Source organism: Lotus japonicus, chromosome 6 (genome assembly GCF_012489685.1).
Source record: "Lotus japonicus ecotype B-129 chromosome 6, LjGifu_v1.2".
NCBI lineage: Eukaryota > Viridiplantae > Streptophyta > Magnoliopsida > Fabales > Fabaceae > Lotus > Lotus japonicus.
In genome coordinates this window covers 46,647,166-46,750,838 of record NC_080046.1, presented here as the reverse complement: position 1 = coordinate 46,750,838, position 103,673 = coordinate 46,647,166, and the positions used below count along the sequence as shown (strand labels likewise).

At 38.8% G+C, this 103,673-nt stretch overlaps 4 protein-coding genes and 2 long non-coding RNA genes across 6 annotated transcripts; 3 read left to right on the top strand and 3 right to left on the bottom strand.

Moving 5' to 3' along the window:
- The first annotated feature begins 7,054 nt into the window (after positions 1-7,054).
- LOC130726573 (uncharacterized) lies at positions 7,055-8,344 on the top strand. Its single transcript, XR_009014905.1, has 4 exons — positions 7,055-7,637; positions 7,754-7,830; positions 7,919-8,028; positions 8,123-8,344. It is a non-coding gene; the product is annotated as an uncharacterized LOC130726573 (long non-coding RNA).
- Positions 8,345-18,911: 10,567 nt separating this feature from the next.
- Positions 18,912-20,918, bottom strand: LOC130721829 (uncharacterized). Its single transcript, XR_009013666.1, has 3 exons — positions 20,651-20,918; positions 19,399-19,459; positions 18,912-19,228 (listed from the first exon to the last, which is right to left on the bottom strand). It is a non-coding gene; the product is annotated as an uncharacterized LOC130721829 (long non-coding RNA).
- Positions 20,919-40,880: 19,962 nt separating this feature from the next.
- Positions 40,881-43,444, top strand: LOC130723493 (homeobox-leucine zipper protein ATHB-8-like). The gene is made up of 7 exons (XM_057574562.1): positions 40,881-41,005; positions 41,149-41,331; positions 41,508-41,588; positions 41,956-42,090; positions 42,210-42,535; positions 43,040-43,135; positions 43,217-43,444. Exons 1-6 carry the CDS (start codon positions 40,919-40,921, stop codon positions 43,080-43,082), a joined length of 855 nt encoding a protein of 284 aa, XP_057430545.1. The 5' UTR covers positions 40,881-40,918; the 3' UTR covers positions 43,083-43,135; positions 43,217-43,444.
- A 3,741-nt stretch (positions 43,445-47,185) lies between these two features.
- LOC130724714 (uncharacterized) lies at positions 47,186-49,916 on the bottom strand. Its single transcript, XM_057576006.1, has 2 exons — positions 48,568-49,916; positions 47,186-48,483 (listed from the first exon to the last, which is right to left on the bottom strand). The coding sequence occupies exons 1-2, from the start codon at positions 49,032-49,034 to the stop codon at positions 47,358-47,360; spliced, it is 1,593 nt and encodes a 530-aa protein (XP_057431989.1). The 5' UTR covers positions 49,035-49,916; the 3' UTR covers positions 47,186-47,357.
- Positions 49,917-79,863: 29,947 nt separating this feature from the next.
- Positions 79,864-81,418, bottom strand: LOC130726703 (glutathione S-transferase F9-like). The gene is made up of 3 exons (XM_057577999.1): positions 81,188-81,418; positions 81,020-81,068; positions 79,864-80,567 (listed from the first exon to the last, which is right to left on the bottom strand). The coding sequence occupies exons 1-3, from the start codon at positions 81,329-81,331 to the stop codon at positions 80,083-80,085; spliced, it is 678 nt and encodes a 225-aa protein (XP_057433982.1). The 5' UTR covers positions 81,332-81,418; the 3' UTR covers positions 79,864-80,082.
- A 2,773-nt stretch (positions 81,419-84,191) lies between these two features.
- LOC130726524 (auxin-induced protein IAA4-like) lies at positions 84,192-86,061 on the top strand. Its single transcript, XM_057577803.1, has 3 exons — positions 84,192-84,429; positions 84,926-84,967; positions 85,723-86,061. The coding sequence occupies exons 1-3, from the start codon at positions 84,357-84,359 to the stop codon at positions 85,875-85,877; spliced, it is 270 nt and encodes an 89-aa protein (XP_057433786.1). The 5' UTR covers positions 84,192-84,356; the 3' UTR covers positions 85,878-86,061.
- Positions 86,062-103,673: the final 17,612 nt, after the last annotated feature.

Below are 103,673 nucleotides of genomic sequence, written 5' to 3'. Positions count from 1 at the left end.
ATTGCATTAAAATAATAAAGTAGTAGGTAGAAGGTAATTGTTTGTCTTAGCACAAATCCTTAAATAGTACATGAGATCACAAATCCTAATCAATATCAAATCCTAAAAGATAAAAATAAATCCTAAAGATAGAATCCTAAAACAACAAACTTAAATAAGTTTGAATCCTAAAGATAATTTATTCCGAAATTAAATCTTAATAAAATATAAAATACAATCTTCACTTCAGCACAAATGCAATCTTCATTCCGCAATTCCCAAAATGCCCTTGCTGCAAAATATAACATGAAGATAATAATAAACTTAATTATACCTCATAATATAAATATTTTCCAAACATAGTCAATTAAGCTTAAAGAATCATCATCAATGGAAAATTAAGGTTATGAAAAGTGGGTAAAATATTTCTCATCAGCCGCCAACCACCGTCAACTTCTCTCATGCTTTCCGGCGAGATAGCTGAGCCAATGATGAAACCAACACCAAGAATGAACTCCCCTTGAAGCAAGCTATAAACCCCCTTAACCAATTTGATGATTAGTCGCCGTTGACTTTGACAACCACCGACGCCACCATCGCCATCCTCTCCAACGAGCTATGTTCTGAAAAAAAAAAGGAAAGTTCTCAAAGCTCTCGACCCCCTCTTCTCGATCTTGAGTGTAAATTAAAGGTTGGATCTTGGGTCATAGTTGGTGGTTTCTCTTCTTCACCTCCTCCTTGTTAAAGGGATCTGGCGGTGGATGGTTGGTTGCGACGGAGGGGAAAGGTGTGAATGTGATCGAGACTAGAACCACAGGGTGGTGGTGGGTTCTGTTACGGGTGGGTACTGTCTGTGGGGTGGTTCTGGTGGTGGGTTCTGTCGGTTTTGGTTCGGGTGGTATGTCGGTGGGGTGGTTTGGTGGTGGTTTTGGGTGGAGGTGAGGGGAGAAGATGATGGATGAATGTTGGAGTTTGGTTAACCTCTCGAGTGCTTAGCTGATATGCGGAAGAAGATGAATGGAGGCGGTCGTTTGAGGTGGCTTTATGGTCCATACATTGGCTTTGTTGTTCCTGGTATGAGGGGGAGGAGGAGGAAGAGACAAAATGGAAAATTCTCTCACTATAAGTTCCTGTATGGTGGGTTAGAGGAGAGGGAGGAGAAGGAAGAGAGAAGAGGTGGTAATGGTGGTTCTGAACTGCTGGGTTTGATGGAAGAAGTGGAACTGGAAGAAGATGAACAAGATGAAGATGAAAAGGTGGGTGAGAAATAAAAAAATTAAAATAACATGTAGGATTTTAAAAATACACATAAAATGAATGAGATTATGAGAAGGTGATGACTGTGTTAAATTCACAACACATCATAGTGAAACACAATTTGTCCTAAATTGGATTTCAAAAATTTTAGGGATCCAATTTGATGCGAAATTTTTTCAGGGACTAGGTTTGATTCCATTTACAATTTCAATGACCAAAAGGATATTTAAGCCTAAAATAATTGGGTTTTTACAAAATAAAAACAAACACATTCATCATAAAAAATTACAAATTTATGTTTTCTAATATTTAAAATTAATTTTGGTCTTTTAATTCATAAGTTTTCTTTCAATAAATATAACATAAATATCACAAATCTTGAAAATAATACACACGATATAAACAAAATGAATACCCCCGTACATCGCACGGGTCCCAATACTAGTAACATGAATAAAAATAATTAGAAAATTTTGTTTTGATTAATATATACCTAAGAAGTACCAAAAAAGTCGTTTGTAGCCTGGATTTGGTTGTTGTTGCTACGGTCACCTTTCGGCTTCAGCGTCTTGGCTTCTGCATGGATTCGGTTGGGAGATCTTCTTTTGGGCCGCTGCTGCGGGTCTGGAGGCCTTTTGGAGCCTGGGCTTTCTTTGATGTCTTTTTTTATCTTGTTTTTTCTGTCAGCTATATAGCGTTGTTGGGTTTTATCTGTTCGGGCTTTTGGTATGCTCTTTTGGTTTGAGTCTATGTTTGCAGGTATCAAGCGGTTTAATAGGTCTCGTCAATTGAATTTGTCACTTTTTTTTCGACTTTTATGGAGATCTCTCTAGAAGAGTAGGGTTTTACTATCCACGTGTTAGGTTTTTCGTGTTCTTTGGAAGGTTTTTAGAGAGGTTCTTGCTATATGAGCTGCGTTTTATCAGGTGTTTCACAGGTTACTGTACCCATGTTGATAGGGTTGTTTTTCAACGTTTCTTATATATATATATATATATATTTATCTATTTAACTTTCGGAAAAAAAAGTACCAAAAAAGAACTTAATTAAGTAGTAACCAAAAAGTACCAAATAGTATCGAAATTTATTTATTTTTTCAAAATTTCATACACAATTTTTCCCATCAGAAATTTCTCAATGACTTTATACGCGTTCTTACCCCGGATATCCATACCCATGATTCTTTTTAAAAAGTTTCATTCACTTTCTAAAAACACTTGCCCTTTTTTTTTATAAGCTAATTAAAGATAAGAGTGAAATGAGAGATAAATAAGATAAGAAAATACGAGACAAATAAAAAGATAAAGTGAGTGAAATGAGATAGAATATATAAAATGAGGTGTGAATGAGTCAAAATATATTTTTTTAACTGTGACCACAAATATTTCTTTTTCTTTTGATTTTCATCGTAAGCATTTGTTTCTTATTTTACTCATAAATCTTGTCTTGTACATACAACACTTACATGTAAATATTGGTTAAAAGGGGCCTTGATGTCACTTTGTTTCTAATCTACCAGCATTAATATTACTCCGTCTCTAATTATAAGATGAAGTTGTAAAAATTACACTTATTAAAAGGCATTAATTGATGCATTTGTTTTTGAAAAATGATATAATCTTCTATATTTACTCATATTTAAGTGAGTAGTACAAAGATGAAAGAGAGTAAAGGTGAGTTTTAATTTCAAAATTTTGGAATTGAAAAAACAATAAATGCAATGACAAATATGAAAAAAAGATTAACTTTTGCAAAGTTAGCTTATATTTAGTGAAACCACATAAGTCTCAATGTTATCTTATACTCCCTCCGGTCATATTTATAAGCAACAAAAAAAAATTCATATAGTTTAAGAAATGTAGTTAAACAAGATAAAATGCATTAAATATGTCTTGAATCAAAATAAACTTCCAAAATTACCCTTTGTTATTAGTGTTGGAAAGTGAGAAAGAGAGAAAAATTAATAATGTCATTTTTTACAAGTTAGAATTAATAAGGGCATCATTGGAAAAAAATAATTAATATAGCTCAAACTTTCATTTAGTTCTTATAAAAAAGACCAAGATTTTTCTTCTCTTATATACTTATAAATAGGACCAAAGGATGTAATAAGCATAGGCAGATATGCATGTGGGGGGATCTTTATTGTTTAGCCTTTGACATTTCTTGCTTGTTGATTGTGCATCTGAGCCTCGACCCCTGTTATCGATTAAACCGAAATACTTGCCTTGCCTTTGGTTACCTTAATATATCGATCAAACTCAAATTGGACCAGATTTGAACTTTCACCGAATCAACTTGAATTTAGTTTTTTCTTATTGCATCCCTTTCCATGTAAACTACATTTATCAATTTTGAAACTTTATATATACATATATTTTTATTATAAAACAAAAACAAAATTACCCATTTTCCCATTCACATGTTTTGTCTTTTCTTCTTATTTTAATGCATATGTACTATAACAATGATGCATTTTGTGTGAGTCCCAACCAAAGAATATCTGCAACACTTCAGTTTCTTCTTTCTTTGATTGTACATTAACTTTTATCTTTTTCCATTCCTTAGTAAAATATTGAATACAGTGAGTGAAATGATTCTCCAAAACCATGAAAATATCAAGGGTCTCTTTCATGCTTTTACGTTTTTCCTATAAGGCATGAATAGGTGAGGTTAATTGTTTGCTACCATTCGATCAATCATGTGGTTGAGCTATCAACTGCGCGCAGAGGGGCTTCAGAGGATGTCCGACCCTATAAATGGGAGCTTAACATTCCAAACTTAGTCACTGAGCAAGCAACTACAACTACTGGTAAATCATGTTCACATCTCTAAGATGAGGTGGAGAGAGATGGAGGAGGAGAGAGATAGGAAGAAAAGAAAAAGTAAGAGAGAAAAAGTATGAGATGTGATAGATGATAAGATGAGAGAGATAGAAATAAAAATGGTATCCTCCCTTTTTTCTTTTTTCTCTTCTTCCTCCATCTTCTTCTTCTCTTCTTATTTTTTTTCACTGATGGAGAAAGATAAACGGAGGACTCGTAAAATAAGGTATAAATGTCATGTTTGCCACCGGAGTTATGCAGATGAAGCACAAATGTTAGCATGTGTCTCATCACACCACCACCACATAAGGGTAGCGTTCTAAAGCAAGGAGTTCCAAGGCAGGGAGGGAACGCAAGTTCATCAGGACCCACACCACCCCCAGCTGCATCTTCTTAAACTCTTTTATTTCTCTGCATTTCTTTCAACAATAATCATTTTATATAAATACTGTTTTTAACAGTATATAAACACTTTATAATCTTAGGGTAAAACAATTTTGATTTTAAATAATAAAAATAATTCCTTCATTGCTTATATAAACAATTTCTTTTATGAATTTACTAAAATTTATAGGGTTGTCGTTTAATTTGATACAACATTGACCAAAAAAAACTTGTTTTAGTGGCACTACATTTGTGGCATTTACCAAAAAAATGCCACAAACTGATATTATTTCGGCATTTAATTAGAATGCCACTAATTTAATACCGCTTCCTAGCTAATTAGCAGCTATTTGGCAACAAACTGGAATACTCTGGCATTTAATTAGAATGCCACTAATTCATGACCGCTTCCTAGCTAATTAGCAGCTATTTGGCAACAAACTGATATTACTCTGGCATTTAAATAGAATGCCACTACTGCATTCCTAGCGAATTAGTAGCTATTTGGCAGCACATTTTCTAAAGTGGTCATTTCGCCTAATTACTAGTGTGCTAGAGAGACTCTGCAATCAAACATTCATTGCTTAAGTTTCTAAAAGCTTTTTACAACACAAACAAAAACTTCAAGTCAAATTTTTTTATTTATTTCTGCAAATATCATTTTCCCTTCTAACTTTTGATTTCTCTCCCTTGATCATCGATTTCTCGTAGCTTCTCCGTCTCCGAGCGAAGCGGCGTCAAATCCTGAACCGTTTTGGAGATAACCGTCTCAGGTGGCGGAGGATCGACGACGATGTTGGTACCATTCCACCGGCGGCGTTTTTGGCAGAGAAGTTGCTCGATTGAGCGATGAGGGCGACGATGATGGCGCTGGAAACTGTGAACTCGAAGACAGGGTTGCGGCGAGGGTGCGGAGGAAATTGGCGGAGACGTTATGTGCGAAGGGGATTCATGTTAGGGTTCAGGAAATTTGCAAAACGGCGATGCATAGTTCCAAATTCGAAGGGTTTTTGAGCTTCCCTGCTTCCACGAGTAAACCATGACTAATCGCAGCAGGTTGTGGTGGTCTCCAGGTAGCTTCGATTGCTCAACGTTCCCTTACTTGATTTATTGTGTTATTTTTCATCTTTTAACTCCAATCACTGGATCAGGTACCTTGCATTTGATTCTCAGTATGTGTTGAAATGACAAAGATCGACTAACTGTACACCAACTGTTTGATGAAATGCCAAGCATTTATGCAGTATTTAGTTGTTTGTTCTTTGCTTGTAAATTTTAATCCTGTACATTTCAGATTCTAGGAACAAGTCTGAAGTGGTGGTTTTTCTCTTTATTAATGCTAACTTACATATTTGCTTGGATAATAGTTTCAGGGTGAAATTTTGTTTGATGAATTGGTTTTTTGGCCATTGAACTTATCTATATGTTCTCAAGTCTTGATTAGCCTTAAAGGTTTGGCTAGTTCTCTTGATAGTGAACTTGATTTAAACATGTTCATCTATTATATTCGTTATCAAACTTGTTTTGACTTTAAGCTATGGTTTAACCTGTTTTGAAAGATCTTGGACATGACACAGGGATTAAATCTTATTTTTGGATGTGACTTGTTCACTTGTGTTTTTTTAGCTGCCACTGGTGTTGTTATTCATGTGGAGTTGGATTTTCCTAGGTGATATATAGGCATATGTTAGTTGATCCATGGACTACGGAATCATGTGGGTTTGATTTCGTGACAATGGAGACTGTTGACGATGCTGATCGATGTCTCAAGTATCTGATATTCTGATTCACTGTGTACTTGAAGGGCGTGTTATCACCGTGGAGAAGGTATACCTTTTGAGTAAAGTCTGATTTTGGGACTTGAATTTTCAATTGTTTTAATTTTTCTTCAAATCCAATGCATGGAAGATATCTGGATGATTTGCTCTTTATGTTCGACAGTGTTTTGAAATTTTTGTGCTTCTTTCCATTTGAAGTTCCTGTGCCAGCAGGGCAGTTGCGTGAAGCAACTCAACATCAAACTCTCAAATGACAACTAAACAAACAAATCAAATACAACAGTATCAGAACATTGGGGTTGTATGCCCTGCATTTCCCTCTTTTCTCCCGCACTTATATCTTATTATTCATCTCCCTGAATATTAATGGTTCTTAAGTTAAGATTAAATACCTTATCTGACAACTGTAGTGTTAAACATGTTATTTTGATTTTTATATTAGTAGTATTATTGCTTACAGACCTATGCTCTATCCTCAAGCTATTGTAAGTCTTTCTTCTTTATATGTCTGTGTGGTATATTATTCTACAAGACATGTTATTTAGTTTGGTAGTTTTTTCCCTTTTAACTAATTGCTATAAATATGAACTTGGAAATGATACGGACACTGACCTGACCATTTTCTATTCACTTTTTCCTTTTTAACCATTTTCATCATTGGTTTTTCTTATGTGGAAATGCATTTCTGATTTCTTAGTGAACTAGCTCAGTTGAGGAAACATAATTTCTTAAAACTATCATGTCGAAGTATTTTTTTCCTAAGAATATACATTGTAAAATCCATCAGTATCAAAGAAAGTGAGTATAAATTGTTGGGTCCAGGTGGGCCAGCATCCTGCCTGCAGGTAGCATTCGAAACGGGGCGCTGTCTGCTACGCTATAAGAAATAACGTTGCGCCCTCACTAACACCAATTGGTTTTGGCGTAGTGGTAAGCGCGTGATCCTACAAGTGGTATCAGAGCCAGGTCCCATGTTCGAATCCCACGGAAGGCATGCTGTGCAGCTAGTTTGGCTGGCAGGTGCTGGGGGGGGATTGTTGGGTCCAGGTGGGCCAGCATCCTGCCTGCAGGTAGCATTCGAAACGGGGCGTTGTCTGCTACGCTATAAGAAATAACGTTGCGCCCTCACTAACACCAATTGGTTTTGGCGTAGTGGTAAGCGCGTGATCCTACATAAATGATGCTTCATGAAATGGGAAACAGATATTTGTTGCAGGTACATAGTCCCTACTTGTATTTATTTCTTGTTCCATATTGATAACATTGTGAGTTGAACACTAACCTCTACATTGAAGGAGTGCTTACCCGATGGAGTTTCCTAGGAGGCTCTACTGCGGTTTGGTGCCCTTATTGCAGTGGCTGGTATTTGAATCGATATTGTCTCATTTCTAGGTTCAGTCAAACTATGGTCAAGGTATTTACCTATTCTATTGGAAAGTTTTCAATCACATTTGGCATTGTGTTTATGATGCTTTGGTTCCTTACCTTTGAGTTGGATTTTCCTATGGGTTTGATTTCGTGACAATGGAGATTGTTGATGATGCTGATTGATGTCCTAAGTATCTAATATCTGTGTACTTGAAGGGCGTATCATCATCGTGGAGAAGGTATATATGTGTACTTGAGTAAAGTCTGATTTGGTCTCTATGTTCGATAGAGTTTTGAAAGTTTTATGCTTCTTTCCATTGTCAATAGGTCCTACAAGGTACTCTTTCCAGAACCATTGCAGTGTTGAAAGTTTTACTTGGTACGGTGCAGCGATTGAAATGGATAATAATATTGAAACTGATTATACTGCGGACGAGGTAAACCATTGCAGTGTTGCCCTATTATATGTATTCTTTCGGTGATAACTTGGAAAGAATAGTTGATAAAATCATTGCAACTCTTTTATTGCAGACACCCATGGTTAGCTATGTAAATGTGCATGCTGTGTTAGAAGGAAGAAGAAGTCGAGCTAAGGCTTCGTCTTCAGATGATCCTGAGTCTTCTCAGGTAATTTTTTTGTATCTCACAATTAGCAGATTGGGTGTTTGCTTTTACAAAATTTGTACGGTTTTTATATACTGTTGGTAATACATCTATCTGAATTGTGGAGTATTATGCTTTCTTTTAGATAAAGTGTGCTGAAGTGTTTCTATGTCTCAAAGGGAGCCTCCACCCTTGGGTTGTATGTCATATGTTTTTAAGTTTATTTAAGTTATGATTATTATGTTATACATGCAGCCATACTAATTTTACTGTATTTTTGTGCTGCTGATTTAAAATAAGTTAAGTTAATGACATGCTATCAATTTACCCAAATGACATGTAAGAGCAGGTGGAACAAGAACTAACTCAAACCAACAATTTTACGATGAACCGGTTGAAACTGCTGATCATGCAAAAGGATTTCACTAATGTTAGTGAGGTTAGTCATGTTTGCCACTAGTTTGGAAATTTAGTTTTGAATCCTGAATGTTTTCCTTTCTATTTCTCATTGAAGTGATTACTTGATTGGGTCCTTGCATCCACAACTATTCTCTCATTTCTTATAGCATCACCTTATCCATCTTCCCCTTGTGTAGCTGATATGATAGATTGAATTGAATTAATGGATGAGATGGATGAGTAGAGTCATGCATGTCAGTTAGGCTTCTAGTTCGATCTCAATGGAGAAAGGACATAACCTACTCTATGGTTTTTTTTGGATTTCAGCTACTGATTAGAAATTTGACATATGCCTACTCTTTTCATTGCAGGGTCAATTGATGACAATATAGATACAATGAAGAAAATGTCTATCAATATTTGAGTCTTTAAATCTTTATGTAATTGGTTAGCTAGTGTTGGCTGTTTACATATATCTTCTTCTAATAGATTTATGTACTTTGGTGTTTCAATCTTTATGTACTCAAATTCAGATGCTGGAACCATATATGTCATTTCATGTTCATGCCCATTTGTTTATTTCTCTTGTGAAGGTAGAGCTTATATTGATTGTTAACAATATTTTCCTTTTATTAATCATTTTCTCTATAAAAGATAACAGGATTTCATTTTCAAAAAAAAAAAAGATAACAGGAGGATTTCGGCTACAAAGTATAAAAGTATGAATATATAAGTAAATTAAATATTATTGATAAAATGAGGCATATATGTAGTTTGTGGCATTTAAAAAGATGCCAGTATCCATTTGTGGCATTTAAAAGATGCCAGTAGCATTTGTGGCATACAAAAACCGGCATTTAAGCAAAAAATGCCACAAAGGCAGTTGTGGCACCTGCAATAGGGGCACTTAAGGTGAATGCCAGTAATATCACTTGTGACATTTTTTAAATGCCACAATTTAACAATATCAATGCCACTAAAAACAATTTTGATTTTAAATAATAAAAATAATTCCTTCATTGCTTATATAAACAATTTCTTTTATGAATTTACTAAAATTTATAGGGTTGTCGTTTAATTTGATACAACATTGACCAAGATATATATAGTAGATATACAAGGAGGTGTGTGTTTGTCTCTCATTCCTGAATTAAAAAAACTTAGTATATCTAGTGAACAATGATATCACTCAACACTAAAATGTGTTGTATAACTGATAAAAAATTGAGCTCTTTAAAAATCAAATTTAAAATTCAATTCATAGCGGTTTGTATGAAGAAGAATTTATAAAAAGATGTTTACTAATTTAACGTTATCTCAAAATTTCGGGGGATTAATTTTATTGCTGCCGGTGGTAAGATAACTTAAAAAAAAACTTTGATCGATGCAGGTTCTTAACAAAAAAAAAAAAATTTTATAAACTTACTTTAGCAATAGGATTTACAAAGATAAATTAAATCTAACTTTATCAAGTTTAATTTCACCAAAGTTTAAAAAAAACATTATTCTAACATGACACATGAGTCCTACCTGCTTCATTCCCTAATTGATTCTACTGTCTACCTATGAGGACCACCATACATCATATCATATCATATAAATAAGGCAATTCTCATATGCCAAGGTAAAGACTAGTTTCTAAATATTTGACCTTGCCTACCTATGCAGCATTACCCCTCCTCCACATTTAAGATACTCATGAATTTGCATCGCTTTACCCATTCTGTAACCCTGCCCTTTTCACTTTGGAAATGCTCTCAAGTCTCAAGGACTCCCACTGGAGAAATGTGTCCCATCACTGTCTACTGGCTTGGCTCTACATCAAATATTAACTGAATGATGTCTTCACTACAAACTATTATTAGCCTTAACCCCAAAACCAAAAGTTTGTTTGAATAAATGGAGAACAGTTAAAGAAAAATGTAAAATTGAGCCTATCTTTTCATAATATGTCAAAACTATTCAATAGCAATAGAGAATCATTCCAATAGAGAACTAAATACCTGATCAGTAGTTAATGAGACCAAGTTCTTCTGCCTTTAATTTCAAAAAAAGATGAGACCAAGTTCTTCGACAACATCTTATTTGACACTCGCTTGTTAAACAAGTGCATTTATCAAATCCTAACACCTGGTTTCTTGAACAAGTAGCAGAATGTCAGAATTATCTCTAGAATTTGCAAGAATTTGCAAAAGGCAAGTAGCCAATTATGTGACTTGAACTGCATAAAGCCAATTATTATTATTCCAAAACAAGGTGCATATGGTTTATGATTGATGCTTTTGTTTCAGGGTACAAGACCAAACATATGGAAAAGGAATATATGGGAAATTTTAACTACAATTGTGATTTCTTTGATTAATATCAGGTAAAATATATATTTGATGCCCCTATATTATAATGTTCGTATGCCCCTATATATAAGCTTTATCTGGGTGAAGTTCTTGCATTTTCTTGCCAAGGGGTCAATGGGGGCAAATCTGTGTATTGGGGGTGTTGTGGTCGGCGAAGGTAGTTTTGGGTTGTATGTTGTTGGTGGTTGTGACTTTGCTTTGGATTCATTGTCCGGTATGCTGGTCCGGCCGAATCATCAGCGCGCCAATTCTATTGGGTATGTTTTCATGATTTCGCTTTATGGTGAGTATCTCTCCCTGTTTTGTGGCCCCTCTAATGGCGAGAGGGATATGGTTTTGTTGGGTTATGAGGCTTATCGCTGCTTCTCGGTCCCCGGTACGTAGTTGCCCTTTCGCGATTTGTATGTTTAGTGCTTGATCCAATCAAGGTTGAATCCTTATTGATGATGTTGCTTGGGGTTTATCCTGCAATTTGTGCATGTGTTTTTTAGATGCTGTTGTTTTAAAATTTTTTATGTGAGGGTGCACCAAAGCTTTTGTTTTTAGGCTTTATGTATTATTTGAGGAGATTTTTGCTCACTTTGTTGAGTGTCGATTGTATTATCGATCATTCATCTAATATATATATATATTTTTGCTTTCATAAAAAAAATTAAAGTGAAAATTATTATTCCTCCTACATGACATATTGTGATTGATTATTAGTATAATATTGTTTTGCATTATTTTTTGTTACAAGAGGAAATGTAAACTTACATAATATTGTTTTACATTAATTGTGCATATCTATTAAACTATTTTATATGCTTTAAAAAATGTAAAGAGCTAAATACACATTCTTAAATGTCTGGACTTAATTGCATATATGAGAGCCAAAGATCAGTCAATTGTTTTAATGTTTCCGTAAATTAATTTGTAAGATTTACAAATTTAAGGATTTATTTTTAATTTAAATTATATATTTTATAAAAACAAATTATATTGCATGTATGATGTATGTGATATTTATTATTTTACATTCCAAACTTAGTCACTGAGCAAGCAACTACAACGACTGGTAAATCCTATCCTCCCCTTTTTCTTTTTACTCTTCTTCCTCCATCTTCTTTAATTATTCTCTTCTTATTTTTTTTCCACAGATGGAGAAAAATAAAAGGAGGACTCGTAAAATAAGGTATACATACTATGTTTGCGGCCGGAGTTATGCAGATGAAGCACAAATGTTAGCGTGTGTCTCATCACACGTCATGAGGAGCGAACCTGAGCCAGAGGGGAAAGCAAAATCAACACCCCCACCACCTAAGGGTGGCGTTCCAGAGCAAGGCGTTCTAGAGCAGGGAGGGAACGCAAGTTCATCAAGACCCACACCTCCCCCACCTGCATCTTTTTAAACTCCCTTATTTCTCTTCATTTCTTTTTTTTTTTTTTTTGATCAAATTTCTCTTCATTTCTTTCAACGTATATGTGTGTTAGTTTAAAATTTCCATTGGAATATTAAGTTCAATTTCGCTCTCCCTTGCTTCTTAGTATTTGGTAGAAGGCCCAATTTAGACTACAAAGTTGATAGCTACCAAGTTACCGGGCTCTCTTCAGTTTGATCTATTAAGCCCAAGTGCATGGATAATTAGTGTTAGTCATTTTATTCCTATTTTTAGTGGAAAAATTTATTATGATCTTCTAAAAACTTGTGCAAAGTTACACCAACTCATTTTGACTCACAGTAACAGGTTTTAAAAAAAAAGTCAAAATATATATTTTCTTAATTAAATATTTATCCTTAATTAATTTAGAAAAAACATTAATCCTTACTCTTCTGTTCCACTTCTCTCTTAAACCATATCCAAAACCCATTCTGAAATCCATTTTTCATCCCTCATCTTCAAACCTCCATAGTCTATAACAACACCGTAAGACTAGAGAGAATGCAGAGGGAAGCAATTACAGAGAGTGATTACCATAAAGGGAGGCAACTAAATTGCAGATCAAGAGAACCAGAAAACAGGGAGAAAAAAAGCAGTAAATCATTATGCAGTAAACCAGAAATTCTGAGAATAACAAGGAAAAATCTTGAACAGAAATCTTGTTGCTAGTTCGCATATGAAAATATTGGGCGTTGTTGTTCCAGATTGAACCAGATCCGAGCTTCTGGGGGTTGAAGATATTGGCAATTGTCACAGATCTGAGCTTTTGGGGTTGAAGAAGGTGGTTGGCGCGGACCAGATCTGAGCTTCTGGGGGTTCGATGGTCACTGCAAGCCTTTTGAAGAAAGCACCATGGGTTGGACCTGGGTTTTGATGGCGGATGACGATGGTTGGGGAGGTGCACCTGAAATTTGGTTGGAGGTGTGGATTTCCATGGGTTGGACCTGGGTTTTGATGGCAGTGGTCGCACGGTGGTGCTCACGACGGTTGCATTGGGGACTCTTGCAGTCGATGCAGTGGGTGCTCATGTCGGTTATCTCCAATTTTTCCTTCTTTTCCCTCTGTTACCTTTAGATCTGTGTGGTGAAGTTCAAGTTTTTCCAGGGAAGAATGAAGATCAGTACCGAAGTAGAAGAAAGGAGAGGGATGGAGAAGTGGCTCTAGGTTATTCTGTTTCAGATCTGTTGATGTTGATGATGAAGGTAGATGAAGATGGTGATCAAGGTAGATGAAGGGTTTAATTTAGTGATTAGGTTATTAGGTATTTAATTTAGTAAAACTTTCATTAACTAATTAACTAATAAATATATTTTTTGAATTAAATTTAATTTGAAATACCTGATAAACCCACTATAACAGGTAAAAAGTGCATGATGCAACTATGCACAAGTTTTTAGAGGACCATAATAAATTCCTCTATTTTTAGTTATCTTTTTATATTCTAGAATATTTTAAGAAGTGTGATGATACCAAATATATGGCTCTCCTTATCCTAAGAAGCTATAAATTGTATTGTTCTTAGATTAATGGAATTAACAAGAAATTTGGCAATAGCCTTCTTTTTATATTCTTCTTTTAATTTTCTTTTGATGTTCTTCCTTGATCTTCCTTCGTAGAGTTTCTCTCTACCAGTATTTCATTCACTTTTCAACCTTGGTTCTTGCACTTCTTGAACAATCTTTACCATACGGGATGGTTTAAATGTTCGAAGCCATTATTCATAGATTGGAATTATTTTCTTGAAATAATCTGTTACACAAGTGCATTACTCGGTTGCAGAAGCAAACATATTTTTTTATTTAACTTGAATTTTTTTTTACTGTCACTTAACTTGTTTTTACCATAAGAAAGAGGAAAAGAAAAGATCAGCGAAAGAGATAATGTCTCACATCGACTAAGCAAAAGATAGACATTAGTGGAATATTATATTATAGACAAAATGAAACCTTGGAAATTCCCATTTTTAATTACTTGGTTGTTAATTTCTTCTCCAATTAATGTGTAATTAATTGCTAAATGGGGGAATTAATGTGTAATTAATTGCTAAATGGGGGAGGCTTTGATGAAAAATGTGTTAGATATTTTTAACGATACTCATTTTATATAAATACTGTTTTTAAAAGTATATAAGCACTTTATAATCTTAGGGTAAAACAATTTTGATTTGAAATAATAAAAATAATTCCTTCATTGCTAATATAAACAATTTGTTTTATGAAATTACTACAATTTATAGGGTTGTCGTTAATTTGATACAACATTGACAAAGACCATTTCATGTGTATGTGTCTCTCATTCCTACATTAAAAAAACTTAGTATACATAGTGAACAATGATATCACTCAACTCCAAAAGATGTAGGAAAATTGGTACATAATTGAACTCTTTTAAATTTATGTATAAAATTAGATTCATAGCAATGTGTATGAGGAAGAATTTATAAAAACATGTTTACTAAGTTAGCGTGATCGATCTCAAAGTCTCGAGCGATTAGTCTCGTTGCTACTTGCGGTGAGATAGCTTAGAAAAATCTCATATGATTGATAACCAAAAAAATTATTTTATAAACTTACTTCAGCAATAGGATTTACAAACACAAATTAAATTTAACTTTATAAAGTTTAATTTTGCCAAAGTTTAAAACAAATTACATTAACCTAACATGACACATGAGTCCCACCTGTTTCATTCTCTAATTTGATTCTAGTGTCTATATACCAATGAGGACCACCATACATCATATTAATTCTCATATGCTAAGGTAAAGACTAGTTTCTACTCTGCCTGCCTCTGCACCCTTTTCACTTTGGACTCCCACAGGAGAAATTTGTCCCATCACATACATATGACGTCTTCATTTAAAGCTTAACACTACAAACATTCATAAACATTAATCTATATATATATGTATTATGTAAAGCACACTTGTGTTTTTGCATGCAATAAATGCATTAATCCATAAAAGCTCACATACCTTTATATTAAATACATTAAAAAATTAAAAAATTAAAAATTGAAAAAATTTGTATTATAAAAAACTATTCAACTACTTATATTAAATAACAACATTCATAGACTTAAAATTGACTTGAAGTTTGCATTTGACAAATTTAAAAAATAAAAATTTTAAAAAAATATTTATTAATAAATAATTTAGATAAAATACTTTTAAAATAAAAAGTTTTCTATATATATACATATGTAAAGCAAATTTGAAAAAATAGCATTAAACACATAAAAAATAGTAAATTTATTTTGAATTAAAAACATTAAATAAAAAATTGAAAACTAAAATAAAAACTACATCCACTTTATTATTCATTATATTAATTATTAATTGTTAAACTTTTCAATTTCTCATATTTAAAAGTAAATATTAAGTAACCAAAAAACAAGTAAATATTAAAATTTAAAATTTTTCAAAATCTCTTATTTAAAATATTTAAATTTTAATTATTCATCACAACTTAAGGCGATTTTTTTAAAAAATAATAATAATTGAAATTGACTACCTTTCCATTAATGACAATAATAGATTGTTAATAATAATTTATTTATATTCTCTACTAATTGTTAATAATAATTATAAATCTTATTAGTTATTAATCATAAGTTGAGAAATTAAAAAAAAAATAAAACTTATTACTACATTTTACTTATAAAAATGTTTATTAATAAATAATGTCGAAAAAATAGTTGAAAATTAAAAAAAAAATGATTGTATAAGATATTATTATTACTATATCGAATGTATATATTATTTGAAAAAAATCTTTAAATATGATTCTTTTTTTAAACTAAATATGATTTTTGATCTATTATATTATATAGAAGTAAAAATAACTTGAGGAAGCATAACAGAGAAAAATAATTATAACAAAAGTTGAATAAATTTAAATTTACTGAATAATATTTTACGATACTAAAATTATAACTTATTATAATTTTTAATTTAAAATTATTTCATTGTTGATAAAAAAGTATAAAAAAATATGTTATTATAACTTATATTAAAACCTTATTACTTGATTTAAAATATTTCAAATTCACTTAAGAATTTTTCAAATTATTAAATTGGTTTTTAAAGATTAGTTATGATATTGAAAAATAGAATAACATTTGGGAACAATATTTCCCCTAATTGAGTATCAATGTTTACAACCGGATATATGATAAATCAGCCCCTCTGCAATTGAATTACAATAATAAATCTAAAAATAGAGAACCCAAATCAATAAATAGGTTACCACCAAAGTTTATAAAATTAATTCAATGTTAATACAAAAGAAATTTAATTACACTATAATAATTTTTATAATATATTAAAAAAATAGTGTAAATAAACCCGTGCAACGCACGGGTATTATTTCTAGTTGTCTGGTATAGGAAACACTTGCACGTTAATGATGTAAGAGCATCTCCAATGGTAGGAACTTATTTTGGGACTTAACTCAATTTTTGTGGGCCCAAATTGCCACATAGGATTTAAGACACTCATAAGGTCTTCATGCACATTTTACTCTAGTGGTTGAGATCTTATTTTACTTTTGTCTGGACCCACAATACTCAATATATTTATATTATTTATTTCTCTCCCTAATTTTCACTTTGGTTATGGTATTAAAGGAGAGAGAAAAAATATTATTTTATTTAAGATCTCACATTTGAGAGTACCTGAGCTAAGGCACAGATCTTAGCTTTTGCTAATATCTCATGCAATGTAGGATATATAGCTTCAATGGTGAGATCTAATAAGATCCGAATCTTATTTTAAGGTCCCAAAATAAGGACTCCATTAGAGATGCTCTAAGGGACTCCGACTTCAAGTCTACCAACATTAATAAACATTAACTGTCACACATGTGAGAATATTTTTTTTTTAATTTGTATTTTCCGATGTATCAAAAAAAAGAACCTTTCAATTTGTTGTTTCCTCCTGTATCCGAGGGACTATTTCCACGCAAAAGATTTTAAGTGTTCTTTTATTTTATAATTCATTTTTTACCTATAAAAAATGTATAGACAACACTAATAAGTAATAACATTATTGTAACTCATATTTTAAATAAGACTGGCAATAGCTTCAACTATAGAAGATTTTTGTTTTGTTACCGTCAAAAAACTCCAGAAGATTGTTGTGGTAAAATCGGGGTCCGTTTAACGTACTCCACTCAATTAGGTGGTGTACACGTCCTCCACCAAAATACCTGGTGCAGCGGGTTTTCCCGGTTTTGTTGTGGTTTTTCATATTTGCAACGGGAGGGCTCGTGGGTATTTTATCAGAGGGTAAGTAGATATTAATAATTGTAAAATGGTAGTCCATAGTGAAGTGGGTTGAAAAGGGGCTTTGGCATTTGGGTCATTTTCTAGAACACATTATAGCGAAGATTGAGAAAGAGTGGTGATGCAGGATGCAATAATTGTTGGCCATGGTCGTGGGCTATGCTTGTGAGGTGGATCTAGATTAGATTGTTTGTGTTGGTACGTTGCTCCATCCAGTTTAGAAGATCCAATCTATGGCATCTGATTTCAGGGTAGTGAAGCACAGGTTAACGCACGCATTTAGAAAGACACGATTTCGTCTTACAGGTTCTGTAGACTGAAAAATAGTTAATCGTCGTGGTTTCGTTGTAATGTTCAGCCCTTAATTTTATAGGGTTGAGAAAACCTTCTGGGTCTTATGCTAATTTTATGGGGTTCTTTCTTGGGTAACTGATTAATTAGGGGTTTTTTGGGCGATGTATGATCTGCGATAATGGGTACATGTATGATGTGGGATTTGAGGGTAATAACTGGTTTTTAATAACAAATAATTACTTCTTTTCCCATTTCGTGTTCATTTCTGTTGGTACAAATACGCGACGTTATCAATAGGTGCTCAGGAAGTCATTCATATAATTGTTAAGATGCAGGATTTCAAATGTTATGCTTCATTCTAATCTTGCCAATTTAAGACCTTCCGTAAACTGACAAAACAAGGGTTTCATCTGGTCACCCGTTTTCGCATGCCAGGACGTTAATGGCAATAAATGCAATATAGTAATTAATACGAACCTATTTTCAGTTTTTAGTAAACCTTTACCAAACGGTTGTATTTATACAGTGACAATCTACATCTCGATCGTCGAGTTTTTTGAATTAAATCCAACGACGTTTTTTGGTGGAGGACACGTACACCACCTAATTGGGTGGAGTACGTTAAACGGACCCGTAAAACCGTGTCAATTAATATACCCCATATCATTCCTTTTAATAGAGTTCTTAATTTGGGTTAGAACCCGGTAGTTGGGCCCAACTTGGCTCGTAGCTGGTTTAGATCAGTTATATATTAGTTTGGAGAGAATCTGGATTAATGCAACCCAACTTGTTTAACCCGCAGTTTAAACGTGCAGCCGGAGCAGGTCCGCGGGTCAAGGGGCCATTTTTTTAAAGAAAACAACACACTATTCTAGCCCATGTTTTTTTTTTATAAGCCAAATGAACTGTATTGAAGAAAAATACAAGGGGTACTTCAACCCAATACAAGAAAGAAAAAAGGAGAAATGAAAACTAAAATTCATTTAGTCCATTAAAAAATGCACTTGTATGCTCCCTTTGGCTAGGTATGGTTCTATTATACATCCAACCGCAAATTTGACGGATGTCCATATTCTGTCATATAATCAAGCATTGAATATTATATACAACATATTTACACTCCAACTAACAACCATTGATGACATTAGTTCATACAACATTCAATCCATGACAACACAAACAAACTAGCATTAAACATCCAATGTTAAGAAATTAAATAACATACCTTAGGCAAAAGATCAAAGTATTTGACTTAAGAGCATCAACAAGTGACCACCAAAAACCTGTAAACACAAGCATATTAGTTTTTTTTATAAGCCCCACAAACCAGATTAGTGAAATTTTACTGCAGTCACTTTACCACTTGATACATATTCAGGGGTTATCTTTAAGAGGGGAAAAATAAATTATTAGTACAATGTTCTCTTACTGAAATTAGTGAATTATGTTGTACCTTCTTGCAGCAAAAAAACCAGCAACCAAGATGCTATAACAACTCCACATTCCACACAAGCCTGTTACAAACAATCAAGGCAATAAATAGGAGTTACTTGCCATTCGAACATGGAGAAATAGGATTTACTTTTATTTTTATCAGCGAAAGAACAAATTCATTGAAAGGAAGTACAAGGGTACTTCAATCCCAAATACAAAAGGGAGAAAAAACAGACCAAGTTGTACAGACAGAGGAACTAGTGCAGCAAAAAACAAAAGAAAGCATGTACATGTACATGTATGTACATACATGTGACTTGAGTAGTCCTATGATTTTCCATATCTTCTCCTACCCACTCTGATCCAAAACTTCCTTGGCATTGTACATGTATGTACATACATGTGACTTGAGTAGTCCTATGATTTTCCAGAGTTTAATTGCATGAAAACTCATTATATTTGACTTAGTCCTTTGGTTTGTTCATCACTATGATGATAGATAACACAACTCTTTTGTTTGCTTTTGAAATTGCTGAAGAAAGCATGTTTGAAGTTTGAACCTTGAACATAAACCCCTCTATTCATTTAATACTAATACTCACACACACACACACGGTTCTTAGTTCCTTGATTTAGTGACAAAATCTGACAGAAACAACTATTTGTTAATTTGTTAAAAGAAACAAGAACAACCCCTCCCACTAGCACTAGGTTGAATTATGGGCAAAAGTCTTAATCATCAAATTGCAAAGTGTGTTTTTGCAGAATAACACTCTACCTCAGTGAAAACATGATAAATTTGTTTTGGTTTTTATAACTAATCTTAAAGTTGGCATGCTTTTTACTGAAAACTATAGAAAAAAGAGAGGTGTTGAGAACTGATATCTTTCTTGTTTGCTATGCCAAATAAAAAAAGCCCCATGACCATGAAACTTCAGCAAGCACCCATAATTTCTTGCTGCATTTAAGAAACCAATTCCCAACAGAACCTTACGTTTTGATGATGATTATTGGCACAAAGTTAAGACTTTTCAATTAAAAAAGGGAAAATTTACTGGTTAAAAAGAAAGGCAAGCTTTCTTTCAAACATAAATTGTTGCTTTTTACAGTGGCTAAGTTCAGTTCACCATGCAAGTTATAACAAGAAGACCCCAGTCACAGAAATAGAAAAATAGCAAGAATTATGTATCAGTTCAAGTTACAGATCAACACTTCAAGTCACAGAGTTTCCAAGCACAAGAGTGGATTTGTAAGAAATAGGATTTACTTACATCATCGAATCCCTCATCCTCATCCTCCTCGACCTTTTCCTCTTTCTATTCGTGACTTGTAAGAGAAGAGAGTGAGCGAGAGGCAGGATGCGAGAGTAAAGAGAGCCAAAAAGTAAACTCATACCAAGATGAAGAGGAGCCCTAATGATGGAGGTTCGCGCGGTGTAGAGAAGAGAGTGAGCGAAAGAGAGTTGAGAAGCACAACACAGGGTCTGATTTGGTACATTGACACTGAGTTTTGATAAAATTAGGGTTACGTTTTACTAATACATATACATAATAAACGCTAACACATCTAAGGAAGCTAAATAGCTCAACTGGCAAATCTTGGCTATTATAGCTGTAGCTGTGGATCTTGGGTTCGAATCCAAGGCATTACATTTTTTCAAATGATACTTTGTGTATTATATTTATTATACTTTTTAGCGACGGAAACGCCGGTCGCTAATTTAGCCGTCGCTAAATCAGTCGCTAATAGCGACGGATATATCAGTCGCTAAGTAGTCAGTTACTAATACCGTCGCTACCTTGTTTATTATTTTTGCTATACTTTTTAGCGACGGTAGTGTCGGTCGCTAATATAACGTCGCTAACTCGGTCGCTAATAGCGACGGATTGTTCGGTCGCTAACACAATTTGTCGCTAGTTCAGTCGCTATATCGCTTTATTATTTTTATTCTACAAATTTAGCGACAGAAATGTCGGTCGCTATATTTTCCGTCGCTAAATCTGTCGCTAATATGTCAACCTTGAAGTGCGACCAAAATATCATGGAATCCGTCGCAAACGCGGTCGCTATTTGTGACTGAAATAGTTCGGTCGCTAAATCTGTCGCTAAACAACGTTTTTCTGGTAGTGAAGCAACAAAGACCCTCCTACTAGTAAAAGCCTACCACCCGTCACCTCCAAAGAGACATATTAAGAGAATCATGTCTCATTAAAACCTTAATAGGAAAAACTCCTTTGGGAAAACCTGGAGAAGGACAAAAAGTACATGAATCCCAAAATCATGAGGTAACTATTCCAGCCCATGTATCTTTATTATGAATTGAGACGAAAGTCAATTGACGTTGTACTCACCTACTATGCAAACTCACTAATTTGAATAGAACACTATAGTTTTGATTTATAGAATAAGTAATTACATAATATTCAATATTAATATAAATTAGCCCTTAAAAGTTGAAGTGATGGTTTTTTTTTTCTAAAAGCAAATTTTTTATTGAATATAGAGTCGAGATACAAATCCTGTCGACAATGGAATAATTACAACGACGCAAACAATGACCGTAAACAACGACCGTAAACAATGACTACAAACAACGACCGTAAACACTGACTGCAAACAGAACGACCACAAATAAGGAATGCAATCAAGTCTTCCACTGTGGATTTGGCCATTCTATTCTGTCAGTCAGATGACCGCAAACAACGACCGCAAACACCAAAGAGAATATTGTCGTCTGCAAAAAGAAAATGTAAAATGACAGGAGCATCAGGGTTGTAATCTTTGAAGTGCGTCAAAATTATGGTGTGATCTATTCATTATTTTAAGATTAGTATGCCTACGACCTCTTTAACAGACTCTTACTCAAGTGATAAGAGTTAGGGACATAACAGTGGGGTGGGATGGGATGAAGGGTGAAGGGTCCAGGGTCAAAACCCTGAGGATGGCTAATTTACTAACAGTACTAACAACTAACATTTGCCTATAATTTTTTTTTTTCAAAAGCATACATAAAAATAGTATAAGGAAGAAAATACTAAAAGTATGAACAAGAAAACTAAAACATTGATTAAGCTTCCTTAAGCAGGTCACATAGATTAGACTAAGTAGTGACCATATGAGGGAAGATCATGTTTTGTTTTGTTTCATTTTTTTTACTCTATGCACTCCATTATGTCGCTGGCTCACTCCCAATCATATGCTTTTGACATATCCAATTTTAATACCATCATATCATTTTGGCCAATAATCCTCTTCTTCATGTATTGAAAGCATTCAAAAACCACCAGAGCATTGTCCGTAATCAAATGCCTTAGAATGAAAACACTTTGAGTATCATAAATAAGATCGTTTAGAGTTTATGCACAGCTCAGTATTACACACTATATAAGTTGGTGATATTTGAGTGAGAAGTTAAAAAAATATAAGTTAGAAAATGATAATCATATAGATAAGCAACAGAGCACATCATAACATGTTGGGTCCTGTATATATATATATACTTAACCAAAACATTATCATGAATTGAGATGAAAGTCAATTAACGTTATACTCAGCTAATATGCAAACTCACTAATTTGAATAGAACGCGCCAGCAAACTAGAAATTAAACTATGGATTTGAATCTATGCATGAGCCTAAATTTTATTGGCAAGCATGTGACAGGAAACACTGAGGTATTTCATTTTCATCAATCCATACCTTGAGATGGTTGGAATATAGTACAGTCATCCAAAAAAATCTCAGAATTTTAAACACTCAACAATAACAATACTCCATATTCAGTTAATTGTTCTCTCAGTCTCTCTGTTCCAATTAGATCACATGTACATCTATAATTTTCCTCTCTTCTCTTCCTCTTTTTTTCCTTTGGGTGTTGAGTGTCCACCAAAAATTTGGATTCCCAAACACAGGGTATTGATTGTTTACCTCGTATAGATACACACTTAATTCCTCTAGAAATTACTGATATTTAAGGGAGAAGTTCAAAAATATAAGTTAGGCCAGAAATGATAATCATATAGATAAGCAATAGAGCACGTCATAACATGTTGGGTCCTGTATATATTTAGAGGTTGTCTAAATGAACCATGTATGATTGAATGATGAGTTATTTAACTCAAACCTTCTCATGCGTCATTTAGACAACTCCACTTAACCAAAGCATTATATTAACTGACTGCATAGTCACTTTCAATTTGGTGGAGTTGCATTTCTTTCCCTATAGCATTTGAGAAATTTCATTTTATCATTTCTACGAAAACCAGATTTTAAGGACAAAATCTATCATACATTTTTACTGAGATCACATTCAGCTTACTGTTGCACTTGCACATCCAAGTTTGTCACTAGCTTTGAATAAAAGAATAGACCGGCGAACTAGAAAGTAAACTATGGTTCTGCATCTTTGCAGAAGAATCAATTTTACTCTCAAGAAGGAAAATTAAGATGCTGAGGGCAATCTAATGGGGGTGGTTGCTGGAATGTTGGTCAGAGTCACATAATGGATTAAGTGGATGTTTGGTCATTTGCACTTTAAGACACGTTAATCAGAAGTAATTCTAGAACATGTAACCACGAAACTAAATATGATAGTATAAGCAACAACTAGACATGGTATTTGTACAGCTGAAGCACCTTAGGAACCTTAAATAAAGTCACTTTGGTGATAATCACTTATTTATAGTATAATCACTTATTTAAACTCTAAACAACTCATATGATGACCATAACCTATTTTCATATATAAGGGTTTATGCTATAAAATAAATTCAAATAAGCTCATTAGGAACCTTAAATAAAGTCATTTTGGTGATAACTGTGAGATCCTAATGTTTTATGAAGGTCTGCATTAAGTGTACTGAAAATGTTTGTATAACAATTAACAACAACACATGACTTATGATTTCTTCAAATCTTGGCTGTGTTTAGATATCTATTGACACCGGTGCAACTAGATATTAGCGCTCACTTCAAAGTAAAAAGCGAACTAAACTTTTTTTAAGAATTGGAATGAAAGTCTTTTCGCATTGCACTCATCCGATATTCCAACACAAGCTTAGCTCATCCATGCTTTTGCGTTTCAAATGTGCAGGTTGGTTGGATCTATCATATATTTTTGAGAGATTTGCCTATTCTAAACACCGCTATGTTCCCCTTCACCTTCATCCCTCTAGTTGCTTACTGTGTTCTTCCTCCAGTTTGCTTACTCACTAACAAATTCATCACGCCACCAGGCCCCAGGAGCAATTTTCTTCTTTCACTTTATACTAGTTCATGTTTGGAATTGACAGTCAATTTTGGGGAGAAGCTTCTGGGTGCAGAATTGACTATAAAGAAAGAAAAGCTTACCCAAACATGCTATTGTACATGATATGATATGCTTATGAAATTATAACTGCCATTTTCCATCACAACCTTCAAATACTACAAGACATGATGTGAATGCTAATATTCTTTATTGTGTAGTAGGGCTTAATCTTATAATTCAATAATTCATTATCAATTATAGCTAAAAGAGCTAGGCCCTTCCATACTAATTCAAGGTGCTTATAGAACGCATACCAAGCCTCTTTGCTCATAATGCTATTTCTTTTCTTGCTGATGATCCAGATAAGCACTTATGCTTGCTCTTTTCTCTTCAAGATACCATATGCTATGTGGAATCAACTGCTAAAGTGCTAGTTTTACACAATTACAATTTACAATCTTATGAGAAAGGTTACAACCCTACTCTTCATTAAATATGTGTAAGCCTTTGTTTGTCTATGCATATGGTTTCATTCTTAGTGACTTTGTTTGTCAAAGGAAGGTACAATGAAAGTTGGTTTGACTTTGTTCTTCAATTTATTACCAGTATCGGAGAAATTGTTTGGATGCAGAGTCCTAAGTTAGATTATTGTGTTTTCGGTTTTTATAATTGAAGTTTTTCTTTGCAGCTCAAGTTTTTCTTTTACTCTGTTTTCCCTTCCATTATATAGTTTTCATTAACTCACTATCTAAATATATTTTCTGATGGTGGCCGGTGGGATCTGGGTTTGTTGGTAGGATGGATGGATTTAGTTATGGGATTTTAGATTTTATGTCCTTTTCCTTTTTAATTGTGTTTCTGTGGTTGATTGTGGTCACTGCTTTGTTGGGACCGGTGCGAGACGAGGAACATAAAAGAGGCAAAGATTTAACGTGGTTCGGCCTGAATGCCTACGTCCATGGAGGAGGAACACTATATTCTCATTAATACAAAGATTACAATCACTCAACTCTCTATTTCTGGCCTCACACACACTCAGAGCTCTCATACAATTGCTCTCACAACCTCACCACACTCTAGTACCCAGAGGCACTCTCTGGTGCTCTCTCGCTGGTACCCTGAGCTCAGCTCCCTCCTGGAACTGGCACACTTTGGTGCACTACACTTGCACACATCCCTTCTTCCTCTTAGACCTTCATTTATAGGCTTCAAAGAGGGGACAAGATTAATGGGACAGTTGGGTAGCTGATCTGCCTTGACTCAAAGGCTGGTTCTCCTTAAGTGGTGCTGAATTCTTGACTTTGGTGGCATGGACGGTGGCATCCTTCTTGACCATTCTTGTGTGAATGCTTCATGGATTTGGCCACCATTGTTGACCACCTTGGTTGGGAGGGATATCTGCCAACATGCTTCAACTTTGAATTTTAGTTATTTCTTGGTTTAATGAAGTCAAACTTGACCATGAAAATATACTTTCTCTGGTTAATTTAGGATAAACCAATGGAACAGAATGTGCTTTAATTCTTGTGTTGTTTCGAATCTGTTCGCGAAATCAACTTGAGTGTCTATGAACAAGCAATGCGTCCTTTTGGAGCACGTTGTCAGTTGATCGGGGTGATCACGGAGTGCTGGGGCAGCCAAGAGGGAAGAAGGGTTGCTGTGCTGATGAGCTGGGTGATCCCGGGAGGGGCTCCTGCAAGGGACTCCAATGCCAAAGTGAGTAGGGGAATCGAGTAAGTGAGTGGTGAAGTGAAGAGAATAACATACCTTAGAGTGGATGTGTCGCCTCCCTTATATACACGTTGGGATATTAGGGTTGGAGCCATACAACGTCATGCATGGTCCGTACCGGTGGACTAAGAGCCGTTGGATCCTTCTGCTCCTCCTGTTGTTACCAGTGATCCAACGGCTTAGATTACCTCGGGACCCACCTTCCAACCACCCTAGTTCTGTAGGGTGGTGGGCCTAGGTCAACCCCTAGGTGGTGGGGTCTAGGTTCTTAGGTCAGGGGAGGATGTCGCCCTACTTGTGGTACAGGGCCCGGACATCCCACTCCGATCGTCCCCTTGGGGGCCTTCCCCGGGTAACCCTGATCGGGTACTGACCATACTGGGGGGTACCGGTCGTCCCCTTGGGGCCTTCTCCGTCCGTCCCAGAACAGCAGTCCCCCAGCTCTAGTCCACTAAAGTAGTGGACTTGGAGCTTTAGGTGAGGCCCTCATGGGTGAGGCCCACTTGAGCGTCCTCCCGTCGTTTTGGTCGGTTCCTGCCAGCCCCTACAAGAACAGTAGTCCCCCAGCTCTGCCCCACTGTATGAGTGAGGCATGAGCTTTAGAGTTGTGTCCGGACGGGTGGAGGAGGAAAGGTCGGTGTTCCGGACGACCCGGCACACGGTGGCGAGAGAGGGTGGTAACCGGTCGGCACCCTTCGTGGTCCTGGGACGACGGGGCGGTCCCGAATTCCAAACGTTATGCAACAGTAACGTGAAGCGACGTTTCGGCGACGCAATTAATGCGTCTGACAAGGTGTGGCACACGTTACGTCGTTTCGTTCTCCTTGCTGACGTGGCGGAAGCGGATTGGCCGAGATTTTTCCCACCTCCCCTAGCGTCATCATTACAATCGTAGGGTTTGGTGAAGCGTCGCTTCCCATTCCTGAGTTCCCTTATAAAAGGGTGGGAGGGGCTTCATTTGCGTTTTTTTGCACCTCAAGCTCTCCTCTTTTCTTCCTTTAAAGTTCTGAATTTCTGCGCCGTTAGACGCTGTTTTCGAGGTGGTCGTTCCTGATTCCCAGGTGGTCGTCCCCGTCAGTTACTTTGTAAGTTCTTCTCAACTTCTTCTGCCTTTTATTTTAGTTTTCTTCTCCTTCTTCCTAGTTCCGTTCTCTAGGGGTTCCTAGGGTGCGTCTTTCGGGTGGGAGCGGTCCCCTCCCCCTGCGCGACGGAGGGGCGGTCCATGGACCGTCCCCTCGGCGCAGGGTTTGTTCTCCCTGCCGGGGACAAAGGCGGATCCTGGCGGGTTTCCCCTTTGAGTCGTGATCAATGAATTGTAATATTGAGACGACGTTTTCCCTTGCGCAAGTTTCGATATGGCTGGTGTCCAAAAGAGAAAAGGTAAAGCGCTCGGGGAGAGTTCCAAGCCGAAACTGAGTAAGGACGCTCCGAAACGGAAGAAAATCGATCGGAAGAAGTTTCCCCATCTGGAGGGCGACTTGGCGCCCTTGGACGACTGGTGCAGGGAGATATTAAAGATCGAGTCCTGCTACGCTAACGAGGACGAGGGACACTTCCGGAAGCAGTATTATCTGTCCCAGAAGCAGATCGGTCCTGAGCATGACGTTCTTGCTTCTGGAAAGACGGAGCGGCTCCCGCAGACCCCCCCATTCTGCATCTATATGCATATTTACACGATGAAGAAGGTGAAGGTGCGGATGCCGCTTACCAACTTTCAGGTCGCTGTGCTCAGGCACATGATGGTGGCCCCCTCCCAACTTCACCCAGGGGGTTGGGGTTTCGTGCGGGGCTATGAGACTACCTGCGCTCTCTTTGGGCAGGTGCCCTCCCTGCCTTTATTCTTCCATCTGTTCGCGGTCGCCCATACCCAAGGCCATAGTGGTCACGACCTGGTGATCCTGAGAACGGTCTTCCCGATATTTAAGGCCTTTGTCGATTCGTATAAGGATTTCAAGGACCAGTTCTACCGGGTGGTGCCAACCTCGCCTCCTCCCTACTGGTGGTTTGAGCGGGGTCCGAGCGGCGGATTGCGACCGCGCTTCCCGTTGGCCTAGAATGCGGCTCATTATAGAGAGAAGGTGACGTCGTTCAGCTTCTCGGACGAGGGCGCCCTATCGGAGACCGATCTGGAATTCAAGCGGTTGTTGATGGGTGCCGTCCGTTACGTCATGGAGGGGGACAAGAAAGTCCCGGTTCGTCCCCTTCGTTGTTATGACTTGTGTTCCTTCAGCGTTCGGAAGAATGCTAAATTATTGCGTAAGTTATCTATATATTATACCCTCCGTCGTTTCTTTCTTCCTTTTGTTTGCTAATGTCGTTCTTCTTTGGGCAGGTGCTATGGCCAACATTGACCGAACCCTGTTGGAGGCGTTGCAGGTGGAAGACGGTCAGACCACGGATGAGGAGGCAGATCAAGAGACTGAGGTTCCCGAGGGGGGGGGAAGGAAAATGCTGAAAATCAGCCCGTCCCCGATCCCAAGAGTGTGGAAGAGGTTGAGGTATGAGGAACCTCTGGGTCCGCGGAGAAGGTTTTGGCGGAGGGTGGCCAGGGAAGCTGGTTCTCCTCCGAAGGGTGTATCCCCAAGGGGTCGGGGTTTTGTTCCCGTTCAAGGGAAGGAGCGGTCGTCCGGTGGGGAGGAGGGTGCTCGGAGCCCGGCCTCAAAGAAGCGAAGGGTGGAGAGCAATCAAGACCACCTTGAAGGCGAGGGGCAGAGCTCCAAGGTGGAGCGGGTGGAGCCCGCTACCGTGGTAGCCCCCACGGGGATTTCGATGTGGGGTCCTAGGGCCGCCAACTGCCGGGAACACTTAGATCAGATTGACGACCTCTTGCTGACGGAGAGTGACCAGAAGTACCTGGGTGATCATGAGCCCTACGGACTCCTCAATTATGCTCTCCGGGCCTCGCTCAAGACTGCCTCTGCTGTTCGGTATCTGCAGTTGTCGACCTTGCCGGAATTGGAGGAGCTCAGGCAGAAGGCCGAGAAGGATGGGCAGTTGATATCCTCCATGAGTGAGGAGCTGGAAGCGGGGTGCTCTACGATCGGGGAATTGAGCAAGGTGATGGACAACGCGAAGTCCGAGAATGAGCAGCTGAAGAAGAAGGTTTTGGATGGCGATGCGGCTCATCGAGACTTGGGGGAACTGCAGAAGCTTGCTGAGGAGAGCGCTGAGACCGGTGCGGCTCGATTGAAGGAGGTAGAGAAGGAGTTGGTGGGGGAGAAGGCCGCTCGACTTTTGGAGCTTGATCAGAGTACTGCTCTGAAGAAAGAGAAAAAAGAGCTCGAGGCCAGGGTCGCTTCTCTGGAGGCTGTTAAGAAGAAGCTGGCGGCCACCGTGTCGAAGATTAACAAGGCTTCCTTCAACAACGCGGTGAGCCAGCTTTCGGTTGTCAACCCGGGTTTGGAAACTAGGCCGATTGGATATCGCAAGGTGGTCTCCGGGGGGCAGATCGGGACTGTGGATTCCAAGGGGAACTTCATCCCGACCTTCCCGGCGGAGAAGGCTCCTTGAGAGGATTGTTTTGTCATTTTATTTTTTGCTTAAGTGTTTTGAGTCCTTCTGGACGATTGTAATAGTTGACTATTTGTAATGACAACTTTTGGTGGTAATAGTAGTGCTTAGCTTGTTCGGTTTGTTTAATTTTCGACTTACGTTATTCAATTTGCCCGGTTGGGTCTTGCAATTATTGTGTCCGGTGGGACTTTTAATTTTTCGTGCCCGGGGGGTCTTCTAGTTATCGTGCCCCGAGGGCTTTTAAATTCCATGCCCGATGGGTCTTGTAAATTTAGTGCCCGGTGGATTTTTATGTGCCCAGAGGGTCTTTAAAATCTCGTGCCCGGTGGGTCTTTTAAATTTCGTGCCCGGTGGGTCTTTACGTGCCCCGAGGGTCTTTAAAATCTCATGCCCGGTGGGTCTTTTAAATTTCGTGCCCGGTGGGTCTATACGTGCCCCGAGGGTCTTTAAAATCTCGTGCCCGGTGGGTCTTTTAATGTTCGTAGGTCGGCGTCCATGCGAAAATTGCTTAAACAAAACACTCCTACTTGTTTCTTTAAAAAAAAAATTCAAGTGTTTCTTCCGGCTACAAGAGGAGGACTGGAAACAGTTCCTTGATTCTAATTTAAAATGAAGCTTGACTTAAGGACATTAAAAAAGAAAAACTGGGCTTGGGGTGCTTGGTCGGGCAGAGCTAACTGTAGTAGCGGTTCAAGTTGGCGGCGTTCCAAGTGCGGGGGATCTCTTCCCTAGAGAGTTTTTCCAACTTGTAGGCGCCGGTGCCGGTGGCTTCAGTTACTCTGTATGGGGTCTTCCCAGTTGGCGGCCAACGTGCCTCTTTCGGTCCCGCGAGCTCCGATGCTGGCGTTGCGGAGGACTAAGTCCCCAGCCAGGAACGCGCGGTGCACGACCTTCCTGTTGTATCGGATGGCTGCGTGCTGCTTCGCGATTAATTCCCTGCAGTTAGCGATTGCTCTCCTTTCAGCGAGCAGGTCCAGGTCTTCGTGAATGAGCTGATCGTTCTCCCCCGGGTCGTGGCCCAGGGTGCGAGCGCTTGGCTCTCCAATCTCCGTTGTGATGACTGCCTCGGTTCCGAAAGTTAGACGAAACGGGCTTTCCCTAGTCGTCGAGTGCGGGGTAGTGCGGTATGCCCATAGGACATGATCGAGCTGCTCCGCCCAATTGCCCTAGCGCCGTCCAGCCTTTACCTGAGTCCTTTGAGGATGACTCGGTTCGCAGCTTCCGCTTGCCCGTTCGTCTGGGCGTGTTCCACTGAGGTGAAGTGGTGCCTCATATGCCGTCCGTCTACCAGCTCCCTGAACCCTTTTGAGGTAAATTGTGTACCATTGTCGGTAATCAGGACTCCAGGTACCCCGAACCTGCTGATGACGTTCTTGTAAAAGAAACGTTGTATGCGAGCTGAAGTGATCGTGGCGAGGGGCTCTGCCTCAATCCATTTGGTGAAGTAATCCACCGCGACCACCAGGTGTTTCAGCTGTCCTGGGGCTGTCTCAAAGGGTCCCAAGAGGTCCATTCCCCATTGGTGGAAAGGCCAAGGGGAGACCAGAGTCGAGAGTTGCTCGGGTGGGGCTAAGCGGTGGTCAGCATGCTTCTGGCACGGGTCACATTGTTTGACGTGATCGGCAGCGTCTTTCTCCAGGGTGGGCCAGTAATAGCCGGCCCGGAGGACCTTTCTTGCTAGAGAACGCCCGCCGGGGTGGTGGCCACAACTGCCCTCATGGATCTCTGCTAGGACATAGTCTGCTCGTTCCTTTGATAAGCACTTGAGAAGTGGGGTGGAGAATCCTCTCTTAAAGAGGTCATCGTTTATGATGGTGTACCAGGAGGCGTTCCTAGTCAGTTTCTTTGCTTCCGTCTTATCGGGCGGCAGCCAGTCCGTTGTGAGGTGCTTGACAATAGGGGTCCTCTAATCCTCGTTCGTGCCAATGCTCATGGTGTTGACTCCAGCAGGACGGTTGGGGTCCGCGACATAAGGCAGGGCCAGGGTGCCTTGAATGACTGTCCTGTTCAGACCGGGCTTCCCGGTGCTTGCCAGCTTTGCTAAGGTATCCGCGCGGTCGTTTTGGGCCCTTGGGACGTAGCGGAATTCTACCTTACGGAAAGTTGTGGCCAGCCGTTTCAGGTGGGAGAGGTATTGCTCCAGAATTGGGTCTTTGGCTTGTGCTTCGCCGTTAGCCTGGGAGACTACCAGGAGGGAGTCGCAGCAGACGAGTGTGTCCTGCGCCCCCAGGTCTCGCGCTGTTACCAGACCTGCTATGCAAGCTTCATATTCAGCTTGGTTGTTAGTGGTTGGGAAATTAAAATGCAGTGACCATCCTTGTATTGCTTTGGAGGACGATCCCAGCGCCCCCCCTTCTTTGTTGCTCGAGCCGTCAACATGGATGACCCAGGAGATTTCCGCTGGGGGGGGGTCTTCATCGCCCATGAGTTCCACCAGGAAATCTACTAGGACCTGCGCCCTGATCGCGCGTCTGGGTTCGTACTGGATGTCATGCTCGGACAACTCGATCGACCAATTCACCATTCGTCCGGCTAAATATGGCTTATGTAGGACTTGCTTAATTGGTTGGTCTGTGCGAACTATGATGCTATGGGATTGGAAGTATCTTCTGAGTCGCCTGGCAGTGGTTAGGAGGGCGAGTGCCACCTTCTCGAGCATTTGATATCGGAGTTCTGCACCCTTAAGCGAACGACTGACGAAGTACACGGGTAGCTGGATTCCCGCCTCCTCTCTCACCAGTACGGAGCTCACAGCCTTGTCCCGAACGGCTAAATATAAGTACAGGGGCTCCCCCGGTTTTGGACTTGATAGGATCGGTGGGGAGGTGAGAATCTCTTTCAGCCGAGAGAAGGCTTGTTCAGCCTCTTCCTGTAACGCCCCAATTTCTCAATTGAGGAATCACATTAGTAACCTAACAAAGTCTAAGGACTATTCTGCAATCCCTAAAATCCAAGGGAATTTTTTTTCTGAAAAACAACTAAACTCTTCAGCTCAAAGGTTGGAAACATATCATAACTTTATTTAAATAACCTGTTTCCCGATATACTCTAATAATAGTTTACAACACCATAAGTAAGGTTCAAAATAAGATGCGCACTTTAATAGTGGCGGAATCAAGGTTTTAATAACAGAGTTCTCATATAGAAAAGGAGACTCAAACATAATCCACAAAGGAGAAGCAAAGCTGCTTCTTACACCTCTACTCCACCGCCTATGACCCGATCTCTAACTCGAGCAGCTAAGCTTCGGTGGAAGGATCTCCATCGCCTAATAGCGTTAAGCGCCCAAACAACAAGTAGCAAATAGAAAGGGTTAACTCCATGCCATTACCACGTATAAAAGGGAAAAGCATGCTATTCAAATTTAAGTGCATATCATGGCACATAAACTAGCAACTTAATTCAAGATAGATGATGACATATATTCAGCAATATAGAATCAAATCATACGACAATAATCTCAACAATATAACATCAAATCAAATAACAACAACCTCAATATATAACATCAAATCAGATATCTACAACCTTGATAATATACCATCAAATCATATATCAACAACCTCAAACTATAACATCTAATCAGATATCAGTAAAACCAACAATATGGGTAAATCAATGACGTCTCGTAAGACGGGACAATGATAGGACCACACCTCCTCATCGCCACTTATTGCGCCACACAAGGCAGGACAACCGGGTGAACACAATCACCTGACCGCCGCTTATACGTCACACAAGATGGGACAACCAGATGAACACAATCACCTGACCGCCACTTATTGCGCCACACAAGGCGGGACATTCGGGTGGACACAACCACCTCATTGCCGCTTATCGCCACACAAGGCGGAACAACCAGGTGAACACAATCACCTGATCGCCTCTCAGGCTTAGGCCCTATATGCCAAGTCTGTCAACAACAATGCTCAAACCAATTATTAATTCGGAGTAACCACATGTTATTCCTATTATCAACGAACATAAATTAATTCAATTGCATACCAACTCAGTTCAATGACAGAAACCAGTAAACGGCCGAAGCCTCTCAGAAAACGTAGACACACGTCTCAATAAGTTCACTCGGCCGAAGCCTCCAAAAAACATTTTCCCAGTTCAGCATAATAATCATAATCCAAAGTCAATCAATATAAACACCTTCATCTCAAACGCAGGCAGTGCGATAAAACATGCAAGACTCAAAGATGCGCTAAAACTGAGTTACACTTACCTTCGTGAGTAGAAGTTGTGCATGGAAATTGCGAACCTCGTGATCTTTCAGATCTCATAAATTAATCGTTGTAGAAAATACTAAGCTTCAAGATCCTAGCTTCCGCTCCAAAAATCAAGAATCTTCTCAAACTCAAGATAAAAACTCAAGAATTTACACCAACAACTAATGACACAACTAGTATTATTAGGAGTAATATATGAGAACAAAGCTCTGTGTGTGTTTTCTTATTCTTCTTTTTTTTTGGAAGCCTTCACGTTGCTCCTTAAATAGCATGAAGTCTCAATGCTTCGGAGTGAAGAAATCACCCAGCAATTGGCACGTCCAGCTTGAGGAAAAGGAGGAGGTGGAATGCTTAGAGGAAAGCAAGCTTTTTAGGTGGTGATGACTCATGAAGCAAGGAGGAGGTGGTGTGTTTGGAAGAAATCCACCATGCAAACAAGCATGAGGTGCCATGTTAGAAACATGCAAATAAGCAGGATCTGTCCAGTTTCTTTTTCTTAATTAGAGGTTTATGAGAGGGTGAACGGTTGTCCTTGGTCTAGGTGTCGAGTAGTCATGGGTTGTAGTGTGTGTTGTGTCAAGATTTGAGTGGGGAGTTGGGCACTTGGTACTCCCCCAAAGGCCACGAGAATTCTGACAAAAGAATGGTAAATGAATACTAAAACAAAGTTTGAATCAGAATGGTTAGACTTATAGGATAAAGTAAAGTGTTAGGGTTAACTGGATAGTGTAGGATTTAACTCATAGAGCTACAGAAAAATATTAGGAAGATGATTCATTATCCTGAAAATTATTAGGGATTCTATGATATAATCTATGATCACTTTGAGCAAGTTTAAGTGATCAAGTGTAGAAGTGTTAACAAGTTATATAAGATATATATATTAAACTTTCTGGCAGCATTCTTCTTTCTTTTTCTATTTTAAGTCACTTACGTGACTCTTATTCTTCTTCTTTTTTTTTTTCTCTTTTCTTCTAAACTTTCAATTTTTCTTTTCTATTATTTATTTGTTTAGAAAAATAATATTATTAATAATACACTCATTTATATAAACACACAAGGCATAATTAACACATCAACTTAAGCTTAATAGCGTTTATCGCTATTAAACCGATAAATAACTAGTTAATTAATCGCATAAACTATCCGGGTCTTACACTTCTGACCAAGCAAAGTTCGCTCCCTTCTTTAGTAGGGCGTAAAGAGGTAGGGCGCGTAGGGCGGCCTTGGGGAGAAATCTTCCGATTGCAGTCATCTGTCCTGCCAGTTGCTGGACTTCTTTGACCGTCCGGGGGCTTTTCATGTCTACGATGGCTTGACACTTCTTGGGGTTTAGTTCAATCCCGCAACTTGTGAGCATATATCCTAGGAACTTCCCGCTTTTGACCCCGAAGGTACATTTATCGGGGTTGAGGCGCATATTGTGCTTCTTCAGCTGTTCAAAGACCACGGCGAGATCGGCCGCGTGGTCGCCTCCCCTTGGTGTTTTTACGATAATGTCATCGATGTAGACTTCGACTGACTTCCCTATAAGTGCCCCGAAAATCTTGGTCATCATCCGTTGGTAGGTGGCCACTGCATTTTTCAGGCCGAACGGAAGCATAGTGTAGCAATATGTCCCCCGATCGGCTATGAAAACAGTCTTTTCTTCATCTTCTCTGTACATCGGAATCTGGTTGTACCCGGAGTACGCGTCCATGAGGGACAAATACTCGTACCCCGAGGAGTTGTCCACCAGGGCATCGATGCTGGGGAGGGGAAAAGGGTCCTTCGTGCAGGCCTTGTTCAGATCTGTGTAGTCAACGCACATCCTCCACTTCCCATTAGATTTCTTGACCAGGACCACGTTCGACAGCCAAGTGGTGTACTTGACTTCGCGAATGATCCCGGCTCGTAGAAGTTCGGTTGTCTGTTCCTTGATCGCTTCCTGCTTCTCTGCACTCATCTGTCTCTTCTTCTGGGCCACTGGCTTGAATTTCCGGTCTACTGATAGCTTGTGGTTGCAGAACGCTGGGTCGATGCCCGGCATTTCCGCGGATGACCAGGCAAATAAGTGCCTGTTACTCTTCAGAAGTTCTTCCAGTCAGTTCGACAGGTCCTGCGGGAGGTCTCGTGCCAGCTTCGTGATTTGCTCGGGGCATTGGCCGATCTGGACAGACCGAGCCTCCCCATCAGGCTTAAGGCATTGGTCCTCTCTGGACCGGTCCACTCTCGGGTCGATGTCAGTCAAGCATGCTCCTGCTTGGAGGTGGAAGCTTTCGACTATTTTCCCGTGGTCGGGCTCCTTCCTTTTGCGGTCTTCTCGTGCCATCCTGCAGCTGGAATTATAACACCCCCTGGCCATGGTTAGGTTTCCGCGTACGGAAACTGCCCTTCCGGCCCACGGGTACTTCAACATCAGATGGTGGGTGGAGACAATGGCCCGGTAAACATTGAGGCTCGGTCTACCGATGATGGCGTTGTACGTTGTTGGGCATTTGACCACCAAGAACCGGGCCTTTACAGTCCTGCAAACATCATGGTCTCCTAGGGAGAGGTATGTATCAAAATATCCTAAGGGCAGAACTCTGTCCCTAGTGAACCCGATCAAGTCGTGGTCATAGGAGATCAGGTCTTTCACAGATAAGCCTAGGGTTTTATAGGCATCATAAAACATAATGTCAGTGGAACTACCTGTGTCGATGAGAACCCGTCGTACCTTACCGTTTGCGATGAGGGCTTCCACGACAATCAGATCGTCCTCCTCGCCGGTGTCCGTGCCGTAGTCATCTTCCGTGAAGGTGATGGGGACCTTCTGCCGCGGTGGGTGGAAGGAGCTAGGGCGAGGTCGTCCAACGGCTGACATGATGACTCGAGTACTCCTCTTCCGACTGTTGTTTGATGGTCCGCCGGCGGCCCATCCTCCCGCAATCGAACCGACACTGACTAGGTTAGTTCCGTGGCGCCTTCGTACTTCATCTTGGTCCCGTCGATCTGGAGATCGGCGCCGATCTGGACTTCTACAACGATCGGGGCTCTTGCATCGGTCGGGGCTTCTGCGACGATGAGGGCTCCTCGCTCGAGGGGGTGTTCGGGCTCGGTTCCTGGGCGGAGTTCGGGCCCGGGCTCTGGGCGGGGTGGGGGACCTTCTCGGAGGTGGTGAGCGTGGGCGAGGTAGGTCGCCTGAAGAGAGAGCAACATATTTTGACAATCTTCTGATTCTGACTAGTTCTTCTACTTTGTCCTTCAGGTTCAGGCACTCGTCCGTGTTATGGCCGGGGCTGTCATGGAATTCGCAGAACCTTTTTGAATCCAGCTTATCCCCTCGCGTGAGTAGTGGGGGGGCTTGTCCCTGAGGTCGGTGGAGGCTCTCTCCCGCAAGATGCGGGAGAGGGAAGAGTTCAGGGGGGTGTAGCTATCGAACTTCTTCCGTTTTTGCTTTTTGTCATCCTGGTTCTTCCGTCGGGGTTCGCGATTACGCTTAGTCTCGCCGGGGTCCCGGGCTTTCTCAGAGGGCCTATGTACGGGGTTTTGATTGTTTGACCTCAATGTCCCCGCTTCCTCCATGTTAATGTATTTCTTTGATCGGGTTTGAAATTCCTCCAGTGTCCTGGCTTTCTTCCCATCCAGGGAAGTCAAGAAAGGACCTGGCCGGAGCGCTTGCCGTACCAAGATTAGGCGGACCCGGGGAAGGAGGTCCGGAATGTCTCCGACTTCTTTGTTGAAGCGGTTAAGGAAGGCCTTCAGGGATTCCTTCTCGCCCTGCTTGATCAGGGCTAGGGTCTCTTCTGATTTCGGAATGTTTCTCACTGAGGAGTACTGGGCTAGAAAACTTGACATGACCCCTTCCCAGTTGTGAATGGAGTTGTTGGGGAGGTTCTGGAACCAGTTCATCGGGCCCTTCCCCAAGCTCATCGGAAAACAGCGGCAGTAGATCGGGTCGCTAGCTCCGGCATACTGCATGGCTCCCACGAAGAAGTTGATATGCTCAGTTGGGTCGAAATCACCCTCGTAGAGTTTCATTTTAGGTCTTGACCATCCTGGGGGGAAAGGGGCTGCCATGATGTCTGGAGAGAGAGGACCGTTGATCGTCTGCGGTAGAGTAACCAAGACGTCGTGTGGGCGGGCCGGGTCCCTGAGCGGTTCCCTGGTGGAAACGGGGCTCCTTCGGCCGGAGTAAATCCTGCGAGGAGAGTGGTGCCTGCGGTGATGGGAGGGTTGATTTACGGCTCTTTCCGTAGTCTGTTCTCGGTCATAGTCGTCTTGGTAGTTTGAAGGCGGGGGTGGTCTCCTCCCCGTCTCCCCCTCTTGAGAGAACGTCGGATTCAGCCTGGATCGTTCTTCCAGTTCCTCTAGTTGGCGGAGGCGCGCTCGGAGGGCGCGAATTTCGTCCCGAGTGTTGCGGGCATGGACATTGCGTTCTTGCCCTACCTCCGAAGGATGCTCCTCCTCCATCGCCTTAACTCGGGCCTCAAGCCTGCATAGGGCTTCATGCGCAGCGTGGGGGGGGGGTAAGGATCCCTGGCTCCGGGGATCGTCCCCGAGGCGGAGTTGGAGGGGTAGTCCTCTGGGGTCGGGGGGAGTGTTGACGGTTCGCGGATTCATCAAGTGTCTCCACATGGCCCTCGGGAGTTAGGTTGAAACGGCGTGAAGTCTGTCTTGTTTCTACCATTGCGTCTCGTAGCTGCTCTTGTCTCTGACGGCACGCGGCGGAGGAAATGTTTACTCAATCCCCACAGACGGCGCCAAATGATCGGGGTGATCACGGAGTGCTGGGGCAGCCAAGAGGGAAGAAGGGCTGGTGTGCTGATGAGCTGGGTGATCCCGGGAGGGGCTCCTGCAAGAGACTCCAATGCCAAAGTGAGTAGGGGAATCGAGTAAGTGAGTGGTGAAGTGAAAAGAATAACGTACCTTAGAGTGGATGTGTCGCCTCCCTTATATACACGTTTGGATATTAGGGTTGGAGCCAGACAACGTCATGCATGGTCCGTACCGGTGGTCTAAGAGCCGATGGATCCTTCTGCTCCTCCTGTTGTTACCAGTGATCCAACGGCTTAGATTACCTCGGGACCCACCTTCCAACACTACACCAGAAAAGGGCTTTTACAGCGCCCCTATTACAGCGCTTCGCCTAGCAGGCGCTGTAAAAACAAAAAGACGGAGCGGATTATAGGATTTTACAGCGGTTAAAGAATAAACCGCTGTAAAATCATTACTTATTAACAGCGGTTAATTTTGCAGCCGCTGTAAACACAAAAACGCGGAGCGGATAATAAGATTTTATAGCGGTTATGTTCTAAACCGCTGTAAATAATTGGGTTCCACTATTTACAGCGTGTGTCTACTAACCGCTGTAAATAATATATCCTGAAAATTAAAAAAATGTTTCATTTAGGATTCGAACCCGGGTACATCAAAAAATTGCATGACTTCTTACCACTGGGCTCGAGTGAGCTTTTATTAAATATGTTGGTTTTTATATATAAGTATATTATATTGAATTCGTACCCCACTAACAAAACCCAGTAACTGTAAACCCTATTCTTTACCACACTTCACTCTCTCGACTCTTAACCTCTTCTCCTTCTCTGAAACGCGTTTTACCTCTGCCTCCACCGTCCTTGCCGCCGCCTCCGTCCCTGCTGCGCTGTTGCCGCTCTTGTGTTGTGTCCCTTCGTGCACGGTTCGTTGCCATGTCCTCAGAGTTCAAAAGCGCTCCATTGTTCCTCTCCTCGATCAAGCAATTTTCTTCTTCCTCATAAGGTATGATTTTCTTCAATTTTGTAAATGCAACCTAGGGTTTGAGTGTGTTTGGAATTAGAAAATTTTCTTCCTGTACAGATAGCTTGATCATGTCAGAAAGTTTCATGTCAGTTTGGAATTAGAAAATATAGTTGTCACAATTTCTGATAACCATTGCATATTTGGTTAAAATGAGTCTGGAATATTGCAAAGGTACTTAATTAGATCCACTCTTCAAAACCAGCACTTCCAATGAGTTTTTCTCCAAGCTTAGACCATTCTTCTTCAATATTAGCTTGGATAGTCTTTGCCCATTCCTGCTCAGCTTTCAACCCTGGCACTTGGTTCCCCAAATCATCCCTTTCATCTGTCATCACAATTCCTTTGTTAAACAGTTCTCTCTTTCTCTTAGCAACCATGTCTTTCTGTGATGTAAAATCTACAATCTCAGATTTCACTGCATTGATTTTCTCTTCAAGCTCCCTCTTTTTTTCTTCCAAGGAGGCCAACTGATCACACAAACATCTCTCCACCACGTCCATTTCCCTGAATTCTTCAGCATTAGCTTGAAGATCATGTTTCAGTTTCCTAGCTTTTGACAAATCATAAATCTGCAGTTGATGTCTCATGTTTAAGGTTTGCATTGTTATAATCCAACCTCCACTGAGAAAAACTTTGAGAAAGTTGTTGTATAACTGATTTTGTTCTGAGGGAAATTCCCTCATCCGGTGGCAAACTGAGGAGATGTTTTAGAATATCTTTCATCTTTCCAGAACGTTCCGGGTGCAATAAAAGAGAGAATTTTTTCGAGACAAAGTCTCGGAGAGTCTGCAATGCTTTCTGGGTTTCTTCAATTTTGTAAATGCAACCTATGGGTAGCAACTAAAAATAGAGATTCAAATGTGAGAGCACAGGAGCATATAAGCCTATTAAGTGGTTGTATTGTTGTTAAAACTCTGGAATGAAACTTGAATAAGAGTTATTGTATGTTTAATGAAGCTGTGAATGGATTTGCAGATGATGGCTGGTCCATGTTCGAGAGTGATGGCATTGATGATGTCACCCTTCTTGTGAATTCATCACCCAGCAAGATGATGGGTGCAAATCTTGGATATAACAATGGATTCCAATCCATGACCAGTTCTGTGCTATGTGCCAAAGCATCCATGTTGTTACAGGTATAATTCTTTAATACTCCATAATGTGGACTAATGCTATTGCTTATTGCTCAGCTCTTAGGAATTGCTTTTACTTTCTATTGTTTTCAAGCAATTGATTTCCATGTATTTAGTTGTCTCATGCTCTTTTTCTGTCTTTGTAGAATGTCCCTCCAGCTATTCTTCTTAGATTCTTGCGGGAGCACCGATCAGAATGGGCAGATAGCAGTATTGATGCTTACTCAGCTGCTGCCATTAAAGCTGGCCCCTGTAGCTTGCCAGGGGCCAGAGGAAGTTTTGGGGGTCAGGTTATTCTTCCACTAGCTCACACAATTGAGAATGAAGAGGCAAGTTGTTTTCTCCTAATTTTATAATCTAGTACATATTTACTATTTAGAAATTACCATTTAATCTTCCAACATAAAATTGAATACATGTTAACTTGGCTTGTGGATTATATTAACTTTTTTGTGTTTCTCTTCCGGCATATTACATACTAACTGACACTTTATCTCTAAAATAGTTCATGGAGGTTATTAAGCTTGAAAACATGGGCTACTATCGGGACGACATGACTATGCCTGGTGATGTTTTCCTCTTGCAAGTAAGTACTGCTCCATGATGCCATTCTTTTCAACATATCTATGTCCATACCTTACAGCATCATGGAAAAATTCATAAAATTTTAATTGAGGGAATGCCTTCAATTAAAATCCATTAATATTCTGTTGGTTAATTTTTCTCATTCGCTAACTAATCGTCCCTGGCTTCTAGAGTTTGCAAAGGATAAGATGCATCAAATATCATGAATGGATTTGCATGTAGTTATAGGAATAGTCAGGAATTAAGGATCTATATGAAGTTTGATTTTAATTGAATAGCTATAACACTTGCGCCTGCATATAGTTCAGAAGGTTTAATCCAATATCAAGTTTATAGCTAACAGTGTTTGTTGCTGCACCTGTCATCAGCTTTGCAGTGGAGTGGATGAGCATGCAGTTGGCACCAGTGCAGAACTTGTTTTTGCTCCAATAGATGCGTCTTTCTCTGATGATGCACCCATTTTACCTTCCGGTTTTCGTATTGTACCTCTTGATTCTGGCACGGCAAGTCTTTAGCTTGACACATGATTTGATTGTGTTGTTTTTGAAATTTGCTTGCTTGCTTTAATTTTCCCTTTTTCTTTAAGTTAGGATTCTGATTTCTGTCTTCTTATAAGATGCAGGATGCTGCTAGTCCAAACCGGACACTTGATCTTGCCTCATCACTTGAGGTTGGAACCACAGCAAACAAAGCTGCTGGTGCCAATTCAGGTCATTCTGGAAGCACAAAATCTGTGATGACAATAGCATTCCAGTTTGCATTTGAAGTCCACCTTCAAGATAATATAGCAACTATGGCCCGACAATATGTGCGTAGTATTGTTGCATCTGTTCAGAGGGTTTCCTTAGCACTTTCTCCTTCGCGCTTCGGTTCTCAAAGTGCTTTTCACTTACCACCTGGTACTCCTGAGGCTCAAACACTTGCTCGGTGGATCTGTAACAGCTATAGGTATGGCAGTTGAAACCTTCACTATCTGTTACTGCAATTCATGATCTTATCTTGGAGTGGCGCTGTACACTCCATGCTTATCAATGCCCCAATTTTCTTGAATTACCAATGAAGCATAGAGCCAAACTTATAGCATGTTTGGAAATTCTTCAGCAATTGATTTTAAAGTCAAAATAAATTGTGGGGAGAAGCTCCTTGCTATTGTTTCTCTACTAATTGTGTCATGGTGACTCAAAGTCACATGGGATTTAGTTTTGATCCTGATGACTACTTAGTAGACATTCTAATTTCTAGACCTAGATTAAACTGTCCAATGTGTTTTAAATGTTGGCATTCTTTGCCTCGTGATATAGCTGGCAACCTAAAACTTGTAGCTAAGTTAATGTAAAATGGAGTAGTGTCTGTTTATAAACTTGTCTATTTATTTACATGAAGTTTTCTATATAGAACAACGATATCTGAGCTTACAACATTCATTTAGTGTTTATTCTTTGGCTTTTGTAGTGCCCTCGTCAGACTAATAATGTTGATTGCGGATATTATGTGATGAAGTTCATGAAAGATATCATCACTCACCAACAACTTGTGATTCCAACGAAAGTAAGAAACTTTGATATGCGTTCGCATTGGATTTTAAAAGCTCTAATTGTAACTTAACTCTATTTTTATGCTGTTTTGTAGTATTTTGAAGATTGTCAGTTCGTTTCCTACAATGAAGAGCAATTGCGTGAAGTTAAAGATGAGTGGGCTGCTTATGTTTTTTACAATTGTTTTTAGTATTTAATCTATTGGATAGTTATCTATGAGATGGTGGTAGATGAAGTTAAGGACGTGGTTGAGATATTATGCACTTTAGAAATTGCTTCGAATTTATGAAGCTTTTGATATTTAGATATATTGGTTTTGATATGCTGAAGTTCATAAAATGTTTATTTTATGGCTGAGTTGATATCCTGTGTTTAGAAAATGTTGATCTTTTTTGTTTGGAAGACTCAAATGGGGAGAGGGTCCTTATGATTTGGAGACTCAAGGCACATTTCTATTGCAGAAACTCATTTATGGGATTTTTTTTTTGCTGTCATGAAATTACTGTCCATATGCTTGCTTTAAGAACAGATGTTCTGTTTACATGAGATGTTACTGTGCTTATATGCTATACCTTGTTTTAGCTTATGTTTCTGTGTTATACCTTGTTTTAGTTTGGTGATGTGTATTGATTTTGCAGTCACCTTTCATAGCTTTTGAAATGTGTACCCTTTCAGTTAAATTATGATCAATATATCTTCTTTTCAGAAAGAAAAAAAAAAAGAAATGTTGATCTTTTGGCTGAACAGGTGTGGTAATTAATTCAACCAAAAATAAAAACAAATTACAGCGGTTCCAAACCGCTGTAATATATATTATTAAATACAGACAAAAAAAAAAAAATTACAGTGGTTCCGTGGTGGAACCGCTGTAATATATATTATCAAATACAGCGGTTACCGGCTGAAACCGCTGTAAAAGAAGACTCAAGTACAGCGGTTATTCTAGAGAACAGCTGTTGTAGGTCTGTATTTACAGCGGTTTTATGAAATCAACCGCTGTAAATAATGCATCTTTTACAGCGGTTAGAACCGCTGTTAAGGCTTTTACAGCGGCGAGATCTACAGCGGTTCTGGACCGCTGAAAACCGCTGTAAAAGGCAAAAAAAAACCGCTGTAAAAGCCATTTTTTGGTGTAGTGCAACCACCCTAGTTCCGTAGGGTGGTGGGCCTAGGTCAACCCCTAGGTGGTGGGGTCTAGGTTCTTGGGTCAGCGGAGGATGTCGCCCTGCTTGTGGTACAGGGCCCGGACATCCCACCCCGATCGTCCCCTTGGGGGCCTTCCCCGGGTAACCCTGATCGGGTACTGACCATACTGAGGGGTACCGGTCGTCCCCTTGGGGCCTTCTCCGTCCGTCCCAGAACATCAGTGTTGTAGGTTCCTCCAACATTCAAATTGTAAGAGGGAGAGCAGAGGGAAATCACACCAATTTCATTTCATCCCTACAACTTGTAGCAGATCATCTTGCAAGCTGGTTGTAAAAATATATCATGTTGTTGATTTATTGACTTTTAGCTTTGCTTAAAAACATCATATTTTGGACATGCTTTTGGTTTTGAGAGAATTGGTCATGTAAAAGAGTGCTACTATCAAATTTGTCAGAATGTTATATCATGTTGTGGATTAAGGTAGTTCTGTGTAATGATTATATTTTTAGTGACTACCTATATGAACTCAAACAAAAACAGTAGCATACTTGATTTGATTTATAAGTAGCTTTTGGTTGCATATCAACATCATTATACTGCCAAGTTGAAGGAAAATGGGGTAGTTTTTGAGTCAATTAATGACCAAGCTCCTTTCAAATTTAGCCTTGGTACACCATTCATTGAAACTTCTGCTGCATGGATGACTCTAGTGTTATTTTTTTTTTTTTTGAGAAATACTTTAGTGTTCTTACTTGCATTACCTTTTGCATGTCCGTTCAAATGTTGGCCTCGAAGGTAGTCATTTATACATTTTGTCCTTGTTCTTTCCCCCTTTTCAGCTTGTTTTTATCGAAATATGTTCTTTCTCTGTATACTATTGAAATGCTCACATATTAATGGCCCTCAAGCATGCCAGTTGGAGAGAAGAGAAAACTTGTAATTCCCACGTGACTAGTAAAGCATAGCCATTATATAAGTCATGGACTACTTCATATCATCATATGTTTTGCTAGCTCTCTCCTTGATTTTTCTTGAAATTATAGAAGAGAGGCTTTACAGTATCAGTTCCGGTCCAGAAATTCAAGTTACAGAACCAAAATTTGAAAATGGTTAAGCACAAAATGAAATCATCTGGCTTGTATCTATATTATGTGTTAAGATTTATAATCATTACATTGGGATCCAAAAATAGTCCTCACTATATCCCTATGCTACATCATCATGTTCTTTATCAAGACGAATAAAGAGGCCTGGATTTCACATAGCTTGGAGGGATACTTCTCTATATCACTGGTCAGTTGTGGACCTACAAGAAGTTAACTTATAAGTTGATTGCATTGTTCCTTTCTTCTATTTTATAAATTCAAGTGAGCATTGACTTGCCTGAAGCTGAAAATTTAAGTTCTGCTCTATGCTTGATATTTCTTTTTTGAATATGAAAACTGAGTGAGTTAATCGTTTCATTCAATTTATTAATTGGACAGATCTTGGCCTTTTCACTTCTTTTAAAAATTTGTTATGAAACTTATCTGGGTTTTTCCTTTCAGGTGAGTACTCTGAAAAAGAAGGTTGTGAGGAATCTAATTATGCTCCTACATGTGAAATGTGAATACAAGGATGATGGCTGGATGTTAGTTAGACATGTTCCATGGGAGTATGCTCTCTATCTTTTCTCTTCGTTTTTATCTGTCTCCTTTTTTATCTTTAGCTATAAATTGATGGCATATACGTATTCTGTATTTTACCATGTTTGTGACATCATCGAGACAACCATTATTTGTGAACAATTTTTACGAATTACAAACAGTTCCTACATCTCAGATGCCATAAACAATACAATGTAAACCCATCTTGGGGACCACTGTTTGGGAAGCTCTTCTTTTCCTTAAGATAAAGGGACATGATACCATAAATTAAGTGCTGGTTTTACTATAGGTCTTTGATGGACATCTTTAGATAATGTGGTACATTCTTGATTTACAGTATGATGCGCAAACCAACAAAGTGACAATGCACAAAGATGAACAAAGAAAGGGTGGAAATTTTCTGAAGTATAAATGACTGCTCTCATTTTTGTAAAGGGTCTCTGGATTGTAATCTGTAAAGTGCATCAAATTACTGTGTAATCAATTTATTGTTGTAAGATTAGTATATATGCCTCTTTATTGGAATCTTTCTCTTCATGTCAAATTCAAAAGCATACATAAAAATAGAATATGGAAGAAAATACTAATAATATGAAGGCTTAAATATGTTGGAGGTCCCTCTAAAACAGGGGTCATTTGGTTAAGGCCCCTACAAATTTTTTTGGGGGGAATAAGCCCCTAATGTGAAAATTATATATAGTGATAAGCCCCTACCGTGAGGTTCCGTTTAATTTTTGATGATCCTGCAAACGATGCTGACGTGGATTATATTTTTTGAAAATTATTAGGGTGCTATGTAAGTAAATTAGGGTTGAAAAAATAAAAAATATAAAAACCCAAAGTAAAAAACCAAGTAAAATCCCAAACGTACTTGAGTTTTTTACTTTAGGTTTTTATTTTATTTTTATTTTTTCAACCTTAATTTACTTACGTGACACCCTCTTTAATTGAATAATTTTCACAAAATATAATCCACGTCAGCTAAAATCCCCAAAAGTACTTGAGTTTTTTACTTTGGGTTTTTATTTTACTTTTATTTTTTCAACCTTAATTTACTTACGTGACAGCCTCTTTAATTGAATAATTTTCACAAAATATAATCCACGTCAGCCCCGTTTGGAGAATCATCAGAAATTAAACAAAACATCATGGCAGGGGCTTATCACTATATATTAATTTCACATTAGGGGTGTATTCCACCCAAAAAACTTTGTAGGGGCCTTAACCAAATGACCCCTATTTTAGAGGGACCTCCAACATATTTAAGCCTAATATGAACAAGAAACATAAAACATTGATACAATGGGCAATAGAAGCAAGTTCAGCAGGAACAGTGCCTTCTTTATTTTGGTTTAGCTGCCTCAAGTAGGTCACAAAGATCAAACTAAGTGGTGACCATCACAGGGAAGGATCATGTGACACCCGCAAAGTTTTACCAAAATCCTACCGCCACCTTGGTAGAATCCAACTGCTATTAAGTTGTTCTCTCATACAGTGAAAATCCACCACTTTAGTACTTTCAAATGTGTGATATTTTCCTGTGTCTAACGAATAAAATACAATGTAATCACCATGAAATCTAGGAAAATATATTTTATTTTCCATTCCCGGAATGTTCGCCACAGCTGAAAACGATTGATTACCAACAAAAAGCATATGATTTTCAAGACTGTTAACTTTCACCCATTGCATATCAGTCTCATCCAACTTGAAAACTCGAACCCAATTACCAAGATAACCCTCAAATACTGACAAGAGACTACCGTTGCATTCTACTAGATAGCACTTGTAGTAGTCAGTGCGTGCACACCGTGGAGCATCAGGCTTCTCACATTCTTCCCAGTATATGTCTTCATCCCCTACATTAACAAATCCCAACTTTCCATCATTATTAAGATAATAGAATGCTCCATTATGGAAACAAGGGTTGAGGCTAGCGCGAATAAATTTACTCTCTTCAAAATAGACTTCTTCCCATTCTTCCTCCCCAAGGCAAGTGGTGTGTACTGTCATGTCGGTAAAACCACGGAGTTCAACAATTACACATTCTGAAGAGGTTGGGGGATGTGAAAAGCCTAAAGACAGTATATCCCTTCTTCGTTGTTCTGGTGCAGGTCCATATGCAAGTTCCTTTACTTCTTTTGTAAAGGGATTGAAGAACATGTTACAAAATGTGTTTACTGCCAGTAGTAGCCAACCATCTTTAGAGTAGCAAATTTCACAACCTCCTTGGATATCTTCGGGCAAAGTCATGTTGTATTTAAAATTAATTCCATGCTTTGGGTGCACAAAAGTTAAGAACTTTTCTTGCTCAAAGAAAACAAATAATGGAGAGCATGAAAGATCAAAACTCGACATTGAGAGTGATCTCCGCTGAAATGGTACTGGTGCTCTTAATCGGAAGATATTGTTTGTAGCTCGAAAATGCAAATAATCATGTATATTTTCAAAAGAAAATGCACAAGAGTTAGAAGCTCTATCCCTTGTCTCATTTGAATGGATTGCAAAACTACTGTCCCCTCCTCTACTATGAGTTCTTCCTCTTTCTTCTTGGATTGAATGAGTCATCCTACACAACAACAAAAATAGAATATAGCTTCACCATATTAAATTAAATTTGAAATCTATGAAAATCAATTGTAAAACTTCATACCTTCGATCCGGCATAAACCAGAGTGAGCCATAACGCCATTTTGGTAAATTAGAGAAAGTCTGGCCCATTACAAGGCTATTGTCTTCAATGTTGTATATGTAAAGAAAATTTTTGGGAGAAAATGTTAAATAGATAAGACCTCCATCAGTTTCAGGATTGATTGCTTGACAAGTAAAGGGTAAGGCAATCCCTGATAAAAAGAACACTCTGTCCCGGATGCTTTTGACCTTTTCCCACACCATTTGAGAAAAATCTAATCTGTGCACATCAATTGAAATAATCCTATCCATGTCAAGAGAAATTCCAATATAAAATAGTTCGTTGTTAGATTCTAACAACTTGAGTATAACTCCAAAGGAAGCCGGAGGATCTGGAAAGATAACATGTGTAGAGTTTATTTCAAGACCATGGGGTTCAAACTTCTCTATTACCACTAAAAAACGAGGAAACCGTGACTCCACATACATGCGACCATTGCAATAAACCGGGTTATCAAGATGAATGAAGTTTTCGAGCAATTCATCCTCCTCCAGTTCCCCAGCTGTAGCCCGATGAGTATAGTTTTCAAGCAATTCATGACCCTCCAGATCCACTGCTAAAGCCTTCACAAGGTCCTCAGTATAGTCCAGTTCAGACCATTCTTTATCTCCAAGTTGACAATAGAACACTATATTTGAATCGCCCGCGAATAAAACTATGGAACAAACTTGATCGGTTGCAGTTGGAGAACACGAAAAAATAGAATTTCTGATGCAGACATCATGTTTTAGGGGAGAGAGGTTAATCTCCTCGAAGTTAGATGGGTTCTGTTAAGCCAAAATTACAAGTACTACAATTCTCGACACCATGGTGCAAAAGTGGTTTCTCGACAGAAAGGGTTGGGCGAAGCCGGCAACTCAGCACACGATGTCCCTCAAAGACAAGTTAGTAAAAGCCATAACTCGACACACTCAGAAGATGAAGAAATCTCGATCATCTTAATGGAAGAGGCAGTTACCGAATAACAAGCAACTACAAGCACGTGCGTACACCCACGATGCCACGAATAGCAACGGTTGCCCACGACTCAGAACCATCCACGTGGCAATAGAGTCACGTGCGCGAAGACCATCGGCTAAACGTGGGGTATGGCGCCAAAATTCAAAACCCACGAAGCCATCGTGCATCCAAGGAAAACCGCCAAGAACATGGGCAGAAAGAACAATATAAATAGAGGAAGCAGCAGCAGAAGAAGGGGTTCCCAACTAAAAACTCTGAAAATTCACCAAAAGCTCTAAACGTCCGCATCAATGAGACTTCGAGAGCAGAACGTGATGATGGAGGAGTATGTTGCAGAACCAACGCTTTAGTTTCCCTGCATTTCAGTTTGTTGATTTCCAGTTCTTGTGTGTGGCTTGTTTTGTCGAAATTTGCTTTCATGCTATTTTAGTTTGCTTGACTGTTTTGTAATCGACTCATATTCAATAAAGTCCAGTTTCGTTTGAGTTGTTTATTGTTGTCGAGAATACACTCGTTCACACACTACACTTTAGCAAAGCGTTTTCTCAAAAGGACCCCGAATCTAAACTTCTTTTAGTCGAACTAAGAGGATATTTGTTTACCAAAAATCCGTGTAAACAAATTGGCACGCCCAGTGGGACCGTTTTTGTGAAAACTAAGTTTTACAGAAGCATTTTGTGTGTTTGGGTTTATTGCATGCTATTTGGTATTTGCTACTTGTCTTGATTGTGATTTATATGCACCTGAGAAGTGGTAAGACTTTGAGTATGGCAAGTAATCGAGGAAGAACCTCTCCTCAAGGATCTAACGTGGGTAATCAGAGTAGCCCTGGGGGAAGTAGCGGTAACAATAATGAAGAATTTTCTACTGGAATGGGGCATGGCACCAGTATGCCAACCCAGAACGTGGTAATTTCTGCAGTTGCAGAAATGCCTGTATCTACATCAGTACAGGCACAAATTGTTCCAACGATTACGAGGGACATGCCTTATGGTATGCCTACATCTATGATGCAAGGCATACAAGGCACGTATTCGACGTTCCCTGAAAATGTTCCCCCATTCAGCATACCCCCTTTTGGTGCAAATGGAACAATGTTAAACTTGGGAAGTCGAGTTAGTCCCCCTATTCCTGGATCTAGTTCACAAATTTATTTATCTACAGGTATGAATAATGGTTCACTTCAAGCCATTAGGCAGCAAGTAGATGATAGTAACCATGAAATGGTTAACATGCTATCTCGACAGATAGGTGAGCTAATCAACCCTGTGCTCCAAAATAATAATGCCAATAATCAGCATTTGGCACGACAGATGGATCGTTTGGCGACAGCCCTGGGGGCACCAGTCGAAATCCAACCGGCACCAGGGATTAACCAAATCCCGTTGCCTAACCATGTCCCTGCCCCGGTGCGCTATCAGGCGCCGCAACACCAAGAGATGAGGGCAAACCCTTTGTACGAGGCAGTGCAGCCACCATTGCAAAATGTGTATATGGTAAACAGGGAAGAACACGCTGATGGTGTGCTAGAAAGAATTCGACACCAGAACGCTGGGGGGCAACAAAATGTTGCTGCTGTGGTGGAGCAATTGTTGAACCAACATGGTTTCAACGTGGGTTTCGCGAATAGACCCCATTTTGTGTCAGCCTTTACAGAGGAGGTTCTCGAATCAGAACTTCCTCGAGGCTGGAAGGTCCCCAAATTCACTAAGTTCTCGGGGGATTCAGGAGAGTCCACGGTAGAACACATAGCCAGGTACCAAATCGAAGCAGGAGACTTAGCCATCAATGAAAATTTAAAAATGAAGTACTTCCCGAGTTCTTTAACCAAAAATGCATTTACCTGGTTCACCACCCTCGCTCCTAGGTCAGTCCATACATGGGCTCTGTTGGAAAGAATTTTCCATGAACAGTTCTTTAGGGGAGAGTGCAAAGTAAGTTTGAAGGATCTGGCTAGTGTTAAAAGAAAGCCAGCAGAGTCTATTGATGATTACCTAAACAGGTTTAGGATGCTTAAATCCCGATGTTTCACCCATGTCCCTGAACACGAGCTAGTTGTCTTAGCCGCTGGTGGTCTAGAATATTCCATTAGAAAGAAAATCGACACTCAGTATATTCGAGATATGTCTTTACTCGCAGATAGAGTGAGGCACATCGAATTGCTAAAGGCCGAAAAGTCAGAGGAAAGGGCCAAGACTACTAAGTGGCCAAAGAAGGAGAAGGTAGCGTACATAGATGCGGATTCAGTAGGTCAGAGTCCATGTGTCTATCGAGAAGTCCCGGCGGACGTCGATTTGAATGACGTCAATCTGGCTGAACTTCAGCCAGGGGATCCTTATGTTTGTAAAGCATTGAAACCACGTGAAAACAAACTTGGGGAGGAAAACCCCAAGAACACGATTCCTGCTGTGAAAACTTATACTTTTGATGTGGCCAAATGCGATGCAATCTATGATATACTTGTGTCTGATGGTTTGCTTGTGGTCCCTAAAGACCAAAAACTTCCTTCTCCTGAACAAAGGAAAGGGAAGAAATATTGCAAATATCACAACTTTTTTGGTCATTGGACCTCACAATGTGTTCGTTTCAGGGACCTTGTGCAGGGAGCATTGGACTCAGGAAGACTCAAGTATGATGAAAAAGCCAAAGGTCAAATGAAGATCGACTCTGATCCACTGCAGATAGCTGAGGCCAACTATGTAGAGCCTTTCTACATTGGCATGGTCGACATTTCCGAAAAGCTGAGTCTGGGTTTGACGCTGGGAGAAGTAAGAGAAGAAAACATAGCTGTCGAAGAACCAGAGGTTGAGAAAGAAGTGAACTTGGAAGAGGTTTACCCCAAGGCTGGAGAAACCCTTGTCGAGTTTCTATCCCGCAGCAAAAATGGCGAGAAAGAAGTTATGCTGTGCCCTCGATGCAGCGCTGTTTTCGACAAATCCGCAGCCAAGGCCTATCAAGATTCAGAAATGAAAAGGCATTATCAGAGGAAGACTCCTGTATCCAGGAGACTGAAGTACCCTCACGAGGAGTGGGTCGAGAGAGACCAGGAACTCGATGGCCATAAAGGCCAGAAAGCAAGCAATAAAGACAAAACTTACCTCCCCAATGCTGGATTGCCAAGAAACCAATGGTTCGGGCCAGCGCCTCCAAGGCCAAAACCATACCCTAAGTGGCAGAAAATCGACTTAGGCCAGGGATCCTCTTACATCAACAATTCCCGTGTGTCACGAAGCTACTCCTATGGCTCTGGGAACTACTATGCTCCTGAACAAATGACCAGGACTCAGTTCAGGCGTTTTTTGAGGAAAAGGAAAGCTGAGAGGGAAAGAGGTGGCAAGTTCCGTTCACTATTGTTGTTCCTTTGTTGTCATCAATTTTGTAAAAAAAAAACAACCTGATGTCCTAGCCGATGTTGTGACATCTGCCTTGATGAAGGCCAGGACATCCGCCCCTGCTGGCATGCAAGTGGGTCCCTTGTGGTTATGCTTTATGGTATGATCTGTGCTTACTTGAAGGTCAAGTAACTGTGTGTTGGGAGCCAGTTGCGGGTTGTAATTGTTGAAGCAAATCTGTGATTAAAAAGATTTGTTTCTATTTTTACTTGTTGATCACTCATATCAGATCTTGAAAGATTCTCTGCTGATATGAGTTGGATCAAAGTGTTCTTCAGCCCAAATAAACCCTAGCCGCCTCTGCTGAAGTATATATATTGACAAAGACCTGAAGCTTGATGTTGATCGAGAGAATTACCTTGAAGATCAAGTGTTCTTAAGAGTGTAAGTTGTTCTTTGTCTTTGTTAGTTGTGAACTCGTCTTGCTCACTGATTCTATAAAGTGAGACTGAGTTCTGTGTTGTGTTTGAGTGTCAAACAAACTCTGTGTTATTGTTGTTCACCAATCACTGTGGCAGTGATTGAGGAAAAGTGAGAGGGGCTCTCATACTTAGGCTGTGGTTCTAAGTAGAATACCACTGGGTAGAATAGGTTAAGAACAATGAACTTGATGTGTTCATGTGGGTCTGTAATACCTAGTTCTTGAGATAGTGGAATTCCTTTTCATTGGGCGAAAGCTAACCAGACGTAAGTGTAGTTTCACCGAACTGGGTTAACAACTTCCTGTGTCTTGTTTCCTTTTAGTTGTTTGTTGTTTCGTGTTCAGGTCTTTCAGTTGTATGATGTTCTAATCGATTGTCCCAGCATCGTGCAGGACATTTGTTCTAAGGGATCTAGAATTTCAATTGGCATCAGAGCAGGCACCCCTGTTCTGTGTGGGTGAGCTCCAGGGAGATAGTTTCTTGATCTCATGGACAATAAGGAGGGAGGATCGATCAACAGGCCACCAATCCTGGATGGCTCCAATTATGATTACTGGAAGGTTCGAATAATAGCTTTTCTCAAGTCTATTGATATCAAAACTTGGAAGGCTGTTGTCAAAGGCTGGAAGCATCCTGTCAAAGCTCAAGCAGAAGGAAGTACATCTACTCCTGAAGAAAAACCTGAGGATGAATGGACAAGTGCTGAAGAAGAAGCTTCTCTGGCAAACTCAAAAGCAATGAATGCTATCTTCAATGCTGTGGACAAAAACATGTTTAGATTGATTAATACTTGCACTGTTGCCAAAGATGCTTGGGAGATTTTGAAAACAGCACATGAAGGTACAACCAGGGTGAGGATGTCTAGACTCCAGATGCTTACTACTCGTTTTGAGAACTTGACAATGACAGAAGATGAGACTATTTCTGAATATCACATGCGTGTGCGTGATCTGTCAAATGCTTCATTTGCTCTAGGAGAACCTATGTCAGATGAAAAGCTTGTGAGGAAAATCTTGAGGTCTGTAACCAGCAAGTTTGCAATGAAGGTCACTGCTATTGAAGAAGCTCAAGATATCAGCAGTTTGAAAGTGGATGAGCTGATTGGTTCTCTGCAGACTTATGAGTTAAAGTTGGGTGAAAAACCTGAAAAGAAGACCAAAAGCATTGCTTTTGTATCCAACACCACTGAAGGAGATGATGCTGATAGTGAAAGTGAGAATCTATCTGAAGCTCTGGCCCTTCTTGCTAGAAAATTCAACAGAGCTCTAAGGAAGATAGACAGAAGGACTAGGCCAAATGTCCAGGACATTAAGTCAGACAACTATAAAACCTACAATTCCCAGCGAAAGGTCAAAGAAGAGGACAAATCAGGCCAAGACAAGGGTGTTCAGTGTCATGAATGTGAGGGTTATGGTCACATTAGATCTGAGTGTGCAACCTACTTGAAGAAACAGAAGAAAGGCATGGTAGTGACATGGTCAGATGAAGATACTGAGGATGAGGAAGAATTATCTGTCAACAAGGTTAATGCTTTCTCAGGGGCTGTCAATGACTCAGATTCCAGTGGTGATGAAATGACATTTGAGGATTTGGAAGAGACTTACAAATTCTACATGTTAAATGGAAGGAAACTTGCAAACATCTGAAGGAGCAAGAAGATGAGATGAAACAAGTTAAGACTGAAAATGAAAACCTAAGGGAGACCATTGATAAACTGCAAGATGATTTGGATAAATGGAACTCAAAATTAAAGGATGTTGAAACTGTTGAAAAAGCCAAGCTTCTGTTAACCATAGCTGATCTTCAAGAGAAAGTAGCTACATTGACAGCCAAACTGGAAAATACCTACAAGTCAGTGCGTATGCTGAATAGTGGATCTAATATGCTTGAAGAGATTCTGGAAGAAACAAGCAAGCAAGGAAAGAGTGTTAAAGGCATTGGTTTCAGTTATCAGTCTGGGAGTAGAGGAAATCAGAAAGCATCAAGGAAGTTTGTAAGAGCTAAAGAAAACTCTGAGTTTAAAAACCCAGAGAACTATCAGATGTCAAGCCCGATGTCACAACATATGCCTCCACATCCTACTACTCAGAAGGCTACTGCTCAAATTCCATGGAGATGTCATTATTGTGGTAGGTTTGGTCACATTAAGCCCTACTGCTTCAAGCTATACGGATATCCTCAGATCCAGAAGGTTCTCAAGACATCTAAGAGAGCTTGGGTACCCAAAGGAGAAGTTTCATGTCTTATAGCACACACATCTTTTAGAGTCTCATCAAGTGAAGACTGGTATTTTGATAGTGGCTGCTCAAAACACATGACTGGGAATAAGGAGTATCTAGAAAATCTCAAGGAATACTCCAGTAAATCAGTCACCTTTGGAGATGGGGCTAAAGGAAAAATCAAAGGCATTGGGAAGTTGGTAAACACTGGATCTCCTAGTCTGAACAACGTTCTTCTTGTCAAGGGGTTGACAGCAAATCTAATCAGTATAAGTCAGTTGTGTGATCAAGATCTGGATGTGAAGTTTAGCAAGACTGAATGCATGGTTACCACTAGTGATCAAGAGATTGTGATGAGAGGTGTCAGGTCCAAAGACAATTGCTACATGTGGATTCCACAAAAGAAAGCCCAAGTGTCTAGATGTTTGATATCAAAAGTGGATGAGTTGAATCTATGGCACCAACGTTTAGGTCACATCAATCTCAAGAGTATGCAGAAAGTTATCTCTAAAGATGTTGTACGAGGGCTACCAAAACTGAAAATAGATGAAGAAAAGATATGTGGAGAATGCAAGATTGGAAAGCTGACCAAAACATCTCATGCAAAGCTTCAGCATCCAACTACAACAAAAGTCCTTGAACTTCTTCACATGGACTTGATGGGACCCATGCAGGTAGAAAGTCTAGGAGGTAAGAAATATGTATATGTCTGTGTTGATGATTATTCCAGGTTCACATGGATTGACTTCATGAAGGAAAAATCAGAAACCTTTGACATATTCAGAAGGCTATGTCTGAAACTTCAAACTGAGAAGAATTGCTCTATAGTAAGAATCAGAAGTGATCATGGACGAGAGTTTGAGAACTCCAAATTCTCTGACTTCTGTGATTCAGAAGGAATAAGCCATGAATTCTCAGCTCCAATTACACCTCAGCAGAATGGAATTGTTGAAAGGAAAAACAGGACTCTTCAAGAATCCACCAGGGTTATGCTTCATGCAAGGAAGATTTCCAACAAGTTCTGGGCAGAAGCCATGAACACAGCCTGTTACATTCACAATAGAGTAACCATTAGAGCTGGAACCACGGTCACTCTATATGAACTCTGGAAAGGAAGGAAGCCAACTGTGAAACACTTTCATATCTTTGGGAGTAAATGTTATATTCTGGCTGATCGTGAACAAAGAAGAAAGCTAGATCCTAAGAGTGATGAAGGAATTTTCATGGGATACTCTACAAACAGCAAAGCTTACAGAGTGTACAATTCCCGAACAAAGGTAATGATGGAATCTGTAAATGTCTCTATTGATGATCAACCAAATGAAAGAGAAGACACTGGTGCAACTGAAGATGATGATGGTCCACATGTCACAGCCGATGTCCCAACTATTGACCTCGACATTGAATCAGAAACCAGTTCTGATGAGCAAGATCACCAGATGACCCCTGCAAATAAAGCTCCATCGATCAGAATTCAAAAGAATCATCCTCAAGAGAATATTATTGGTGACCTCAAAGAAGGAGTTACTACCAAGGCTAGAAGCTACATTGCTCATGAATGTTTTATATCCAAGGTAGAACCCAAAAATGTCAAGGAGGCTCTGACAGATGAATACTGGATAAATGCTATGCAAGAAGAACTTGATCAATTCAGAAGAAATGAAGTATGGGATCTCATTCCTAGGCCTGAGGGAGTAAACATCATAGGAACCAAGTGGATTTTCAAGAACAAGTCAGATGAGAATGGTGTAGTAACTAGAAACAAAGCAAGACTGGTGGCTCAAGGATATACTTAGATTGAAGGAGTAGACTTTGATGAAACCTTTGCTCCAGTGGCTAGGTTGGAATCCATAAGACTTTTGCTTGGTGTTGCTTGTCTTTTGAAGTTCAGATTATTCCAAATGGATGTTAAAAGTGCCTTTCTAAATGGTTATCTGAATGAGGAAGTTTATGTTGAACAACCAAAGGGATTCACAGATCCACATCATCCTGAACATGTCTACAAACTCAAGAAAGCCCTGTATGGATTAAAACAGGCCCCTAGAGCTTGGTATGAACGCCTTACAGAGTTTCTGGTGAGCAATGGTTATTGCAAGGGAGGAATAGACAAGACATTATTTGTGAAAAATGAAAGAGGAAAACTCATGATTGCACAGATATATGTTGATGATATTGTGTTTGGTGGGATGTCGAACTCGATGGTGGAACATTTTGTCCAACAAATGAAGTCAGAGTTTGAGATGAGCTTAGTTGGTGAATTGAACTACTTTCTGGGACTTCAGATCAAACAAATGGAAGACTCAATGTTTATTTCCCAGAGTAAGTATGCTAGGGGCATCGTCAAGAAATTTGGACTTGAAAAATCTGGACATAAAAGGACTCCTGCTGCTACACATATCAAGCTGTCTAAAGACAATCAGGGAGAGGATGTTGATCAAAGCTTATATAGAAGCATGATTGGAAGCTTGTTGTACCTCACTGCTAGCAGACCTGACATTACCTTTGCTGTTGGTGCTTGTGCAAGATATCAAGCTGCTCCAAAGACCAGTCATCTCTTACAAGTGAAAAGAATCATTAAGTACATAAATGGTACTTGTGACTATGGGATTCTTTATACAAATGATACTAATTCTTCCCTTGTAGGGTATTGTGATGCAGATTGGGCAGGGAGTGCTGATGATAGAAAGAGTACATCTGGAGGGTGTTTCTTCTTTGGAAACAACTTAATTTCTTGGTTTAGCAAGAAGCAAAACTGCGTGTCTTTATCCACAGCTGAAGCTGAATATATAGCTGCTGGAAGCAGTTGTACTCAGCTTATTTGGATGAAGCAGATGCTCAAGGAATACGAAGTTGAGCAAGATGTCATGACATTGTACTGTGACAATTTGAGTGCTATCAATATTGCCAAGAACCCTATACAACATAGCAGAACCAAACACATAGATATCAGAAATCACTTCATCAGGGAATTAGTGGAGGATAAAATTGTTACTTTGGAACATGTCCCCACAGAGAGACAATTGGCTGACATCTTTACCAAACCCTTAGATGCTGCTACATTTGACAAATTAAGAGGAAATCTTGGGATTTGCCTCTTCGAAGAAGCATAGCAATTAAAGCCCCTTTTCTGTCTAACGGCTAGTTTCCTCGTAACTACCATTAACTGCCGTTGGGACATCATTGCTTCCTTCTCACTCAACTGCTATATAATCATCACCAATGACTTCATCACTTTCTCACCACAAGTTGCCAATCTTGCTCTAACAATTTCTGATTCTCATCACTTACGTTTCTCTCAATTTCTTGTTTTTGTTCGTTTGCTTTACCAGTTCATCATGTCTTCAAGCAAGAAAGAGTCTGTGAAAGGAAAGATAGAGAGAACTGCTGGTGGTGCTAGGGTTATGGGTTTGCACACAAGTTCTTCCTCTCAATCTAAGAAGAACTCAAGAACTCCTTCCAAGAAGCACTACAAGTCTCGTGCAACCCCCATGCAAAACCCAGAAGCCCCTGTGCCTGAGGAAGTCTCCAATACTTCTGTCTCTGCAAATGTTGAAGACGATGTCGCGACATTGTCTGATAAGCCTGCCAAGGAAGTCAATGGATGTCTTGTCAGAGGAATCGATGAAGACCCCTCCCACTGTTCATGATGTCTCTGATGATGAAGATTCAGAGGATGTGCCTCTGGCAAGTGTTGCTGCCAGAATGCTTAAGCGAAGAAGAGCATCTGTTGAAGAAATCCCTGTTGTCAAGAAGAAGAAAACCAAGATCCCTACTGGATCTTCAAAATCAAGGGCAACCGATGCGTCACGGAAAGGCAAGCAGAAAGCTGTGGAATCATCAGGGAAGAAAGCCAAGAAGACTACTGGGAAAAAGCATAAAGGTTCCAGAATCGATTTGGAGACTGAATCAGATGTTGAAGGCGATGTCCTGGACATCACCGCCTCGGAGAAGAAAATGTTCTCTGGTAAGCATATTCCCTCAGATATTCCTAATGTTCCTCTAGATAATGTGTCTATTCATGCTCCAGAAAATGCCTTCAAATGGAAATATGTCTATCAAAGACGTGTTGCTAAAGAAAGGGAGATTGATTCTGATGTGTTAGCCTGCAAAGAGATCATTGCCTTGATAGCAAAAGCAGGGTTGAGGCAGACTGTGATGAACATAGGAAAATGTTATGACAAGCTTGTAAAGGAATTTATTGTCAATCTCTCTGATGATGTTAATAATTCTGCCAGTCCTGAATTCAGGAAAGTGTTTGTCAGGGGTAAGTGTGTGAATTTCTCTCCTGCTATCATCAACCAAACCCTTGGAAGAAGTGTGGTTGAATTTGTTGAAGAAGAACTTTCTCTGGATACGGTTGCTGAGGAATTGACTGCTGGAAGAGTAAAGAAGTGGCCTGCTAAGAAGCTTCTGTCAACTGGGGTTCTGAGTGTGAAGTATGCTATTTTGAATAGGATTGGAGTGGTGAATTGGGTTCCCTCTAACCATACTTCTGCTGTTTCTGCTATGCTTGCCAAGCTTCTCTATCGCATTGGGACTGAAATTGCTTATGACTTTGGCAACTTTGTGTTTTCCCAAACTTTGAAGCATGCAGATACCTGTGCAGTGAAACTCCCCATCTCTTTTCCTTCTTTACTGACTGCTATCATTCTGAAACAACATCCTAATATCCTCACTGTTGATGATGTTCCTGTGCCTAAAGGCCCTCCCATCACCTTGGACCAACGGTTGTTCCTGGACCCTCATGTCCTGGACATTGATCTGCCATCCAGTAGGACATCTGTTCCTGCCTCTATGTCTGCCTCAGGCACTCACAGTGTCATTGCTGAACTTGAGGCCATTTCCAAGGAACTTCAAGAGACGATCAGGATTGCTGCTGCTAGGAAGATTAAGGTGGATGCTCTCATTCAAACTCTCAAGGAGGAAGCTGGTCAAGAGGGTGAGCATGCAGCTGATGCTGAGAGGGAAGGATCTGCAGAAAATGATGAGGAACACTCCTCTTCTTCTGGTGTTTAGTGCATCTCCTTGTTGATTTTTAGTTGGCCTTGGTTCAATTCTTTCCATCTTTGCCAAATTTGTGCTAAAAAGAGGGAGTAGTAGTAGAGTAGTAGTTTGTTGTGGTTGTTTTTTTTGAAGACTTGGTATTCTGGTTATGTTATGTAATAAGTATGCAGCTTTGTCAAGACAAGACCAGTTCAGGAGATATTTTATGTTCAAGTGTTCAAGTGCTACAAGCTAGCTTCTGTTCAAGTAGTACCAAGTGTGCTTGCTTAGTTTGTACTGTGTTGCATATGGGTTCTATATACTTTATGCAGTGTTTATTTGGATGCATCTTTTGAGGGGGAGTTCCTCCATGTTTTGGCTGTTGTGGATGCATTGGTTTGAGGGGGAGTATTCCTGCTGCTGACTCTGATGATTTTGATATTTTTTCCCTCTCTGGTAGTGAAGTTGTTTTTAGTCAAAATTTGACAAAGGGGGAGATTGTTGTTCCTTTGTTGTCATCAATTTTGTAAAAAAAAAACAACCTGATGTCCTAGCCGATGTTGTGACATCTGCCTTGATGAAGGCCAGGACATCCGCCCCTGCTGGCATGCAAGTGGGTCCCTTGTGGTTATGCTTTATGGTATGTTCTGTGCTTACTTGAAGGTCAAGTAACTGTGTGTTGGGAGCCAGTTGCGGGTTGTAATTGTTGAAGCAAATCTGTGATTAAAAAGATTTGTTTCTATTTTTACTTGTTGATCACTCATATCAGATCTTGAAAGATTCTCTGCTGATATGAGTTGGATCAAAGTGTTCTTCAGCCCAAATAAACCCTAGCCGCCTCTGCTGAAGTATATATATTGACAAAGACCTGAAGCTTGATGTTGATCGAGAGAATTACCTTGAAGATCAAGTGTTCTTAAGAGTGTAAGTTGTTCTTTGTCTTTGTTAGTTGTGAACTCGTCTTGCTCACTGATTCTATAAAGTGAGACTGAGTTCTGTGTTGTGTTTGAGTGTCAAACAAACTCTGTGTTATTGTTGTTCACCAATCACTGTGGCAGTGATTGAGGAAAAGTGAGAGGGGCTCTCATACTTAGGCTGTGGTTCTAAGTAGAATACCACTGGGTAGAATAGGTTAAGAACAATGAACTTGATGTGTTCATGTGGGTCTGTAATACCTAGTTCTTGAGATAGTGGAATTCCTTTTCATTGGGCGAAAGCTAACCAGACGTAGGTGTAGTTTCACCGAACTGGGTTAACAACTTCCTGTGTCTTGTTTCCTTTTAGTTGTTTGTTGTTTCGTGTTCAGGTCTTTCAGTTGTATGATGTTCTAATCGATTGTCCCAGCATCGTGCAGGACATTTGTTCTAAGGGATCTAGAATTTCAACTATGGGACATAAAGCCAGAAGACAACTCTCGCAATGAACCTAGTGTGGCGTCGATTATCAACCAGCTGGACCACGCCATCAAACAAGGAACAACCGTACCACCAAATCCAGCTAAGGAAAAAGGGAAGGATGTTGTCGAAGATGAGGATGAAGACATGCTCGAAGATTTCGACGACAGTGATGGAGAAGAGCTTAACATCATCTGCATCGTGTCCATCCTACCTGCAGAATTCGATAGAATCTCAGAGGTCACTGAAAGCGAGGAAGACTACTATGTCGACGACGAACCAGATGACAATCCTTTGTGTTATTATGTGATGCAGAGAGGATCTGTCGAAGATGAAAGAGCTATCTTCCAAAGGCCAACCGAGCAAATGAAGAGCCATTTGAAACCGCTATTTGTTTGGGCTAGAGTCGAGGAGAAGGGTGTTAACAAAGTCCTTGTCGACGGGGGAGCTGCAATCAACCTCATGCCCGGATTTATGCTCAAGAAGTTAGGTAAAACTGAAGCGGATCTAATCTCACATGACATGGTGCTTTCTGATTATGAAGGAAAGACAGGTTCTTCCCTAGGGGCAATTATGTTGAACATAACCGTAGGAACAGTAGCCCGTTCCACATTGTTCATTGTGGTCCCTTCAAAGGCCAATTACAATTTGCTGCTGGGAAGAGAATGGATTCATGGCGTGGGGGCAGTGCCTTCGACCTTACACCAACGTATATCCATTTGGAAAGCTGATGGAGTTGTCGAAAATGTACAAGCAGATCAAAGCTACTATTTAGCAGAAACAAGCTACGTTGGTAAGAAGAATTTCGAGAAGAGTTTAGCCACAATTGCTCCTTTAGACACAGTGGCTAGCCAATACTTCAACCCCTACTCAGAGTACTCAGTAACGTTGGATCCCATCCGGGGCCTAAACCTCAATGAAGCATGCAAACCTGATGCCATGAGTGGATGGCACAGTGATGAAGAGAAAGATGCCACTGTTGGGTGGCAAGCCAATGATAAAGATGATTAATTCGAGCATGGCTCGAATTTCGGCTTACGCAGCCGAAAACAAAATAAGAACGGCCTTGGAGGCCGAGAGGATGGCCAAAGAAATGGCTATAGATGAAGCTAGTGTCTCAATCCTGCCCGTCGAATTGGCACCCCAGGAGGAGGCAACAACAAATAAGGATGACACGTGCATAGAAGAAAACGAGCAGAGTGCCGAGGAATGCGGATTCGAGGACCTTTGCAATCTGAGGCTAGATTGCATCTATGATGACGGCCCATTGGGCTTCGAGAAGCCAGTGGTCGATGTTTCCAAGAAAATGGAAGCGCAAGACCCTTTAGAAGAAGTGGACCTGGGTGATGGCTTAGAAAAGAGGCCAACGTACATCAGTGCTCTCATTGACCCGGAGCTAAAAGACAGGATGGTGAAATTACTCAAGGAATTCAAAGACTGTTTCGCTTGGGATTACGATGAAATGCCTGGCCTCAGTCGAGAAGTGGTGGAATTGAAGTTACCCATCAAAGAAGACAAGAAACCAGTCAAGCAATTGCCCAGGAGGTTCCATCCAGATGTGTTGGTGAAAATCAAGGAAGAAATCGAAAGACTCCTCAGGTGTAAATTTATCAGAACAGCTCGATATGTGGACTGGTTAGCCAACGTGGTTCCAGTAATCAAGAAGAATGGAAAGATGAGAGTTTGCATAGATTTCCGAGATCTTAACGCTGCCACTCCAAAAGACGAGTATCACATGCCTATTGCTGAGATGATGGTGGATTCAGCTGCTGGTCACGAATACTTAAGCTTGTTGGATGGTTACTCAGGCTACAACCAAATCTTCATAGCAGAAGAGGACGTGTCGAAAACAGCTTTTCGATGTCCTGGTGCCTTAGGGACATACGAGTGGGTGGTCATGCCATTTGGGTTGAAAAACGCTGGCGCGACCTACCAAAGGGTAATGAATACCATTTTTCATGATTTTATAGAAACCTTCATGCAGGTTTATATTGATGACATTGTGGTGAAATCCCCATCAAGGGATGACCATTTGTTGCATCTAAGGAAATCCTTTGAGAGGATGAGAAAATATGGCTTGAAGATGAATCCCCTTAAATGTGCCTTTGGTGTTATTGCAGGTGATTTTTTGGGTTTTGTGGTGCATAAAAAGGGCATCGAGATCAACAAGAACAAAGCTAAAGCCATTCTCGACACTAGACCACCAACCAGCAAGAAACAACTGCAATCACTATTGGGAAAGATTAACTTCCTAAGGAGATTCATTGCTAACCTCAGTGAGAAGACCAAGTCATTTTCCCCACTTCTTCGACTTAAAAAGGAAGATGCGTTCCGCTGGGAAGCAGAGCATCAAAAAGCGTTCGATGAACTCAAAGCGTACTTGTCTAGCCCACCTATAATGGCACCACCTATAAGAGGAAAGCCAATGAAGCTGTACATCTCTGCCACGGATGGAACCATCGGAAGCATGTTGGCTCAAGAAGATGAAGATAGCAAAGAAAGAGCCATATTTTACTTAAGCAGGGTGTTAAATGATGCAGAAACTCGATACACCATGATCGAAAAATTGTGTTTATGCTTGTACTTCTCTTGCGTAAAGCTGAAATATTATATAAAGCCAATCGATGTAATGGTTTTTTTCTCATTATGATATAATAAAGCACATGTTATCCAAACCTATCTTGCATAGTCGAATTGGTAAATGGGCTTTAGCCCTAACCGAGTATTCACTAACTTATGCCCCACTAAAGGCAGTTAAGGGACAAGCAATTGCTGACTTCCTGGCAGACCATACTTTGCCTCAAGAAATCATAACTTACGTAGGCATCCAACCTTGGAAGCTATTTTTCGACGGTTCTAGCCATAAGAATGGTACTGGGATCGGGATGTTCATAGTATCCCCAAGGGGCATCCCCACGAAATTCAAGTTTAGGATTAAGAGTAACTGCTCAAACAATGAGGCTGAGTACGAGGCATTAACATCAGGCCTCGAGATCCTGATAGCCCTTGGGGCAAAGAATGTCGTCGTAAAAGGGGACTCTGAGTTGGTAATAAAGCAACTTACCAAGGAATACAAGTGCATTAGTGAAAATCTAGCTAGGTATTACACGAAAGCTAGCAATTTGTTGGCCAAATTCGACGAAGCTAGGCTAGGTCACGTTTCCAGAGTGGACAATCAAGAAGCCAATGAATTGGCACAAATCGCGTCAGGATATATGGTCGATAAATGTAGGTTAAAAGAGCTTATCGAGGTCAAAGAAAAACTAAACCCCTCTAACCTCGACATCCTGGTCATTGACAATATGGCACCTAATGATTGGAGAAAGCCAATTGTCGATTACTTGCAAAATCCTGTGGGTACTACAGATAGAAAGACAAAATACAGGGCAATGAGCTATGTCATCATGGGAAACGAGCTATTCAAGAAAAACGTCGACGGAACACTACTGAAGTGTTTAAGTGAAGACGACGCGTTCATAGCGATCTCGGCCGTTCACGACGGGCTATGTGGTGCCCACCAGACAGGAATCAAGATGAAATGGATCCTATTTCGACAAGGGATGTATTGGCCTACTATTATGAAAGATTGTATGGAGTATGCCAAGAGGTGCCAAGATTGTCAGAGACACGCGGGGATACAACATGTGCCAGCAAGTGAATTACACTCGATCATTAAGCCTTGGCCATTCAGGGGTTGGGCTTTAGACCTAATTGGCGAAATTAACCCATGTTCTTCTAGGCAGCATAAGTACATCATAGTGGCTATAGATTACTTTACCAAGTGGGTAGAGGCAATTCCTCTACAAAATGTGACCCAGGACACGGTGATCGAGTTCATTCAGAATCACATAGTGTACCGCTTTGGGCTACCTGAGTCACTTACTACAGACCAAGGCACAGTGTTTGTAGGCCAAAAGGTAGCATCATTCGCAGAATCTTGGGGTATAAAACTCCTAACCTCGACCCCCTATTATGCTCAAGCGAATGGTCAAGTCGAAGCGGCCAACAAAACGTTGATCTCCTTGATTAAAAAACATGTTGGTCGAAAACCTAAAAACTGGCATCAAACGTTAGGCCAAGTGCTTTGGGCTTACAGGAACTCACCTAAGGAATCTACCGGAGCAACGCCTTTTCGACTAGCATATGGTCAAGAAGCGGTATTACCAGCAGAAGTATATTTACAATCGTGCAGAATTCAAAGGCAAGAGGAAATTCCAAGTGAAGATTATTGGAGTATGATGCTTGACGAATTAGTCAATCTCGACGAAGAAAGACTATTGGTGTTGGATACCTTAACCAGGCAAAAGGATCGCATTGCTAAAGCTTATAACAAAAAGGTTAGAGCTAAGTCTTTTATGCTTGGTGATTACGTATGGAAGGTCGTCTTACCAATTGATAAAAAAGATAAACGTTATGGAAAGTGGGCCCCAAACTGGGAAGGCCCTTTTACAGTCGAGAAAGTACTTTTAAACAACGCTTATTCGATTAAGGAATTAGGAGGTAATCGACAAATGACGATAAATGGCAAATCTTTAAAAACGTATAAGCCAACATTGCATGAGATAAACATCGAATAAGGAAGTAAAAGAAAATAAATTGCCAAACGCGAATGTTTTATTGAGTAGAAAAAAGCATTACAACTATGGCAAAGGAATTTTAAAAGGGAGGGTTGGCCCTACAACTATTATATCTGGCCCTAAGAGGCTCTATGCGCCTCAAGACATCCTCTTGTTGGGATTCTAGTCGCGATTTCTCCTGTCGAATATCCAGCTCTTCACGGGCAGTAGAAGAAAGCTTGTCCACCAAGGTTTTCAGAGCTCCCACACTACCCTCGGGGTCCGCCTGGCTAAGAGCAGCCTTCAACTCTTCAAATTCCTCCATCTTCTCGTCAATCTGGTGTTCAGCAAAGAACACTCGAGCAGTAAGCTCTCGGTGTTCTTCATATAGAGGTACCAGAGTCCTTAGAAGGGCTCGAGTTGGTGGAGCTTCTGGAACGGCGAGGAGACTTATGACGAGATTTGCTCCTGACCTTCCTCCTTCCCTCAAATGTGGAGGTCTTTTTAGCTGAGGATGCGGCCTTGGGAGGTTTCTCGACACCTTCAGTTTTGGATTTTGCAGGAATGGGAGCTGGGGAATTCTCACGGGATGGAGGATTGGAAGTAGAGTGCTCATGAACATCAGTCTAAAGGAAACAAAACAAACAAGAGATGACTCAGATTAGGAAACCACGGGTTAAAAATATCACAAGGTACCCTCGAGAATGGAGAACATACCTGAATGGCGGCGCCGCCACCACCCTCTTTGTCATCGACTTCTGTTTGAGCATCAGATGCCAACTTAGAAGCCCCACTAGGGGTGGAAACACCAACCCCCTTGGCCCTCTTCTGACTGGCCGAAGCAACAGGCTTAGGTTTCCGTTTTCGACTCTGTCGAAAAATACGTCAGCCCATAATCCAAGGAAATCGAAAAGGAAAAGGTAAAAGCATGAGGAAAGTACCTTGAGCTTGTCAGCAAGACTGACATCATCATCCTCATCATCATCATCATCATCCTCAATCACGACTGGCTTGTCCTTGGAGGAATGAGCCACTGGGGAAATAACTTGAGGAGCTGGTCGAATAATGACTTCAGCTGCAAACAAAAGAAAAATTAAGAAGTAAAACAGGAAAACCAAGGCCAAGTCGAAGTATTACCTTGACCAATACGCATGTTCAGCGATATGTGGTTGAAGATTTCGACGGGCACATGATACGGAAAGTTCCATAGGTGGTACTTAGTCCAAGTCACTCGCTTTCGAGGAGGTAGAGCTTGATTGGCCAACACATTTATGTTTACATGGTCAACCCATTTAGGCAAGACCGGTGGAAAAGCCAATGCAAACTTACTCGTAGGCAAAGACGGGAACCTAAAGCCAGTTTTTCGAATAACAAAAGATAGACCTTCCTCACCAGGAGGAACCACTAACTTGGATTTCTTGGCTTTAAGTTCCCATTTTTGCCTTAATACTTGGGCCGCTTTCGCAACTGTATCTCGAAGGCGAAGAGTTGGGTAATATACCACACCAAAGAACTCTTGAAAAGATCGAATTTCTGCCAGGTGCATACCTTTGGTCTTCTTCGGATCCTGCTTCTGCAAAAGAAAAGCATCTGTCATGCATTGCAGACAATCGACGAGGGGCTTCGAAATTTGAGCCCAATACTCAGACCACCAGGCTTTGAAAGCATTAGTGGCATAATATGAAGGAGCGTAAGTGAAGGGGCTCAGGTTGAGGAGTCTCTTGTTATAAAACTGAACAGTCGTGTCGAAAACAGAAGCCCTCTTAATAGTTCCGGGGTACAGGACTAGACTCTTGTCAAATAAAGTGTTGGGTAGAACTTGGCTAAGCCCAAACTGTCGAGAAACCAATTGAGGGTTGTAGCCACATAGAGTGTAGTCACTGCTAGCAAAGCCCACAGTTAAAACCCTAGGAGATAAGAGGGTCCTCCAAAGTATGATGTGGTGCTCCTTGGGCAACGCAGAATCAGAGGCATTAGGATAAGAATTCCTCAGCCAGAAAGGGCCACGAATAGCCTTGCTGTAAGGAGAGAAACTGGAACGGTAGTGCTTCAGCTCGAGAAACATGGTAAAGTACTTCCTGAAATCAGCTTCGAAACTCGACGCATCATAAGCAGGGGTCAGGGTCTCGAGCCTATGGGCATCGATCCTGGTGTTAGAAACAGTTAGAGGATTATCTTGTACCGGCAGAAGAGATTCGAAGACTGCATTCAACCAAAGTTGAAACAGCCAAAGTGGTCCAGCCGCATTCAGAGAGACGGTCTTAGTATTTCGGATATCCTCGACAGCTTCATTCAGCATTTGATACAGGTTGCCAAGGACGAGCCTAGCCATAGCAAGTTGTCGACCCTCGTGAAGCAGATTGGCTAAAGGCAAAAGCTTGGCAGGTATGCGCAAAGATTTGGTGCAAAAGACATAAGCAGACAGCCAATACAGCAAGAAAGCGACATGTTCAGCATCAGACACCTCACCACTCTCGACATAATGGTCCTTAATGAATCGACTAAAAGAAACGTTGTCAGTAGGGATCGAGATGGGTTTAACAGGAGCAGGTGCAGAGTGATAATCATCACCAATGGGCCATAACCCGGTGATAGCAGCAACATCCAAGAGGGTGGGGGTGATCATACCAAAGGGAACATGAAGGCAATTAGTGGACCTCTCCCAGAAATAAAGTGCACTCAGCAGCATAGCAGGGTTATACGAGATTGGAGATCTCGACAGCTGAATCAAGTCGAAAATCCCTACATCCTTCCAGTGTTGTCTCTTATCTCCCTCAACCCTATCTAACCATTTCAGGTAGGCCTTGTCGTTAGCAGAAGGGTTAGGAGGGGCTGAACGAAAGGCTCGTTTTGGGTCAGAAAGAAATGGCATACGGTAAGAGGGTTGAAATGCCAAAATGAGCTCCTCTCCCCTAACGCTAGGGTGAAATGATTCATGTTCTTCAGGGAGACTATTGGGCCTATCATGCTTCACTACTTTCAAAGGGCCCAAAATGGCGCGTAAAGTACCATTAACAGAGAAAGGAATGAGTACCTGGGATTTCCAGATAGCTCTCTTCTCTGCTTCGTTGGGAGGCTCTGGGATTGGCACGCGCTTGGACTCATCCAGCTTAAGCTCAGTGGCCAACGGAATGGTTTGCTCAGGATTGGAAGCCATTGAAAGACGCAATAAGTATTTCAGAGAAGACGGAAGAAGATGAAGTGATGAAGTCTGGAAGAAGAAGTTGCAGGTTGGAGGAAAGAGTAAAGCTTGAACAAGGAATACCAAAAGGGTATTTATAAACGGAAGGGAAAACGGAACCCAAGCCGCATTGAGCAGCAATTTATAAAAATTTGGGGTCCAAGCGATTATTTTATTAGTTAATTCATGTCACCTCTCAGCTTTTTGGCATAGGTGAAATCATGGCCCTAAAAAGGCTATAACTGTCAGCTAGTGGAGAAGTCATCAGACGTTATGGCTGCCGATTGGACTTGAAGATCGAATGGTCGAGAGCACAAAGCATTTGAATCGTTGGAATCGAACGGCTGCGATATAAAAAAAAAAAATGCTTGGTGTCTTTGAGCTAAAGCAGTCGACAACCAACATTTTCGGGGGGCAATTGTTAAGCCAAAATTACAAGTACTACAATTCTCGACACCATGGTGCAAAAGTGGTTTCTCGACAGAAAGGGTTGGGCGAAGCCGGCAACTCAGCACACGATGTCCCTCAAAGACAAGTTAGTAAAAGCCATAACTCGACACACTCAGAAGATGAAGAAATCTCGATCATCTTAATGGAAGAGGCAGTTACCGAATAACAAGCAACTACAAGCACGTGCGTACACCCACGATGCCACGAATAGCAACGGTTGCCCACGACTTAGAACCATCCACGTGGCAATAGAGTCACGTGCGCGAAGACCATCGGCTAAACGTGGGGTATGGCGCCAAAATTCAAAACCCACGAAGCCATCGTGCATCCAAGGAAAACCGCCAAGAACATGGCCAGAAAGAACAATATAAATAGAGGAAGCAGCAGCAGAAGAAGGGGTTCCCAACTAAAAACTCTGAAAATTCACCAAAAGCTCTAAACGTCCGCATCAATGAGACTTCGAGAGCAGAACGTGATGATGGAGGAGTATGTTGCAGAACCAACGCTTTAGTTTCCCTGCATTTCAGTTTGTTGATTTCCAGTTCTTGTGTGTAGCTTGTTTTGTCGAAATTTGCTTTCATGCTATTTTAGTTTGCTTGACTGTTTTGTAATCGACTCATATTCAATAAAGTCCAGTTTCGTTTGAGTTGTTTATTGTTGTCGAGAATACACTCGTTCACACACTACACTTTGACAAAGCGTTTTCTCAAAAGGACCCCGAATCTAAACTTCCTTTAGTCGAACTAAGAGGATATTTGTTTACCAAAAATCCGTGTAAACAGGTTCCAAAGAGATAGTTCACTAACATTTTCTATCTTGTTCTTTTCCAAAAGGAACCAACCATATTGTACCGTCCAAATATTTTCCCACTTAAACTCTGGAATTTTTCTTGAGTATGTTTTGGTAGGATCTGATATATTGCAAAAGGTTTGATTCTCGTCATGGAAATAAAGAAGCCAAGGGTAGTAAGGTTGGGTGGGAGGTAGGCGTTGTTGCTTTGTCCTCCTCTTGATTTTCTTTGGTTCCATAGTTCCCTGTATGTGTATGACAGAAATTGAAATTCGGTTACAACAATACCTAGATACCAAATAGTACAAATAAACACATAGTTCTCATTTTTCTCTCATTGAAAATATTAATTATGATCATAACCCATGCAGTGCCTTGAAAATTGAAGGGAAAATTACTCACAAAATCAAAAATTGAGTTTAATTTTTTACACTAACATTAGCATTGGACGAATGTTTGAGTAATTTACACTAACGGTGCATAAAAATTAAATCCTAAAAAGTAATTGAGGGAAAATTCAATAGAGAAGAATGAGATGAGATCTTTATAAAGCTCATAGTTTTAGATGTAAAGCATGAAACATTACCATGTGAAGGGGAGCAAGCACCTTGTGAAGATGAAATATCAGAATCAGAGTAGTGATTTCAGAATTCGCCAATTGATCCTTTCATATATAAGAGCTTAGATTGATGATAAAGATTGCGCTTATCACAAGATCATGGTACATATTTCTAATTAAATTAAGATAAGATAACAAATTGATTTTGTTAGGATTTAACTTCCGAATAAAATTTTTAATTTCAAAATCATTGGAGAAAAAGATGATTAAAAATTATTTAGATTGTATTATTTTTTAAAACAAGATAGAATTATATTGTGTTACTTAAAAAAAGGATGAGATGCGATTTTATTTTTTGAAGAATGAGATGAAATCTTTAAAATAAGGATGAGATGAGATTTTTTTTTTGAAGTGGAAGCACATCAGTTCCATATAGCTTTCTTGCAAATCATTGATTTTTTTTTAAAGTGAAAATTTATTAAAATCAAGCTACATGAGGCATAGAAGCCAAAATATCATGTACCGCCACTGGAAGGGTAATATCCGGAACTTCTTCAACCCACACCATATCCGTGTAGGTAGAAGCGTTCCTAGCCAACAAGTCAGCTACAGCATTACCAGAACGTCTTACAAAAGATAAAGAGAATACATCAAAAGCAGAAATTTAAAACGACACTCCCTAACAATAGTACTCCCTCCGTTCCTAATTATAAGACCTAGTTTCAAAATTTTCATGTTCCTAAATATAAGACCTCTTACAATAATCTAGCAAAAGGTTTTGTATTCTTCCATATTTACCCCTCACATTAATTGTATGTTTTCAATTCCAAAGTTACCACCTACCATTAATTACTACTAATCCAACTAACTATGACTTTTGATATAAATGCAATGATTATTAGTGAGAGAAAATGACAAAGGGTAAATAGGGAAGAATGTATGCATTTTTAAAAAACCAATACACTAATTAGTTACATTAAGTGCTTTCTTAATAAGCGCAATTTTTTGGAATAGATCTTATATTTAGGAACGGAGGGAGTAGCTAGAAAAGAGACACTTGAAGGTGTGAAAAACGACTAGAAGGGGGGGGGGTTGAATAGCGTTTTCAATATAAAAACTTTCCCCTTAAGATTTAAAGTAAATCTTTTCGGTTTCTCTACGATAGATGGTGCAGCGGATAAAGATAGAGAGAAGAGAAAAGCACACAAGTATTTTATCCTGGTTCACTTGATAAATCCCTCAAGCTAATCCAGTCCACCCGTTAAGGTGATTTCTTCCTTCTTAGAATGAAGGCAATCCACTAATCAGATAATTGTTACAACTGCACTTGAAACCTACAAGTGACTAACAATACACTGACTTAGCTGTCACTAAGATTCACTCTCTTAGTCTTCTCTAGGATCCGATCAACCTTGATCTCCTAAAGGAATCACCACTAAGATTCACTCTCTTAGTCTTCTTAAGGATACTGACCTACCCGGTCCCTTAAGGAAAATCAAACAACTGTTTGAGGTTGGTGTTTACAAAGGTTTGCTTCTAAATAAGCTGAGTGTAAACTAAATAAGAACAGATGAAGAAAGTAGAAGCTTGAATCTTTTCTTGTATTGCAGCTCTTTTTTTTTCTCTCTTAGCTTTCTTCTTTTTCTTCAGCCTTTTATAGTCCAAGGTGCAAAGGATATTTCTGTTGAGAGAATATGACCGTTGGAGGGCATTTCTGGAACTTCCAGAACCTGCTGTGGCTGAACCTTGGTAGGTAGGCTTTTCATAATAGTACACTGCTCTTGTACTTCTCGATAGAGACCTTTGCCTTTAACCATTGACTTCTGATCAGAGTTATGCTTCGTGTTGAAACTTGTGAAGCTTGGTGATCAGAGTCAGAGGGATGCTTGGATCCTCTGACCTTCGTAACTTCTGCTTCTGGACCTTCAGAGCTTCTGAACCTTCAGAGCCTCTGGTCCCTCAGAGCTTCTGGTCTTCAGATCTTCTGATCCTCAGATCTTCTGATCCTCTGATCTTCTGATCCTCTGATCCTCTGATCCTCAGATCTTCTGATCTTCAGATCCTCTGATCTTCAGATCCTCTGATCTTCAGATCTTCTGATCTTCAGAACTTCTGACGAATGTATCTTCTGGTGTCAGAATCAGAACCTGTTTGTCAAAACACTCAAGACAAACATTAGAGTATCATAGTTGTTCATCCACAAATAAATACTTGTTATCATCAAAACATAGAGTTGTACCACATGACTAAATCTTGATCTTACAATCTCCCCCTTTTTGATGATGACAAAACCATGTATTTTGATGAACAACTCTAAACAAATAAACTGAATACACTCAGAGTATAAGGTATCAGAGTTAAAACTTATCCTGATGTGTATAGTTTATCTTGCTCCTTCTGAATCCAAGACTCGTGCTTGATTCTGAGCTAAGCTCCCCCTGAATCTAATACTTAATATCAATGTTAGTAATATCTAGATTCTGAGCTAAATAATATAGGAGTTGAGTTGTCAAGATACTATAAGTTCTCCCCCTTTTTGTCATAAGCAAAAAGAATGAAGGTGGAAAAAAAATAGTAAAAGCATAAGACGAAATACTCCCCCTCAGAAGGAATACCAAGGGATACTTGGCTTCTGATTAGTGTATCTTCTGATGAGAGCAGAAGTGTGGTTCTGGTGACATCTCCGTTCTGGACAAAATTTCATCTTCAGATACTTCAGAATGAGAAGCTAGGAACCTACTCTTCTTCTGATGACGCAAGTCAGAAGTTGTAGTAGCATCTTCTGATGTTGTTGCTTCTGGTTCGACAAGTTCTGAGTCTTTGTTTCTTTCTGAAACGGTCATGCTCATCTCTGCAAGCTTTTTCAGCTAGCTTTGACTTGACCAAATCTTACTCTACTGATGCCTCCAAGATCAACTTCACCTTCAGGTTCAAGTTTTGGATCTTGGGACATATGCCTTTCTCCCGTCATGTGTTGCCTGCATCCACTGTCCAGGTTCCATGGTTGGAGTTTTGATGGACCTACTGAAGATATCTGCAACATATATAATTTTATCCCTAGGTACCCACTTTCTGGGTCCTTTCTTGTTAGTTAGCCCAGAAGTTCTGACAACTTTGGGTCTTTCAACAGGATAATGTAAAGGAATTTGAGCATGATATTTTGACATTGAGAAAGATCCCTTTTTAAGAGGGTTTTTAGCAATTTTAGCAGGTACAGGATCAGGCAATATGGTACCAGAGGGAACAAAGCATTCATACAAAGATTTAGCTTTAGACACAGAAGGCTCATTTCTAATTGGTTTAGAATAGCCAATGTCATGCATTCCATTTCTGCTTACGCCATAGATCATTGAAGCCATTAAGCTTCTATCCACGCTTTTAGCTAGGAATCTTTGAAAAGACTTTTCATACTTAGATTCATTCCTCATTTTCATCGTCTGAGTTAGGATCTCCTTCTGATTCTGAGTCAGAGTCAACAGCTTCCTTTGACTCTGCTCCTTTGTCTTTGACAATGGCCATGAGTCCTTGGACTTCACCATCAGAGTCAACATCCTCTGACTCTGATTCATCAAAAGTCACCATCAGACTCTTCTTTGGTTTGAAATGCTTCTTTGACTTTTCGTCCTTTGATGAACCTTTGTATTTGCTCTGCCTGTGCTTCCAGATGCAGTTGAGCTTTCTGGATATCAGAGTCAGCTCATCTTCATCAGAATCTTCAGAGGCTTCTTCAGATTCTTCTGCTTCTGCTTGGAGAGCCTTAGCCTTTTCAGATTTGGATTTCAAGGCTATAGACTTCTTCTTCTGATCTTGATGTTCAGCACGCTTTAGTTCATGACACTTCAGTATGCTTATGAGTTCTTCCAAACTCATCTGCTCAACATCTCTAGTTAGCTCCAAGGAAGTTATCAAAGGCATCCAGCTTTCAGGAAGACCTCTAAGGATCCTCATGACATGATCCGCAGTGGTGTAGCTATTGTTGAGGGGTTTTATTCCAGCAACAAGCAACTGAAATCTGGATAACATTTCTTCAATGGATTCGTCAGGTTCCATTTGGAAGGATTCATATTTCTGGATCAAAGACAGTGCCTTTGATTCTTTCACTTTCTTGTTTCCTTCATGAGACATCTTCAAGGATTCAAAGATGCCCTTGGCGGAATCACGATCAGTAATTTTCTCATATTCTTCATATGAAATGGCACTTTGCAGAATAGCTCTTGATCTGTGATGATCTCTGAACTCCTTCTTTTGATCTTCACTCATCTTCTCCCTTGGGATCTTTACACCATGTTCATCGACAGGAGGGGTGTAGCCATCAACAACAAAATCCCAGAGATCAGGATCAAAGCCAAGAAAGAAGCTTTCGATTCTGTCTTTCCAAAAATCAAATCTCTGACCATCAAAGATAGGTGGTCTTGCACTGTATTGATATTTGCTTGTAGTAGTGGTGGAATCCATGAGTTTTTCACACTGGCCCGGATCTACTGAACACTGTTAAGTGTGGTAATCAGAACTTGCGCTCTGATACCAATTGAAGGTGTGAAAAACGACTAGAAGGGGGGGGGGGTTGAATAATGTTTTCAATATAAAAACTTTCCCCTTAAGATTTAAAGTAAATCTTTTCGGTTTCTCTACGATAGATGGTGCAGCGGATAAAGATAGAGAGAAGAGAAAAGCACACAAGTATTTTATCCTGGTTCACTTGATAAATCCCTCAAGCTAATCCAGTCCACCCGTTAAGGTGATTTCTTCCTTCTTAGAATGAAGGCAATCCACTAATCAGATAATTGTTACAACTGCACTTGAAACCTACAAGTGACTAACAATACACTGACTTAGCTGTCACTAAGATTCACTCTCTTAGTCTTCTCTAGGATCCGATCAACCTTGATCTCCTAAAGGAATCACCACTAAGATTCACTCTCTTAGTCTTCTTAAGGATACTGACCTACCCGGTCCCTTAAGGAAAATCAAACAACTGTTTGAGGTTGGTGTTTACAAAGGTTTGCTTCTAAATAAGCTGAGTGTAAACTAAATAAGAACAGATGAAGAAAGTAGAAGCTTGAATCTTTTCTTGTATTGCAGCTCTTTTTTTTTCTCTCTTAGCTTTCTTCTTTTTCTTCAGCCTTTTATAGTCCAAGGTGCAAAGGATATTTCTGTTGAGAGAATATGACCGTTGGAGGGCATTTCTGGAACTTCCAGAACCTGCTGTGGCTGAACCTTGGTAGGTAGGCTTTTCAGAATAGTACACTGCTCTTGTACTTCTCGATAGAGACCTTTGCCTTTAACCATTGACTTCTGATCAGAGTTATGCTTCGTGTTGAAACTTGTGAAGCTTGGTGATCAGAGTCAGAGGGATGCTTGGATCCTCTGACCTTCGTAACTTCTGCTTCTGGACCTTCAGAGCTTCTGAACCTTCAGAGCCTCTGGTCCCTCAGAGCTTCTGGTCTTCAGATCTTCTGATCCTCAGATCTTCTGATCCTCTGATCCTCTGATCCTCAGATCTTCTGATCTTCAGATCCTCTGATCTTCAGATCTTCTGATCTTCAGAACTTCTGACGAATGTATCTTCTGGTGTCAGAATCAGAACCTGTTTGTCAAAACACTCAAGACAAACATTAGAGTATCATAGTTGTTCATCCACAAATAAATACTTGTTATCATCAAAACATAGAGTTGTACCACATGACTAAATCTTGATCTTACAACACCTTCCCCACAGGATTTCCACGGGTTGAATAATTGCAAACAATCTGTCTGAAGCTCAACCCGACGAACCCCCAAATCTATTGCCAAACGAAGTGCCCACCGGAAACAACCCGCCTCCACTAAAAGTGGTGAAAGAGAAGCTACCGGATACGCCGTCGTCGAGGCCAAAATCTCTCCTTCATAGTCATGGGCCACCCTTCCATAACCTGTTGCTCTCCCTTCCATATATGAAGCATCAAAATTAATTTTGAAAACCCCTTGGATTGGTCTTCTCCACGTTGCCGTGAGAAAGACAGTCGTTCGAACCTGCATCTGTTTCTCGCTTCCCATAGTGTATAGCATAGTGTCTGCACCAGCCCAATAAAGTCACGATCCCCATCATGTAACATTGCCTCCTAGAAATCCTTCAATGATGGAAATTGTTCAATCCTCAAAGCCAAGGAAGATCCAAACGAGAAGCTTTTTGCCGCTGCACAATGAAGGAAAACGTGCTCTAAGCTCTCGGATTCACGACAACACCACGCACACTCTTCATCGACCTCCATATGCCTACGTCTTAGCTCCATATTCACGGGCAAAAAGCCAGACCAACCTCCAAGCCATTTCCTTGCAACGGGGCAACGCACTAGAGCTCCAAAATCTCCTCCATTGCAGCGTAGAGAAGGAGGTCGAAGATGATGATGAGGCTGCATCTCCCTCCCAAGCCTGTTGAATGAAATGATACCCTGTTTTTACTGAGTACCATCCATCCATTGTGAAAGGCCAGCAGAGAACATCATCACCTACATGAGCTGCTAGAGGCACTGCATAAATATGATGCAATGTACCTGGATGAAAAATATTTGTTCCACCAAATCTGAATTCCACCTCATAGATTGCGGTTCAATTAAATCCTCGATCCGTTGTATACTCATCTCCTCCACTAAATCTTGACGGTAAATCAATGGAGATCCTCCTGGCAGCCAGTTGTCCGTCCAAATTTTAACACCGTTTCCATTCCCAATTCGTCACAAACCTCCTCTTTCGAAGACCCATCTCGGTTTTTGAATAATTGACCAAGCGTAGCTCGGTCTGTAGCCTTTTATAGCCCCCCACATGTCACCACCCTGAAAGTAAACTCCTTTAAAGACTCTTGCTACTAAAGCATTTGGCTTGGAATAAATTCTCCACCAGTTTTTTGCTACCAAAGCTAAGTTAACGCCTTGAAGTCTCGGAAGCCAAGACCACCCTCTAATTTGTTTTTGCAAAGCTTATTCCAATGTAAACCCCTCCGTGAAGCAACTCCACCCAGAAAAAAATTGAGATCAAGTCAGTAATATCTACACAAAGACCATCATGTAAAACTAAACAGGACATGACATAAGAGGGGATAGCTTGAGCTACAGATTTAATTAACACTTCCCCCCCCCCCCTCTCGTGAATGAAATTTTTCCTTCAAACCCTTAAGTTTTTTCCAAACCCTTTTCTTTAACAAAGATGAAAATTTGTTTTTTCGACTTACCAATGATTGTTGCTAACCCCAAATCTTTGTCATAGCTTTCCACTGCCTTTACTCCCAATAGCTGTTTAAGCTCATCAAAACTGGTTTGCTGCACATTTCGGCTAACTGAAAGCATTGACTTGTCAAGATTGACCACTTGCCCGGATGCACGCTCATAGGTTTCTAGGATTTCCTTCAGGCATTCTGCCTCCTGAATAGATGCTCTACCAAAGAGAATATTGTCGTCTACAAAAAGAAAATGTAAAATGACACGAGCATCAGGGTTGTAATCTTTGAAGTGCATCAAAAATCCGGTGTGATCTATTCATTGTTTTAAGATTAAGTATGCCTACTCCCTCTTTAACGGACTCTAGCTCAGGTGGTAAGAGCTAGGGACATAAGAGTGGAGTGGGATGAAGGGTGAAGGGTCCAGGGTCCAAACCCTGAGGATGACTAATTTACTAATAACTAACATTTTCCTATAAATTTTTTTTCAAAAGCATACATAAGAAATAGTATAAGGAAGAAAATACTAATAGTATGAACAAGAAAACTAAAACATTGATTAAGCTTCCTTAAGCAGGTCACATAGATTAGACTAAGTGGTGACCATATGAGGGAAGGATCATGTTTTGTTTTGTTTCATTTTTTTACTCTATGCACTCCATTATGTAGCTGGCTCACTCCCAATCATATGCTTTTGACATATCCAATTTTAAGGCCATCATATCATTTTGGCCAATAATCATCTTCTTCATGTATTGAAAGCATTTAAAAACCACTAGAGCATTGTCTGTAATCAAATGCCTTAGAATGAAAACACTTTGAGTATCATAAATAAGATCGTTTAGAGTTTATGCAAAGCTCAGTATTACACACTATATAAGTTGGTGATATTTGAGTGAGAAGTTAAAAAAATATAAGTTAGGAAATGATAATCATATAGATAAGCAACAGAGCATGTCATAACATGTTGGGTCCTGTATATATACTTAACCAAAGCAATATACTTAACCAAAGCATTATCATGAATTGAGATGAAAGTCATTGGCGTTATACTCAGCTAATATGCAAACTCACTAATTTGAATAGAACGCGCCAGCAAACTAGAAATTAAACTATGGATTTGAATCTATGCATGAGCCTAAATTTTATTGACAAGCATGTGACAGGAAAGGTATTTCATTTTCATCAATCCATACCTTGAGATGGTTGGAATGTAGGTACAGTCATCCAAAAAAATCTCAGAATTTTAAACACCCAACAAGAACAATACTCCAGATACAGTTAATTGTTCTCTCAGTCCCTCTGTTCCAATTAGATCACATGTACATCTATCATTTTCCTCTCTTCTCTTCCTTTTTTTTCCTTTGGGTGTTGAGTGTCTACCAAAAATTTGGATCCCCAAACACAGGGTATTGATATGCTTGTTGCACCTTTTTCCAAGCTGGCCTAGAGCTAATATCCTCCCACCAAGCCCTCACATGCTCTCTCTTCTCTACCAGTTCTTCGTCCCGCGGATTTGGATACCACAAGAATGCACCCAATGGGAGATGACTCAGATCAGCAAGGCTGAAGAAATCACCAGCCAAGTACTTGCTCCTTGACAGCCTCTCCTCGTATATATCCAGCACCTTCGCAATCTTCTCATTATTCACTTTAACCACTTCTGAGTCGTCATTAAGACGCAGATGGTGAGCAGCACCATAATAATCATGGATATAGTTGTACAAGACTGGTGGGTGGAACTGATGTGCTTCCACTTCAAGCCATTGCTCCACCAGACCCCTTTCTTCTATTGTCCTCCCCAACAACTCTGTCCCTTGGTTCTTATACTTTTCTGCCAAGTATCTGATAATTGCACGAGATTCTGCACAAAAATTGTTTCCATTCAGTGTACTCAAATAAATAGGTTATTCTTCATTAGCAGATAGATAAAGAAATGAAATTTGGGATTAAAAACACATTTGAGACAAATTAATCAATCTAGTATTAGTCAGAGTAACACATGAATTGGGATCAGGGATCATTCCAAGGCAGTTTGAATGTGCTTTATCGACCATTCCATGTCTAGTGTATCATTGCAGCGAATGTGCTTTTAGCAAATTTGAACGTAAATACAAACACACATTCAGTGCCCGTTTGATTTTTCGGCTAGCATTCCATTGATGGAAAAACAAGATTTTAACATTGAAATTTGATCGCGGAATGTTGAGTTCAATGAAAATCTAAACATACACCCAATCTAACATGTTGATTAAAAACCAAAATCATCAATCCTTAATCAAATTGGCACAAGAAAAAAAGGGGCTATTGACTAACCATAGAGGGTATAATCACCATCTTGAATTACAGGCATCTTTCCAAATGGCTGCAAAACAAAGCAAATTTATGACAATCCAATGATCCAGCAAACTAATAGTATGTTAGGGTTTCACAAATTGTAAGAAATTCAACACAAATTGAACTGGGTAATGTGAAAAATTGAACCTGGAGTTTGAGGTAGTGAGGATCCTGATGCTCTTGCTTCAAGGCATCAAGAGGGAGTGTCTCAAACTGAATTTCCTTCTCAACGAGACACACCAGCACCCTCTGAGCTGAAGGGTAGTACGCGCCGTAAACCTTCACCGCCATTGTTGCTATCAAAATTCACAGACTCAATGTGGTCTGGTTTGGGTGTGCTCTCTCAGCCTAGTTATCAGGGAAAAGCATGCTGCTGCATTTATAACTTGTCCATTTATAGTCACAATGAATTTTCTTGTTCTTGATCAAAAAAGAATTTGGGGTAATTAGTTTTTGTTAATTAAATTAGGGTTAGTTTATTTATTTATTTAATTTTATTTTTGTTAATTTAATTTAATTTTCATATGTGTAATTTATTTTTTACTTTTTTATTAATTTTTAAAAACAACATAATCATTTTTATCTCAGTCAACAATACAAATCATCACTTGCTGGAGCCCCGGGCTCGGGTGAGGACCCGCCCCAAACAATTTACAAACAAGAGGATCTTTTTCAATAATTTTTCCGACGAGAAACTTAGGTCAGATGGTGACACAAAGACAGGGACCAATTTGAGAGTTAACCCAATTTTATAATTAAATTTTATTTCCAATATATGTAATTAACAAATGAATTAAAATTAATAATTAAAAATAAAAAAATCATAATTAAAAGATCGAGAAAAACATCTTCCAAGAAAACATTTTCATCACCATCTTCATGGTCTCTCTCTTTTTCCAAGCTTGTTCATGCACCTCATTTAATTTTGACATCATGTCACGTTTGACTTTCTATCTCTCTTATCTCTTAGCATTTTCCATCACATCATTTACTCATTCGATTTCAAAAATCAATATCAATATATATTAGAAAAAAAGAACTTCTATCTGATTTAGTGACGTGTCATTCTCACGTTAATTCTTATTAACGTGTCATTCTCACGTTAATTCTCTTAAAAAAATTCACGTGCCATTATTAGGTTAATTTTCATAAAAAAATATATTTTAAAATTTTAGATTTGATTACAATTTAGGTTAAATTTTAGATTTGATTAGGATTTAGGTTGTTTAATTCATGATTTTATCTTAATTTATCTTATTATTTATAGTATTAGTTAATTTTTATGATATTTTTATTGAATTTTCAGTTTTTTAATTAATTCAGGATTTTATGAGTTTTTATTTTGGTTTGCTATATTTTTTTAGTTTTTATCTATCTTTATTTATTACCTTTTTAAATTTTAGATTTGATTATGATTTAGGTTGTTTATTTCTTGATTTTATCTCAATTTATCTTATTATTTTTATTTAATGTTAATTTCAGGAAATATTTTATTTTATTTTAAAGTTATTTTTAGAGTATAAATTAATTAGGATTTAGGTTTTTTATTTTTATCTTAAATTAATTAATACTCTAAAAAAATCTCACGTGTCATTCTGAGGTCAGTTCTCATAAAAAAAAAAATTCACGTGTCATTTCATTTGATAGATTCTCTTATGTTATGTTATTTTATCTTGAAACCATATTTTAAAAGATTTGTCCTAATTATCTAAGATTTACCTAGATTACTCCTTACTAAATTTATTTCCAAAACAAATCTTGAAACCGTTTCTATTATCTCTTTAAATTAGGAAAAGTCTCAAGCCTAATTTACTACATATTTACAGGAATCTCTTGATTTATCCTTTTATTCTTTCTCATGATCCACAATATAAAAAAAATGTAATGCTGAGATTATAATCCATTAAAATTTAAAAGATTTTTCCTAATTATTTAAGATACTGCATCAGTTATCTTTTGTTGGCACGTATTTCTTAATTCTAAAACAGATCTTAAAACCGAATGTTAAAAGATTTGCCCTAATTATCTAAGATTTAAACAAACATGCATAATCACATTTATAATTTAATTGATATATCAAATACAATAGACATATTCCTCGTGCGTTGCACGGGAAAAGAACACTAGTTGTTGTTTAAAATTAGAATTAAATGGATGCGCACCGTTAAACAGATTTTACACAGTCATCAAATTGAATTCAGCCATATCATAAAATATATTTTTATTTTACTTAAAATTTAAATGAAATTTATTATTTTTCTTACGTGGCATGTTGTGATCGGTTGTCAGTGTAAAACTCTTTTACACCGGCAGTGCATATCCATTGAACTCTTAAAATTATAACATAGTGTAAAATTACAATTATTGATTGTGTAATGTTACAAAAGTATGTATATTTAGTTTAATTAGTACCATTAGCAACCATTATATTGTACATTGAATAGAGAATTATGTAGTTTTTTTTTTTTTGAACGTAGAAAATTATGTAGTTAATAGAAAAGAGTTGTGGCTAGTCACTATAAAAAGTGATAAGTGAGAGAAAATTTTATTAAATTACGGTATATGTGAAAAAAAAAATCAGAAAAAAAAAAGTTCTAGTTTATAAAACAAATGAAATTGATAAAGTATCACATTTTTTTAAGGATTGGAATGAAAGTCTTTTCGCATTGCACTTATTTGTTTAGCATAGGTAAATCTCTCAAAAATATGTTAGAGTATCCTCTATGATAGATCCAACCAACCTGCACATTTGAAAATCAAAAGCATGGATGAGCTAAGTTTGTGTTGGAATATATATCATATAAGGGATTTGGATCCCCTCATGTGTTAATTTCACATGATCATGTCATGTGAAAGATATGGACCTTTAATTACTTTTTTAAATAAAATCTAATGGTTAGTATTATTTCCGCCACAATTTGAATTTTCTCTCTCCACATATTTATTAAGGGTCCAAATTTCATTAAAAATAGAATTAACGACTCATGTGAAGAGAGAAAATAGAATTAATTCTATTTTTAATGAAATCTATGCATATGGTTTCAATCTTATGTCGTTTTCCTTTTTAATTGTGTTTGTAGTGTGGTTTATTGTGGTCATTGCTTCAACTTTGAATTTTAGTTATTTCTTGGTTTAATGAAGTCAAACTTGACCATGAAAATATACTTTCTCTGGTTAGTTTAGGATAAACCAGTGGAACAAAATGTGCTTTGATTCTTGTGTTGTTTCGAATCCGTTTGCGAAATCATCTTGTGACTTTTGATTCAGTGGAACATAATGAGATGTCGCGCACGCCACTAGCGTCTATGAACAAGCAATGCGTCTTCTTGGAGCACGTTGCCAGAGTTGTAGGTTCCTCCAACATTCAAATTGTAAGAGGAAGAGCGGAGGTAAATCACACCAGTTTCATTTCATCCCTAAAGCTTGTAGCAGATCTTCTTGCAAGCTGGTTGTTAAAATATATCATGTTGTTGATTTATTGACACTTAGCTATGCTCAAAAACATCATATTTTGGACATGCTTTTGGTTGTGACAGAATTGGTCATGTAAAAGAGTGCTACTATCAAATTTGTCAGAACGTTATATCATATTGTGGATTAAGGTAGTTCTGTGTAATGATTATATTTTAGTGACTACCTATATGAACTCAAACAAAAACAGTAGCATACTTGATTTGATTTATAAGTAGCTTTTGGTTGCATATCAACATCATTACACTGCCAAGTTGAAGGAAAATGGGGTAGTCTTTTGGGCAATTAATGACCAAGCTCCTTTCAAATTTCGCCTTGGTACACCATTTACTGAAACTTCTGCTACATGGATGACTCTAGTGTAATTTTTTTTGAGAAATACTTTAGTGTTCTTACTTGCATTACCTATTGCAGGTAAAGGAGAAGTTATAAAGGGTTGGGATGCTGACCTCGAAGGTAGTCATTTAGACATTTTGTCCTTGTTCTTTCCCCTTATTCAGTTTGTTTTTATCGAAATATGTTCTTTCTCTGTATACTACTGAGATGCTCATATATTAATGGTCCAAGCATACCAGTTGAAGAGAAGAGAAAACTTGTAATTCCCACATGACTAGTAAAGCCTGGCTATTACCTAAGTCATGGAATACTTCATATGTTTTGCTAGCTCTCTCCTTGACTTTGTTTAAAATTATAGAAGAGAGGCTTTGCAGCATAGGTCTCAAAATTCAAGTTACAGAAGCCAATTTTCATTTCTTAAAAATGGTTCAGCACCAACTGAATTCATCTTGCTTGTATCTATTTTATGTGTTAAGATTTATAAATTATAATACAATACATTGGAATCCAAAAATAGTCCGCCCTATATCCCTACACTTCATCATCAAGTTCTTTATCAAGACGGATAAAGAGGCCTGGATTTCACTTGGAGAGTTGGAGGGGGACTTCTCTGTATCACTAGTCAGTTGTGGACCTACAAGAAGTTATCTCCTAAGTTGATTGCATTGTTCCTTTCTTATATCTAATAAATTTAAGTGAGCATGGACTTGCCAGAAGCTGAAAATTTAAGTTATGTTCTATGCTTGATATTTCTTTTCTTAATCTGAAAACTGAGTGAGTTAATTGGTTCATTCAATATATTGATTGGACAAATCTTGGCCTTTTAACTTCTTTTAAAAAATTGTTATTAAACTTATCTGGGTTTTTCCTTTCAGGTGAGTACTCTGAAAATGAAGGTTTTGAGGAATCTAATTATGCTCCTACATGTGAATACAAGGACGATGACTGGATGTTAATTAGTCAATGTTCCATGAGAGTATGCTCTCTATCTTTTCTCTTTGTTTTTATTTGTCTCTGGTTTGATCTTTAGCTATAAATTGATGGCATATACGTATTCTGTATTGTACCATGTTTGTGACATCATCAAGACAACCATTATTTGTAAACAATTTCTAAGAATTACAAACAGTTCCTACGTCTCAGATGCCATAAACATTAGTGTCTACCAATCCCGGGGACCACTGTTTGGGAAGCTCTTCTTTTCCTTAAGATAAAGGGATCTGATACCATAAATTAAGTGCTGGTTTTACTACAGTTCTTTGATGGACATCTTTAGAAAATGTGGTACATTCTTGATTTTACAGTATGATGCACAAACCAACAAAGTGGCAATGCACAAAGATGAATAAAGAAAGGGTGGAAATTTTCTGTAGTAAAAATGAGTGCATTCTTTTTTGTATATGGCCTCAATGGCATGTTAATTAATTACCATCTATATATATGTTGATTACCATATATATATATATATATATATATATATATATATAGTTTGGCTCTAACTGCCTCAGGATTTAGTCTGTGAAGTGCATCAAAAGTACTGTGTAATCTGCCTCAGAAAATATATATGCCTTTATTGGAATCGTTCTCTTCATGTCAAATTCAAAAGCATACATAAAAATAGTATACGGAAGAAAATACTAATAGTATTAACAAGAAAACTAAAACATTGAAACAATGGGCAATAGAAGCAAGTTCAGCAAGAACTGTGCCTGCTTTATTTTTGTTTAGCTGCTTCAAAGAGTCACAAAGATCAAACTAAGTGGTGAGCATCTCTGGGAAGGATCATGTGACACCTGCAGAGTCTTACCAAAATCCTACCGCCACTTTGGCAGAATCCAACCGCTATTAAGTTGTTCTCTCATACAATGAAAATCCACCACTTCAGAACTTTCAAATGTGTGATAGTTTCTTGTGTCTAATGAATAAAATACAATGTAATCACCATGAAATCTAGGAAAATATATTTTATTTTCCATTCCGGGAATGCTCGCCATAGCAGAAAATGATTGGTTACCAACAAAAAGCATATGATTTTCAAGACTTGTAACTCTCACCCATTTCATTTCAACCTCATTCAACTTGAAAACTCGAACCCAATTTCCAAAATAACCCTCAAATACTGACAAGAGACTACCTTTGCATTCTACTAGAAAGCACTTGTAGTAGTTAGTGCGTGCACACCGTGGAGCATCAGGCTTCTCACATAGTTCCCAAGATATGCCTTCTTCTCCCACTTTAACAATTCCCAACTTTCCTTCCTTGCTAAGATAATAGAATGCCCCATTATAGAAACAAGGGCTGGTGTTGGAGAGATGAAAGTCACCGTTTTCAAAATTGGCTTCTTCCCAATCTTCCTCCCCATTTTCCTCCCTAAGACAAGTGGTGTATACCGTCATGTTGGAAAGGATTTCAACAACTACACATTCCGAAGATGTTGGGGGATGTGAAAAGCCTAAACACACTATATTCCGAAGAGGTCCACATGCAAGTTGTTTCACTTCATTTGTAAAGGGATTGAAGAACATGTCACAAAATCTGTTTACTGCCAGCCAACTATTTTTGGAGTAGCAAATTTCAGAACCTCCTTGCATCTCTTCAGGCAAATTCATGCTATATTTATAATTAATTCCATGCTTTGGGTGCACAAAAGTTAAGAAATTTTCTTGCTCACATAAAACAAATAATGGAGAGCATGAATGATCAAAACTTGACATTGAAAGTGATCTCCGTTGAAATGGTTCTGGTGCTCTTAAACGGAAGAAATTGTTTGTAGCTCGAAAATGCAAAAAATCATGTATATTTTCAAAAGAAAATGCACAAGAGTTAGAAGCTCTACCCCTTGTCTCATTTGAAAGGATTGCAACACTACTTTCCCCTCCTCTACTATGAGTTTTTCCTCTTTCTTCTTGGATTGAATGAGTCATCCTACACAGCAAATATAGAATATAGTTTCACCGTATTAATTTAAATTAAAATTTAAATCTATGAAAATCAATTGTAAAACTTCATACCTTTGATCCGACATAAACCAGAGTGAGCCATAACGCCATTTTTGTAAATTAGAGAAAGTTTGACCAATCACCAGGCTATTGTCTTGAATGTTGTATATGTGGAGAAAGTTGCTGTCATACAAGCTTAAATAGATAAGACCTCCTTCAGTTTCAGGATTGATTGCTTGACAAGTAAAAGGTAAGCCAACGCTTGATAAAAAGAACACTCTGTCCTTAATGCTTTTCACCCTTACCCACACCATTTGAGAAAAATCTAATCTGTGCACAGCAATGGAAATAATCCTATCTTCGTCAAGAGAAATCGAAATATGAAATAGTTCGTTGTTAGATTCTAACAATTTGTATATATATGCGAAGGAAACCGGAAATTCATCGGGCAAGAAAACATGTGTAGAGTTTATTTCCAGTCCATGTGGTTCAAGCTTCTCAATTACCACAAGAAGAGGAGGAAACCGTGACGCTGCATACAAGCGATTATTGCAGTAAACTGGGTTATCAAGATGAATGAAGTTTTCTAGCAATTCATCCTCCTCCAGTTCCACAGCTGAAGGCCGATGAATGTAGTTTTCGAGCAATTCATCACCCTCCAATTCCACTGCTAAAGCCTTCACAAGGTCGTCAGTATAGTCCACTTTAGTCCATTGTTTATCTCCAAGTTGACAATAGAACACTATATTTGAATAGCCAGCAATAGGACCTCCTCTGTATGAGAATAAAACTATGGAGCAAACTTTATTCGTTGAAGTTGGAGAGCACGAAAAAATACAACCATCGAAGTCATCATCATGTTTCAGGAGTGGGAGATTAATCTCCTCGAGATTATATGGATTCCAAAGAACTAGTTCACTGACGTTTTCTATCTTATTTTTTTCCAAAAGGAACCATCCATATTGTACCGTCCATATATTATCCCGCTCCCCTAACTCTGGAATATTTCTTGAGTATGTTTTGGAAGGATCTGATATATTGCAAAAGGTTTGATTCTCGCCATGGAAATAAAGAAGCCAAGGGTAGTAAGGTTGGGTAGGAGGAAGGCGTTGCTTTGTCCTCCTCTCTATTTTCTTTGGTTCCATGCAGGCTTTTGGCTTTTCAGTTCCCTGTATGTGTTACAGAAATTGAAATTCGGTTACAACAATACCGAGATACCAAATAGTACAAATAAGAACATACTCCTAGTTTACCAAAAAAAAAAAAAAACATACTCCTTAGTTTTTTATGAGTGTCTTACATTGATATTATTATGGTGTGTGCCCAACATTTTACATTGAAATATTATGATAATAACACATGAAGTGCCTTGCAATAGTTGGGGGAAAAAAATTAACTGACGGAATAAAAAATAAAAATAGAGTTTAATTTTTGGTGTGGCTGGCGTAAATCAATTAGAGATGTCTGGTAAATAAAGTTTACAATGTATAGAAATTAAACCCTAAATGTAATCTAGGGAAAATTCAAGAGGAGAGGAGAAGAGACCTTTGATTCATAGCATTACGAAAAAATAGAAACAATGTAGAAGCAACAGAAATTTAATAGTTTTAGAAGTAAAGCATGAAACATTACCATGTGAAGAGGAGCAAGCACCTTCTAAGATGAATAGAGAACTGCAGATTAAATCCAAAGTAATTTCAGAATACGCCAAACGATCTTTTCATATATAATTAACAGCTTAGATGGATGATAAGGACTGGGCTTATCACAAGATCATCCATCGTATGATATCATATTTCTAATTAAATAAGATAAAATTTTTTTTTGGTTACAAGAAAATAATTAAGATAAGTTTACAAATTGTTTTTATTAGGATTAAACTTCTAATAAAATTGTAACAATAACAATCCGAATATATAAAATTTACACAAGAACATGAGATCTTTAAATAGATTGTGTTGTTTTAAAAATAAGACGAGATGAGTTCAAAAAAAATAAAAATAAGACGAGATCTTACTGTCAAAAAATAAAGACGAGATCTTTAAAATAAGATATGATAAAAATAACTCATTATCTTTCTTAATATCGATATTAAAAATTAGATTGTGTTATTCTCCTTTTAATATTAGAAATTAAATTGCGTTGTTTAATTTATTCGGTAAAAAATATACATATTTAGTTAACACAATTTACAATATATAAGAACAAGTTATGAGTGCAATATACATATTGATTTTTTTTTTTTATAGCATGGCGGGACTAAAGCCTCAAAGGTGACAAAAGCTCGCTAATCAGCAGGGAGACTAAGGGAGGCGACAGCCGCTATAAAATCTTGATACAAGAGATGACGACACTCCAAAAGCGGGTGGTGCAGCAAGTGCACTCCAAAGTTGAAGACGTGAGCATTCTGAGCCAAGCAATCAGCTACCATATTGATTTTCTAAAATACTAGTATTTGATACTAGGGTTGATAATGGGCCACGTGGGTGCGGGTTTGGCCATTCCCACACCCGAACCCGAACTTAACACCTAAACCCAAACCCAAACTCAAACCCAAACCCAAACTCAAACCTAATATGGGTGCAAAAATTAAACCCAAACCCTTGGATTTCGGGTTACCCAAACCCAAATCCAAAACCCGATGTAAGCACCGAACCCGCAAAAAACTCAAATACCCGATCTGGAAACAACATGAACATAAGCTGATTAAACCTCATCATCTTTCTAATAGAAAGGAAAAATTATAGTTCACGAATATAAGCTGATAAACAACATAATTCATCGATTTATAAGCATCTTAATTCTAAATGTCTAATTAAACTTCATTCTTCAATATTATTCTAATTAAACTTCCCGGTCGAAGTCATCAACAAACAACAACAACCACAAATAGTATAACAAAATAACAAAAACAACCACAAATTCGGGTTTGTGTTTGGGTGCGGGTTTAATCAATCCCACACCCAAACCCAAACAAGTTTTAAAATTTGGGTGAAACCCAAACCCACACCCAAACCCAAAAATATCGGGTTTCGCCCGAAATTTCGGGTTAGGTTCGGGTAGGGCCCCGTGGGTTTGGATTTTCTTGCCATCTCTATTTGATACATCAATTAATCATGGAATTTAATGGATATACACTGTAAATGTAAACTAATTTTACACTGACATTCAATTGAATTCCACCAAATAAGCAAATATGTTTTTATTTTAATTAAAATTAAAAATGAATGTAACTCTCTCTCCTATGTGTCAAACATTAATTGGATGTCAGTGTAAAACTATTTTACACTGACAATGCATATTCATTAAACACTTAATCATGAACGTGATTATGCGAGTTCGTTTTCAGTTATTATTTTTTAAATTCTAAGTTATCTATTTTTTAATCTTTTTTTTAAGTTGTTCTCAATATGTGCTCTCTTCTTTCCCCATTAATTCTCTCATTAATTATCTTTTTTTCTCCCCCAATTTCGTTCTTCTCTCTTTTCAGTTTCCCTATATATTTTTCCTCTTTGCCCATTAATTGTCCTTTTCTCTCTCTCCCCCAATTCACAAATTAGGGAAAATCTTAGATATGCAGTATCTTAGATAATTAGGGAAAATATTTTAAAAATTTAATGGATTATAATCTCAACACTACATATTTTATTTTTATATTATAGATCATGAGAAAGAATAAAAAGAGAAATCAGGGGATTCCGGTAAATATACAGTAAATTAGGTTTGAGACTTTTCCTAATTTAAAGAGATAATGAAAACAGTTTCAAGATTTGTTTTGGAAATAAATTTAGTAAGGAGTAATCTCGGTAAATCTTAGATAATTAGGGAAAATCTTTTAAACTTCAGTTTCAAGATAAAATAATACAACAAAAGAGAAACTATCTAACAAATTGACACGTGGAATTTTTTATCTAACAAATTGACACGTGAAATCAATATATATTAGAAAAGAAGAACTTCCATAGTGGCGTGTCAGCACCAGATTAATTCTTAGTGACGTGTCAGCACCAGATTAATTCTCATAAAAATTATTCCACGTGTCAATTTGTTAGAGGATATAATTTTCAATTGATATATGTTTTAATTTTATATATTCTAACCTAATTAACTGATATTATTTTAGAAGATATAATTTTCAATTGATATATGTTTTAATTTTATATATTCTAAAATAATTGATTGATATTATTTTAAAAGATAAGATTGGGTCTTTTAATTTATTTTAAATTTATTTTTAGAATATATTGATTAATTTTTATTGAATTTCGAATTTTTTATTAATTCGGGATTTTATGAGTTTTTATTGTGATTTGCTAGATTTTGTTAGTTTTTATCTATCTTTATTTAATACCATTTTTAATATTAGATTTGATTGGGATTTAGGTTGTTTATTTCTTAATTTTATTTTAATTTATCTTATTATTTATTTTATTTTAAATCCAGGAAATACTTTATTTTATTTTAGATTTACTACGTAATGTTTTGATTCTGATGTAATGTTTTTTCTATTGTTCTTCTTCCACTTTTGTATTTTTTTAAACCAGATTTTAGTATAGTTTGTAGAAATCCATGCGTGTGCAACCATTCTAAACCAGATTTTGGTATAATTTATAGAAATTTACGAAACTTAGGATAGCCTGAATTTATATTCATTTCTCAAATTTTGCACGTTTTTATTCATCATGTTTGAGCTGTGTGTATAAGCATACTATTTGCACTGTATGTGAATGATGCACAACTTACTATTTTTTTTTTAATGATGCACAGGTCAGTCAAATTGATGAAAGCATATGAAGAGCTCACATTTAATCTTCATGAGTATGTTTAGCCTATTCTTAAGGTTGGTTCATGTTTTCCTCAAACTCATTAGTTTTGCATATACTCATGTTTTAGTATGTCAATTGGGTGACTTATCTTACTTTACTCTATATATTTCCTTAAGTTCAATTTAAATTGATTGTTAGTATAAGTTTATTGGTGAAGTAACCACAATTATTTTGGGTGGAAGAATTATTTTGTTTTTTTCTCACATATATAGATAATTTGTTGGGGTGCGCACATATGGGGCAATACACCATTTTTTGTTTCTCTTGACTGAAATGTGCCTTTGATTTATTGTTTCACAAGGGTTCCACCCCAAGATTCACAAATACACTAGATACAATTCTTTCACCACAGTCCTTTCAAATTGGTGAAGGAGGGTATTTTGTTCTTCAAGACTTCATTTTGGGTTTCTGTTTCAATCTTCTTAATGAATTGATTTTGTTCTTCAACTAATTGTAAGATGTCATATGCTTCAAGGATTCCTACTTTTCTCTTCTTAATCAAAAGCAAAAGGATTGAGGAAAAGAAAATCTTCTAGGGTGAAGAATATTCACTAATTGGAAAAAAAAATAACACGTGTCATTCTCAGATTAATTCTGATAAAAAAATACATTTTAAAATTTTAGATTTGATTAGGATTTATGTTGTTTATTTCTTGATTTTATCTTAATTTATTTTTGATTTATTTTTAGAGTATAAAAATACATTTTTAAATTTTAGATTTTATTAGGATTTATGTGGTTTATTTCTTAATTTTATCTTAATTTATTTATTATTTATTTTTAGAGTATTAATTAATATATCCCAATTTTTTTTAAAAAAAGAGTGAGTTTGAAAGCTATAGCTTAAGTTAATTTGTTAATATATTCCCAAATAATAATAATAATAATAATAATAATAATAATAATAATAATAATGATAACATATGTGCGCAGATATGGGCCGGTTGGGTATTATAGTGCCCATACCCGCACCCATACCCACTATTTTTTGCGGGTAATTATCTATACTCAACCTCATACCCATTTAGCGGTTTTTTACCCTACGCATAGTGGGTATTTTTTACGGGTACCCTATGATTTTGAGACCAATTGTCATCCATAGATTTAGATTTTGGCAAAGATGGATAGCTTCCTGTAATGACATTGAATTGTCTAAAGGTATGGAGACGGGTACATGTAATTTTTAAAAACACGGGTATGGAGATGGTACTATAGTACCTACCCATTGTCATCCCTACTTAGTTGGAATAAACACAATAATGATATACTTTATCATATATCTTACACAATCTTGATTTGTGCTACTATCACATTAATGTTTTTTAAGATTAATATGTTGATAATTCCTTATATCTAAGATTTGTGTTATCGTCTTCATATTTACGAAGGATGTGAAACGAGTTCCTCTTGGTCTCAATCAGGCTTAGAAGAGAAGTCTTTATGTCCACTTTACTCATCAATTCTGACTTTTCTATTTCATTCGTTGTTTAATATATTTTTAATAATCAAAATATTAATTAATGTATCAAATACAATAGACATATTTCCCGTGCAACGCGCGGGTAAAAAACACTAGTTTTTCTTATGAGATTAAACCAGGAGCTACCACCTCACCAAATCAGTCTTATAGAAGTTCTTCTTTTCTAATATATATTGATATTGATGATCAGGTGCCCTGGTTCTGCTAACGGGCTGAATAGAGTAATTAATGAGGATTCTTAGCTACATTGTTAGGGGGATGGGGAATAGAGTCAAGTGGAGAAAAATAAGGGAACTCATCACCAAAGAAAATGTAAATTTGGCTTGCTTTCGGGAAACAAAGTTCGAAAATATTGATGCAAACCTATGTAGATCAATTTGGGGGGACTCGGAGTTCGATTGGGTCTTCGCTTCCGCCGAGAACCGAGGGGGTGGTCTCCTTTGCATTTGGGAGACAAGTACCTTCATTTTGGATGACTGGACTCAAGGAAAGGGCTTTTCGACGTCAATGTCTATGGACCCTGCTCCTCGGATGAGAAGAGGATTCAATGGGAGGAGCTTGTGGCTCTAAAATCAAGAAGCAATGTGCCGCTTTGGTGGGTCCTTGGCGATTTCAGTTCTGTCTGCAACTTAAATGAGAGAATTGGATCCTCATCTTTAGGTGTTGACTTATTTCGTGGAGGAAGAGTGGACCAGATTACAGTTTCAGGGGTGGGGGACCTTCGTTCTGAAAGAAAAACTTCAAGCTCTTGAAGGGCGCTTGAAGATGTGGAATGCAGAAGTGTTTGGTGATCTAGCCCGACAAGGGAAGGAACTTTCATGGAAACTTGATAGTCTGGATAGGAAAGCGAAGGATGTAGGACTAAATGAAGTTGAAGCAAGGGAGAGAGCAGTGGTGCAAGCAGAATTCTGGAAGGTGGCGCGATTCAATGAGTCTCTTCTCTTCAAAAAATCTAGAGCCAGATGGATCAAGGAAGTGGACTCCAATTCTAAATACTTTCATTCGTTGATTAATTGGAGGCGAAGAAAGAATGCCTTAGTGGGACTGAATGTTGAGGGTTTAAATTTGTGGCTCGACGAACCATCAGAGGTGAAACAACATGTGAAATTCTTCTTTGAGAAGAAATTTGAGAGGGATCATGTGGTAGCTCCTAAGCTAGATGGGGTTCCGTTCAATCAACTTTCTCAAGAGAATAATGAGGCCCTTCTAGCTCGATTCGAGATGGAAGAGATAAAGGAAGCATTTTGGGAATGTGATGGAGACAAAAGCTCAGGACCGGATGGTTTCAATTTCAAATTCATTAAAGCTTTTTGGCATCTTATCCAGTCAGACTTCAAGAGGGTAATGGATGATTTCCACTCACATGGGGCATGGCCGAAGGGAAGTAATGCATCATTTATAGTTGTGATTCCAAAAGTGGAAACACTCCTAGGGCTACATGATTTTAGACCTATTTCACTTGTGGGGTGCATCTACAAAGTTGTCTCTAAAGTTCTTTCTCGACGATTGAAGTCGGTGCTTCCGAAGCTGATTGATGCTAACCAATTTGCTTTCTTGGGGAAGAGGAATGTAACATCCAACTTTCGGGTAGTCACAATAGTAACCGATTCTAACTAAGTGCGGAAAATGCAAGTATTTTTTTTTCTTTTTAAAGCAAGACTTGTTCAACAAGGACTTAACTCAAAACTTAAGACATAACCTGATATACCATATATATATATATATATATATATATATATATATATATATATATATATACACTGCTCTAACTATAAGTGCCACCAGTACCTGCAAGTGACAGAAGTGCGCCCGAAGGAAAAATGTACGCATCCAGTGATCAAGTGTAAGAGTTATAGATACAATCCTCCAACGTGTGGGAGAGTCGGCCCAAAACAACCTCCTCAAGATCTCATAACGTCCGACTACTCCTTGTGATTCCCATACAGAAAACCACACATAAAGTAAAATGTCGGGAAGCTACCCTGTCCCAAAATGTACAACTGACGAATAAGATCTACGACTATATTCACCTAACCCAGTTAGTTGCAGGTTGTTTGGAGGGTTTTTAGATGTTAGAAGTAGTTGTGAGAGTCCCTATTTGTATTGTGGAAGTGGGGAGAGGGAGGGGACTTTTGACAGAAAGTTAGGAGAGACAAGGCCTTTAGAAGGGCAATTCTCTAAATGAGATCATCATTCTGTATTCATACATTGGGTCTTGACTCAGGGACGGAGCCACCGGGGTGGCTTACCGGTGCTCCGCACCCCCGGATATTTTAATTTTTCATACCGATACTATGTAATTTTTTTTCTAGCCCCTGTAATAAAGATAATAAAAAGTAAACGTTAACACCAAGCATGAATTCGATAGTGGTGCAGCTGCAAGCAGGCCTCTCATTCTTATATAGGTCCCAAAATGGTGTGAGTAGGAGTTGAACCCTTTCCAAGAAGAAAATTATGGGAAACAATTACCGGTTACCACTATACTAGATGCAACTCTTGAATATTAAATGATAGTTTTACATTATTATATATGTAAGTATTAACATTATTGGTCATTATGATAAATATTTCATACGAATGTTTGTATTATTTTCTATTAATTTTTTAGATAACAAACACATTTTTTAGTTGGTATCTCTTATATTCAAACTATTTAAATATTTATTTTATTTATGAAAACTATCAACTGATTTTCCATATAGAGTCCTTTTGAATCACTATTTAATACTTTTCAAAAAAAAATTCACTATTTAATAAAGTTATGTTTGATATAATGAAATTTAATAAAATGAAGTATAAAAAATTGAATTTGTACGTGGAAATTATACCCAAAAGTTTAAAAACTGAATGTTGTTTGAATAAAATAAAGTAAAACTATTAGATATAAAATTACTAAAAAGTTCATTGCAAAATAAGAGATAAATATGAGATATAAATTTTGGTAGTATCGTAATTCATGTGTTTCAACAAAACAGTGAAATAGAAAAAATATCACATTTTTACATTGTCATTAATTAATTACGTTTTCACACTCATAACATACTTATTACGTTTCCATTATTTTTTCAAACAAGATAAAGAACATAATTGCGCATTTTCTCCCTTCACATACTTAATGAAAATGTGATTGATATACAAACATACTATTGTTCATGACGAAAAGTATTGCGTTTTCTTTTTAATAATAGTGAATGTTTGAATACACAATAAAAATCACGCTAAACCAAAATTATAGTTGGTAAAAGTAACTTCATATTACTTTTGTCCACAATAATTTTTTAAAGTATTATCAAACATACACATATAAATAGTTTGTTTGATCAATAGTCCCTCCGGTGTGAGAATCCTGGCTACGCCTGGTCCTGTGCTGAGTTGAACCATTGTTCTTGAATCAAATTTGCCTCTTTCTTCATTCATTTTCTTACCATAACACAATATGTTCTATATTACATAGTTCAATGCTAAAAAGCCTTCATGGAAAATTGGTTCATCATCTCTTGCATTAAAGAAGGAGGTGAAGAGTTCACCTGAAATGCAAATTGATGTTGATTCGGATCTGGTAGCTGAAGATAGTCTTTTGACCGAAGATCTAAAGAAACTTCAGCTGCCAGCTGGTAAAGAGACTACTTTTGTATTTCTGTCCTCAATCTGTATTCTGTGTAGTATTAGGCTAGCTAACTTGGTTATGCAGTAGGTGGTTGTGAAATTGGGAGTACTTGCAAAAATTGCACTTGTGTGAGGGCTGAAGAAGAGGAAAAAGTCTTGAAGTTCGGATCGACAGCAGAACAGCTCAATAATCCTCAATCGGCTTGTGACAGTGTATGTATTTTATATTTCTTTTGCAATACATAGTTTGTTTATGCTTTCTACATTTGTTCATTAAGAGCTCATTTCTGCTCTCCCTCTCTTGAGCAATTTGGTGTCTCTGGTATATTACTCATGTAGCAGTTGTTGCTAAGTCATTCTTTTTTTTTTGTTTTGCAGGAAGCAATTTCTGATAATTTTCTTGCTGCAGACATATAACCGATAAAGTAGACGTACACTTTGTCATGGGAAGGGTATCATAAAACTTGAGTGTTTAGATGCATGGGACTGTTGTCAGTTATTTTATACTGGCAAAACCACTAGTCCAAGTTGTTTGATGCCATTTCAAGTCACTTATTAGAGATTTATTTATGCTTTCTAGCTATTATAGAGGTTCTATGCCATTGTATGTTCTTCCGTATCTAACTGTTTGCTTAAAAAAGGATGCGACTGGAGTGTGATGATTATCAGAATCTGCGGAGCTGAGCTTTGATTAATTGACTGGTTTCACATTTTAAAACTTTCAATTGAATCAATATGTCATGGTATACTAATTCAAGAATGGACTAAATTTTTTAATAATGACTAAACAATTCTAGTTTTAATTGACTACTAAATGTCTGTTTCAATAAAAATCATTAACTGATATGAAAATTGTGAAATTGTTAGAATTTTAGAAGTTAAAAACTGTGTTTTTTTACAAGTTTTGATTTTGGAGTTTGGTGTAATTATATTTAGATTCAATTAAATACGTGCAAAATCATCATATAATTATTTTTTGACGTTAAAATCATCATCATAGTTTATGAACGCACTCAACTCAATAATATATCAAACAAAACTTGTGAAACACCTTAAAAAACACAATTAGTCAAAATTTCACAAAATCACACTATCACTCACTAAAAGACATAAACACAACAAAAGCAATAAAAACACTGGATTGCTTCTTTCTTAAGAAGTGCTTGTTTTAACATCATTAACTTGACATAAACACTATCATGGTTACCACAAACGAGTGTTATAATATAATATCTTCCTTTTCTTAGGCCGTTAGACTTAGATTTTACCTAGTTTTCTATCGAAAAACGAGTGTTATAATATAATCTCTTCTGTTTCTTGGGCCGTTAGACTTAGATTTTACCAAGTTTTCTATCGAAAACCTTCAAAGCCATCAAAATTTCATTCTTTTTCTTTCTTTTCTCAACTTACCCAATTCACATGCCAAGCTATTTACATGGATATGAGTGAATGAAAAGTTATAACTCTTTGAATAATTTGATGTGATATGCTCATCAAAACTACCACCAAACACAGTCTGTATTCTGTATGCTCAACATTAAAAATTTCATTAGTGCATTGGTGACCTGATACACTAATAAAATATTGGCTTAATTCCAGTTTGGGCCCCTGATGTTTCACAAATGTGCGATCTACACCCCCTGTGTTTAAAACGTGCGGTCAAGGTCCCTCATCTATCTAAAACGTGATAACGATGCCCTTCTGTTAACTTCCGCTAGGTTCCGTCAGTTGACCAAACGGAACTGCTGACGTGTCACTTATTTAATTAATAAAATATAGGCTACTAATTGGTGACGGAAATAATCCGTCACAAAACTCTTCAGCCAACACACTCTCTCAACAAACCCTATCCCTTCAAATCGTGCTCTTTCTTCCTAAAATTCAACAGAGGAATTTCATTGCAAAAGAACTATATGCACAACAAATCAGTATAAAGCAATGCAAAGTCAGATGAATCAGTAATCAACATGTTTCCATCAAATAGAAAACTCAGATTACTAAACTAAACCAAAATATTCCAAAATCAATACAAACTAAGAAAAAAGAAAGCAAGATAGTACAGGGAAATACAAACAGAGGAGACAGGGAAAAAACTACACAACTTCTCTGCATCAGGGAACAAAAACCAGAATCTGTCATCCACTCCATCACCCCTTGAGAACAGAATCAGATCAAGCAAGAAATCACCCAAAACGCAAACTCCCTCAAAACATAATCCCACGCCTCCACTCAATTACAAGCACCAACATAAAACAAAAATACAGCTAGCCACAATAGCCATTACAAGCATTCCAGGCAGATACGTGGATTAGTAATCCAATCATTAGTAGAGAATTTGAAGGTTTTATTTCTTACCTGCAACCAGTTCCATGCCCTTAATTGGGAAAGTTCCAAAAATTTCTCTGGTTCCATGTGGCCATTCTTAAAGATGACGTTATTACGGTGTAACCACAGCGATCGTGTGACTGCGAACAATGCTCGCCGGTGGCGGCGCCGGCGGCGGTCGCCGGAGTGACGGCGACCGATCATCAAATTGGTTAAGGGGTTTTGAAGCTGGCTTCAAGGGGAGTCAAATCGTGGTGTTGATTTTGCCATTGGAGGTCGAACGGCGCCGGAATCGGGACGAGAAGGTGGCGGCGGCTAGGGTTTCATCTCCTCTGTTTTGTGTCGATTTTCTTTGAATCGGGAGGTGGTGTTGGAGCGCCGGTGTTCGCTGGGACAGGGGGAGGAGCACACGATTGACAGGTGGTGGTCGCGACTCCGGTGGTGGTCGTTGGACCATTTGCAGGGGGCAAAGCTTCATGGTTGTGGCCCACTGTGGTTGTTGCGTGCGTGGAGGTGGTGGTTCAGCCAAGGAAGGAAGGAGAAGTAGTATGATAAGGGTGATGAATAGAGGAGAAGGGTGCTGCCATGGTGTGTTGGGTTGCAGGGGAAAGGGTAAAGAAAAATGAAGAAGATGATGTTGTGAGGGAGAGGAGAAAAACACGAGAGTGAGAGGGAGAGATGTGAGTGAACGGGTGAGAGAGTGTGTTGGCTGAAGGGTTTTGTGACGGATTATTTCCGTCACTAATTAGTAGCTTATTTTTGATGAATTAAATAAGTGACACGTCAGCATTTTCGTTTGGTCAACTGACGGAACCTAGCGGAAGTTAACAGAAGGGCATCATTATCACGTTTTAGATAGATGAGGGACCTTGACCGCACGTTTTAAACACAGGGGGTGTAGACCGCACATTTGTGAAACATCAGGGGCCCAAACTGGAATTAAGCCTAAAATATTCAAAGCTTACCTCATTTTCTTCATGTCTTGCCTTGTTGCATAAAAGCAAAATATTTTAGTAATATTTGTCAATGTACTGTCCCACTGTAGTTTCCTTTTGTATTGTATTCGAGCCTCCCAAAACAGGCTTAGGTAGATTGGCTCTACTGTTTATATTTTTCATGTAAATCACTTATATTCAAGGGTTTTAAGCACCACTTGTGGTCGCTTTAAGTTAGTTATTTGGCTTATAACACCATTTCATGAGGCTATAACCCCAAACATATATACTAGACATAAATCTTGTTGGAATAATAATTCAGAATTAGGTCCCCAGACTTTGTACTCTGATGTATGAGTCCTTATAGTTTTACTCATTAGTCAGTTAGGTCCCTTTGTTAATGTCTTAATGTGAGAGTGTGTGCACAATTAATGAAAATAATCTCTCTCTCTCTCTCTCACTAGTTAATTCATGTTAATCACTTTAATGTTCTTCCTCTTTCTCTCTCTGCACATTGAATGTTCATGCCCTAAGCATTGAAATCAAGCATTCAATCAGGGTTTCTTCTCCTTCTTCATCAGAGAATTCATATGAATTCTCCAACAGTGGTATCAGAGAGCTCAATCTTCCGGCGACTTGACCACCGCGCGTTGACGGCAAGCTGCGATGGAGCTCTGAGGACTCACGACAGAGGAAATTGCATCGGTCAACGAAGTTGTGAAGGTGGACGCATCGTTCAAGATCATGGCGGGTGCAAATGCCAATTTCCCCGCATCTTTGCTAATTCTTGATAGCAAGAACGATTGAGATAGGTGGCACACCTAGATGGTGGTAATCTTTGGGTTTCAAGATGTATTGGAGCTGGTTACTTCTGGGTATGAATCGCTGCCAGATATTCCTACAGCGGAGCAAAGTGCAGCTCATCGTGAGGCAAAGAAGAAAGACCTGCGAGCGTTGTTCATCATTCACCAATGTATGAATCCCGCGAATTTTGAGAAGATTTCAGCGGCAAAGACCTCGAAGAAAGCATGAGATATTTTGAACAAGAGCTATGATGGAGTAGCTAAGTTGAAGAAGGTGAAATTGTAGACGCTTAGGAGGCAGTATGAAGCTTTACGCATGGAGAAATCAAAGTTGATGTCGAAGTTCTTCACACGTCTTTACACTCTAGCGAATCAGATGAAGATGAATAGTGAAGTAATCTCTGATCAAACCCTTGTTGAGAAGGTGCTTCGATCACTCAAATCGAAGTTTAATTTGATCACATTGTGACTACAATTGAAGAGTCCAAGGATCTTGAAGTGATAAAGATCGATGAACTACAGGGTTCACTTGAGGCTCATGAAATGCGGTTGAATCTGAGTGACACGGAGAGAGACAGTGAGCAAGCCTTGTATGCTCGTGGTAATTCCAATAAGAGAAATTGGAATGACAAAGGCAAATCTTTCAAAGGAAAATCTTGTAAGGAAAAGGATACTGGGTAATCTTCTAGTCATGAAGAAGACACTGATTCAAAAAGAAAGTGGGAATCCAAGGAGAAAGGACAGGACAAGGATAAGGTGAAGAAGGGAAAAAGCAAGAAGAAAAATGTTCAATGATATGTTTGAAAGAAGCTTGTTCATTACTCCTATGAATGCAAAAGCAAGAAGTAAGGTAGCAAGCCAAGTGGTGATGATCAGGCCTATTCTGCTCAAGATGATGAGTTAGATTCATAGCAGGTACTGTTTGTTGTTCTTGCTCATATTGATCAAAATTGTTTTGTTAAAGATCATAGAATTCCAAGTGATGAAGTGATTAATTCAGTTGTTAGTACTCATAAGATTGATGAGAGTAATCGGTACTTAGATTTTGGATGTTCTTCTCACATGACTGGTCACAAAGATTGGTTTGTTGACCTTGATGAGAGAAGAACAAGCAGTGTGAGGTTTGCTGACAATAGCATGATCACAACCGCTGGAATAGGTAGAGTTCGTATCAGGAAAAAGAATGGCAAATAGGCCTTTATTCCTGGTGTATTGTATGTACCTAGTGTAAAGCATAATCTCATAAGCCTAGGTCAGCTAATAGAAAAGCGTTATTCTATGAGAACTAAAGGGAAGAAGCTCATGATAATTAATCCAAAGGAGAGGTTGATTCTCCAATCAGTATTGTCAACAAATAAAACATTTCTAGTAAAGCTAGACAATAGTAGATCACAGTGTTTGTCAGCTAAGCTACTAAAGTCAGATTAGTTATGGCATTTGAGGTATGGACATCTCCATTTCAAGGGGCTGTACCAATTGCATCATGAAGAGATGGTTAATGGTTGATGGTTTGCCTCTTGTTAAGACTTCTGGACAATTGTGTGAAGGTTGCTTCCTAAGCAAGCAACCTAGGAACTCATTCACTGATAGCATGCATGTGGTGTCCAAGGGTGCCTTAGATGTGGTTTATTCAGATGTTTGTGGACCATTCGAGATTCCATCATCAGGGGGAATAAGTACTTTGTTTCCTTCATTGATGATCACACAAGAAGGATGTTGATCTACTTATTGGGCAGAAAATCATAAGTGTTTGAGGTGTTCAAGAAGTTTAAGAAGCTGGTGGAGAAACAAAGTGGTAGAAGCATCAAGACCCTCAGGACTGATGGAGGAGGTGAATATGTATCAAATGAGATGAAAGACTTTTGTGAAGAGGCTGGTATTGTTCATGAGGTAATCGTTGAAAGATTTTTAC

Bases quoted from the DNA above. Each gene is read 5' to 3' on its own strand.
- LOC130723493 (XM_057574562.1), top strand. From the start codon at position 40,919: ATGATGGGTGCAAATCTTGGATATAACAATGGATTCCAATCCATGACC. The intron at 41,006-41,148 runs GTATAATTCTTT...CTGTCTTTGTAG, and splicing joins AAGCATCCATGTTGTTACAG to AATGTCCCTCCAGCTATTCT. The intron at 41,589-41,955 runs GTAAGTACTGCT...ACCTGTCATCAG, and splicing joins GTGATGTTTTCCTCTTGCAA to CTTTGCAGTGGAGTGGATGA.
- LOC130724714 (XM_057576006.1), bottom strand. From the start codon at position 49,034: ATGTATGTGGAGTCACGGTTTCCTCGTTTTTTAGTGGTAATAGAGAAG. The intron at 48,484-48,567 runs GTATGAAGTTTT...GTTGTTGTGTAG, and splicing joins TGGTTTATGCCGGATCGAAG to GATGACTCATTCAATCCAAG.
- LOC130726703 (XM_057577999.1), bottom strand. From the start codon at position 81,331: ATGGCGGTGAAGGTTTACGGCGCGTACTACCCTTCAGCTCAGAGGGTG. The intron at 81,069-81,187 runs GTTCAATTTTTC...TTTGTTTTGCAG, and splicing joins CTCACTACCTCAAACTCCAG to CCATTTGGAAAGATGCCTGT. The intron at 80,568-81,019 runs GTTAGTCAATAG...ATTTTTGTGCAG, and splicing joins TGGTGATTATACCCTCTATG to AATCTCGTGCAATTATCAGA.
- LOC130726524 (XM_057577803.1), top strand. From the start codon at position 84,357: ATGCGTCTTCTTGGAGCACGTTGCCAGAGTTGTAGGTTCCTCCAACAT. The intron at 84,430-84,925 runs GTAAATCACACC...TACCTATTGCAG, and splicing joins TTGTAAGAGGAAGAGCGGAG to GTAAAGGAGAAGTTATAAAG. The intron at 84,968-85,722 runs GTAGTCATTTAG...TTTTCCTTTCAG, and splicing joins TTGGGATGCTGACCTCGAAG to GTGAGTACTCTGAAAATGAA.